This window comes from Lytechinus variegatus, chromosome 9 (assembly GCF_018143015.1).
Source record: "Lytechinus variegatus isolate NC3 chromosome 9, Lvar_3.0, whole genome shotgun sequence".
NCBI classification, from domain to species: domain Eukaryota; kingdom Metazoa; phylum Echinodermata; class Echinoidea; order Temnopleuroida; family Toxopneustidae; genus Lytechinus; species Lytechinus variegatus.
Window position 1 is genome coordinate 24,153,133 of NC_054748.1, and position 144,179 is coordinate 24,297,311.

Consider the following 144,179-nt stretch of genomic DNA (forward strand, 5'->3'; position numbering starts at 1 on the left):
GCAAGGCTAGCTCAACAACCAAGTGACGCAATGAATTATAAGCTAGCACATACGTTTACTCTTTAATTCTGATAAATCATCTGAGTTCCTGTGTGGTTCAAGTGGTCCCAATTAAATTAACTTTGTTAGTCTATTATTTTTCATTAGTCCAGAGTCTCCTTTGAGGTATCACAGGCCTAATTCACTCCCCATAGACTCGTGTGTTAAATTGGCACTTTGAAAAATTCATAAAAAATAAGGATCAAATTCGGGGGTCGAATGTCTACTACCAGTGGATAGGATATATATCTGGCAATCCATATCTGACCAGAAAAGGGTCCCTCGACCGGCTCATTTTAAAAATAATTTGGCGTGTTTGAAGACATCGTCGGGGGGAGCAGATTCATCACCTCAAACAGCAAAATAGCCCTAATCCTTCCGCCAGTCAAAATATAGTCCAGAATTGGTGATATTTCTTCCCAATTTGGGTAAAGGAAGTTCAGTAATTACCAAAAATAGAATCAGTGTTAGATGGACAATCATATGCATACACTTTGTCAATCAGCCATATCAAAATAAAAAAAATGGCAATGGGTTGGCTCGAATGAATATCTATGGCCTGCCACTAGTGATTAGGCCCGTGCAGCCTTGATTTTAGTACAAGAAATGAAGCGCAAAATACATGACAAAATATACATTCAATAACTTAAAAGAAAACAAAATTTCCCAATCACTTTTACAAGTCGCTGTTAAAAACATCGAATGGGCTATTTAAAAAGCCAGTTTAATACACATATTCAAACTCCACATAATTAAATCCACTTTAATCCATTAAATGAAAAAAAATAAGAATTAAATTGGCATTCCATATTTCAATAAATCATGTACTATGTTTTAATCTGACCATTTAACACTGTTTGGACTTAAACAATTTGAAAGCTAAAATTTAGATAGAAAACAAAAAAAGGGAACTTCGAAAAGATCGTAGACTGTGATGCGATAAAATGAGTCGGCTATGTCTTTTCCCTTTAAATATAGAGATTCTTCTTTCTTTCGAAACGAGATAATTGCTTACCGTTGCTGAATTTGAACAGCGAGATTCGCTCTTTGTGTAAACACCTAAGGTGTCAACAATATTAGGTTTGGAGTATCATATTTACCGGGCAAAGTTCTGTGAACTACCCGGTAGGCTCATTGCCATAAATTATTTAGTGTAAAGGAATCCTCACATTACATGACCGGAAAGGCTCTTGAGATATCCACAGTAAGAACAATTGATGTGTTTGAATTGTCAATGGACGGTGCCGGGGGGGGGGTGTAGGGGGACATAGTTGAATCGGGTGACCATTACCTAATAGAAATCTCAAATAGTTAAAAAAAGAAAGGGATTATGAAAAGATTGGATTGCTTAAAAGAAATGCTGGGTTCCTTAATATCATTTTTAAAAATCCGATTGGATATGAAATGAAGAAATGTTTTTTGTACAATACAGTTATATGCTTTTCAAAATAAATTATTCATAAAAATGTACATTTCATTTTCATATTTGAAGAGTTTAGTTGAAAAGGAGTTAGGTCCACTTTGGGCTATTCCGAGAAAAAACCCATGTTTTTTATTCTCCCATAATGCAACTATCTTATGCGAAACTGAATTTTCATGATACCCTTCCATGAAAACATGAAATTGGGTATAAAAGAAATCTACCTGTCTTCATATTTTTTACGATATTCTTTTCCAAAAAGAAATCTATGTGGGCCTAACCCATTTTGCAACTAAACTGAAATGGACCTAATCCCTTTTGAAAAAAGGAATTTTTTTGGCCATTTTAGTTCACTTTTTAATAGGAATTTCAGCTTTTCTTTGGTATCATCTTATAGAGTTACTAAAATCTATATATTAAGACATACAAATCAAATTTGATGAAATATTGACCTAACCCCTTTTGCAAGTGAGCTCTTTAATATGGTATCAAGCATGGATGAAAAAAGTGATTTAGATGATTGATTTTCAATAATCAACCTTTCTTTATTTCATTATTTTGTGGAGTGAGAAAACCAATAATCTTTCGAGTAATATGAAAAATTGAAAGAATAGATAGAATCTTTGAATCTGATTAGTCGATTTCAACCCCCTGCAAGTCATTTGAACTACTTTTAGCTACTATGGTTACTGGAAATATGAACATACCGTTGTGAAGTAAGATTTTTGCAGAGGGAAGAATATCGCTATCTTACTAAGATATGAAACTAGTACAACCTACTAAAGAGAATATCAATAACACAATTGTACTCTTTGTTGCATTGTATGTCGTGTGACCTAGTTTTGACCATTCACATAACAGAGCATTATATCATACATTACATATTATAAAACAGCAAATTAGCTGAAGAATCTACACTGCAAGATTTCAGGTGTTGATTTAACACCAGCCCGGAATCTATATATGTCCACACCAGAGAGGTGTGAAACAACACCAGTTTGGTTTTGGTCTAACACCAGAAAGGTGTTTATTCAACACCAATCGGCATTAAAACAGCATCGGTTTGATTCCAAACTGGTGTTGTTTCAATACTTTTCCGGTGTGGACATATATAGATTCTGCGCTGGTGGTAAATCAACACCGCAGTTTTTGCAGTGTATGCTATCCAAGTAAGATATGAAACTATCAAAGCGTACAAAGCACTTATTTTTTGTACTGAATATCAAATAATCCTTATTCGATCTTCATTAATTTCTGACATATTTCAGTTCCGCTGGCGTACAGATTGTTGGCGCTTGGGGGTGCTTCCCCCCCCTCCAAAAAAAATACTTAAAACCAAGAAAAAGCTATTCGAAATGAAAAAGAGAAGGGTGAAATATAACGCTATCTTTTGAATTTCATGCCAAAGTCTATCACAAAGTAATTAAAGGGGGTTTTTTTTAATGAAAATGACGAAATTTCTCCTCGCTCACATAAAAAAGTTTTCCCCAGATACGCCATATCTCGCCCCCTCAAATATTTTTGCTCATTATTACGCTACTATTCAGTTCATCAGGCCTTGTCGAATAAAGGTTTCAAAATACACTCAGATTAAACTAAAATCGAGATAATTTTTTTTTATCTTTCGCCACATAATCTGAGATCTGTCTCAATCTCAATCGACTTGAATCTACCATTACACAAGTCAAGCATGTCTTCTTGCATTAGTAGTGTGTAATCATACTAGCAATCATTTTTATTTCAACCAGTGAAAGTTGAACCCCACTATAACTACAATTTTTCCTCATAGACAAAACTTGATAGGGATGATAGGAAATATTGCGTAGTCCTTTGGCTCATGAACAAATTACCATGTTTATTTTATGAACAGATTTACAAATTTGAACCCCCCACCCTCCCCTCCTTGAAGTAAGGAAACTGTCACTTGACTCATATAAATGATGAAAAGGGTCACCTTTGGGACAATTGAGACTCACACAGGAGTCCTTTGACCTTAAAAACCGTGTCCACTTGTGTGGGAGTATTGCCTCGTCAAACGACAGATAATTGCGAGTTGTCAAACTCTGTTAACCAAGACTATGCTCTCCTGGACATGACTAGGTCAAGAGTCAATACAGAGAGTATTTGTCTTTATACCTGTACAGGCGACGTTCCCCCCCCCCCCTCTCTTCAGAAAAGAGAGATCTCGTTTCGATTTACGGCGTATGCATAATGACGTAGGGATATGAAGTCTTATAGATCGTGTTTGAATGCCTCAATATAATTATCGCATAAGGCGGATGGCTGTTTTTAAATAGTTATTCATTCACTGTCATTCACTTATCGTATAGCCATGCTTCGTGCGAACATAATAAGTTCAAATCGGTACGTCGAACATGGTGAATATCAGTACCGGTAAAGATACACCGTTTCCATGGTAACGTAAAACGACTTCCCAGGATGAAGGAAGACGTTGAGTGATTGGAACGGACAGATTCCCCCGCAGGACAGGGGGACGGTCCGTGGCGTATCACAATAAACACTTCTCCTTGATCAAAATGCGTGAAGTGAAGCCGTCAGGGAAACGATTTAGGAGCAGCCGGGGCCTATGCTCAACACATTGTTCACTTTACAATGCCTCCAAATGATATTTCAATGTCAGACCTATTTAACGAACCGATAAATACGCCGATCGTTAGCCGAGCGTCTTTTCTTTTTGTTTTGCTTCACTAATCACATCTTAAATTGTCATGGAAATGAAAAGGTCTCTATCTCCATTGTTAGACATAAATGTATTGTGTATTTGTTTCCAGTGCGTTCATTCATAATAATCGACTGTTAGACACGTGGAATCATTGGAATGTAACTTGATGTTAAAGGAGGGATTGAAATTTCACAATGTGAACAACAATTTAAGGGTGAGATTTATCACAGCTTGTTCACAGATCTCCCCGTATTCTGGACTCGGTTTAAAATATGGCCCAATGTTTGTGGTTAACTATGGATAACCAATTGTGACCAATTTTAGGGATTAAAGTTTTCAGCACATTTAGTGCTTAATTCATTCTGAACTGCATGGGGAAGGGGGGGGGGGCTGTGGATGATTCACCCACACTACTTGTTACGTAAATATTTCAAAACACTTGAAAATATAACCGTCTTATGAAAAATTTTACATGGTCAGCCCACCCCCCCCCCCATTTCGACTCGGCCTGCGAGGTCCCAAATTGCATAAATGTCTGAGAATAAGAGTTAAAGGTATTGTTAACTTTGTGAGCAGCCGATTTAAAAAAATCTCAAACCAAGATGAAACATGTGTACAAGTGCATGTACTAGAACTAATAAACCCTGAAAACAACCATTATTGAGAATGAAAAGCTAAAACTACAAGGCAAGCACCGATGGTGTTTCCGGTCACTTTATATTTCAATTTTTGAAGCATTAAATAATGATTTTCGAACGCATTTTTTTCTGTGCTTCATTTTTGTAACATATCACAGACACAGGTGACAAGTGTGACCTTCTTGCTCAGATTTTTTAAAAGTCAAACCAATGTTAACCAATCACTTTAAAACAATTTATATCGACACTACATCGAGAAGGCGAAGCTCAGTATACATACATGTATGAATAGACTTACAAAATGAAAACAAAATTTTCCGACCGTTGCATACATAACTTGTTGCTATGTCTGGCAGACATCTAACTGGCTTTTAGGTTGCCACAACCTTCTTTCAAAGTATGCAAAAAATGAACATGCTAGCAAATAGACATATTCTGTGTTACAGCGTCCAATGTAATTTCTAGTTAAAATACTTAATAACTGAACTCAGAAATACACACATCGGTAGATTTTTTTTAAAGCTATCCATGTCTCTCTAAAAATCTTTTTTTTCCCCGATACTCATCTTTATAAATCCCACTTTTCCTTTGACAGCAAAGACCTTATAAATTCTGATGTTCTTCAGGAAATGACACTTCATCACAATATTTCTATACGATCGAGTCACTCAAAATGCACGCTATCATTGTATTATTCAGCACGTTACATGTAAGAAATATCATACTTCAAGATAACTTTTTCGATGTCACTTTATCAGAATTAACAAAATCGAGAGACTTACCTATCACTGAACCTGGCCAGGTTATATTACCAAATGTCGACCGGTAAGCCACATTAAAGCAACTGCGCACTATTAGTAAAGGCTCCCAACAGGACCGACCGTCGAATTTGAGTTGGTTTTTAAAAGTGGTACACCGTGTCTGGAGAGGACGCAGACGCCAAGACAGAAATCCAATATTCATGTCATTAATACCATCAAACTACTAGAGAGGGCATGCTTCTGTTTTAGGTCTCTTCCACGTTGAGTTGGTTTTATGTTATTTTAATTTCTTTTATTCACACGTATATTATTTTTGTCTTCAGCGAACGACTTGATTTCTTCTCATTTAGAAAATTTCAATCGGTTGGCGATTACTAATTATACTGTATAGAAATAATCTAAGATTTGTGCCATAATTTGTTAAGAGGAATCTGAAGTTAAATAGACACGAAAGAGCCTTCGTATATCATTTTCATCGCAAGCCCTCTCATGCGGTATTAGCTGAACACGCCCTGGACCCAAGTTATGTATATATTGTTGATATATATACTTATATATATTGTCGTTGTGTTATATTTTGTATTTCCCCCTTTTATGTTCAATGTTTATATCTGGTATTCAGTATTCATTACATCATGTATTTTACAATATACATATTCAGTTTCCAGATTTTTGTAAAGGTGGCAGCGCTAATAAGGCTTTCCCTGTCTAGTTGCCTCCTCATTCATTTATAAATCATATACACTCTTTTTTTATTCAACTGTTTCCCAGATTTTATCATTGTATTATCTGCAATTTTCCCATGTAAATTATTTAAACTTTGTTTTTTTTTATGATGAATGGAATAAATGCTATCAAATCTAAAAAAAATATCATTGGATTAAATCGGATAAGACCATGCACCCTTTCGCGTATCTAAGCATCCACTTTACAGACGCGTTCTGCAATGTTTAGAATATATTGAAAATGCCCGTCAAGTCATTATGGGCAGATTAGCGGTCATTGTCGAAAGTCGGTGTATTAGGACAACACATCGGCCCGTATTCTGAAGTTGGGATTAACTTAAACTCAGGTTTAAAGTTGTAGTTAAGTATAGGAAGCCAAAAGTATCAAAATTTTTATTAAGTCGTATGTTTCCTATGTTTACCGTGCTCTTTCCTGATTCATCGACGGTGAAGACAGTAATATATCTATACTTCCTAGACAATTATGATTGATTTGAGAGCTAAATGAACTGAAGTACGATATCCCTACTGTTAGCGATTTATGTAACAATTGACTATCCATACTTAAACCTCAACTTTAAACCTGCTATCAGAATACGGACCAACGTCTCAAGATTCGGACTGGACAAAAAACGCAAATATGTCGTTTGTCGACGGTCCAGGACAACACTGCTGTTTTGTTTCACCGATTTTCGACAAAGAACTTTGTTAGGTAGGGCTTGAGACAAAATATTCTCTGTGTTATAGAAAGCAACTGCATAGTGATTGCTAAAATGCCATATTATTGCCTTATATATAATCGACTTCAGGTTACCCCTGTCGCCCCACCCCCCTCCTGTATCGCTGACCCTGATGACCACAATCAGCATTATTATCACCACGTCCATCATCTCCATTACCATCATCAATGTCACGATGCAATCGTGTTCATATTCGTGTCATTACACAACAGTACTTGTAATTCACAATTATCTTTACCGGGATCGTCATCATTATCATCATTACCGTCATTCGTGTCATTTTCATACCAACGTAATTGCCATTGAAAATTCTCACCATCATCGTCATCATCGTCGTTGTCATCTATATAAATACATGATATGATACTCACCATAAACATGATATAAAAAGAAATCACCATTTTAATCGTTATTATCATCGCATCATGAACATCGTCAACGTCATTATCATCGTCATCACTAACGTCATCAGCACCATCCACAATACCCCGTCAACATCATCGTCATCAATATCATCATCCCCATCATCATTAGACCACCACACCATCAACAGCGCAGCAGCATCATCACTACAGTCCCTCATCATTATTGTCATCATCATCGTCATCACCGTCATCATCATCATCATCATCATCATCATAGTCCATAATTATCGTCATCATCATCCTCATCACCACCACCACCACCATTATCATCATCATCATCATCATAGTCCATAATTATCGTCATCATCATCATCATTCTCTCCTAATCACTACCATTGATTTAGTCTGCATCAACCTCTTTCTCACTCAGTCTCCCTCTCTCTGTCATGTCTGTGGGATTTTACGATACCCCCCCCCCCCACAAAATGGCCCAAACAAAGATACGAGTGTCAGTGTCACTGCCAGAAATAAAAAAAAAATACAAAATATTTCAGCAGAAATGAGCTAAAATTTTAATCATACATACTGCACTTTTCAGCGGCAATGATAACAGCAGTTTGTTCATAATTATCTTTAAATAATACTGGCAAGAAATAGTGCTGTAAACCACATCGCATTACACATTGTCAGGTTCGGGGTCGATTTCATAAAGAGTTACAATTATTGAACTTTGCCATTATGGAAACTACCATGGTAAAAATACGCAGTAGTCAATCACACCCAGAGTTTTATGGGAATAACAAAAACAACAACAACAACATAACCATAATTATAAATCTTCATAAAATTGGCCCCAGGTTATTGTATAAAAAGGAAAGGGACTCATTGATTGATAAATAAATAAATATACGAATTGAAGACATAAGAATATGGATTATCATAGAAAGATACACATGCAGAAATATAGATAAGAAAATGGAGAAGATACGGAAATTTATGACTCAACAGACATAAACAGACAGACAGATAGCGAGTTACAACGATATAGAGACTTGAAAATACATGGAAAATAAACATGGTAAATAGACAAAGATACGTGTAAAATTAAAGTCTGGGTCCAATGTAAACAGACAGACAAAAAGCACCAAACTTAGAATGGATCATTCCATAAACATTTCGATAAATTCGGAAGCAATATCATTACACAAAGTGTCAAACCGCTCTTTGCATCATGTCTACAATTTGAACAGACCAGTTCGTAGTTACTTCGTGGACAATTTTGGTCAAATGACCTTTCATTTTTTTAAAAGCAAGATATTACGTATGCATGCCTTACATAGCTGGATAGAGAAAGTGAATAGACCAGGTGACTAGAATAGCACATCAATGAACACTCTATGAAGGTTTTTGTTGCATTTCTACTTTGAATGCATATTAGGGGATGTTGTACAATGTACTTGGCAAACTGTGAAATATACCAGTCATTCGTGGACGCATTGTTTTTTTGTGGATGTGAATGAAAAACACAATTCAAAAGAATATATGAATAATCCAGACATCGAAGTTAGTGCTCATCTCATTAGATTTTAAACCACCCTGTCACTTTAGTACAAATGACCTTCCTCTGATCATGCGCACAATCTTCTGAACATGCGCAGAGTGGATCTACGAACTGGCTTAATACGTCTGGGAGCACTTCAAATTTTGTCTGATAACATGGACAGTTTGGCGGATCTGATAAATCTTCTTGGATTTGATTAAGAGAGAAGCACTATTGAACTCTGGCAACAAGTAGGATAAAACAGAGTTTGTGGAATAAAATGACTGACAATTCATTTCATCACTGCCCCCCCCCCCGGAGAGTTTGATAACAAAAAATTGTCCCAAACATTACTGCCATATTTGACAATTTTCCTTGATTTTGATTGGCTGAGAAGCACTGTTACTATGGCAACCGTCAGATAAAACGTCCGACAAGTCCTATCACGGGACGCTCCCCAGATTTCATTACATTGATCATTTTGCACGATCAAACGAACAATTGAACTCTATGCTTATTTTTTTGATCATACGGATATTATGATTATATTATGTCATGTGTCATACGTGCCACCCGGAAGTGATTAAGAACAAAACAGAGGAGGAACGAAGAAGGTCAAAGGAAGAACAAATCCAATACTGTAGTATAATCTTGGCCTCAAAATATACAGGATGTCAATGGCCAATCGAGACCTTTGTATATGTACATCATCATTCAATATTCCGAATATCAACCAATCAGTCTCGATCTCGAGTATTCGTGTTACAAAGGGGACAAAATAATGGCATGATAATACTGAATTTTCAAGTGATATGGTGATCCAAAAACACGAGAGAAACGCCTATTTTAACACGCAAGTTTGCCAAAGGCCTATCACATCTTTCGTTCAAACCTCGGAATCTCAGCGGGAAGGCCAAGGCCAGTCTTACAAAGAGTTGCGATTGATCCGATATATGTGATGTTGATGGAATTCCATGTAGTTGCGATTGATCGGATCGGATCATCTCTTTCTGAGATGGAACTTTCGATTTCGGCGAGTTCTCGTTATCAATAATAAAGTTGAAAGTTCTCATCCAACGATATCTAAATATGACTTATCTTTGCATCTGGTGGCTGTTTTATAAAGCTGTTCGTAAGTTAAGAGCGATTTTAAGAACGACTGGTGAACCTTTCTCATGGTAAAATATATTCACCATTAAATGTTCATTGGTGATTATTTAGCGCATAAGAAAGGTTCACCAGTCGTTCTTAAAGTCGCTCTTAACTTACGAACAGCTTTATGAAACGGCCCCCAGGTATTTCATTATTTTAATCATATACATGTTTTTCAGAAAATGAATTTTCCAAATAAAATGCATACTGTGATTACTTGCATAGCAAATTGAAATCTAATCATGAGAATGAAAATTACGTATAACTAATTTAATCAAGTTTATGATTAAAACAAATTGCACAGATACGACAACATTTTCTAAGGAGTCATATGCTTACGTTCACAAAACAATACTTTTACATACTCGTAGCATATCACATATTCATACATCGAACCTTTCGTGATGTACTCTGCATTTAACCCATATTCATTTAATAATACGTATAAAATAAACAGTTCTTGTATAACACATGTCATATTACATGTATGATATAGCATCACTATGCTCTTCCAAAAGACTTGATATTGTTACCATGGTTACCCACGCTTTACAAGCTTTTCAAGGAATGAATTCATGCCACTTACATATACACCTTACCTGGGTTGAATGCACCGCAATATGGATCAATTTATCGCTTAATAAAAATTTGGCGGGAATCCGAACCGTCGACCCTCTGTTTCAAAGTCAAGAGACAAATCCACTGGGCCATGTGCAACGCTCCGCATTAATTTGATTACAAAACAAGCAAAACAGAAGTGTGCATGTTTTGATGGGGGGGGGGGTGGGCGGTCAAAGGTAAATGACACTTTTTATTAAGGGTATTATTACAGAGCTACACGACCGTAACCACTTCTTTTGATAATTTAACACCTTATTTCTATTCCTTCCTCGTTTTTATCTTTTACAACAAGGTCACCAAGATACGTGATGACATTGACGCTGAGCTACAGTTAGAACAACATGTGCAGCAATGTGAATCATTGCCTGTTCCATTGATGACTGACTTTGCTCCGGCTTCTGTAAGTGAGATCAGGAGGGTTATTGTAGATTCTCCAGCATCGTCTTGTGACCTAGATCCAGTTCCTACTTCCTTGATAAAAGAATGCATTGATGACTTTGCTTCATATATTACAGACATTGTCAACAAATCTCTTCGGAGTTCTACTTTTCCAGCATCTATGCAACAGGCTCTCGTCAAGCCTCTCCTGAAGAAAGCAAATCTTGACAGGCAAGAATTTTCAAGTTATCGACCTGTGGCAAATCTAAGCTTCTTATCGAAGGTTATTGAACGTATTGTTTCAATACGTATTAGGTCCTTCCTTACTGAAAATGACCTTCAGAACAACTTCCAATCAGCTTACCGAGAGAAACACAGTGTTGAGACTGCCCTTTTACGCGTGCAAAATGATATCCTCACTGGAATGGATCATGGAAAAGTTACAGGGTTGATCCTGCTCGATCTCAGTAGTGCATTCGATACAGTGGACCATGCCATACTGCTGGAAAGACTTCAGTCTATCGGCATTAGTGGACGGGCTCACCAGTGGTTGATGTCTTATCTTTCAAACAGATCACAGAGAGTGTGTGTACGTGGAGCTGTCTCGAGCAAAGTTCATCTTCCCTTCTCTGTGCCCCAGGGGTCGGTCCTTGGGCCACTACTCTTCAACATCTACACTCTTCCTCTTCATGATATCATAAAAAGGCATAATCTCAATCACCATATGTATGCTGATGACACGCAAATATATTTTTCGTGCTCTCCTACACAAGAGGAAGTTGATGCCTGGATTGCTCGTGTTGAAGCCTGTTTAAGTGAAATTAAGAACTGGATGATGGAGAATTATTTGAAGCTTAATGATGATAAAACTCAGTTTCTTATGCTGGGTTCTAAGCTGCAACTCGCCAAGCTGACAATTCCAAATTTGCATATTGGTTCCTTATCGATTATTCCAGTGGATAAAGTTCGAAATCTAGGAGTAATTTTTGACACATATATGACAATGGAATCGCAAGTATCATCCAGTGTTAAACTTGGGATCTACAGTCTCCGAAATCTCCATATTGTTCGCAAATATCTCACTAAAAAAGCCGCTGAGCAGCTTGTTCATGCATTTGTTACTTCTCGCATTGATTGTTGTAACTCTTTGTTGTACGGCATTCCCTTGTCTCAAGTAAAGAGGCTCCAACTTGTTCAGAATGCCGCTGCTCGTCTAGTTACCTATACGCGGAGGTCTTCCCATATCACACCAGTCCTTAAGTCCCTTCATTGGCTTCCTGTTCAACACCGTATCACTTATAAAATTCTTTTGATAGTATATCGTGCGCTGACCTTCTCTTCACCAGAATACATCTCATCTCTTCTTGATTTTCGAAAACCTGGTCGCTCTGGTCTTCGCTCTTCTAAGACTTCTTCTCTCGATTCTCTATTCCAAAAACCAGACGGTCATGGGGAGATCGTGCATTTGCATCAGCAGCTCCCCGTCTATGGAACAATCTTCCAACTAAACTAAAAGACTGTAGATCAGTAGAACATTTCAAGGCCAGTTTAAAAACTTATCTAATGGCCAAATTGTAAGTTGTACCAGTAGTGAGTTAAGTTTATTGTAAGCGCCTTGAGCACCCCTAATAGGGTGGATATGTTTGCGCATTATAAATGTCTTATTATTATTAACCTAAACAGACAAAAATTCTGCGGCTTCGTAAAAAAAATCATTGAATTTCGATTCGTATACTATATTCATTCTTATGACCACGCGTGTTCCACGGAGGTGTATACCCTTAAATTACCTTAAGTACATGCAAACGAGAAAAAAAGAACCATTTAATGATTGTGATCAATGCCTAACTCAATATAGAATACTAATGTTTTAGTAATTCATAAGCGGAAAAGAATGATGAAGTACTGTAAAATGGACAACTTACGATGACAAACACACAGCAGAACACACACACTTTTTATATGTATATTTTTTTAAATAGACACCCAGACAGTGTGTTGAACATTTTAGAAGGCATATCCTTTTCCCTGACAACTTTTAGAGTAATTAACATTTATCATACCTTTTTACATACAATATGAATATATTTTATCATTATGTTTATAGAGGCATTTGATGCAAATGTCCCTTGTAATTTATGGAGAGATTTATAACAGGGCCCACAATCATGTTCATCGACTTTATGAAAAGATTATTATGGAAGCTTAAAAGTGCCACCCAGATGTTGAGATAATTATCTTGGGAAGTCGACATCACGATAGCAAAAGATCAGATGGAGACACGACAAATTACGAGATCATGTCATCTGATCATCTCTTCCACTGGATGTAGACATGATCCGGGATCTTGTCATCTGATCATCTCTTCTAAAAGATGTCGACATGACGAGATCCAGGATCTCGTCATCTGATCTTTTCGCTTCCCAAGATAATTATCTCATCATCTCGGTGGCATTTTAAACCTTCCATAGATTATGTATGCCAGACTTACATAGTCCCATATTATGTGGTGGTGATGTTTCACCCGACTACTAAGAAAACATTCAGCCCCAATGCTTGTACACCAACACTCAGAAAAGCGAAGGTTAGGGTCCTCTCCGAGGGACCTGGTGATAAGGAAAAACTCCATACCGAAGTGTAGTAGAGCACCCAATGTGAATTGAACCAGGATCATCGGGATCCAAAACTCTTCACCAACTGATCAACAAACCAGAATATCAAAAACACATAAGTCACAAACAAAGTTGTGGTAAAATAATACTGAAGATTTGAAATCTGGCATGTATCGTGATAGAAAACATCCTCTGAATGATTTTAATAGATTAAAATACCGTCAATATAATAGGAGTTCCATGAAGTTACATAAAATTAAACTCAATCCTAACTGGATGATATATCTGCATTGAAGCAGGAACCGTTTGCCGGAACCTAACATATACTCAGTTTTGTGCCTGAGCCCTTTGACTGTACAAAATCAATCTGCGTTGTTCTATATCAGCGATTATGTAAGTGAAATTGATTACCAAAATCCATTTCCGATGGTCATGATGGTATTTCACCTTCAACATTTTGAAACTTAAAAATCTGTCTTTACTAGCACATCAAAGATGTGGAGTCCGTCCGGCATCTCGCAACAAAATTCAACACAATTTTGAATTTCAGCCTAGTCGACACTGTAGTGAATTATATTGGTGACATAAATTGAGGATATAGAATTGAAATTGATGAAGAAATGACACAGAACAAGCATTTTTTGTAATTTATGAATAAATTTTGTGTACATTAGCAAAAATATTTTTCTGGTAAAAATTTCTAAAATTCTGTGTAGAACCTTGGGGAACATCATGTAGTTCTCAGATGGACCCCCCCCCAAAAAAAAAAAATCGGTCAACAAATAAGTATCTTTGTGATTTTTGAAATATGCGTAAAATTAGCATATTCAATGAGTTTCAAACTTCTGTGTTGAAATTTTGTATCCCGACCAAAACCTTTCATATAGAGGAAACAACAATGAAATTGATGAACAAATGAAGGAGAAAAATGTTTTTTTTTTATTTATTAATAAATTTTGCATAAATTATAAATAATTTTCTAGTCAAAATATTAAAACTCTGCGTGGAAATTTAGTGACCCTCATGTAGCTCTACCAGAAGGATAAAAAATAAATTGGTCAACGAAATTAGAAGAAGCATTTATTTGTGATTTGAAGAAATTTCGCATAAAGTAGCATTAGTGGTTTTCTACTCAAAATTTCAAACTCTGTGCAGAAGTTTGGTGAACCTCATGAAGCTCTATCAGATGGAAGGGAAAAAAATCAAAATCGGTAAACAAATAAAGAAGGAGAAGCATTTTATGTGAATTTCGAAAATAATACGCATAAATTAGCATAAAACTTGTTCTAGACAAAATTCTCTGTAGAAGTTTGGTAAACCTCATAAAGTTTTACCAGATGGAAGGAAAAAATCAAAATCGGTCAACTAGTAAAGAAGAAGCATTTTATGTGAATTTTGAAAAGAAATACGTATAAATTAGCGTAAAAATTGTTTTAGACAAAATTTCAAAATTCTGTGTAGAAGTTTCGTGAACCTCATGAAGTTCTAACAGATGGAAGCACAAAATCAAAATCGGTCAACAAATAAAGAAGTAGCATGTTTGTGAATTTTGAGAAATGCACATAAATTAGCGTATTTAATGAGTTTCAAAATTTTGTGTAGAAGTTTTGAATCCCCCGCCTAATGCTATCATATAAAGCAAACAGAATTGAAATTGGACTTAAAATTGACGAACAAGAAGGCATTTTCTGTGATTCATACATTTCGCATAAATTAGCATAAATAATTTTCTACTAAAAATTCTGTGTACAAGTTTAGTGAACCTCATAAAGCTCTACCAGATTGAAGAAAAAGAATCAAAATCGGTCAACATATAAAGAAGAAGAAGCATTTTATGTCAATTTTTAAAAATGTGCATGAATTAATTTTGCACAAATTTGCATAAAAATTGTTCTAGTCAGAATTATGTGCAGAAGTTTGGTGAATCTCATGAAGTTCTACCAGATGCAAGCAGAAATAAAAAAAAATGGTCAACAAATAAAAAAGAAGAAACATTTTTGTGAATTTTGAAAAATATGCATAAATTAGCATATTTAATGAGTTTCAAAATTCTGTGTAGAAGTTGTATATCCCCCGCCTAATGCTATCATATAAAGCAAACAGAACTAAAATCGGACTTGAAATGACGAAGAAGAAGTATTTTGAAATTGTGGACGGACGACAGACGACGGACGCCACGGCATAAGCTCATTTGGCAATTCGGGCCGGATGAGCTAAAAATGACAAACATATAATTTGATACCAGATAATCGTAAGAAAAAAAAGTTATCTTTATAAGGAGACTTGATTGATAAGGTCCATTGAGGAAGGCAATGATGGTCCTTCACATTTAAAACATTTTGAAACTTAGAAAAATCTGTCTTTTAAAAAAGCATATAATATAATCGCACATAAATCTTCACAAAAAAGTTATCTTCAGACAGTGCTCTCCTTTGGTCCAATGTGTCTGGTCTCGAAGGCTCCAAATATCTGCAGCATTGGTTCTTGTTTATCTTTCGTTAAATCCTCATCGAGGACGTTACTTTGGTTAAGGACCCGTTGGGAATGAGCTGGAGAGAGGTGTTCGATGGTTATACTAGGGATAGGGCCTTGGTTGGGTTGATGCCAATGGTGTAAGTTCGCTTTCTCAGAACTTTGGGTGCCCCCTGTCAGGTCTATATCTTCGTCATTGCTTTTCGCGACGATGTCCTCACCTAAATCATCACCGAGGTCCACATTTTGACGTTCTTCGGTGCAAAAGCTGGTGATGAATTTGCTTGATTCGTCCGGCTCATTATTGATGTGTGGAGTACATGAACTCCTTTGTGAGCTTTTTGATTCCATAAGTTGGCACATTTCGGCCTCTTCCACCGTACTGCGGCGAGAGAAAGACAGTTTGGCATTTGTGGCAGTTCTGGCTGGACTCTCGCAAAAAGCAGTATGGTAGCTTGAGGCATCATTGAAACTGTCCGTGTTGTCGTTGTTCTCATTCCTGTTGGGACTAGAAAAAAATTCCTGACCCCGAAGAGGGGATGGGGCCGGGGAAACCTCTTGACTCCGCTCTATCAAATCATCCAACCGCTTCTGTTTGATGACATCTACTGACGATTTCCTCCTGGTGTGATTCGGGAGGTAGTTTGTCCTGTCGTGATTAGCGACTGTCATTGACACATCCTTTCCTCGTTCTGACCTTCTCAAGAAAGGAAGTTTGCGACGGAGTGAGAACCTTGTCCAACCTGTCTGAACCTTCTTTGGGGAACATGGCTTGCCGTTACGAAGCCTATCAATTAAGGGGGACCCAGAGCCTCTCCTGGATTGATCTTGATCTGAGATGCTCATGTCAGGAGAAAGCATGTTACCGAAAGAGTCGCTGCTCAACTGGTACTGAAAGGATGGTCTATGAACAACAGAGTTTCCTGGGATTGTTGTGGATGTCTCCAATATTTCATTGGTTGTGGTCCGGTCTCCGCCTACAACTCCGTTGTAATCTCCAAGCATTCCTTCCTGGCTTACTGATGTTTGCTGGAACGGAGTTCGAACAGTCTGCATTGTGTTACTGGCCTGAAGCTGTCGACCAAGGCTTATGGTTGCTGCAGACCGTAAGGATCTTCTGCGCAGGACTGTATGGGTTGCAAACCTTCTCCAGATTGTCCTGCAATCTTTCTTGAACTGCTTTGTCAGGAGGGTGTACAGAAAAGGGTTGGCGCAAGAGTTAACAGGGAGTACAAAAACAATAAGGACCTTCGATCCTGCCAGCGGGATCAAGTCCTTGCCAAAGGCAGATGCTAATGCGAATATGGCAAATGGTGCCCAGCACACAAAATCTGTAAAAACCAGCAGGGACATTCTACGGGCCACCCGGGAGTCATTGGAATTCCAGGCATGGGATCCCTGAATGGAACAATAGATGCTGGTATAGCAAAGCAGGATGATTACAAAGGCTAGTCCGTTTGAAATCATTATAGTCGCAACGTAAATCAGAGACTTAGTATCATCGACCTTCACCGGAAGGCAAACGGCGTATCTGTAGTGATTGATGCCATACTTCAAGAGCGGCAAGGTCGCGATGGTGATTGCGAAAATCCATCCAATAGCCATGATGATGATTGCCCGTCTTAACTTCAACCTCTTCTCCAGATGCATGGCATGCTTGATGGCATAGAACCTCTCTAAGGTGATGGTCGTCAGGGTGTATATCGAGAGCTCGGAGGAGAACACAGCCAGGAAACCAGCCACCCTGCATCCATTCCCCAGCTGCCATTGGACAGCCGATTGACGGAACACACCGAGGCTCGCCGCATCCTTGCTCGCGAGGATACTGAGGTACAACCCCATGGCGAAATCTGCACTGGCTAAGTTACAGATGAGGAACCGAGGGACATCCATCTTGGAGTGAGATAGAAAGATGACAATGATGACGGTGGCGTTACCGACTATAGCGAGAAGAAAGACAAACCAGACGCTCACTCTGAGAAACCACGACCCAAAGAGATCCTTGCATGGGAGAAAGGGACCTGTATACGAAAGTAGAAGAAGTAACTCACATAATTCACGTATATTGTTATTTTGTCGGCAGCTTGATGAATTAAGTGTGCGAATCTTTACAATATCATATCTTAACAAGAAAGCTTTGTAGTTAAGTTTAGTCCCTATCGGTATTGTTTTTCTTTTCTTGAAAAAAAATTACATTAAAAACGAATAGCCATTCTTGAAATGTGAAAACATTGGCAGCAATGATTGTTATGAAAGAAAAAACACAAACTGTATCCTGTTTAGTTACTCTATTTCAGCGAATGGCAAAGACCAGAAATTACGTTCGTATACAACAATATGCATATTCTGTCCGTTTACCATATTGGATTTGGGTGTTTTGTTCATAGTATAAACAAGATCCCCATATTTTAATTCAAACCAAATGGCCATATGGGACCATGTCAGAACGGGCTTATTATCCATTTTACCTGGCAGAGATATTAGGGAAAGATTGTGTGAAGACATCATTTCGTCAATAATGCACGTAATATCTATTTGATACCCTTTGCTTATATAATTCTTATGTATGGACAAAATCACCTATTACCACTGACCACATAGGGCAAAATGGTGCTTTGTCCATACATACATTAATTATGATCTACACACCTGGCAGAGGTTTACATGAGATATTATAACTCGGCTGGATGAAGACTGCACTCCCTACATCGTGCATGTAGTAGTTATCTTGTATATCTAGGCTCGACTGCCAGTAATCTGAGTTGTCATAGTGGGAGCTTCGCCGGACGGACGGAGTCTCCATCATCGCGATGCTTGAAAACCAGCTACTGTTGTCGTCATCTAGAACAAAAAGTTCAAACATGAGAGAAACCATCTTAGAAGTGGTAAAAAGAAGTAGTAGTAGTAGCAATCAAAAACTTGAATCCAGTCTGGTCCCCATGAACAGGTGAGGTCCGACTTAACCTGCACTTGAAGCCATCCCACTTCTCTTTGTATGATCCAGTGCATCCTACAACCCCAACCCAACCTTGCTTCTTCTTTGACTTCTATGGTCATCCCCTTCCCCATGAGCTCTCCACATTGAAATCAAAAGCCTTCAATACAGGACTTTTCATGTTTAGATAGATATTTTCTTCTCAATCTGAAAGTCTGCATGAATTTCATGGCCTTCCATCGGCTAAGCAAGAGTCGATGAAATTTCTGCATGCAATGGATAATAAAAAAGCTCCTCTGATGACTCCAAAAAGCAATAAACCCTCATTATGAGGAGTCTTGCAAGGAACTACATTATTTTCCATCAATTGCAAATTTCAGATGCTAGTTTACATGTGATAGATAAATCTGAACTAAATGACATTAATTTTGTTGTTGCGAGAAGCAGAGCACCAAATCAATTGCATATTTTTTTAATGGAATGCATGACTTCCACGTGATTTGGGGACTTGAAATTGACTTACAATCAGTTTCAATTTTCTTGCAACACCCCATATCAGTGCCACAACGGGGCCTCAAACCACCAACACCATACTACATCAACCAAAACAGATCTCAATGCAATGAAATCGAAAACTTTGCCCAACTTCCTTTCCCAGTCAATTGTGGAATCACTGAAAAGTCACCTGAGAAATGGTCCGACCCTGGGAAGTGGGACCTCGATGACCATGTGATAGTCTCGGTCATTGGAGGGCGCTCTACTCTATCCAGTCCAAGATAGAGGCAGCAGTGGTACCCGTACGATGTTACAATGTGTTGGATACGGGGCAGTGAATCCGGGGGCGGGATGTCCAAGAGGTATTTATTTTCTGTCGTCTGAAGGGTGATCAAGGATGTCAGGCCCTCATGCGGCAGGGTTGGGAACATGTTGCTGACGAGATTGCTGGACAATGGAAAAGATAGCACAGAAATACAATAAAAAATATTTTAATAACTATTTGATATCTAGAGTAGATATGTAAACACCCCTGCACTGTAAAATTTTAGCCTAAAAAATAACATTACATGGCATATAAAGCTTACATAAAGCAATATTGTAACTTATATTAGACAATATGTTTTACGAGACAATAGACTTAACAGATTTTGCACTTGTAGCAGTACAGACTATAAAGGTATTAGCCCCAAGGATAGGCATTTCGAAGGGATAATAATGATAATACTGTTCGTGATGATAAAGAATGGCAATAAAAATATGAAGGATACAAATAATAGTCAATACAATATTACAAACTAGATAAAAAAACCTTACAGAAAGAACAAAGCTTATAACTATCATATTATTAGTCATTATTAGGTTATAATAATGATCCTTCCTCCTCTTCTTTTTTTTTCTTTTTTTCATCATTATTGTCTTTTATTTCTTCTTCTTTCTCCTCTGCTTTTTTCTTTTATCGTTCTCATTATCAATAGTATTAATATCATTACTATCATTATCATCATGATTGTTATCAATACTAGTATCATTATTGTTTGGTGTGTTATTATTTTCGTTTTCTTGGTTTTACTTACAGATGTTCGAGTTTTCCAACCGATACAAATGCCTGTGGATGTATGGCTGTGATTCTGTTATCACTAAGATCTCTAAAAGAAATACACATTACGAAAACAAAGTTCATTATCTGATACTTACATATCACATATTCATTTCCTTTTATATTTTATTTATTTCTAGTAAAACAATCATACACATACTGCAGCTAAAAAGCTGAAAATTTGTAGGTATAACAATTGCAAATATAGCATAAAACAACATTGTAATAATGACAAAACTAATGGTACATTAATAAAAATCCAGTATACAAAATGAAATTATGATGAAAATATGCACTTTACGGGTTATTAAGGAGATCGATAAAATATGGTATTGCACTGTGTTTAAAACGGAGGGTCCTGCATTTGTATTGCATATACTTTTGTTTATTGCGTAAGTCATGCCAACAATGTTCCTTTCCGGTAACTAGTTTTTACAATGTGGATTTTTGCTTACAGATACTGCAAAATCAGAGCATAATTATTAACGTCTATCTTTTAGTATATCTTGAGGAAAACATAAAATACAAATACTTAGTCAACGCCTAAATATTCAGAGGTAAGTAACAAGAAGTTAGACTTACAGCAAAGCCTTACAGTTAGCAATTCATTTTTATTTCTGAATGAAACTAGCACTTTTTTTCCAACAGAGTGTGGCTACAGATGAGTTCTCTGAAAGTGTTTCGTATTTCAGAATGGGATTGCATCAGTACAGTTCTCAGAATTGTCCAATTCATATCAAATCTAAACTTTGAACTACTCCACACCTATCATGTCTATCAGTGGCGTACGCAGGGGGAGGGGGTACAGGGGTTCAAACTCCCCTTATTTTTTATACCCAACCCCCCCCCTGAATTCAAAACCCTCTAAAAAAATTGTAGACTTTTTTCTTTTTCGTTTTTTGCTTGTCAAATTTTGTTTGAGGTACGGAACGGCGTAAAATTTGTGGTGAATACCTCAAACCCCACCCCCCTTCCTAAAAAATGTAAAGCCGCTGGGTGAAAAGAAGAAGAAAATTAATACAACTGCATGACATTTTAAAATACCCATATTTTAGCATTTTGAAAACAAGGAACAAAGTCAATCCAGTACACTTCCAAAATCTTTGTTTTTCAACGAGGATCAAATGACCACGTACTTCCTATTATAAAAATTCACTTTGTATCCTAGCAGTTATATGAATAGGTATATAAATCCAGACTATCGAATGAAGTACATGGTTTTATTGCAGAAATCCTGTTGTGGTAATTAACTCTACGGAACATAGACTCCCTTTAATATAAACGGGCAGCACCTCTGTCAGAGATAGGGGGATACCCCTCCATGACCCCCCCCCCCCCAAAAAAGGAAAAAAACTGTAAATAGGATTTTGGAAGAAAATACTAAAATATTAAATAAATACGAAAGAGTAAAAAAATAAAAAGGATTGGGTCAAATTTTTTTAAGTGCATGACAACAGAAACATGAAGACCACATTTTGGCCATCACCACCCCCCCCCTCCCCACCCATCGGAAATACTCAGTTCCCCGTTATTAAGAAGGTGTTTATACTCACAAGTAGTTGAGATTTTCGAGCCCGAGGAAAGCATCTTGAGGAATAGCCTGGATGAGATTTGATTTGAGAGTCAGGTCGAGGAGATGGAAAAGGGAGAAGAAAGGTTGACCCCTCAGTGAGGTTATCTGATTAACTTTCAGATCTCTGTCAAGATAAAAACGGGTAACGAAGAGTGACGGATACAAGCAAGTTCATGGACCTGTAGACACAATGCCGTTGCTGAATAATATGTCCAAGTCCGATTTTGATTGTGAGTGAATAAACTGAAGGGTTACTACTGAATTGAATAAAAGGCTCTTTTTACATAATCACACGTGTGGTGATATTGTATTGAGCGAGAAACTGAATTGATGAAAAGGAGTGGTTGGACACCTGCAATCACTAGCGTACCTACGGGGTGGGGGGCAGTCTGCCCCCTCCCCCCCCCCCCCGACAAGCTAAAACCCATGCAAATTACGTTTCCCTGCCCCCCCCCCCCTGACGAGCTTGAAAGACCCTTTTTTCTCTTTTTTTTTGCTTGTCAATTTTTTTTCTAGTACGAAATCCTTTATTTGTGATTGAAGACCTTTCTTTTTTTGCTTACTACTATTACTACTACTACTACTACTACTACTACTACTGCTACTACTGCTACTACTACTACTACTACTACTACTATTACTACTGCTACTACTACTACTACTACTACTGCTACTACTACTACCACCACCACCACCACGACTACCACTACTACAATTACAACTTAACCCACTACCAGTGCTACTAATATTAAGGAATTAAGGAAAAGATAATGGGAATGAGTCAAACCTTTTCTAAAAATAGTATTTTACTTACATCATTCTCAGTTGAGTGCACCCCGAAAGGTCTGGAATCACGCTGATCTGATTGGAGTGGAAATCACTGAGATGAGCAAAAAAATAACAAAAGTGTGATGTTTATATAATAATAGTAAAGCAATTACATAGATGACGACGATGATGATGATTGTGGTGATTTGATCGGAGAGCCGTGGTGTATTGGTTTTGACCCTCGCCTTGTAATTGAGGGTCGCCTTGAGGGTCGTGTGTTCGAATTCCACCGCAGCGTAATGTCCTAGCAAAGCATAAATCACACTTTGCCACTCTCCACCCAGGAGCTACACGGGTGCCCGGTAGGATGTAAAAGTGTTTGTCTAGCAATGTGTGCGCCTCATTGGTGACTGGCTGTAATACTCCACAGGAATTGGAGGATATGTGCATATGGGAAAGACTAAATCCGATGAATGGAGGAGATCGGTGGGGGGGGGGGGGGTGAGAGGTATAAGTAAGAGAGGGTAGGTGTCTTTCAGACTGAGCTTAAAGAAAATGAGGTCTGGAATACTAAAATAGAAGGAGTATAAAAACAAGTATTCAAAACGGAAAGACGAAAAAGAAGAAGAAAAAAAAGAAGAAGAAGAAGACAAAGTAGAAGAAGAAGAATTACTGTAGAAGAAGTAGAAGGAGAAGAAGAAAAAAAAGAAGAAAAAAAAGAAGAAGAAGAAGATGATGATGAACCAAGGGAAAGAAAGGGTAAATGATAGAAGAGGGAAACGTTAAAAGAAGAGAAAGAAGAAGATCAGGAAGACTCAAAATATCTTTTCAAAGAATCATTTTCAAAATGGGCAGAGCTTAATGAAAATAAAGTCTGGAAGACTAAAAAAGAAAAAGTATTAAAAAAAAGTATTCAAAACGGAAAGAAGAAGAATAAGTACCAGAATAAATAAAGGGGAAATGGGAAGGAAAAGGAAACGTTAGAAGAGAAAAGGAGAAATAAAAATAAAAAGGTGACTAAAAAACAAGAAAACTAGAAGTAATAAATGGTGTGCAGGTTCTTACAGGATATTTTTAAGAGAGGATATTACCGGAAAAAACCCGACAAAGTCTAGAATTACAATCTTAAAACAAAAGAACACCACAAAGAACTTTAAAAACCTCTTTCCCGCCTTAAGTGGGAAACCTAATCGACATAAAATTCCTTTGAATGGTCTACCTCCGAGGCAAGCCAATCAAATATTACAGGATTGGTGAGAAAAACGCCTGCAGATATCATCGGCAAGAGTTGTTCTACCTCGTCCACTCTCGCATCTAGGATATGGGCTGAAGGAAATGGGAGGAAACATTTCTAGAGATCCCATAGGCATAACTAATTACCGGTTATTGAACGAGACACCTGTCTCTGAGCAGTTAAAAGAATCTGTTACTAGGAATTCAGGATGAATATAGATATAGCGTCCTGTCATCTTTAAAAATACAATCGTGGTTTATCGACTTTGTAATATAGTGCCCACGTTTTTTTCCCGAAAGTGGATGTTTCATTATTCTGTCTTGGAAAAGAAAAACGAAAATATTTATTGATCCACATCGCACAATGACTTTGTATTATAGGATTCTAATTAGCCGCACGCAATGAGCAAAACCTCCTATCCATTTTATACAAATAGATGGTCGGTGATTTCCCCCTGACTTTTGCTATGAAACAAATAATGATTTCTCACCTGACTTCACAATTTTATATCTAAAAATTTGGCGGAACTTGAACACTTTAAAGGTCAAGTCCACCTCAGAAAAATGTTGATTTAAATCAATAGAGAAAAATCAGACAATCACAATGCTGAAAATTTCATCAAAATCGGATGTAAAATATTAAGAAAGTTATGACATTTCAAAGTTTCGCTTATTTTCAACAAAATAGTTATATGAACGAGCCAGTTACATCCAAATGAGAGAGTCGATGATGTCACTCACTCACTATTTCTTTTGGTTTTTATTGTTTGAATTATATAATATTTCAATTTTTACGAATTTGACGATTAGGACCTCCTTGCCTGAAGCACAAAATGTTAAAATAATGGAATTCCATGTGTTCAGGGAGGAATGAAACTTCATTTCACATGACAATGACGAGTAAAATAACAATATTTCATGTTTTATATAATATAATACAAAATAAATAGTGAGTGAGTGATGTAATCAACTCTTTCATTTGGATGTAACTGGCTCGTTCATATAACTATTTTATTGAAAATAAGCGAAACTTTAAAATGCCATAACTTTCTTATTTTACATCGGATTTTGATGAAATTTTCAGTGTTATGCTTGTTGAATTTTTCTCTTTTTATTCAAATCAAGTTTTTGTTGGGGTGGACTTGTCCTTTAAATATGTTCCTTTCTGTTGGGCTTCACTAAATTGTTTGAGTAACACTGTATAATAGTATCAGTGAGGCAGTGGCCCATACATACGCAGGCAAAGCTATTGCTTTTATGCGAAGAATGCCAAATTGTTTATACAATGTACATGTATCTGTTGATATACTTCTCTTTCTTTTTAATTAACCTAATGTTCATAACATAATAATGAATGCACCTCCACTATTCTCTATCTATGGAATTTATTAAAATATATATCGGCAAAGCGCAATCCCATCGACCTAAGCCACATTGTAAAAACTGTGGTGTTAAAACTGACACCAATTGGTGTTAATAGAGGACCACACCCTGAGATGTTAAAATAACACCCTAGAGATTGAACAGAACACCAAAGAGTGTAAATGTAACAACCATAGGTGTTGTAATAACACCTATAGGTGTAAAACTTACACCACCAATTTAACACCGGTGTAAAATAACTGGTGTGGTCCTCTATATATATGTACACCGGTTAACACCACAGTTTTTGCTGTGTGACTGCACTACGAGTGCTGATTTTCTAGTTTAAATTTGAAACTAGAAAATCAGCACTCGTAGTGCAGTCACTATGCAAGCACTGTAAGTGCTTAATTAGCATTTCATTTTTTTACAGCGTAAAAATAAAATCGCTGAAAAAAACTTTCTATTACGTCAGATCGAATGGGTCTATCCTGCACGCATCTATGAAGCAGTCGTCGCAATATCAAACACACAAAATGTCATTAATTGTTTAAGGCTATAATCCGATCCCATCAAAGATGGTAGATAAAAACCAAGAGGACCTTCTAAACAGAAGTGACAGTTTAATCATCCCCGCCCTCAGGAACTAGTAAAAGGGATCATGTAACATAAATATTTCATTTTAATTGTTCACATTATATTCTAAAAGTTTGCTCAGGTTGATGACATTTATTACATCAGATAGGGATGGGAACTGCGTCGACTGAAACAAAAATTGAAGATCGAAAGTGGATTGCACTGCTTTGCATTTTTTTTTTGTCGGGACATTTACAGATTAATGTCATGAACTTAAGCAACCCGATTTATTTATCCTTTAATTGGATTAACAGTCTGTTTTATGACTCGACGATCCATTCCGCAAATCATCCATAGCAATAAAATCTAAACAGGACTCCATTATCTGCCTTCAGCAGAAGGGCGCAAAATAAATGCTTGGGTTACGGGCGCGGGAGCAACGAAAACAAACTTCAAATAATTATAGTTGCAAAATGTATTAATTTAATGATTGCTTCCCATGCTTAATTTGAACAAGTAATTGAAATAAAATTCACAGTAAATGAACGTAAAAAGGTGACAGCAGAATGCACACAATTAAAGGCAATTAAAAGTTTCACATTTGATATTGCCAGATCAAATACTAAACTACTCAAACAGTGCCAATTTGTTCTCACGGAGAATGCTTCATTCTGAGAATGCCACCATTGAATAATATACACAATCTCTCGAATTATTACATTTTCCCTGTTTAACACTATTTCGTCTGAAATTTTATAAGGGTAGGGGAGAACTGACCAACATTTTGTATGGTCTCTCATTGGCTGAATGTTATAATAGCTATAGTTTTGGAAAATATACAATTTGAGATAACCATTAATAATACAGAGAATGAAATAACCTATTCATACAGAAAAACTAAGATGTTTTGGGAGTAAAGTACTTGATTTGCTACTTGGTGCCACAGTGCGGCATGGTTGTGTTGAGTGGTTAATAAGTGTTTTATCATTCAAAAGGGTCTATATTACAAGACTATACAGAAAAGAATGTTTCAATATGCTGGCAAGATGTGAATAGTTGACGACATGAGGTGGCGCTATTGTTCGTTTCTCTTACCATTTCATACCATTTATCCAATTATCAGACTTATCTTATCGTCATTTTCTCATCAGTTACACAAACCGGTGGTGTTGAAATTAAACACCGCCAGTACTATAACAAAGAGCACCACATAGCAAGCATATTATAACATCAACAACTTTCATAAAGAGTTGTTGATGTTATAATCAACAACTCTTTATGAAAATTGTTGATACATATTAACTCAAGTGCTAAGTAGTTAAACACTAATTGGTGTTTATCCTATTCGTGTTAATTATCATAGCACTTTATCATGTATACATAGTGTTACATTTATGTTCAAACATGATTACGTTTATTTATTTGTGGGACACATGAGGATGCACTATTCTCAGAACAACAACTGGTTTAGTCTATAACGCAATAGTTTTTACGATGAAAAAATGTTATCGGGAAGGGAGGGGGGTAACAGCACCCACTGGTTCCAATTATTTCAGACTTATGATTTTCATTACAGATCGAGCATGCGATCTTAAACACATAGGAATAATGCCGGAAATTTGTTTACATTTCCTCCTATTAAAGCCTCTTTAAACTGTGTGACTGGAGAGTTGAGAACAGCTAGTGAACCTTCAAAACCAAATCGGACATTATAGATTCATCTCTTTTAGATACAAAGAAAATTATGGTGAGATGAAAAGAAAAGATCGATATGTAATAAAGAAATGGTTAGAAAGGAAAATGCCTTGGATATTTTGCTGAACATTTTTGTTGCCCTTTTACTCGAGGGAGAGGATACACGGATCTCATGTTATATGCATCAAATCAAATGTTCCTCTTCTTCTAATAGTATAAGATTTATAAAATTATAAAAAAAAGTTTCTTTGCTCCGATTGATTTGAGAGTTCATCGCAAAACAAAGCACCCGCAAAAATAATTGATAATGGTTATTTGAAAGGCAACTATAATCAAAACAAAATTAACCACTGAAAATACACCAATCTGTATTCGGAGGCAGGATTAGCTCTTGACCTGGCATTTTATTAGATTTTACATTAAAAGAAATTTAATTATAAATGTACTGAAGGCATGGGTTTCGTCAATAACATTGTGAGTAGAGGTTTTAATTAAATCCAAATGACAAATCGAAAAAAATCGATAGCATTCCAGTGTCTCAGAGAAATCCTAACAGATATTACAAATCCACATAAAAAGTGGTTTTCAGTGAATTTCATTAAAATACCATCATAGTTAATCGGAAAGGACATTGAACCAGTGAATTAGTGTTTAAATGCATGCACCCAGCATTATCACCAGCTGTTTCGCAATTTTATCCAATGACCTTCATTAACCTTTTTTGTCCCCAAATATAGGTTAAAAATTTCCAATTGTGAAATCTTGACAAATAGCCTCCCCACCACCCTTCCTCCCTCTTTTTCTATAATTGATTAAAACAAATGAAGTAATAAATAAACAACAAGTGCATAGTTGATTACGATCATCGTGTTCATTGCAAAAGACACGAAATAACCCGAGTGAACGATTGTTTTCGTGCTTATCCTACGATCTGATTACGGATGTTTACGGTAAATGTATACGATTTTTGAACGGATTCACGATCAGTGCCCACGATTTTTATTAGCGCAGAGTTAAACAAAGCTCTTTAACATGTCGTACCAGCATCGTACAATCAACACATAATTGTGCATCGATGAACGTCGAGTCTCTGCATTGGTTTGCTTTTGGTCCCCTTTACGATGCCAAACATATGGAATCGTATGGTGACCTTATTAATGTACAACAAACAATTGTAGCACAAAGCTGCGGAAATGCCCCTCTTGAAATCATGGACTCACCAATCGTACAAGGATCGAAAGAGTGAAAGTCTCTTCAAGCCAGTGTGAACGCAGCCGCAGTATCAATTTATGGGATTTTTCAATAATTGCATTAAGTCAACAGTTACTCTAGAAACTACAAACAGATCCTGAAAAGCATTGATCATCCCGTCTCCGTTCCTAAACGCAATGGATCGCCCGTGTCATCGGGGGCAACACCGCGGCTCTTAAATTGCCAGCGCCAATTTTCCCTGATAAGTAGGATAAACGGGAAGTGCATGTATATTGAGCAAATTGAAGGGAGGGAGGAGGGGGGGGGGGTACCTCGCCTCGATTGATCATCTTCCGATGTCAGCTTCCATATATCTCCCCTTAATACTGGTATTCATTGGCTTCGACGGATGATAGTGAAGCTTATATAAATGGATCAATGGGATTGCTTATTGAGATGCATCGCTATAAGGACCAAGCATCACTTTACATTTTGCCCGTTAGCCAACCGTAGCCCGAGAGCATGCCTTTCCGTATAGGCTTAATCGAGAAGAATTAGAAATGTTACCCCCGTCCCTGGATTTTCAAGTAAGAAAAATACAGGCAGTATGTAACTAGATACATTTATCCATTCATGTCCCCGACTTCAGGTTTCAGAAGCGTTGAGACAAGGGGGCAGGTCGCCGTCTCTTTGGTTTTTCAAGTTGTACAAACAGAAGGAGAGAAAAGGCAAAAAACTAGGACCAAAAGGAAGAGAAAAAGAAGAAAAGAAACCGATCTTAGCCATGCAATTCTTTAAATACCGTTTGAGTAAATAATGATGTCCTATATCTTTTGATCGCGCCGTGCCCCGCATTCCCCCCTTGTCAAAAACCTTGTTGCCGCCCGAGCCTGATCTTATGGTAGAATGTTCTCGTATATCAATATATATTTGTTGTATAAGATAAATTAGATATACACCCAAATCTCCATACGTCAATAGGTAAGGATTGAAAACGTATTTTAATGAATAAAACGTTATAAACTGATTTCAAAGGAAAATAAAACAAATCGCGCCATTTTCGCACAAAGTATGAATAAAAAAGATCATCTCGTAATATTCTGTGCCCCTTCCCGTTTCTCGTGCAAATATAGCACACTACTCAGGGTGAAAACATTTTCTTTTCTTATTATTCTTGTTATTAAAATCTTATTTTAATATATTTTGGTTGGCTTGTCATATTTTCTCTATAGAAAACACATTACCTATTTTTATTTCTTTCCTGACATTTCATGTGCCCCCCCCCCATTCTAGAATCCTGGATACGCAATAAACACAAACTTTAGATATTCATGACCCACTTATATGCAATAAGATAGCAGGTATGAGCTTTAACGCTCCTCGATTTGCTTCAGTACATGCAACGCCCTCTACCGTTCTTTTTGCCTTGAATAGGTTCATATCTCACTAAGACAGCATACCGGCGATACGACGATATATTGCAAAAAAAACCCTCCGGTGTTGCTTTAACACCAGCCCGGAATCTATATATGTCCACACCAGAGAAGTATTGAAACAACACCAGTTTGGGATCAAACCGATGCTGTTTTAATACTAATTGGTGTTGTATTACCACCTATCTGGTGTTAGACTAATACCAAAACCGTGTTGTTTAACACTTCTCTGGTGTGGACATATATAGATTCCGGGCTGGTGTTAAATCAACACCGGAGTTTTGCAGTGTATATTGCTTGAGAGAAACATGGCAAAGTCAAACTTTGTTTTTCTATCTCTTTACTTATTATTTCAATTCTGTGTTCGCTCATCAGTTAATCAATTGATCGTAAGTTTGTTTAATATAAGGTATAATAATTATGCAACATTATGTAACGCTTAATGTAATAGTGTATACCCCAGCTGCTTTAGTACTGTTTACTCCTTAGCAGACGAGCCTAATTACACTCTTATTCCGTTGAGTGTTTTGATCTCTTACTGCTTTGTGCTTGTCTCAAAATAGGCAAATACTACAACATATCATATTTTAGGGATCTACAAACTAAAAAAGCGTATGCTTTTTAGGGGCTCACTTCATATACACGGATATTGATACTGAATGCTAATACACTGTAAACACTTTGGTGTTAAAACTGACACCAATTGGTGTTGATAGAGGACCACACCCTGAGGTGTTAAAATAACACCCTAGAGATTGAACATAACACCAAAGACTGTAAATGTAACAACCATAGGTGTTGTAATAACACCTATACGTGTAAAACTAACACCACCAATTTAACACCAGTGTAAAACAACTGGTGTGGTCCTCTATGTACACCGGTTAACACCACAGTTTTTGCTGTGTACGATTTCATTTTTCATGTTGACTCATTTGAAAAAAAATACATTATCCTGATTATGCATATATCTCAAGTCACATTTTTGTATGATTCTATATACTACACTGCAAAAGACATTGGGTAAATTGTTACCACCACGAGGGTAATTATGTGTCCAACCAATTTTGTGCAGTGTTTTACCCAATGCGGGAAGCATATTGTCCAGTAAGGTTAAGAAAATAAGCAGCAATTACTTTAGAATGGGCAACATTTTCATCACACTGGATAAATAAAAATGATCAAAAGAAATGCCCAATATTTTGTTGGACACATCATTAACCTTAAGCACTTTTACCAAATATTTTTAGAGTGGATGCAAAGTTCTTATTTTTGGTTTGTTTATATTCTTTATCTGAAATGAAATGAACACGAATTTAAATTTGATTCGAAAAAAGGAACATCTCTCCTATTCTACACTGTTAGAAAAATTATCCCTAAAATAAAAGAAACTCCTGCAGCAGAGTCTCGAGAACACCTGTAATCTTACCAGATTGCCTAATCTTACAAGAAAATCGGTATTTGGTGCATGGAACCTCACAAATTTCCGTTAATAAAACACCCTTTTTCCCCCTTTTTAAACAGACCTGTACTGTTGAATTGCAGAATAATTTCTGTTTTATGAAATTACAGAATGATTCTGTTATTGCTTTTTGCCAAATCTTCTTTCTTTTTTTCCTGTAAAATCAGGAAAAAAGAAAGATTTTTTTAACAGTGTATCTTAGATTCGGGATCAATATCACGATTTCTCTCTTCTTACTATCCATATGACTTACATTCCCAGGTCTTGCCCCCATTTTTATCTTATCTCGGAATAAAAAAAATCAAATGTTTCCAATTTTGCCTTCCTTCCTCCAATATTGGGCTTCCTCAGGTAATGGAAAATCAATTGAGAAGTTTCCATATATCGCAGCCGTATAGTTATACGATACAAAGCAATCCCCATTGGAACAGACAGCATTGGTTTTTACTCTAAAAAAAAAATGGGACCCTCTGCCTTCTTATCAGGGGCTGGACATATGAGAATGGAGAAACGTAATAATAACATATTCTGTCTGTTATATCAGTAATAACAATAATATATACATGTGGCATTCATGAGCCGCCGAATTATCTAGTTGCCTATTCAATGGCGCACTATATATTACCCCGGTTGTAGATCCAGCTGCTGAAGGCGCTTGGTGCTTTCGAGGAATCAATCCTGCCAGGTACCCATTCACATCACCTGGGTCGAGTGCAGCACAGTGTGGATAAATTTCTTGCTGAAGGAAAACACGCCATGGCTAGGATTCGAACCCACGGCCCTCTGTTTGAAAGACGAGAGTCAGAACCACTAGACCACGACGCGCCCACATAATTATTACGTCTAAGTGTATAATTTTCAATTGTCGTATAAAAGAAAATCATGATTGTGATTATTTCATAATTTGTTTGAGTTACGCTTTCGCTTAGAATTCTCTAATAAAAACTTCCATTGGGAGTGGAAAATGATCTGCATGACCCACTAGAAGAAAGGCTTATACAGCTGAAGAGGCTACCCTGGGATGGTAATAGTTATCATTGTTGTTATCATTATTATCAATATCATTATTATTATTTTCATCAATGTTGTTGTTGATGCTGGTTTTTATTATCATCAGCAGCAGCAGCAGCATAAGCATCGTCATCATAATCATCATCACTAGTATATTTCGCTGGGACAGAATTGCGTGAATTTATCGCACATTTTGTTAAGCATTTAGTGATCAGCTCATCTCCCTGTGGACATTGTGGAAATCACAAATGTGCCTTTAAAGAGTATATGAATGAATATAAGCCTTTCAGAGACATCAATCCCATTAATTCCTCAGCCAAGAAAGAGAATCGAGAGATTTCAGGAAAGAGAGATTGCTGTAGCAGTCGGAACGGACCCTAAGATCGGTACCGACGCACTTTGAATGTCAGCTGTAATCAAGATTATTGCTCTGAGTGTATTTCAAGAGCAATGGTTATGAACAATACATCAAAATTAAATTCAACACAATAAAGGCCTATATAGAGATTTTAAAATATATATGGATGAGGAAAGTGGGAGGGTGGAAAAGTAAGAGGAAAGTAGGGGGGGGGGGGAGACAATAAGTGAATTCTGAGATACGTTTCAATATAGATTTTTTTTAACAATATCCTTTACTGTTTTGATATTTATACATGCACGTTAATGTGCAGCGCAATCGAGTCTCATTCTTTTAAGAAACTAATGATTTCGTGTGTTTTTCTATGAACAAAAAAGGCACACTAGCACTGCATTGTGATCGCTTATACGCTGTAAAAAAATATTGGGTAAAGTTTTTACCTCCACGAGGGTATTTCCTGTATGTATTAAACCAATTAGGGGCAGTATTTTACCCAATGCGGGAAGCGTAACATCCATTAAGGTTAAAAATATGCAGCAATTACTTTAGAATGGGAAAATTTTCATCACACTGGATAAATGAAAATGCCCAAAAGAAATGCCCAATGTTTGTTGGACACATCATTGACCTTAAGCACTTTTACCCGATATTTTTTTTTTAGAGCGTACATTATGATTAAAATAATTATAAACATTTATTTCAACACACATAAAAAATTGTATCCTTATACAATACTCGTATACACACAGCCTTTTTTTCTGTAATTATATATATTGAACACAGGAAAACGCTACATCGATGGCCTGGAAATCTGTGAACTCATTTGTATGTAGTATTCACACAGAACCACACATTTACAGGTTAATTAGCTAATGAGGGCCGGGACGCATCGGCAACTCTTCCAAGCTCCGACTGAATTAGCGCAATCACCATTTCTGTTTTACAACCAAATGACAAAACCACCTTGGCCCCTTGACATACAAGTACGGTGCCACAGTCACATCAACGAGACCGACTCCAGACCGATTAAATCTATTACGTTATTTCCAATATCATTATCATCTGTGGGTATGGACTCGGCCTCATTGGTGTGACAGTCGCATGGATAAAGCCCCGCATTTTCAATGTTCTTTTAATAAAGGGACATGCCATGCGAATGGAGTGCGCGCAAATTTCGTCTGATACTAACACGTGCCTGGGAATTTGGAATGCGGTATTCGGCACAAGGGATGTATATTTCAGTTGATAGGGCAGGTTTATATTTGATTACAGATAGTAGGATTGTATGTAGATCGTTTTATTATTATTATTTGGATCGCAAGCATGTACTGCATAGGCAGCATGCAGATGATGATGGGGGTATTGTTTGAGCGATGAAACCTTTGTCTATCTTCATGAAAGCAGTAACTCCAAAAACAGGATATATTCCGTAGATTTGAAACAAAAAATATAAATCAAACGTATTTTGATATTACATAGCCTAAAAGGGGATTAACCAATATCATTTGGCAAATGTAAATAAGTGATATCTGTTTTTTATCGCCAATTCCTCTTATTTTATTGTTTTAAATATTGTTATTATTATCCTTTTTATTATTATTAATATCATTATCGTTATTATCATTATCATCATTTTTAAATGGAAAGTTGAGACTTGAACAAGATATTGTCGCTTGTTTTGTATAATTGAGTTTCACAGGCGTAATTCAAAATCTACTTCCGTCAGGCTCTGCCATTTAACGCCACCATTCGAAAGACACGGAATGGCTCGATCAGGTACCCCCCCCCCCCCCCATGAAGCTTTAACTACAAGAGCACGCCACAAGCTTGATGCCCCCTCCTCCCCCCCTGGAAAATGTCCCGAAAATAAGTCTTAACACCTACTTTTAGACGTGTGGCTTTTTGTGTACAGGCACAGACCCCTTACTTCGCGTGGTGCATTATAATGCAGTGTCTGAAGTAATAAGACTAGATTCACTATACTGTGGCTGGCTCTTATTTGACCCAGTCAGAATCTTTGGAGTCTAGTCTTCACTCTAGACCCGTTATTGATTAAAGTGTCAAATATGAGTCTGTTCCTGCAGGCTATGGCCCGTATTCTGAAGTCGGATTTAACTTAAACTCAGGTTTACAGTTGTGGTTTAAATATGGAAAGCCAAAAGTATTAACATTTTTATTAAGTTGTTTTTATGTTTACTGTGCTCTTTCCTGATTCGTCGATGGTGAAGACAATCATTTGTTTATACTTCCTACACAATTATAAATGATCTGAGAGCCGAATGAGCTGAAGTTTGATGTCTCTACTGTTAGTGATTATGTAACAATTGGCTGTCTATACTTAAACCACAACTTTAAACCTGAGTTTAAGTTAAACCCGACTTCAGAATACGTTCCTTAGTTCAAGATTCACCGTATTGTATTGCATGTACATATTCGTTTTTACCCCTTCTGTCTTTGTGACCCAGCCCCTTTTCTTTCCGCATTCCCTGTTCATGCCCATAAGCTACATTATCAGAAGGTACCCCAGGCCCGATAACCTAATTGATTGAGTTTCTCAATTAATTCCAATAAATTCTAAAGGACGCAGCTTGCAATGTTCTTGTCAAATTAATTCGGATGTCGTCATTATATTAAGGTCGAATCACGGTTGGTGATTTTTCAACACGGTTCTTATTGCGGCGAGGCAATACATCAGATGAAATGTTGATGGGGTTGTCTAAGACCCAATTCATTATTACGATATAAATTAACTAGTTTCTCACTGACTAACAATCATTTCATATATTATGTTTGCATGTTCAGGTCAACCATGCACACACACAAAAAAACCAAATAATCATTTTAACAACTTGTATGTCTTAATATTAACGATTATAGTTACGTAAATGTAATATCATTGTCTTCTCGCTGTGCCAACCATAATGCGGTCGGAACATTTTTCTAACGGACATCAATGTCATGATTTGTCATCCATGGTTTTTATGTTTGGACACCATTTACGTCAAGATTAAAAGGGGGAAAATCCCTTAGAATGGTAGTCCCCCAGAAATTACATATACATATGCCTCAATGTTGCTCACGATAATTCTAAAGCGATTGTGAAATATTGGTATTGTAAATTTCATTACCGTTTCATTTGTCCCGATATATATCATCTCGATATATCATACATTTACCAGCAGGTAAATTAGCTAAGGTGATTTATAAAAAGTGATTTTCTTAATTGAAAAAAAATAGTGGCATTGCAGCTTGACGACCCAGCAAACACTTTTCATTATTTGTCGTTCTTTCTTTCTTTCTTTCTTTTTTTCCTTCTTTTTTTTGTTGTCGCTCCCCAATTTTCTCTAACTTTTATGCTTATTTTATTCTTTAGTTGCAAATTTTAGGCGAGATTGTCCCATGGGACCATATCTGCGCAGTAATACACCAGCAAACCTAAATTAACAACCCCCCCCCCCCATTTTACGAAACGACACAATAATTTAGGGTAAATGGATGTCAACATTTCACTTGAAGTTATCAGGGGTACGTGGTCGCCAACCCTGCCCACCTCCGTGGCTACTGCAATAGAACAAAGGATCGTTACCCCCATAGTTTTAAAAGCAAATTCATGTAAATGGGATGAACATTTTCTATCCACTCTAAATCCCAGGGTTGCGCGCAGGCTGTATGCTTCCATTACATCATACCGGGGCTCTCTCCTATGTCACTCATAAAGCGTACTTTAAATCGTCATTAATGTAGACATTGCTTGAAAGGTCATTCTTGATTCTCATTGGATGGCTGATGGTATTGGGCAGCAGTGATTGGTTTCATTAAACAAACTGCTCTCAACAGTTCAATATCCTCGGGAGCTTGTCTTCCCTTTATCTACCACGGGGCAAGCGATAAAGTGGTCATTCACATTGTAATGGCATGGGACTTAGGGCTGTTGCCCCCAACAAATAAAAAAAAATAATAAAAAAAAATTACTTTTTAGATATCTATGACCGTAAAAAGGAAAGCAGAAAGGAAAATGATAATCAATTAAATTGTTTCAAAGTCTGTCACTAAATTATATTTTCAATACTTTTAGTATAAGGCGTCTTGCTCGCTTTGCTCGTAATACTTTAAGAATCTACCCATACGCCATGTTCTTCCACCTAAAACATTTGACTTACTACACACCAATGGACATCCACCCTGATATTTCAGTTGATTTAAAGGGACAAGGCGCATCTTATTTTGAATAATTGGATATGCAATTTTTACCCTCACAAATCGATTGGCAAACGTCATCCACCTGCTTATGGAAAACAGAACAAAAAAGCCACCACCATCAACTAAAACAACATCAACAGAAACGGCATTGTGCGGGTTTATTTCATACATACATCGTCCAACTTTAGTGCCCATATTTTACAACATGACATTTAGTGTAAGATACATGGCAACGAAGATTGAATGATATACTGACTAAATGTAAAATGGGGGAAAATGTGCAATAGAAAGAGAGGAAAAGAAAGAAACAGAGACGGTAAACAATGAACTGTGGATAGGGTGTATGCATAGGCGGCGGAAGCGGGAGGGGGGGGGAACTGCCCCCCCCCTAAATTTGAGGTGGGGGACGATCCCCCCTAAAATTTTGGTTGATAACCTATTTTTTTTTCTTTTTTGCTTGTCAGTTTTGTTTCATGCATCCCCCTAAATTTAGGTGGACCCCCTAAAATCTGTGTGGTCCCCCAAAATTTTGGTTGATAACCTTTTTTTTGGTTTGCCAAATATTTTTACCTGTGTCCATCCAAAGTTTCAGGTGGACCCCCCCCCTTATTTGTTTGGCTTGCGCCGCCAATGGGTGTGTGTGTGTGTAAGAGAGAGGAGAGAGAGTGTGTGTGTGTGTGTGTTGTGCGAGAGATACAGATAGACACCCGGGAGAGAAAGATAAAAGAGAGGGAGAGAGCTAATAAAAGAGCAAATCACAATTTGAATGAAGGGTTACACTCAAACATGGTTACATAACTATTGTACAAAATATGACACAAAAATGATACTTACATTTTACGGAGACTTGTCATATGAGAGCATAAATCTTCTGGTAGATGTTTGATATTGCATCGGTTTAGGGTTCTAAAAGAATGCAAAACAAAAAATAAAACAATAAAACAGAAATATATAACACACTGTAAAAGACAAAAAACTCTTTAAATTACCAGACAAAAAACAGACGCCATTTGCTTTATACATTTTCGCTAAAAAGTGACTAGTTAAATTATGCAACTTTTCTTTAATTTGAATCCTATTATTTTAATCTGATTTAGAATTGAATTCAATTATGCAAATTTTAATACAAATCCAGTGCTTGGCTGGTACCTATCCAATTTAAAATCCATGAAATTTGAGCATTACAAATTTGCTAAATCCACAACTTCACATTCTTAATCCATATCGTTTAACCCTAAAATATGAAATAATTGCAAATGAAAATAATAGCATTGCCAATTTGAAGTATACAGCTTGCTTTACAATGCTTCAAGAGATTTATTGTCTCCATTGTTTGAGAAAAACCTACATGTATGGACAAGATTGGATGTAAGTGCTAAAGCTATTAAGGATGGGGGTCCCTGACACCAAAGAGGATAAAGGAGAAAAATAAAAACAAAACGAAATAAAGCAAATAATTGCTTCATCCAGACCACTCTGTACTTTTAACGATTGATCACTTTAGATGATTTAGTACTTTCCATGCACATAAAGAGTGGCATAATGGCAAAGATAAATCATGCACTAAACACAGCAGGGGCGACAAAATCGGAGGGGGGTGGTTGGTCTTCAGCCCCTCCCCGTCACACAGTTTTCCAAAGCTTTGTACAAAAGCGTAAAAAAATGACCATTCGATTGTGAGTTTTTGCATGCTCAGCCAACCCCACCTCCAACTCTTTGATCAGCCCCCCTCCTCCCTTCAACTGACTTTTAAAACTATTCTGCGGCCCCTGCGGTGACGTGCATGCCCTCCGAATTATTGGGCACTTTGCATCATTATACAATATAAATGCACATTTTATGTTATGGTGCTTTGGTTGCAATAATCTCTCAATTCGTTTTGGCACAATCCATTTATCAAATGTATTTATAAGCCATTAGCAAGTCCATTTGAGTTCAGAGAACACTTCCTTGTCAGTTGGCTTGAATGTTGGAATATAAGTGGAAGACTGAGATAGAGAAAGAAAGAGAGAGAGAAAAAGGATATAGATAAAAAGGTAGAACGACAAAGAAATGGATAAGCAGATGGCCAACATGGCTGATACATCGAGAGACATGGGGTAAGAGAGAGAGAGACAGAAAGACAGAAAAAGGATAAAGAGAAGGGAAAGAGAGAAACAGAAAGACTTTGGAAAAGAGGATTGTAGAATATCTTGTTGGAGATGTTGAAAGGTTAGAGAAGATGAAGAGAAAGGGAAAGAGGGAGAGAGAGAGAGAGAGAGATGGGGAAGGAAAGAGAGGGAGGGGTGACTTACATTTCTTGTAGGTTAAATGTCCCGTTTAGGTCTGGAAATTCTTGAAGGTTCTTAGCATCTGATATGGCTCTAGACATTATAAAAAGAAAATATGCATTCAAATCATTACATAATCTCATTTATCGTAATGTCTACACAAGTCATAGTTGATGCCATATTTCTTTCCCTTTACTTTAGAAAGGTGACTGTAGGCCTACATATAACCTAAAATACCAAGCTTACCTAATAACCAAATTGATGATAATCATTATCATCATTATTATAATCATCATCAACCTCATGAAAATCACCATCATCATAGTTGTCAATGTACGTGTATATGATAATTAATGTAATCATTATATTTGATTTCATCACAATCATCATGTTTATCACCATAACTATCATTATCACCCTCATCACCTATACCATCATCATCATCATCATCATTACCACCACCACATCATCACCATCATCATCACCATCATCATCATCATCATCACCACCACCAAAACAATCATCATCAGCATCATCACCACCATCATCATCATAACCACTATCATCATCATCACCACCATCATCATCTTCATCATCTTCATCATCATCATCATCATCACCACCACTACCACCACCATCATCATCATCAACATCATCATTATCATCATCATCACCACCACCACCACATTTTCACCATCACCATATCCACCATCATCATCACCATCATATTCACCACCATCACCACCAAAACAATCATCACCATCATCATCGCCGCCATCATCATCATCATCACGGTCTCCTAACCCCGTTATCACCAGTACTTACAGGACGGTAAGAGCGGAAAGGTTGGTAAAAGCCTTGGTCCCAACTCCCCTGATGGGATTATTATTGAGATGCAGCTCAGCAAGCTGGCGAAGGCCGAAGAAAGCGTGATCCGGGATGTAGCTTATCTTGTTTTTAGCAAGATTTCTGGAAAAGGGTGACAAGGGAATCCACAAATATACCATTAATTAAACATGGAATTCAAGGCAAAAGGAGTTCTAGGCCCCAATTTCACAGAGGTTTGCAAATGATTGCAAATATGAAAGGGCAACTCTGATTAGTTCTTGCATCAGTGATGAGCACAAAATGCGCATGCAACAATGAACTTGATTTCCCATTAACCATTTTACCAATTGATTGCAAACCTTTTGTGCAACCTGGCGAGGCAACAGTTCCAAAACAATCGAAAATGCTACTTTTTGACGATGTTCTAGTTATACTGAATTGGTAATCTTTGTACTGCTGACAGTAAACATGTAGACCTTTATGCGAACGTTGAGCTATCTCCTTCTTTGAAGGATACGAAGAACTGTCATTTCTGCGGGCTTGCGTTTGCCAACATACTTTGCAGATATTGGGATATATTGGCTTTATTTATAATTACTGCGTTAGAGTACTACGATAAAAAGATTATTCTTATGATTTCAAGATGACATGAAAGGGGGTGTCAAAAATCATTTCTCCCCTCTTTGCAAATATGCACATTCTGTTTAAGGACAGCAATTTAAGAAATGTATATTTGTATTATAGTTTAGAATATGTGTTTTCTATCATTATAATGGTTTATGGCTTATTATGGTTTATTATTTTCATATTATTTTATATTCATTCATTTAAATGTTCCTTCTATTAAAATCCCGACATAAAACTCTTCTTTTTTTCAACACAAGCAGTAAAGGATTTATTGTTTACATTAGTCAGCCCACCTGTGCGCTCTGAAACACCTGTATTAAGCGCCCTATAAAATGTTATCATTATTATTACTATTATTATTATTACTATTACAATTACTACTACTACTACTACTACTACTACTACAATAATCTTATGTCTACTCTTCTTTTCATCCGTGTTGCGAGACCAATCTTTCTTTTTTGTGTGTGGCCCACCTTTAATAAACAAACTCCATTATTCACCAAAAACTAGAGATGTAACAGACGATAATTTGTAAATATTTATTTCTGATTAAATTAGAGGTCCACCAAGAAGGACTCTTCTTTCCAACTGGTTCTCGAACCACAGAAAAAGCTAAGTACTTGATTTGGACGACAGAAGCTTCTACAACGTTAGACAAACATACATTTATCTGTGACGTTGTCCATTGCCATTGTCGGGTGTTTCTGTCCTAAGAATAAATTGTTTCGGTCTATTGGGGGGGGGGGGCAACAGGTTCTCATCTTGACGTACTGAAACAAGTATTCGTGATCCAAACTCCGTTGTTTTTTTTTCAGTTTTAGTTTTCAGCGAGGCGCTGATTCACCGCCAAAACAGTAGTAAGAACTCAACGACCAACAAAACATCATACGATCGTTAAGTCGTCAACTTCTTTGTCGTAGAAGCATCTGTCGTGCAGAACGAAATGTCGTATAGTGTATATGGAGTTTTCGCGTCGCAACGTACAGAGTCTTCAGGAACGTAGAAAAAACATATTGTCAATTGCTCTTCATGACAAATTGCAACCAAGATGTTTTGTCAAAGATTGGTAAATCAAACCGTATCGCCCTGGACCTGAATAAACTATGCAAATGGGATTTTTATTGTCAACTCCGAAATTTAAAACAAATCTGCTACTCCAGTTTTTCATTTTTTGTCAACAATTTCCCAACTGGTCTTTGTCATTTATTGTCGGGCATTTTCGATACATTTACTGTGTTCTTGTATGCGCTCTCTCGCGGACTTACACGACGGCCACCGGGACACCCGCCTAGGCCAGTCACTGATATCAGCGCAATATCAAAAATGCCGCAGTAGCACCTCAAATTTTACACACGAACCGCAAACTGAAAGTCCGCGTTGAGGTTGCGAAAACTTTCGAGTCACACCAACGAACAGGGCCCCGTAAAACAAAGGTTAGCGATTAATCGCTAAATGAAACGGCCTATCAAGATCATCGTTGCATGCGCGTTTTGCGCAGTAGACTGATGACGAACCAATCAGAATGGTTCTTTCAAAACATTGTGATTAATCGCAAGCCTTTGTGTTACGTAGGCCCAGACCAATCAAACTACAAGATTTCACAATCGCACCAGCCGGGTTGGAATCGGTTTCTCTAATGTGGCTGCGACATGAACAAGTACACAACAAACTTACAATGTTTCCAGTCTTGGGTTGCTGATGAAGGCATAGGGGTGGAGCTGGCGGATGTTATTGTTGGCCAAAGAGAGGAACTGAAGTTTGGACGTGGCTCGGAGGGCGCCCTCTGGTACTTGAGAGAGGTGGTTGCTATCCAGAGAAAGATGGTGGATGTCTGGGATCGTAATGAGAGCGTCATCCGTCAGATTACTGATGGCATTGTCATCTAATAGTCTATAGAAAAAAATGAGGCGAGAATAATTTTGCTGTTACAAACAAATTAACTTCAATAAAAATACAAACAAATTTAGAAATATGTTAATAAATTTTTTGGGAAAATCTGCCAAAGAATGACACTAATTTTTCATGAATTTACATTTTTTCAAATGGTTAAGAGATTAAATTTGCGTATGAATCGATATAGTGAGAGGCATCCATGTCTCTTTGAAAAAAAGTCGTCATGAGCAAACCCGATTTATCGAATTAAAATTTCATTTATTGTTCGAAATGAAATGAAATGAAATACTCCGAAAATTTGCTTTGCCCAATTGATCGTGGGCCCGGCAGCCACCGTGCAGCGCCAGATCGACGAGGCTCTATCCCTTTAATCGTTGAACGATAAACAGGGTAGCAGCAACTCTTATCTTTTAACGTCCTTTGGTCTGACGCGGCTGGGGTTTGAAACCCCGACCTCCCGGTTGTGAGACGGACGCTCTACCAAATGAGCCAACATAATGACATGAATCGTTGAGGAGTTTTTTTTTTTATTAGGTTGCTTTCATTATGTTCATCTAATTCCTTCCTCATCCCAACTTCTTGATAAAGTTCTCCCTATATCTCATTATAATCCCTTCTTTCATTTCTTATGCTTTTTCAACATTCTCCTTCTTTCCTCTTCTTCTGACTAGTATATTTTCGTCCACCCCTCCTTGATTTATGTCTTCTCCTGTCTGTATCTCTTTTTTTTCCTTTGGGCTCCTTTTGTTTAATCCCCGTCTTTTTCTTCTACCCACGCTCGCGCACACACACCTTCTCTCTCACCCCCCTGTCCCCCCCCCCCTCTCTACGTCATTCTCAATCCTACTGCATATGTATCGGACCTATAAAAGTGCACCGCGACCCACTCGCCTTGGCTCCTTCATAATCGTGTCAAGTACATTTCTCACCCCCTGGGGAAGGACCCTTTGAGGACCTCTTAAGGGTCTAGAAGGGCCGCTTTATTCTCTCGGTATCCATAGATAGACTGGAATCAGTCATAAATTATTCATGTTCCAAGTATCCGATACAGTGTCTTCAAGATAAAAACCTTGATATGAAATTTCAAAGGAGACGTGTGGCAAGGTTCATTCACATCACATGGCGGTGGGTTCATTCATATTAAAGGAGTCTTGCTGTGGGCACGTTCGGGCTACCACATATCTTGCGATAGGTCTGCGACCCTATTTTGGAATTAAAGGTGGAAAATCAACGGAGACTTGGAATTCTATTTTCAACTTTGTTTTGGTAAACCAGTTCTATGCAGGGTCATGACGTCATGCGATGGGCGAGCTTGTGATGCCATCAAACTTTCAGTATTACACGAACTTACAATTAAACACAAATGTTGTCCGCGAAAAATGCGACAATCACTATCACTTTAAAAGTCATTGCTCGCTTTAACATGTTTTTTATTCAGAAAGAAAGTGTCTACGTACGTAAATGATTTCATTTCGAAACATGAATAAGAAAGTGAGACGTCATCTAAAACCATTCTTTCGTATTACATGTACATGTAAGTCCTTATAGAACGGTGATTAAAAAAGTCCGTGTCAACTCTTATAATGGTTCTATGTGAAATAAATGGACATGTTTAGGCTGAAAACATCCCATTTTAGCGGTTTTTACAGAGTGATATATGCATGGATGTCTGTTGTCAATATTAATCTAACTTAGCTGAATTTTTATCAACATGCCGTCGTAATCATAAAACAGAGCTGATCAGTCAAAATAAAAGGAAAAGAAAGGACATTCCCCCGTTCGGGAAAATGGTGACGACTGTGGTTATTATGAGGATCTGCTAGTGTATGTGGGGGGGGGGGGGTAACTGACTGTTAAAATCGATATCAAGACACCGTTGAGTAATCGAATACCCCCCATCCCCCCACACACAAAACAATTTCTGTTCAATTAATTACAGGGAATTGTGAGAGCCCACCCCCTCATAAGGATAAAACGCAGTGCATTCAACCTTAAGCCTGCTAATTATAAACACAAATATTGATTGCCGATTCTATTTCATTTTCAAATATTCTGGTTTCGTTTCAAGACAGCTGAGATGGGACCGGCCTTGCGAGGGGAGAAGAAATAGGAAACACAACACCCCTGCAACCGTTAAACTGAGGAGGATAACGAAGACTATTGAACCAGGGCCTCGTTGCACAAAAGTTACCAATAACTTTACCATGACATGTATAGTAACTTGCAATGGAATCCTTGATTCTGATTGGCTGTTCATGAGCGTTACCATTGTAGGTACCATTGGATGGCAAAGTTACCATAATAAAAACTTTAATGCAACAGGGCCCAGATGGCTCGGGTATAATACAACAATATAGAGGTGATGTGGCTCAGTGGGTAAGTCAGCGGACTCTGAAACACAAGGTCCGAGGTTCGAATCCCACCGCAGCGCTCGCGTCCTTAGACGAGGAGATTCGGCACAATCAACCCAGGTGTTGGGAATTGGTACTTGGTAGGAACGAACTCATTAAATGCTTGAGCTTAGAAATATTGAATGTGTTAGGGTCTCTACAAAATGTTGCACATTCATCTCATTCTCCCCCTTCTTCTTCTTAATTGTAGTAATAGTGGTGATATTAGTAGCTTGATTATTATGTTATACTGTTATCATTATTATTATTATGGAAATTGGTACGCGGTAGGAGCGAACTCTTTAAATACTTGAGCTTATAATTTGTTAAGGGCTCTGCAAATGTTGCAATCATATCCTTCTTCCCCCTTCTTCTTCATGTTCTTACTATTTGTAGTAATAGTTCTAATATGGGTAGCATAGTTATTTATTATTATCGTTATATTATTATTATTGTTGTTGTTGTTGTTGTTGTTATTTACTGCAAAGGGCCTACCCATACTTTTAAAGACGTTGAATTTAAGTGTTTTTACCCCCCGCTCCTCTACCGCCACAAAAAATATGCCTACACCGCCCCCAGATCAAATACATTTCTGCCCCGGGTGCTGTCATTCACTAACGGGCATAATGATCAAGAAAATGATCCGTTCACATCATCGAAGAGGAACGTGTCCCATTTGGGTGACATAATTCTAGGTTTGACAGGAAAATCAATACAACTGTAATATACCTAGACATTTGAAACATCTTCATGGCTGAATGACGAGTAGAGGAGTTTGTAAGCAGCTGTAAATTCAGTAACATACGTAAGGTAAGAACCCTTGTCGAGAATGAACAATGCAATAAACGTCAGCACGATCACTTTCGTTTATTTCTATGTATCAAAAATTAATGTTTACTTCTAACGCTAATGATCATTTACAGATAGATATTTCATGTTGTAAGTTATTGATGTTTTTGAGAACGGTATATAATTTCTTAATCTTTTTCTTACTATCATTATTATTCTTTTTCTTTCTTCTTCTTTCCTTCTGTTATCTTCTCTGTTGTCTTTTTCTTCTCCCTCTCACTTTTCCCTTCCTCTTCTTCCTTTTTTTCTTCTCCTCCCCTCCTCTTCACGTTTCAATGATTGCCTTGTAATATTTAATTGATGCTTAATTCTATTCCATATATATTGTTCGTTAAACAATGATTTTAAAATGTTTATTTTGTCAATGTTCGACACGGCCCCAATGGAAATCAGTCTGTAAACTGTTTGGGCTTTTAACCGTGTATAAATAAAATAAATCTTATCTTATCACCATTGGGAATAATGTTTTTTTCCTTGGGGCAAGGATAAATCTTTGCAATACCTACGTGATTCCGTGCAAGCAATAGAGCGAAGTGAGGTTCGGCTAAATTAGGATGAATTTGATAGTTTTCCTTGTGTGTCTGAATGAAAATTGAATGATGTTGCATCCGTTGCAACTGCATGTTGCAAATAGTTTCGATTTTGAAGAGGGGTTTGGTAAGTATGCAGCCAATGCAAATATTCAAAATGGCACCATAGTTTTGAAATATCATCAGAAAAGTTTTGAAAGTGTGTGAGGGGCAGAGCACGTCCTGCGCCCCCCCCCCCTCCCACCTTGCTATTTACAATGTACATGTACCAACATAATCACCAATCATGAGAAAAGTTATTTAATTTTACATTCATGGTTTGTTTATAGGCCTATATGGTGGTTTGTTTATAGGCCTATATGGTAAAGAGAGAGGGAGAAAGGAGAGAAGACAGAAAATATAGGTCTAGAATAGGATAATGTGTCAAGAGAAGAAGAAGGGAGTGAGAAAGAAACAAACAGAAAGACAGACAGAGGGGAAATACGTATAGGGAGAGGTTAGTGGGGGTATATCGGTGGAAACGTAAGGGAGAAAATGGACAAAGAGAGAAAGAAATAAAGGATGAAATTTTGAAGATATCAAAATAAAACAAAAATGTAAATAGAATGATAGAACGATTGATACAAGTCATGCAGACGAGTCGAATAGTCATGGTAGATGAAGAATAGAACCTCACGCCACTCTCCTCGGCTGATCTGTACCCTCAATCATTGTGCTACATGGTCATGTCACATCCCTCGCGCCCTTCCACAGCGACCCCCAATAAATCAACCGTCAAAACACATGCTAACATCCCTGCCCACAGGACCTATTACAATTTACATCCTATCCCACGGGCCCACTTTGGGATGATATCTCCCCCGTGCATGGAACCCCCGCGCATGTCCCCGATTTGAGTGAACTTCTCTGTCGAATTCGCAGACAGATATCGCTTACTCTCAATTGAATATCAGGGCCTCGTCTTACAAAGAGTTATGATTGATCCAATCAATCGTAACTCTATGGAAATCCATCGGTGTCATAATTTTTTTACAGGAAGTTTTCAAAATGTCCTTTGTAAACAAAGGCAAACACATCAAATTGTCAAGAAAACGATGAATGTATAGATTATACATATCTAGATTTTTTTTTAATAAAAATGCATTTTCGATAATGGGCATTGCTGGCTTTCCATAGTTGAGGTTGAGTTGATCAATCGCAACCCTTTGTAAGACAAAACCCAGATGCAACGCAATCGAATTTTCTATTGTCTTCTATCGTGGCATTTATAACATATACCTCCTTTTCCCAAATGTAACCGTATACAATAGATCTTTCTTATATGGTTTCTTTTTCTGCAGGCAACCTTCGGAGAATTTGACTCCTCATACGTGTAGATAAAATAGAGAATATTCTATTCCCTGAATCATCATCATCTAGCAGATTTAATGCGTTTGTTGTATTAAGCATCATCATGATTATAGTCATTTTAGTCAAATCAACTTTTTTTTTAAAAGACTCCTTTGTGCAAATGGGGGTAGAGATCGAGACACAACTTCTTTACTTTATAGCGCCCACCCACAAATGTAACTCATCTTCAGTAGCGTACCTAGGATTTTTCCACAAAATCGTCCGCCAAAAAAATTTGCCAAAAAAAGGTCTTCAATCACAAACAAAGGATTTTGGGCCAGAAAAAAAACTGACAAGCCAAACAAGAAAAAAGTCCTCATTAGGATATAAAGGACATTTCACACAGTATAAAAAAAATGACAAGCAAAAAAAAAAGAAAAGAAAGGGTCTTCAACTTCTCGTCAGGGGGGGGGGGGCAGGGATAGGTCCCTTGTTGTATGGGTTGTGACTCGTCAGGGGAGCAGGCTGCTTTCCTGCCCCCCCCCCTGTAGGTACGCTTGTGCTCATCTTGTTTGATAAAAGAAACATCACAAGTTATAAATGATTACACATTATCGATCCAGGAGTGCTTCTCCACTTAATACACGGCTTTGTGATTTACTAGTATATTTCTGTGTGAGGGTGTGTGTGTGTGCGCGCGCGCGAACGGGGGTGTGCGTGTTTCTTTGTGTGGGCTCGAGTTTTCAAAGGCGTTTGTCATTCATGTTTATCTACGTCTGGGACCAACCTTTAATCGAATCTCATACCCTCTGCATCAATTCGTAATTACACTCACGCAGCTTTCATTGAAAATGCACGCCACAGCGCCCAGACAAAGAAGCAATGCAATAGTGAATTTCAATCATCAAAAAGCAAAATTGTAACTTTTTCACAACCGTCAGGAAAAAGTGTTAATATAATTTTCTCTTTCTCTAGAAAGTGTCTCCGTTTTCGAAGCTACACTTAAAAAAAAAAACAATCTGCTCACATTTGGAGAGGTGCCATGTCAGGGGCCGTTTCATAAAGACACTTTAAATCTAAGAACGACTGGTGGTCATTTCTTGTGGTAAAAAGTATTCATCATATGTTCATCGATGATAATTTGACGAGTAAAAAGAAGAAGTGAAGAAGATAATCTGGCCGGTTTTCATAAAACTGTTCGTAAAGTTACAAACGACTTTACGAAAAACTGGAACATGTTCCTATAGGACTGGTGGTAAGTCAGCTTCATATAGGGACATGCCACATCCAAGTATCACAAGAAAGGATTACCTGTCGTGCGCAAAATCATTCACAAGTTTCGGACAGCTATTGATATGAACAACACACCGGTAATTTGTGGGGGATAGTGTTCGTGGGCAGGTAGAATAATAACATCACCGATATGAAAAGATCAGCTAAAATTAAAATGAAAAAGAGAGAAAAAAACGCCCTCCATGTTCCCCATCATTTAACTTGGAACATTGTATCATCTAATGAAGATGTTGAACTAGCGGGGGATATCGGGTTACAGGCAAGTATATCCTATCTCGGGTTGTGTGGGTTGTTATAAATGATATTTTTCCATCAAGGTAACCCTCTTGTGATGCCCCATTGCTCGTTTACTTTGTTTTCTTAGCTTTTAAGGCAACGAGTAAACCGCACATTATTTTAGCATCATCTTCCATCGGCCAATTATCATCATGATCACAACTACAGTATTGTCAACAATCGTCTTTATCACGTAGCCTTCGCCGTTGATTCTTTCAGTTTTACTTCGCCCCCACCTCTCTCTTTCTCTCTCTCTTTCCCTCTCCCTCTCCTCTATCCCCCTCTCTCTCTCCTTTTCTGTATGTCTGTCTGTCTCTCTCTGTCTGGTGACACGACATTTGCTCCTGCGACAATTGCTCCGGTCTTCATATCTCAGAAGGCATAGGATTAGAGCTAGGATTGTAATAAAATTTTTGGTTCAGAATAGGGTAAAGATAAGGATTAGGGTTATTTAGTTTTTGAGGTTAGGTTTAAAGTCATGTTTGATGTGAACACTTTCCATCGGAGCAATTGTCGCCGGAGCAAATGTCATGGAAACCTCTGTCTCTCTCTTTCTCACTAGTCTTTATTTGTTCCATCGCCTTTAACTCTTCTCCTCTCTTTTTCGAAATGGTCTTTCTCAGTCTTTCCCTTTCTCCCTTCTCCTTCTTTTTCTTATTCATCTTCCTTATTTCTCTGTCCTAATCAATAATTGATTAACTCCTTTTCTATCCGTCTGAAGACCCCTATCTCCTCCCCCTTCTTCTCCCTTAGCCTCTCATCTCATATCTTTCCCCGAGCAATTTTCGAATGACTTCTCTTCAAGCACCCCCTACTTCTCTTTATCCCTTCATCCCCTTCTTTCGGCAGTTCACTTATTCTATAAATATGAACTAGAGACAGAAATAGGCTGACACCTATTAGACACCTTGAAGGGGCAATCAACGCCCCGACTCTTTGATCCATATTGTAACCAAGGATGTATCGAATTGTAGCGCACGCTCGAAGCACAATTACATCAGTCATGTGAGTGGTGTCAGAATGTGTGAATGATCAAGAACAGCAGTAGATTAGTGGACAAGTCTCCGGGCTTTGAGACGCAAGGTGCAGGGTTCGAATCAGAACTCGACAGTTATCCCATGTTAATCTTAACTGTTCACTGTTTCCATCCAGGGGTCGTTTCATAAAGCCGTTCGTAAGTTAAGAGCGAGAACGACTGGTGATCCTTTCTTACGCGCTAAACCATCGCCTATATGTATACCATTTATACCAAAAGAAAGAACCACCAGTCGTTCTTGTCTTACGAACAGCTTTATGAAACACCCACCTGGTGCTAAATAGATTTCCACTTGTATTTGAAAATCAATAGTTGTAATTATCGTAGACTTGACTTATCAAGCTAAGGCCACGGTGCGTCAAACCAACGAAACATCTATCTATTGTGATATCGTCTCATTTAAATCGGTGTTGAACATGAGCAACATAGAATATTTTATCCTCGTTCAAAACAGTCCAATCAATAACGATAGTGATGACGATTTTAATGACAATGATTGTGATGATCATAATGATTCGCAGCATCTGTTTAAAACCTTTAGACTTCTCTAAAATGCGCTGGCGTTATCCAACAAAAATTGCGAGTCTTCCTTCGGCTACGTTTTCATGGTTTTGAATATTTTTTTTTAGATGGAAGCTCGTCAAAGAGCAAGGGGGATTATAATTTGCAAAATGTATTTTCGTTGGTGGTTTTGTTTTAAACGTCTTTAATTTGTATTATGGTAACCATTGTAACTAAGGGATATCAATTATGAACGATTAAACGAAATCGATAATGCAATACCGTAGCTGTGATAAAGCCAGAGTTAACAACAAGTTGATTGCGACTCATAAGAACTATTGTCAAAAAAACACTTAGTTTGATCGCATGTGTACATTATAGATTACCCCCCCCCCCTAAAAAAAAAGAGGGGTGCCTTAAAAATATTCTACAAGGATAGTTCAAGATACCAAAAGGTGAAGGAACATATTGACCATCAATATTCCTTCTCTTTCTCTTCTCGATTGCCACCGTTCATACAGACATACAGATTCTCCGTATTTCCATCATAATATCGTATAGATACCAATTATCAATTCTTACACTTGGCCTTCTTCTTCCAATCCTTCACTAATTGGAAAATCTCACATATATCTAATCTATTTTTTTAAACGAAATTCTCACTGTCTTCCTCTCGTTTTCGAACTAAACCTGAGCCAAACTTCCGCTTTGTCATTTCTTTGTTCCTCGTCGACCATGTCTATACTTGTGAAATTAAGCCAAATCAGGCCGAATCTTATCGATTGTCCCAAAACTGTTCCTACACCCGGTAAATTGATGACAGCTAAGAGCAACCCGAGACAAATTAAAATGACTGATGAGTATAAATGTAGAGGGTCAGCATACAAATAGGTTACACGATAACGTTGACAAAGGATAGTTTAAGGCTCCTCCACCTCCGTCCCGCCACTCTCCCACGCGATGCGCAGGGCTGATGATCGACGACTGATGTACAGATGCCCTTCACAGAGAGAACTCCGTTTAAACGGAACGCAAAGAAATCAAGTGCAGGTTCCTGATCAACGCGCGCGCATGCCATTGGCTGAAAGGCATGTTGCAATTGATTTCGTGGAGTTACGTTCGATCGCCATTCTTCCTGCAACGGGCCCTAGTCAAAATGTATGGTGTTCGAATTGAATGTTAGATCAGGTTCGGTTGTAATCAGCCTTCAAATGATACATGCTGGCGTTTCACAATAGGCCGTGGACAGGGGTTATGGTTGCGTCACTTATTGGCAGGGGTCGTGCCATTAAGGGAAGGGATCCCGACGCCTACGAGATTGATTTTCCAAGTAATCCGTGCAAAAAATAAAGATGAGACAGAAAAACGAGAAGGAAAATTGAAGAATAAGAACACTGAATAAAGTGGGGGTAAGTCGAAGGTCTATCACAATAGCAGGGGCGGAAATCTCTCCAAAAAGGTAGAGGGACAAGAGGCTGGAAAATTTAACAAGATAAAAAAAAAGTTATCACCGTAAATTTTAAATCATTTCCACGAAAATAAATTTGACAAGCAAAAAAGAGGTTATCACAAAAGTAAGGTCATCTCGTCCTAAAATGAATGTTTTATTTCGATTTTGAATAATGCATTTCTTACCATCATAAAAGACCACAAATAGTAGGGGGACATTTGTTATAGTGTTCCTTTCCCTACTATGTGGAGTAGGGGAGACACATCCCCCTCCGGGCAGGGGGGGACTCGACCAAAAAGTGGTGGGGTGTGCCGAGGGCGAGACAAAAAACGGGGGCCTTGGAGCGGGCTTATTGTAAAAAGGAGGATCCTCGGAACGGGCTTTGGAACTACAAATTTTTGTGAAAACGGGGGTCCGTGGAACGGATCGCCAGCGTGTGAGTGCGTATGTATCCCTATGGAACGGGCATGCGTGTATGATGCAGCTAGCCGTCGGGTGTGCTCGCGCAGAGGCGATGGTCGGACAGTGCTCTGCGGCAGCTTTTCACCAAATTTGCAGTTCATTGTAGCAAATCAATGCGACCGGAACGGCGTAACGAAAAATATGCGAAGCTTTGGAGCCGATTTCTCTCTTCTTTTTCTCGATAAGAAGAAAATGCTTTGCCTTGGAGCGGCTTTCTTTGTTCTTTTTCTCAATAAGACAAAATTGCTATGCCTTGGAACGGAAATTTGAGTGTAAAAATGGGGGTCCCCTCCGCGGCACATACCCACTATGCAGTTTGAGTTATATACTGAGTGCCCCCCCCCCCGGATTTCCGCCAATGCATAACAGGGATTTCTTGCAACTACTACACAGACACTTTCGGGGGAGCGTTTCATGAAAGGACTTGTCGGACGTTTTATCCGACAACTCCCATTTTATCCGACAGTTACTATAGTAACAGTGCCTCTCAGCCAATCAGAATCAAGGAAAGATGTCAGATCTGACAACTTGTCGGACAAAAATGTTGATGAAACGGTCCCCTGGAGTGTAAAGAATCTATTGTCAAATGCCCTTCATGACAGAGCAGTCTTTGTCGAAATTGGGTGGATCAAAATAGCAGTGTCGTCCTGGACTCTTGACAAACGCCATATTTACATTTTTCGACAGCTCCGAATCTTAGGACGATCTGCTGTCCCGGCTCGCCAATTTTCGACGAAGACCTCTGAATTGTCTATTGTGATATTACGGCCATTTTCAATGATTTGCTATGTTGTAGAATTCGACCCCGTTTCAATTGCGAACACTCGCTAATACCTCTCAAAAAGGAACTTGAAGTCGCATTCACATCCGGTTCTGCATGCATCATAGGTGTTATGATATGAATACACGGGGAAAGTTGCAAGCAACTCGAATCCAGTTCCTGCAGTTCAAACTTCAAAGCCATCTTTATTTGATATTCATCAACTATAGCAATAAAGCGGTGCGTGCAAACGCAATCAAAGAGAAGGCCTGTATACTTACATGGATTTAAGGCTGTGGGACACCAGTCTTAGAGGCTCGGTAGGGAACTCGGTTAAACTGTTAACTTGAAGGATCCTAGATGAACAACAAAAACAAAATTAAAAAAATAATGATGATAATCACTTAAATGTTTTTTATACAATTCTGAACAATTTTCATGGAATGCAAAAACAATAGTAACAAAAAGTACGAACTCCATATAAAGGTCAGTAAAGGGTTCAAGAAAAAAGGTAATGGTAGTAAATGGTAGTAAACATTTTTAATAAGAATTTTGATGAACGCATGTATTTGATTCGTATAAGAATAGTCATGTAATAATGACAAACATCGAAAGTTACAATTTATTCTGTATAAATTTACATTCTAGCAATCACCAAGTTAAGAATCAGATGCCACTGTAAACATTGGCTCAGCGACGATTCGGTGAGCTGCACGCGTCGTCATTACGCGGTAAAAATGGGACACTAGTGTCGAAATAAGGAGACGTATTGGAACGCCTCCAAACTCGACACAGTTTCTGTTTACACACATTAAAGTCACTATTTTACACTGCGTTTTTTTCAGTGTGAATACCCCATTAACTCTGACAACAAACACGGGTCATTTACACAGTGCACTATAATGGCATTCCATTTTAAGGCAAAGATTGAGTCCGCTACAGTTATTTCGTTGATAGCAGATGCTAGCATTGTATCACCTGCCATAACAAAACATGTTGATAGTCATTAACAAAGAAATACATGCATAAGGTCGTATGAGACGGGTTTGAATTTGGCAAACCTGTTAATGTTAAGGGTTTCATAGACATGATAGATTCATATACATGTATTCATATAGTAGAGCGTTGTGGGCCAGTGGATTAGTCTCCGGACTCTGAAACAGAGGGTCGTGGGCTCGAATCCCAACCATGGCGTAATTTCCTTCAGCAAGAAATTGATCTACAATGTGCTGCACTCAACCCAGGTGAGGTAAATGGGTAGCTGGCAGGAATTTATTCCTTGAAACGCAGCGCGCGTAACAGCTGCATTGCTTAAGCCAGGGTAATTACGCTGCATATACTGTAGAGCGCTTAGAGACTTCTGACAAAGTTAGTATTAAGCGCTACATAAGCAAGTATAATTATTATTATTATATATTTGTTTTTAGTTCAAGCCTGTCCTAAAGCTTTGTAAGAGGATTAGCATTGTGAACTCTACTCGCATATTATTAAATATTACAATATTACCCAAGTGGAGTTGTCGTTCAATGCATTTTTTCACCCATTAAGACTTAGAAATGACATTTCCGGCGTTAGGATCTAAATTTGAATCACATGCCCTCCCTCGTTTTTTTTCTGTTTTTTGATGTTTTGTTACGGGGTTGCAATTTTGAATGAATTAACAGGTGATATGTTGATTCATAATCTTGGACAAAGTTAATGTCTTTCAAAATATGTTCCATGTACAAGTGTCAGTAGAAAAAAAGACCCACAACAACATATCATTTCATGATTAACAGGTGGAGTTAGAATAATCGTAACACATTGGATGAAAATGTATTCATGTCAAATTATCTATACTACGTATTAGTCTAAGTGATTTATAGGAATATGAAACAGCAGTGAGGCAGCTGACAATCAATAAATGGCAAATTGCAAAATGATTTTGCAAAGTTTAAATACGATATGATAAAGCACTTACTTTTAACAATCAATTAAAAATAAGAATCAGGCCTATTTATTTATAAGATTTAAGATTAATAAGTCTGAAAGACACTTGAAATCCCTTTACCCATTCTGTAATTTATAGCAACTGAACATATTACCGCCTATCCCTCTCACTCCTCCCATTAATGATTATAATAATAATAGCGGTATATTTACCCAGGGTAGACACTTCAGTTCCGAAAACTGTTCTCCCAGCGGTCCCTGCTATCATTACCCCGGGTTTAACTGGGCTGCCTATAGGCGCTAAAGCATTCAAGGAATTAATCCTGCCGGGTACCCATTCACCTCACCTGGGTCGAGTGCAGCTCAGTGCGGATATATTTCTTGCTGAAGGAAAACACGCCATGGCTATATAGGATTCGAACCCACGACCCTCTGTTTGAAAGGAAAGTGTCAGAACCACTAGACCACGACGCGCCCACCGGGCCCAATGAAAGGCCCCGGGAAGTATTTTCTTACTGGGGGTGCTGATTAAATTAGATGAGCAAAACAAAAGAGGGTACAAGATGAGTGTAGTTTTTTTCCCTCTAGAAAATTGAAAAGCCCAAAAAGTGGGTTCGCTCTGAAATACATATATGTTTTTTTTTTTCATTTTGGTTACAGTTCTACCAGAATTCTAGGGAGTGCTACCTATCGAGAATAAAACACGAAGCACCCCCACGGAAAATCTTGGGGGTGCTTTCAGCACCCCGCTTTCGACGGGCATGTCGTTCCTCCTTCAGGAACTCTCAGTTCTTGTCCAATTGTGCTATCTTTCTCTTTCCATCACTCAACCTCCCTCTCTCCCTCTCTCAATCTCTCGAAATATATACATATATCTCTTTTTATTTTTCATGCTATTCACTTTTATCCTATCTTTCGTATGTCATTCTTACCTAATACTCTAATTCCAACTATCCATCTACCTAACTATCTCTACACAAGCAACATCAATGCGCATGTAAATATCGTGTCACACTTTCCCTCTTTGTGATATGAAAAAGGAAACGAATTCATAATACTTCTTATCCCCCTGTATCTGAAGGAGAAATCCTAGCCGGCTCTCTGGGGGCCATTTCATAAATTGGAAATTTCCAAGTGTTTCTTTGAATGCGATGCTAAGCGGAATCAAACAGTGGTATATTAGAGATTGTCATAACAGAGCATCGGGCTAGGATTAGGTTTCCGTCCATTTTCTGAAGAAAAGAAAAGAGGGCGAGAAAATCCCTCAGAGAAATCACAAAGCGGTTCATCAAGCTAAGTTTGCATGTCCAAAAGGCCAATTTATTTACCAACGTTTTTGCGAAACGCGTTTTCAAAGCGAATAGCCACCCAGATATTATGCGAGTTCGTTTCAGCAAAAGATAAGCAGGTTTAGAGTAATATTGCCGGTTATGTCCCCTTTCTTAGAAGTCAAAATGTGAAATAGAATAATCCCGCAAAACCAATTAGGTATCTTATTTTGTGTACAATTACTTTGTTGATAGTTCATCTCTACAATGAAATGTCATTGGCATGTACATTGTATACCAAAGTGATTCTATCTCCTTTCTCAGAAGCCTTAATGTATAATGAAATGATCGCGCAAAACCTCAGATAATTAGGTATTTTGTTGCAGTTTCTTTTCATAATTAGTTCAACGATGAGAATGTTATTTATGTGTCCTTGAGGTCTCCTTTCTTATAGATATCGTAGAAAGTACTAGAAATGACTACAGGAGTGAAAAAGATGATGATGATGTTGATGATGATGGTGGTGGTGATGATGATGATGATGATGATATGGTGGCTGTGGTGGTGGTGATGATGACGGTGACGATAATGACGGTAATGACAATGATGATGGTTATGGTAGTGATGGTGATGATGGTGATGACGATGATGGTGGTGATAGTGATGATGTTGATGGTAATGATAACGATTATGGTGGTGCAAGAGATGGTGATGATGATAATGATGATGATAGTGATGACGATGATGGTGGTGATAGTGATGATGTTGATGTTAATAATAATGTTGATGGTTGTGACGATGGTGATATAAATTATGAATGCGACCTTAGACGTCAGCGTGGAGGTGATGATATTATTATTATTTTTTAAATAAGTCCACACAAAGTTACCAAGAATGCGTAAGGCATTCCCCTTTATTTGAATGTAGAAAAAAGAGCATTGTTGATGAAACCCATTGTCACGGGCAAGATTCGTGGCCAAGAAAACCCGGACTTTCAGGTGTCTATAGCCGTGTATCTAGTCAGGAGCCATAAAAGACCACTCGGCACCTGACTGAAGATGGTGATGATGATGTTAATGTTGATGATGATGATGATGATAGTGTTGATGATGATAATGATGATGATTATGGTAGTGCAGGTGATGGTGATGATGATAGTGTTGATGATGATGATGGTGGTGATAATAATGATGTTTATGGTGGTACAGGTGATGGTGACGATGATGATGATGGTCACCGTTATAGGCGTAAGTGCAGAGGTATATAATTTGTGTGTTTTTTTTTCTGGGGGGCGCAACAATAGATAACCCCACCAAAAAAACAAAATATTATCCTCTGCGCTGAAGCTGACGGTAATGGTGGTGGCGATGGTGATGATGATAGTGAAGGTGATGACGACGACGATTGTGATGATGATGGTGATGATGACGATCAAGTTTAGATGACGAAAAAAAGGAAAAATAGTAATAAACAATAAAAAACAACACAAAGACGAGGTGTTCACATCTACTGTAGATAAGGGCATCCTTTTACCGCTACCTTTGTTTACTTCGCTGTTACAAGCTAGTAAAATACTTGGATGTGATTGGTGGACAGCCGGCAGCCCTCCGTGAGACCGCTGTACAGAAGACTTCAAATCATCAACAGATCTTACCCCTCATCCCTTCAACTCTTCCCCTTTCCCCTACCCCATTTATACCCACTGCTAGAATATCCTAATTTCCAAGTTTCCTTCCTCCGACAGCACTCTCTTCCGTCTATATTTCTGTCGCTCTTTCTCTATTTTACCCTCTCCTTCTGTATTTCTTTCTTTATATTATCATTTTCTTTCTATTTCAACTACATATTATGCACCCCCCCCCCTCTCTTCTCGACACCCACTTGTTTCCCCCAATGTGGCCTTTCTCTCTTTGTCTCATTCTTTTCTCTTTTCTAAATTTATCATTCTCTTTGCCTCGTATTTTTTTCTTTATACATTCTCTCTTCCACCATCATCCGTCTCACTTACTCACTCACTCATCTCCCCCTCTCTCTCCCTCTTTCTCTATAATGTCCTCCATCCACTCTGTGTGTGTGTGTATTTGGGTTTGTCAGACGTGTATCAATCAGATACAAATATTTACGTCTGGGACCGACCTTTAACGTCACCATCCGAAAGACGTGATCAGGGATCGAACCTCGAACCTCTGCATCAATTTGTAACTTCCCCACAGCTTGGATTACAGGCGCACGCCACAACGCCCAGTTTTTTCTCTTTTTCTGTCTCTTTTAGTCCTTTTACATTGTCATATAAGTCTCTTTTTGGGGGAGTTGTCTGTCCCTCCCCCCCCCCTCTCTCTCTCTATCCCCTCTGCCAAGCCATCTATTCCACCTAATCCCCTTTTTTACCCATACCCATCTGAAAATTACCCCCCCCCCTCCACCTATCACATTCCTGTCAATACACTTCCCCCATCTCTTGATCTCGCTTTCCTAACCCCTTTCTCTTGGCTAATAGCACCCCTTTCTCTTCCGTCTCCCACGAGCTTTCCAGCGCTGAGAGCACGACGGCTTAGTGATGAGTGCGACCTTAATCTGTTTTACAACGTGTGAATCTTAGCTTTAGGTAGAATCACTTAATGCATCAGAAGAGGTATTTATGACATCCAACGGCATGGGGTCGTTCACATTATAAATTTAACATGCTTAAAAGGGGGTGTTGCAAGAAAATCTTTGCAATCAATCGCAAATTTATTCTGTGGCAATTTTACAATTGATTGATCACTTTTAACTGTAGCAAATCAGATTACACTCCGTGTCTCATGGAGCAGATTAGCAATCAATCGCAAATTTACAATTAATAGTAAAGGCATATGCTTGATTTCAAGAGCGAAAATAGACTTGCAATTGATCGCAAGTTTGTTGCAACGCCCCATAAGTCGGATAGTAAATCGCTTACATTCGTTTGTATTATTGCTTACTGTTCAGTTTGGTTCAATGTTATAAATTATCATAGCATGGTTTTAATCTGTTTCTTAAAGAGTATTTTTTAAACATGAAGGATTCTAAAAAGAAACTTCAGCTGCAGAATCGACATGCAAAATGAGGGGGAAAATAAATATCTATTTTCCACGTGATTGGATGATCGTTTCAAGTTTCATAAAAAGGGTTACATTTGTTAATAATATATCTCATCATTGGTGAATTGTTGTAAATTTTGAAGCAGGCTAAGTATTTTGGAAAAATTAGTTTATGATTACTGACAAGCCAATGAGAATACGATGCAGAACACCCCCCCCCCCCCCACGATTAATGCAATACCGTTGGATAATATGCAGCAAACACAATACTACAGAGTGAAATATTGAGTCACATAACGAAGGAACAAACAAATAAATACGCAAAAAAATAATGAATAAGAAAATGTATTTGAAGTAACATGTTCATTAGGTGGATGTAAGAATAGTAATTCCTTAGGAATCGAAGGAAACATAAATAATAAGGAAATGAAAATAATGACAATTACCATGGCACCCGCGAGACGGAGGCTAAAAGGAAGCATATATCCTATCAATGAATTTGATACACAACATGGAGACCTTTAATGAAGTTCCAAAATTAACCCAATCATCATTTAAATCAGACCTAATGAATATATGGACACATCCATATCTCTTTCATTTTTCTCTGACGATTGCATCCATTAGGGCTTATGAATTTTAAATATGTTTCCTTTTCGATGCTCGTCCAAGGGTAAAATATTCATTTGCATTTCAACGACTAAGCAATGTTGTTTGTTTTTGTTGCTAACATGTTAGACATGGCGAAAATGTTGTCATTGTGGGCAAGGGCGCCGGAAGCGGGGGGGGGGGGGGCAGGGGGGGGGCACTTGCCCCCCAAATAAAATTTTGGGGGGGGCAAAACGAGATTTTGCCCCCCAACGTGCCCCCCTGAAAGATGAAAAATGATAAATTATTTAAGGACAAAAGTAAATGAAGGCACTTTTCTGCCTGAAAATTGTGATTTCCATTGTCAAAAATGAAAAAATTTTGCTCCTGACGGGCCAAGTACATTATCATACATGTAGCAAGCCTAGCGTCTTTTGACGAACAGTTCCTCTTGAAACATAGCTTTGATAAGCCCCCTTTTCCATCTTATTACAGTGTGATAACGTTTAACCTTTTAATGAATACATTTCAGACTAAAAGCGAATGGCAAATTGATAGTGGTCTACCAATGATTAGGTTTATAATTCTATGATGCTGGCTGTGTCGTCTAACAAACGCGCGGTCGCCCAGAAATGCTAAGACCGGACCCGATATCACTAACGCGCGTGAACACTAGTTACTCGAGCAAGATATGGAATCTATGTCATAGCTGTCAAGCCCAGAAACCATAACATCTCGAGAAACTTGTTTCAATTATTTCATTTTAAACTAAATATAAATTGAGTTAATACAGTGATAACAAGAGAGCGGTGTTGGCTCAGTCGGTAACGCGTCTGCCCGTCGAAGTCGAACCAAAGATCGTAGGTTCGAGTCCACCCTGGGCAGATGACTGAAGTCAGTGCGTTGTGTGTAAACGTCAGTCTCCCATGTTTCATAGATGCAGGCTATGTTACAATGGAAAACACTCCGTCCCTCGGATAAGACGTTAAATGGAGGCACCTTGTAGAGGAGAGTCACCACCTTTGCACGTTAAGAACCCACTGCACTACAGTATTCGCATAAGAGTAGGGGAAACCACGGTGTCGAGGTCCACCTGCCCCCCCCCCCCCCCAATCAATTATATCGGGAGGAGAGACCTGTGGATCATAGTGATTCAGTTCGCTTTTCGCCTCCCAGGCACAGGTGACGCCAAACAAATAATAATAACAATTCAGTGCCCTAAAGAAAATACCAAGGTCATTTCAACTCAATATAGACATGTTATCAGAAAATTACACTCAGAATAATCATGTGTAGAGGATTATAATTTATAATTTGTAAAAATGGTGAATCCCACTCGAAAGCAACTTAGAGATAATGTTTAGACATGAAAAAAATAAAATCATCTGTGAAAGTGTCTTCCTGACCGGACTCATATTATCCGAGATATGAATAAAAATGTAAAGAATGTAAAAGAAAAAAATAAGCGTTACAGTACTGCTCTACTATAAAAAAAATCTTAAGATATTTTCACAGCCCCGTATTTTCCTCTATTCCTTTTCATTGGCATGATTGGAAGGCGTTTTGTCTGATACTATTTCAGCTCATATTGTTACGATACTGCAACAAATAACAAAGAAGATTTTTTAATATAAAGTTTAAAATTTTCCTTTTTTTTATTACAGGAAATAATTATACATAAATAAAACAAATAATGATCTTACATAAATCTCTTGAAGTGTCCGATGTAAAATTCCGAAGTGATGATACTATATCCAAGTAATAATCCAAATGATAAAATCCCAGTTGACTGGCGAAAATTCACAATGATGGCGATGATGAAACTGATGTTGAAGTCCGATGAATAATAAGAGTCACTGCAACGAGTTGAAATGTCCGTGAAGACGATGTTGATGATGATTAACAGTCAATTTCAGCAATCCATGGGTTGAAGCGTGTTCATTGAACAGGTTGATGATGTTGATGATCTCGATGAGAACTGATAATTTCTCTCTCAAAATAACTGCAAACAGTTCATTGATGCATAAACTGCTCTGATCTGATCTGGTGAAGTGATCTCATATGATGTGATGTGATCTCCTGCTCTCATATGATGTGATGGTGTGATGATGTGATCTTGAAGAATCCGCCAGCTTTATATAGTTTGCAGCTATTCTTCTAGAACTCACTATTAAGGAAGGTTCTAGCATTTTCTTTAAAAAAAACTTTCTCCTTTCAGGAGCAGTCAAAATCCAGAACACTCTTGAATGACCTCATTGAAATCATGAGCTAAGCCTATTGTTCCTAATCTCTATTCAGAAATAACAATACAACTCCTTGGCCTTTTAAATAGGCAAGGCCTGCATAATAAAAAGACATTCCTGAATGTTCTTTACAATTCTTGACCATCCTTAAAGGGAAATAACTAATAGATGAATGTAATTGCTTTTAAAATTCTTTTACAATTATTCTTATATATAACAATATGTATTTTAGATTCTAAAGCTTCCCATTACCTGATACTAATCAGATCGAGATGGCAGCTATGTTCTCTGGTTCTTCCCAGCTTTTGTTATTCATGGACGTTTGCAAAAATAAAAAAAAACAACCCAGGAGTGGGTGGGGCTCACTGCAAGACCTAAATTTTCGAAGAAACGTAATAGCGAGGGGATTTGTGATGGGGGAGCTTTTGCATTTTCTAGAATAAAATTGAAGAATTTCGTGCACACTTTTGGTGAATTTTGTGAATTTTGCCCTCTCGATCGGCGGCCCCCGGCTGCGTACGGTCATCTTTGTCATCTTAAAGTCTTTAAAAGGCCTATATTACATTGGTTTGAAACAATTTCGTTTGCAATAAGGCTCGTAATTTGCTGGAACTGCGACCCTGGTCATGAAGAAACACCAGGCTGGGTCAGAAGGGAGGAAGCAGGAGCAAAAAGAACTCCAAGACTGTTTAATTCTCAAGAAATTTTATTTTTGAATGCACTTAGAAAAGCAACTTTTATACTCCGTTTTTACACAAAATTCTTACCGTGGGGGGGGGGGGTCCTATAGCCTCTTCCGCTCGATCGCTTCGGTATCTCACGCTGTCAAAAATATTGTGCCCCCTTCGGGATTTTGCCCCCCCCAAAAAAAAAAAACTGAAAGTGTTCCGGCGCGCCTGATTGTGGGATCATATCCAAGCCGTGGAGTAATTTCCTCATAGAGCAATGTATAGATAATATACCTTGCCCATTACATTTTGTTATGAATAACAAATTATACTAATCTATTAATAAAAAAATCATTAAGTGCTCCTATGACATATAATATACTGCACCTGTAAAAATTTCAGAAGAATGTTTTGAAGTGTAGTATCATTATTTTGATAGTCGTACTATAATCAATAGCGAAATATGCAAAATATACTAACGAGAATAAGAAAGACTAAATCTAAGAAGTAGTGAATTTGAAACGAAATGCATCCGAACCACACTCAGCCAAACAAAACAAAACAAGAACAGAAAAACTAACAAACACAATGATGTTCATACTTACAAGAGTTGTAAATTATAGAGACCTCTGAATGCGTCATCGTCAATGTGTGCGATACTGTTCCCGATGAGACTTCTAAAAAAAAAGAAACAAAAAGACAGGGAACAATACCGTGTAATTCGGAAACAAGTAACGGGTCTCATTTGACTATTTTTCATACATGATATTGCAATATCTACCAAATGTATTATAGATCGGGTCAGGGGCGGATCCAGGATTTTTTTTCAAAGTGGGGCACGTTTTCCCCGAGGAAAACTTTGACAAGTAAAAAAAAAAGGTCTTCACTTTCAAAGGAGGGGGGGGGGGACATTTCTGTTTCAACGACATTTTTACATCGAAAATTTTAATTGTGCCTCTCAAGGAGGGGGAAGGGGAAAGGGAACTAAAAATTGAATGCATGCATCTATGTAAAGTCGCAAAATTAACAAATTTCAACTAGCCATAGAGTGGATTTAGCTTGTTTTGGAAATGTAACTTCCTGGGACTTAGCTCCTTTTGGAATAAAACTCGCATTTCTGTTTCAACGACATTTTTACATCACAAATTCTAATTGTGCTTCTCAAGGAGGGGGAAGGGGAAAGGGAACTAAAATTGAATGCAAACATTTATGTAAAGTCGCAAAATTAACAAATTTCAACTAGCCATAGAGTGGATTTAGCTTGTTTTGGAAATGAAACTTCCTGGGACTTAGCTCCTTTTGGAATAAAACTCAAATTTTCAATCATGTTTTACCAACCTTCGCCAAAATATTTTCAACTGCGATTTGGTGCATTTGATTCCCACGCCATGAGATACATACATGTATATCAACAACTCAATTTGGGACAAAAGTGGATTTAGCCCCTTTCGGAATAAAGCTCTTCAAATATACACTCACGCTGCCCCTACACTCCATCCACTGGTCTAACCTTAAAAAAAAATCAACCAGCTTTTCCTGCACCCCTGGATGTTGGTTGTCATGGTAACTAAAGCAGTCATCAGAGGTGTTGGTAATTCTCTGATTAATTACCATCGAGAATCTGAAGATTGATGGATTTATCAGGGATACGTTATCAATGATGCATGGTGAAAGTGCTTTACCAGATAAATATAGCCCAGTGTTAAGGATAAACCCCCATGCGTATTTATTTAACATCTTCGGGCATGTTGGGTAGTAGAACATCAATAACACGGATTGGGAAAGTAAACATGTTTAAAGAGCTTATGAAAATATATCAGAATATTATCAAATGTTTTAAATATCAGACTATTATAAAATATCTTAAATATCAGAGAGCAAGAGAGAGAGAGAGAGAGAGAAAAAAAATAATTGTTTTAAGAATATGAACTTCCAACATACAATCTGGTTATTCCGAATTTGTTTTTACAATGGTATCAATATTGCAAGAGGCAATATTTTGCAATGGGGGAGGATCGGCCTTTGGCCCTTGGTGATATAAACTGGCAAATGGAACCCCCTAAAAAATATATATTTCTTGTTCGATGTGTTACGTATGTAATGAAATCAAATAAAAATAATAATAATAAACAGGTTTTTGACTTCCTAAGTAGTTAGCTGATTTTCGATATTAATGAATAACAAAATGATGATTATTGAAATACAGGGAAACCCTTTCAATTTTTTTTAATTGTTTTACCAAGGGGTCCTGTCTGTACACAAAACCCGTGAAATACAAATTACAATAGGCTTTCTTATTGGCACGGGCAAGAATCCCGTCAAGAATTTCCCCCGCTTCTAGCATTTGATCTATTCGTTAACCCAGCTAGTGCAGATTCAATGGAAGATCAAACAGGCCCAGTTCTTTGGTTAGAGCAAGAAGATTGTATGACTGGAATTCCAACAGGCAACTAATTTATTCAAGCAGCTCTTTGTGTCTAAAGAAGCACAAAAGAAAGAACGGCAGTAAAGACCTTTTTGATGTCCGCCTTCGGAGCCGCCAGTTTCAGCGATGAAATGAGAGGAGTGAAATGTCACCAATATCCATTTGTATCAATTTTCCATCTTTCATATTAATAAATAAACTGAAATTTGAACACATTACAAGACATCAATAATCAAGCACTATTACGCCGAGATACTTGACCAGATTATGTCAATTAACCTTTAATTGGTGAAAAAGTAAGAATTTGACCTTTCCTGAAACCAGATTTTAACACGTTTGCGGCGAATGAAACTTTCAAATCCGGTAGGTGGAATATTGTTATCCATTATTGTATATGCCAATCTAAAAAAAAATTGAGGCATATTTCAGGACATATTGCATAGTTTATTTTCGCATGCCTCCGAATTATGTGCTACACATATAACCAGACCAAGATGCAGCGAAAAACTAATTATCTTCACAATATCATATTTGCCTTTATATATGACCTATAGCTGAGGAGTCATGCGGGAATCATTTGTCTACACAATTGCAAGAGATGTTGAACAAAGTGCATGCCTGACGTACTTTCTGCTGGCGGTTTGTAACCTTGTTCAAAGGGATTTTATTTGCTGTTACCCCATCTCATTTGAAACCTCCCTGGTTAGCGAAACACACATCTCACGATTTAACAAAGTAGTCACATATTTTTGTCTTCGTAAATTCGAGGCAGTGGAAAATTAGAACAAAAATAGTGACACAAACGACAAATATAACTTCCTCGATTACTGATATCGCCAACAATGAAAGTGTATTAACTTCCATATAAAGATAAAAATGTTATGGAACTATAGAAACATTGTCGGTATAAAAAATATCATTCTGCGCGTAGTAAGCAGGGAAGGAGGGATTGGGTAATACTCTACACAGAAATGACGAAAATGGTAACACCATACCTCTTCTTTTATTGTGTAATCAAATTAGCACGACTTAATTTAATTGAAACAGAGTATTTGGAAAAGACGGCTTTTCTGCGAAGTGAATCTTTTCAGGAAAAACTCGAATGCGAAATACAATGTTAAACTTAAGATTTTTTTCAACAAGCGCACACCAAGTTACCAATAATGCATATAGCATTTCCATTTATTTGAAAGCAAGATAAAAGAGCATTGTAGATTAAATGCCTTGCTCACGGGCATAGGTGCCACGGCCGGGGATCGAACCCCCGGACTTTCTCTGTATAGCCAGGCGCCTTAGACCACTCGGCCACGGCACCTCCACAATAAAATGGTCCCACCGAGAAGATATCCTTGAAAAGAGGGATCGATTATATTAAAATGTTTTTTTTTTATTAAGTAACAAAATAGCCTGTCGTAGAACTGGAACTGTCATAAAGGCAATCACACAGTTTGTTTTTCAGTGACATATTTTTTAATAAAAATTATTGAATGTCGACTGCATAGTCATGTCTGTATCATAACGTTAGTATTAGTCTGCAGGCACAGACCCTAATTGAAACTTTGTGCAACAAGTGCGTTTCCACGCAAATATAAGCACATACAAAACTTGCTGGCCTGAGCGAGAGGGTCTTCAGTACACAAGGCATGAGTAGGCTGCACATTCAGACCCTTAAATCGAGTGAAGGGTTTGCACAGCAGACTACGTAGGTATGGCCATACAACGTTATGGTATCACAACTGTATGATCCCAAGCCAATCTACCGACAAGCTTCCGGTACACCGATGAAAACCAAACCCTTAACAATCGACGGTACGCCATTGGGTAGTAACGCCATAGCTCCGATCGTTCTCGGGTCGGTTTCACAAGAGGGACTGTAAGCATCGTCTCGCATTGCTAAACATTAAGACAGAACCATTGAAAGAGAATCTAGGACAGGGTTGTCACTGTCACGATGGGGCTTTTCATCCACTTCATATTTCTGGGTCACCGTCATGACCGTATTTACGCGATTCGCTTTTTTTATATCTTCTTTCTTTTGCTTGCTTGTTTGAGGATCGTGAGCTCACGCTTCTGCTACAGTAACACCAACGAAACCGACTCCAAAACTGACCAATGATATGTTATCGGTAATATCGTAATAACTGAGCGAAGTGTCGTGGCCGACAGGCAGAGTGGTCTAAGGCGCCCGAGTACACCATGAAAGTCCGGGGTTCGATTCCCGGTACTCACCTTGACCAAGGCATTTTTATCTAGATTGCTCTTTTCTCTAATTGCATCAAATAAACGAAAATGCTTTATGCATACCAACGTTATTTTTTCTTAAAAAATTAATAGCTTTGATCGTTCTAGAATTGGTTCTACCAGTGACACTTAAGGCCTTCAAAGCTACACAATCTTAAATATTCCTCTAATGCTTGTATCCATTTTGTGTACTCCGAATTTCTTTTGGGATCTGGGGTTCTTTCATTATGTCTACGTATGTTTATAGGGAAATATCATAATGCATGTACAATCGACCCCCTCACCTAATAGGAAAATAATCCCACACCATTTATATCTTAATTGTATCTTATTTGTAAAATTTGTTTTAGCTTATGTCAAATGTAATCATAATGTTGAATTTATGTTACAAGTAAGTCTGCAGAGTGTAATGGGGTGTGTGTGTGTGTGGGTTTGGGTGCTTCTGTGTGTTTGTGTGTTTCTGATGAGGATTGGGACTTTTAAAGGTTTATTTCTTGTATATTTTGCATATTATGTATTTTATAATTTGTATGTATTTTGATTAACAGGGCCCAATTGCAAACCAGCTTTTTATCTTTGTTAATGTTTTTTATCGTGTATAGCTGAATTGGTCACACTGTATAAAGATGTGAAATAAATACATAAATAAAACCGTTTCTGAGATTCGTCCCATTGTCTATTTAGTGTAGTTTATCATGTTATTTTATCATACATTCCATAATGGTTTGAAAGTTTCTTGAAGTATATTTTGGAGATGCATGAGATTCGGGAGTAAAATGGATGATGATCAAATCCAAAATGCTAAGTCGTTTTGGCTTTTAAATTATTTTTTTTATGAATAACCGATTCCTTTATTTTTCTGAATTCCATGAAATTTCATTATTTTCCATCTCGCAAAAAGGGACGTTACATTAAGTTCACAGCATGATGCAACAGTATATTAAGTAAGACCTTTTCCTGTATTGCTGGTCTATTAGTAAGTAAATGCTCTAGATAAAACGATTCTAAAAAAAAAAATAACGTACATCATCGAGTTCACATGTCATCATTCCAAGCAAAACTTTGAAACCAACCATTTCAGGGCACACGTCATTAGCAAATGATCGAAAGAGTAAAACAAGCGAGAATGCGTTTAAAAATAATGGGCTGGCTGGGAAGTCGTAAGGAACAGCTTGACATTATCCAAACAGCTCGCGGTGGCACCCTACCGATGAGAAATCTTCTTGTTTCCATGGTAACTAGTAATCGCAAAGTGCGAGAAACCCTACAAGCATGTTCGTTCGCCTGTGCAATAGATAATACACCTTGCAGACCCTAAGCCTGCAATGTACTAGTTGATACATCATTTTTGTATGGTTTCAAAGTTTAGAGTCATCTTTCACGCATCGTCATATCAACACAAGACAGATATCAGTTAAATTGCACTTTTGCCTGATTCATCCTCATAAAACTCCCTGACACTTAATCGAAAAATGCGTTTTGCATGTCCCAAAATCATTGTATATGCTGAATCTGGGAGTATTGGTTAATATACTGAAGAAATAGTTCTTCTCATACATTTTAAGAAAAATGATACTACCATAGCAACATAATTCTGAAATTGTCTAAAAACGCGTCTTGAATGTATTCACCAAAAGATTCTGTATCAAGTCTCACACTGAACGTCTTAGCTTGCTCTGCAATATTTTTCCTAACTTATTGTCACGATGGAACCTTACCATGGCAATACAGTTACACATTCGAAAATAATTGCGTCTTATCCGTCTTCATACCAATTTGACAAAATGTGGGTACAACGTTTGATGAGCATTGACCAAATCCTGAGGAAGTACTTTACTGCGAGATTTGCAACCGACCGCCAGACAAGAGCAACTCGCAATTTTGCGTTTGAGATGTGGTTGGGCCAGGGCTTGTGCATTTTAAAAGCAATAATGGCAGATTGACCGGCTGAGTCTTTAATTGTTGAACTTTGTTCGTCCCTTCATCAAATAACAACTAATAAGCTTTCAGACAAGCTGTCGAGATCCTCCTCCTTATAACCTATTTAGAGGAGGGGATTATCAATTTTTAATCAAATTAAAAGCAAGGGAGATTGGCCAGGATGCATGGCAGCTCGGACGTGACTCTTACAATGGAATTCGATATACCACAAAGATCTAGGCCTTCCCGAGACAACAGTGTTGAGGGAGATAGGATTAATATAAGGGTTTACTAGACTGACACAGACGCTTCATAGTTAACTCACAATGGCGAGTAAAGAAAATGATAATGTGAATTCTATTAGACGATTGTTTCCAAAACGTGAAGTGCCCATTGTATCCCTTTTCATCCATCGATTCCAATCTAAAATTTAATTTGACCATCAGACCAAACATCGTCTTTCGTTTTAAAGGCATTTACCACATAAGGATACTTTCAGTTGTCTGTTGAATACAGTTTTCTAGATATTTTCTTAGACAGTTTTGTCCCAATTTTTACTATTAACGAGTGTTTTTTATGTTTTATTGTCGGGGAAATTTATTTCTTAATCGGAGGTCATCGAATATGTCAGAATTTAGATATCATCTTTAACTCTTTTAATGAAATTACCTTTTTAACTTTTTAATGAAATTACCTTTATTTTCATTGCATTGGACACTGAGTTCGACATTTGAAAATAAATTATCGTTAGAATTCTTAAATCTTGATCTAAGCTATTAAAGGAAAAGTCCACCCGATTGAAAAATTGATAAAAATAACAGATAAAAAAATTCAACTAGCATTACGCTGAAACCTCCATCAAAATCGGATTTAAAATTAAATTTAAAAAATTATGATATTCAAATTTTCGCTTAATTTTACAAAACATTTAACAGCACATCCTGTTCGATATGCAAATGCAGGGAATGATGACATTATTATTGTATAATTCAAACAATAAAAGCACAAAGAAAATATTGAGTGAAGGACAACATCGACCCTGTCATTTTGCACGTCACTGTTTGCGCAGGTATGTTTTGTAAACATAAACAAATTCTTTAAAATGTCAAAATATTCTTATTTTTCATCCAATTCTGATGAAATATTCAGCGTTATGCTTGTTTGCTATTTCTCTTTTGATTCAAATCAACATTATCTGGGGTCGAATTGACCTGTAAGTCCATCTTTAGAAACAGTAACCGTTGAAGCACGAAGGGTTAATCAGAGCAAAGCATGAGATTAAATAAGCATCATCCACTGTTAAAGCAAGTCTCTATTCTGTTGGTTGAATGGGTTGTCAAGCATTGTTGGATCATCTCCCGAGGATATCAGGATGATGTCCTCTTTATTGATCTCTATCTCTCTCTCTTTCTACCGCTAAATGTCAGATGCTGTCATTCCCTTCCTGGTCTATATTCATCCATCTCTGGTTCTAAGCCTACTCTTTCCTTCTTTCTATCTTTCTTCAATGATTTTCATTCTTCTCTTTTTCTTACTTGCTGCCTTTCTTTCCTGACAGATTTTTTTTAATTTCCTTTTCTTTCTCTTTTTCATTTTTTATCTTTGATTTACCTTTCGTCCCCTTTCCTGCCTCCTTTCTCTCTCGATTTATTTTTCCTTGCGTCACTCGTATCCCTCCCACGCACCATCCTCTTTCCTTTATTCCCCCTTCCTATATTCATCCTTACTCCCCCCCCCCCCCTCCTCTTCCCTCTCTGTCTCTCCCTCTTTTCTATATATTTCTAATAATAATGTAATAATAATAATGATAATAAAAATAATAACAATCAATAATAATGATAATAACATAATGATAATGATATTGATAATCCAAGCGCTTTCCCAATATACGGCTCAAAGTGATTTCCCCGGTCATTGGATTCATTTCAATCCCGCTCGAAAGTGCACGATTTCCACTCCCTAGGGACCATTCCTTGCATTCATTGCAGCCTCATAGTGGCGCCGGTAAATTCAAACATAAAAAACTTTCGCATCCTATCGGGTAACCAATTAACTCATGGGTGCAGAGTGGAAAATGCAGATCAACTTCTTGCCAAAGGACGTAAGCGCCGGGTGGGATTCGAACACACGACCCTCTGATTGAAAGGCGAGAGTTAGAACAGCTACACCACGACACCTCTATAATTTAACCCCCCCCCCCCTCTGTGTGTGAGGGAAAGTAACTTCCAGCCAATCGGAATTCTTTTAACAATCCATCCGTTGATTATAAACCGGGCTTCAAAAAAATGGATCAACTGATATAAAATACAAAGTGGAAAATTGGGGTTATACTTACAATTCCAGCAATCTTGGCAAGTGCTCGAATGCTCCTCCGTGTAGGTTTCCGAATGAGTTGTAACCAAGATCTCTGAAAATCAACCAATCAAACATGAACAAATGTATTTAGTGAATCCAATTATTGATAATGATGCAACATGAAAGGCAACCATTTTTCCTAGCCTGTTTTGAAAAAAACTCCCATAACTTTAAAGATAATAACCTAAGTTAGAACAAAAGGATGTCTTCATCCACATGCACGAGTGCATATTCATTAATTAAATCGATAATGTCGTTTTTGTGTTATTATGCTAGTCAGGTAGATATTATTCAAAAAGATATTCAGTTTTTTCTATTTTGGTCGGGATCCCAACGAAACAAATAGTCATGTAAACTCGCAAAACTACATTCTACTAAATGCGGTTTATATTCATATGATCTATAATGAAAACTTCAAAGTATCCAACTAGAGCATGTTCAGCCTCGTTCTGAATTTGGGAAGAACGATAAACAAACAAAAAAACCTTATAATAATCACAAAGAACTTGGTGATGCAGTGGATATAACATGACATCAACACAAATTAACGATTTTAAAATTCATATGCTCCCAATGTATATTCTTACTTTTTGCCATGTTTACAGTTTGTTTGCCTTTGATTTCCTTTTATCCATTCTTTAAGATGGTATTAGTCTGGTTCTGTCTGTACATCACCCCAGTTCTTCTCCTAAGAAGCTTTGCTGCATTTTAATATGACAAAAAGTATTCGACTTTTCTCTTATTCTCTCCTCGTGACTAATCCTACCAGAAAAATCAGGCAACTCAACTGCACACATTATACGCCCACCGATTTGTATAAAACACTACCCCTACACTGCAAAAACTCCGGTGTTGATTTAACACCAGCCCGGAATCTATATATGTCCACACCAGAGAAGTATTGAAACTAGTTTGGAATCAAACCGATGCTGTTTTAATACTAATTGGTGTTGTATAAACACTTCCAAGTATCTGGTGTTAGACCAAAACGAAACTGGTGTTGTTTGACACTTCTCTGGTCTGGACATATATAGATTCCGGGCTGGTGTTATATCAACACGAGAGTTTTCGCAGTGTAAACATGTTTATATCTTGGAATGATATATTTCAATTGAAGGAAAAAAATGATGAAAAAATAGCGTTAACACATACATGTATTCATTATCACTCTTGAACGCCCTTCGCAACTACGCTCTGTGGGGGTGTGTGTGTGTGGAGGGGGGGGTATGTTCTGTGTGTGTGATTGGGGCTTTAAATAAGTGTATCAATTAAACCAAATGTTATTTATTTACGTCCGACCGAACTTTTACGCCACGGTCAAAAGGACGTGACCAGGTATCGAACCTCACTCAGCATCAACACATAACCCCCCCCCACTAAAACACACATACACACACACCCCCACCCACACATGCACAGGTAACGTAATCATAGTCGCACGCCACAACGGCATTTCGCTTGTTCGCACCCTCAGTATGTTCCCTTTGAATTTCACAGTGATTGATTTACCCTTTGACAACATCATTTTTGTTTTACATTTGTAAATGCAACAATCAAAAGAACAAATGAGTTCTGTTTTCATTTCCGAGGCAAAATTCAGAACCTTTTCCAAATTTATTGAGACATTCCCCGAAGCTTGTGGTAAACTCGATAACAGAAATGCATTGTCCCATTTTGAACCACTGCAATTGAAATGGAAAGACATTACCATAATTGGCTCGAGCTGGGCCAATTATATTCAAACCGTCACCATTGGTTATGCGACTGACCAATCGCACGCCTGCACACAGGTGAGACACCTCCAGCAAGTCATGAATATTCATGAAGTAAATTGAATCTGTAATTCGAAGTGGACGAGGATATTGTTAAAAACGATGATAAAAAATACAGAGACAATATTGAAAGACAATGTATGTTATCCAACGGACATTCTATAAAGGGCATTGACAACCAAACGGGGAGGTGAAACTCCTTTTGCTCGAAAGAGCAGGCTTACTACAGGGGATCTTGTGTTTGACTGCTGCCCCCCCCCCCTCCTGCAAAAAAAATCGACAATGAAATATATAGGCAAGTAAAAATGATTTAACAAATTTTCGGCATTACTCCTATTTGTTTAGGGTCAGCATGCTCGATCTGTAATGAAAATCATAAGATCTGTATGCTCGATCTGTATTAAAATCATAAATCATAAGTCAGAAAAAATTGGAACCAGTGGGATTCGAACCTGCCATCTACTGCTTTCCGGGCAACGACTCAACCACCAGGCTATTCTGGTTCACGGCTAAGTCACGATGAACTGGAATTCAAATACCCTCGATCCTCTTCTTTCTGACTCATTACTATTCAAATGCCGTCCGCCGTGGACAATAGATAGTAAATTAAGAGGCTTTTTATAGGAGGAAGTTATAATTTGTTTAACAAATTTTCGGCATTACTCCTATAAAAAAGCCTCTTAATTTACTAAGTAAAAATGAATTAAAAATGAATAAAATTAATAAATTAAAGTGGCTAAATAAATTATTTTTTTTTTCAAATCAACAAAATTAAAAATAAAACAACGTTGACACAAAAGTCATGAACACGTGTTGTTCAGTCACATTGTCTCAATGCTCTCTCTCTCTCTCAAGATCGTTGGCAAGCAATAAGCAAGTTTGTACTCTAATACATTGGTCACATTTGCTCTACGGCGCCGTACGGCGAGTCAAAAACAGCCGTTTTAACATTTTTGTACTAGCTAAATATAGGTGGTTTGAATAAAAATGAATAAAGCGGCTGTTTTCGACTCGCCGTACGGCCGCCGTAGAGCAAATGTGACCAAGGTATCATTCTGCCCAATATCAGTTCAGAAGTTCAGTGGAACTCAAATTCAATATGTAATATTTAATGAGATAAGGGCACCAGCTTTGATGATTAGTCATTGATGTATTTATTTGAGTAAGGCCATTCATCAGATCAACTGGAAGTCCATTAGCCGCGACTGGGATAAGCCAGTTCGTAGTTCCTTTCTGCGCATGGTCAAAAGATTCTGCGCATGATCAGAGGAATGTCATTTGTACTAAAGTGACATGGTGGCTTGAAATTTAATGAGATAAGCACCAACTTCGATGTCTTGATTATTCATATATTCTTTTGAATTGTGTTTTTCATTCACATCCACAAAAAACAATGCGTCCACGAATGACTGCTATATTTCAGTTTGCCAAGTATATTGAACAACATCCTCTAATATGCATTCACAGTAGAAATGCAACAGATACCTTCATAAAGTGTTCATTGATGTGCTATGCTCGTCACATGGTCTATTCAATTTATTCATCCTGCTATGTAAGGCATGCATACGTAATATCTTGCTTTGAAATCTGGCTTTCATGATGAAAGAAATGAAAGGTCATTTGACCAAAATTTCCATGAAGTAACTATGAACTGGTCTATTTAATTGTTGACCATCTACACAGTAACATGCTGTAGGGCATTCTCAGTAAAAATGCAACAAATACACTGTACCTTCATAAAGTGTTCATTGGTGTGCTATTCAAGTTATCCGGGGCCTGTTGCATCAAATGAAAAATAACTGGCAGTTAATTTTTGTCAAAGTTTTCCAATATGTTCAGTGTCAAGATTTTGTTGTTTTTTCAATGTGTGTTAAGTGTCAATGGCATGGTTTTAAAAACCAGAGGTTTTTTACAGCAAAGGTTTTATGCAACAGGTCCTTGGACTACATAATGTCTGCATTCTGCTATGTCAGGCATGCTTACTTGCTTTGAAATGTGTTTATCCTAATGGAAGAAACGAAAGACCATGCACTTGTACAAACTTTCCTTAAGATTGGACAATTGTATCGAATGCGAATAAACACTGCTACTGGCATGGAATGAGGGGGGGGGGGCGGTAAAGTACTCGGCTATCCCCCCAAAGCAGGCGATTTTTTGAAGTTTGCCCCACCATGAATATGTTTCTCCAAGCATATTTGATCCTTATACGTACATCCTGCCATACCACTTAAAGACGACGCAGCGCTGTTTCCTTTTATAAAGGCTTTAACATTTCAGTCTAAAAACAGTCGAATTGTCCTGGATTCGTTACTAAGAAAGCTCGCTTTGGATCCTTAACCTATATACTTTGGTCGATGGAGGTGTAACAAGCTTACAATATATTCTTTTTTGGGGAGGCAGAACATTTACAATACTGTAATATTGGCAATCTTACGAAGCGCCAAATTCGCTAATTAAGAAGTAAATAGAAATGGATTATTTTTTCTCAATATTGTCTTTTGGGGGAATGGGGGTAATCCAAGGATGTTGCCTAAAATTGAGTTTTACTTTTTTTTTCCTTTGGTTATCTCATTGATATTTGTTAAAGTAATAATGATGATAATAACGTTTGAAGAGTTTTTATTTTCATTCAGAATATTATTCTGGATTTTCGAGCAATATTTACTTATTTAGAGCTGGATTTGATGACATTGCACAGTAAAACACAAATAGCACGTTGTTTAAGCCTGTCACCACCACTCTAACAGCAAGTTGTTTAAACTTGTTTGTAAACAACTTATTTAAAGTTTAAACAGTTGTAAAAAAAAAGTTTGGTTGATAGAGTGAAGGGCTTTTAAATAGCGTGCTCAACATTTTAAACAGAGTTTAACCACAACCAGCGTTTCACCACAACCAACAGGCTTAAAGGTACAACTTTTAGAAAATGCAGGGGGCACCCCCCCCCCCCCGCCTCTGCCCCCCCCCCCGATTGTAGGAATCGCCGTCTATCCAAAGGGTCTTATCCTGTTTAATGGTCATTATGATTATGATGATACAGCTCGTAAATAATGCCTGTATTTGGTGCCGCGCAGCATGCTAGAAAAAGGTTCCAACTATGGAAACTCCCCACACATGGCCAATGCTAATTCACGATTTATATTTTTCGAGTGTGAAGGAGGGCAGCTCTTCGATCTGGCCTCCAAGGAGCAATTATCAGAGCACCTGTCTTCTTCTGAGACATTAAAACATGTAGGGCTTGACAATGACAGTTTTAATGGCATTGGATTTATCCTGAAGGTTTCAAACTTTTTGTTATAGTGTTGGTTGTTTCTTTTGAAAGCCTTTTACCTCTTTTATCCAGTCTAATGATTGTTACACGTTCTTTTTTCCGGCTCATCTTACCCTGCTTCAGCACCATCCCCCCTCTCTTCCTTTCTGTTTTCCCACTCTCTCTCTCTCTCTCCCTCTTCGTTTTCTCTCTCTCCATCTCTTTCTCTATGCTTCTCTTCCCATAACCATGAAAACTATCATCTATCATCATTTTGAGAAATTATTCACATAACTTTTCATCCCATTTTCGCTAATCAATCACATAAATTCTATATTCAATTCTGCAAATCTAATAAGATACAATCTGCTTTACCATGTTTAATGTAACAAGATGAAAACAATTACCTGATAAGAAAAAAAAGGAAATAAAGAATATGGCAAGAAAAACAAAACAAATATGAGGAAAGGGGAGGAAAAACTAACTTTGCAAATATACGTTTCCTTTGCATTTTGATGGTTTTATTACAGAGAATATACATGTGAATTGGACTAACGCCCTGAAAGCTGGATAATTTGAGAGCTTATATATATTTAATGTTTATCACCTTTCATGAACCTATTCCCTGATTAGTTGAGTTCATTGGCGGCGGAAGCCAAACATTTTAGGAGGGGACAACCAAAATTTTTTTGACAAGCAAAAAAAAAAGGTTCCCAAAAATTTTAGGGGGGACGTACGAAAATAAATTGACAAGCAAAAAAAAAAAGAAAAAAAAAAGGTCATCAACAACAAATTTAGGGGGACCGTCCCCCCTCCTCAAATTTAGGGGGACACGTCCCCCCCTCCCCCGCTTCTGCCGCCTATGGTTGAGTTCAATATCCTACCGTCTTAGATTCAGCCAGGGGCGGCGTAAAGGCGTTTCGAGCAGACCAATGGGGGCGCCCTTTAACCAGATGAATGTAATTTCCGGTAATCCCTGGCGTTGGTTGCTGTTTTATGAACATTAATTTATTTTTAAGCATTCATATTCGAAATTGTTGGTCGTGTCATAATTAAATTGCTATACACGTATGTTCCTGGAAATTAAATAATCATAAACACAGGCTTGAACATTGACATCCATGGATACCTAAAATGTCGAGTTACAACATTGAAATCTCGTTACCACTCTCTTCCCCTTTCTTCCATTTCTCAATGTTCTCTATGTTCTCCTCTTTTATTCTCACTCTATCATTTTTGGATTGTGCTTACTTTGATCATAAGGGGGCGCCCCCGTTGCCCCTGTCCCTGAAGCGCCGCCACTTGCTAAAGTAATACGCATTTGGCCTAATGAGACAAATGACAACCGCTGGTACGCAGGAACAGGCAAACGTCATCTGAATTACAGAGAAAGACATTTCGAAATTGATAACTGACGAGGAGAAGCAGCTTAATTAACAAAGTTTTGTACCTGATGCGTCAGACGTCTCATTTGGCAAATTTCAACTGATAGAAATCATATATTGATAATGCCCCTTCGTCTCCGTGTCTTTTTGCTAAGGAAGTGGGCTGGAAAGGGGAGGGGTGAGGCAAGATTGCTTTATCAACCTGCGCAATTCATATACAATTCCAACATATTCTACGCGATGTCAATGATTTGTTGTACATTATGTTCATTCGTGTTGACTATTGTACGTATCATTGTTTTGTTATTATTTCGAAATTTTAGATGATACATGGCTCCTTGGCCAAGCCTTTTTTTGTTTTTTGTTTTTGTTTTAATATAACTGGAAGGTCTACCCTGTTAGAATAAAATGACAAATAAATAGTCAGACACTCCGCTCATAAAATCTTCCAACTGGCATACTGGTAGTGCAAGTTTTATAGAGATTTTCAATTCAATTTATACAAATTTGTGTCTTGAATATCCCCCTATTGTCGTCTGTATAAAGGCTCTTGTGCTGGTGTGCACATGTACGTTGGCGCAAAGCAGTCATCAGATCTGTTAAATTACGGATTTAGACACAACATATACTGGTCAACGTATCAGTCACTGAAATACTACACCAACAAAAAATATTTTGACAGTATTACAAAAGTATCCTTTTTCTTTTAATTTTCCTTCTCAAAATGATGATTATGTTATTCAAGATCCCAAGGGCTTACACTATCTCAGATATTGAAATGTCACAGCTTCTTTTTAAAACTCCTTCCACGGCTACAAAAACAGAGCCCCGGGTTTCATTGCAACCGAGATGTGCATCAAAGCGAAAACCATGGAAGTTCGATGGCCAGTTTTGACGCCGTTCGCTGGAGATAATAAGTATCATCATAATCATTATATCTAGCATCATGGCGGTTCTTTTATCATTTTCATTTCACCATGGAGATACGGATTTCACGTTCTTTGATTCTCAACAAAAGGGGTCAGTCTGCAAGCACAGACCGTGATTGAAACTTGGTCCGGGGGTGGGGCACTTACATTGACGAGTGGGTACCATGTGCGACAAAAAAAACACGTAAAAAGGATGCCTTTACGTAACGTAATAAGGGTGTCATAACACTTATATGATAAGAAAGGGATATCTATTTCGCTATATAGGAAAATTTGCGAGGATATAAAAAAAACTAAAATGTTTTATAAAGGATGTACTACTTGCCCCAACAGTCAATACCATATACGTGTTTAGAGTCTGATTTGCCCCGGTGTGTGAGGTGAGGTCGTACTAAATCCAATGATGTAGGTAAAGGTAAAACCATGGACCTACCAGCAAACTAACGCCCATGACATGAAATATCGCTGTACTTGTTTAGGGGTTCAGTTTAGGGAATACTTGCCAAGGGCATCGTTTTGTTTCCAATTCTTGTTAAGGGTAGGGTTTCGCACGCCGATACTTGTTAAGGATTGCATTTTCATAATATGGAAATCACTTGTTTAGGGTGCTTTTCGAGACCCCATGGTCGCGCATAGTATCCACTCGTCTTAAGCCAGTTCGTAGTTCCTTTCTGCGCATGATCAAAAGATTCTACGCATGATCAGAAGAAGGTCATTTGTACTAAAGTGACATGGTGCTTTAAAATCTAATGAGATAAGCACCAACTTTGATGTCTTGATTATTCATATATTCTTTTGAATTGTCGTTTTATGCTTCAACGAACTTCTGGTATTTCACAGTTCAGAGATATGCAAAGTAGGAATGCAACAAATGCCTTCATTAAGTGTTCATTTGTGTGCTATTCTAGTCACCTGGTCTATTCAATTTCTTCATCCTGCTATGTAAGGCAAGCTTACGTAATATCTTGATTTGAAATCTGCCTATCACAATGAAAGAAATGAAAGGTCTTTTGACCAAAATTGTCCATGAAGTAACTACGAACTGGTCTATGGAAGTGGCCCCCAGGAACTGGATCAACTCGTGAGTCTTCACACAAAGACTAACACAATGCATCGTATTATGGTCTAAACATAGGACGTGGTAATGGAGTATTGGAATCCTGATTGAAACGGTTGTGAGTTCAAATCCCACCTCTGGCATTTCTACACTTTAAACCAACAAGGTCCAACAAGGTCTGTCGTCTATAACTGTCAGGCACTATTACTGACTAACCTACACGTAAAATGTTTCATAATGTAATTGATTATACCAACTTGGCGTTGATGCGACAGATAGCTGCTTTGCCGAGTTTATACTGCATGGAGCTACCCGAACAGAAAAAGAAACATATACAATTAGCTTTTGAGCGAGAGGGCCTTCAGTACACAAGGCATTATAGGCAGCACATTCAGACTCCTATAACTCAAGTGAAGGATTTGCACATCCGGCTGAGAATGGAAGCACTATCAAGTAGGAGATACAAGGAAAATGCGATTCGATATTAGATAATAATGATGTCTAGAAGGCCAAATAACGTGTTTTCAAGAGACAAAAAAAATCATTTTTGTTTTATTTTTTTGTAATCACACCTGGACACCGGTCCTCATTAGTTTGTTGTTTTACTGATTGCTATGGTGTCCGGAAAACATAACTTTGAAGTAATGATGTACATATAAATGACCGTCATTTCTCTTGAACAGGAACGAGGAAGGGTTTGCGCGTTCCATTTTTTTTAGTTCGTATTTACCATGTTTACTGGTATTACTGGAGTACGTACATACTGCAAAATCAATTAACGGTTGTAAACTGCGCACAAGCAGTAAAAGGTCTTTTTAGATAAACCATGAAGTTGGTTTTCAAATTTCCTGAAATAGGCATTTGTGATTTGATGATTTTTCAGGTATTCCTTTTAAAATATTCTTTTCATCACATCCAAGCTGAAGAGTAACAAAGTCTTCTTAATCACTGGTATTTGACAGTAGCCCAATCTATAGTAAAAATGTTCCAGGACCAGACAACGAAGCAAACAGATTAATTAAATAAAAAAAAACTTTACCCCTGATGTACTATTCTAGTCATCTGCTCTATACAATGCCTTTCATTCTTAGAATTTGAATGCTTTGCCGAGAAAACTTACGCAACATCTTTATATGAAAATGTTAGTGTTCATCCTAATCAAATATCGCAAAGGTCATCTGAGAAAAGTTGATCATCAGCTAACAGTGAACTGGCTTATGCAATGCCTATACTAACGTAACGTCCAAGCTGGCAATAGATAATATAGTCATATTATATGCACGCAAAGGGAGGGTGCAAAGAACATTGGTAAAATGCCATATAGGGAAGAGAAGATGCCTCGTTCTAATCTAGATCATTATCAATACGAACACGAAGCTGCCTTTCGTTGATTTTATCCCTTTTCTTAACTCTTGGCTCCCCTCTTATATATACATTTTTTTTTTTTGGGGGGGGCAGCACCTTAAATGTTTGACATTATTTGCGACGGTGATGACTGTTTAATTTCAGGTTTCTCAAACTCGACGAATAGTCCCTAATACTTTGACATTTACGCATGTACATGGCTATGTATTAAAAAAAATCCTAACAAGTAATCCAATCGGGTAATATTCCATTCACCTCGTTATCTTTTCTAACCTATACCACACTTCCAGATCACTTTTCCGTGATTAGGTCTGCGTTTTGAAATCATACGTGGGTGTCTGACATATCGCTGTCGTTTTGAGGACTATAGTGTCATAACTGCCCCCTGGTCACAAAGCCAATCTTGGCTCAATGAATCGTACGCTGGCCGGTGTCACGCAATACGTCTCAGATCCGCCGGGGTTCTGTTGTGAAATAACATAGCTAGTGTCAGCGAGCAGTGAAGGTAAATTTGGCCGTTCAAATTGAGATTGAGCAAGGAGGTTTCAATCTTCTTGGTTTGACTCACAAAATTCAAGAAGGGCGTAGGCTTAGGTGCACTGGGTGCACGTGCAGTCTCCCCCTGAGGCAGAGGAGTTCCGACACTGGCGAGCGAAACGAAAATCTAACCCCTTATTCTGCTTTCATAAGCTGGTTTTCCAAACTTAAGTTCCACCTCCCCATGCTTAAAGCAACCTATATACGCCATTGTACAAAGTCACACGTCATGTTTGATACGATATGCCAATCACAGTCGTATCTTTATGACGTACTTAAATCTTTAATCATCCCTCAAATAATAGTCGATTTAACATATTAAATGATTACATATCAGTGGATAATAATGTTAATCGAAAGCTAATGGGAATACTTTTGGCGTGATCCTTGTATTGAAAATAATTTGGCAACCTTTTGACTCTCCAAATAATCGTTAAGCTTGATAACAACCCCCCCCCCCCCAACCAATAAAGATTGTGTATGGTATACATTGGACAAGTTCGTGTTACGATTTGATGATAATGATGATCATACGAGTTTTTTTTCTAAATTCATTAGGAACGTGCGTAAAGCAAGGGAGAGGCAATGGAAAGTATAGCTAAAATGACTAGATCGTTCGAGGATGAGTTGGGTGCAAACTATGTTTAAATGTAAACCAAGATTTATTACTGAAATCATTTCCGGATGTAAGACTTTTTATATAAAATCATTGCAAACTGTTAAAAGACAATGACCATGTTAACCCTATGTTTAAATTGATTTGATTATCTCTGCTGACAAGTGGATTCATATCTGTCATCTCATTTGTAAAGATCATTTACTTTGTAAACATTTTTGTAATGCATCAGTGAAACGCAAATTTACCGTATGGGATTAATGAAATTTTCATATTTTAATTTAATTAAATTCGAATGTTAATTTGTATATATTTGACAAATTCTTGTCTCTTTAGCAGTACATGTATGCCACAGCAATTCGTAAAATAAAAAAAATGAATACGAATAGGCACACCCGCTGATTAAGTTTTTCCCCCAAAGTGAACTATTTAACAATTTTTTTTACAAGACCCTAAAACATGTTTAAAGTAAAATTCAGAACCACACGTGTTCCAAAGCGTGCCTTGAAAACCGATATCTATCACGATCATTATGGCCATTGGATTTTTCTATTAAAATACTGAGAATCTATTCGTCGATATCCGGTCTCATGCTCGTATTACATCCAGGATTTTTTTTTTCAAGAGTAAGAAACAAATCAATAATATTAAGAAAATGTCGGTTTACATATACACTTTCAAGTGGATTCCTAAATATTGTCATAAGTCTTTCTTCTAAAAAAATGTTGAATCAACAATATAACAGAGGATTTGCTCAAGAATCAATAGTAATCATACTGGTAGGATAAATTAGCAAAAACAATATAGAGTAAATTTTAAATCCCATTCGTTCATTAACACATTACCTCAAGTTAAGTAAACATTTTCTAAACTATTTAGATGACGTTCACTTCCGAATTGGTAGTTTGCATTTTATTAGCAGCGATGCCGCGGGGCGTGGCACCTGAAAAGGGGCGGGGCATCAGTTCCCGTTGCTAGGCAAAAGCTTGAAATACCTAGAATTCAAGTTAAATTCCGATTGCTAAATCGATAGCAATTTACGTGTTGAGAAGTGGAATGTCCTTCGACGATCACTTCTCCATACAATAAAACTATCGTTGAATCAAAACACGTTCAGGAAGTTGGTGTTGAATTGCTTATAGAGCGTACTTAATAAGAGTTAATCAATCTAAATCTAATTAGATATCACAAAATGTCTGCATAGGATGCAGAGAATGGCCCGTATTCTGAAGTCAGGTTTAAGTTAGACGACGGTCTAACTCTGTGCTAAAATTATGGGAGCCAAAAATTTAAAAATTCGGTTTATATTGTATATTACTTATGTTTACTATTTTGTTTCATTTTGCATTCATAACGAAGAAAAATACTTCAGTTCTCATTCCCAGATCATTATGAACAATTTGGATGTCATATTATGAGTTAATAAATTGGCTGTTTACTGGGGATTCATGCCCACAATCGGCTCTCCATAGTTAAACCACAACTTTAAACCAGGGTTTAATTTAAACCCGAGTTCAGAATACGGGAAAATGTGTTACAATAAAGGAATCGGGGCACACGATGTTCAGGGATAGAGAGGATGACAATCAACCTAAATGGAATAAGAGAAAAAAGGAATAATGAACGTACGATTTAGATTATGGGATCCATGACATTTGCTCAGGCAGCAATTGCCCAGATGGAAAATCTGCATGTTTAGCCAAACATAAAACCTAATCTCCATAACTAAATAATCCTAATCCTTATCTTTACAGTATTCTGAAACAAAAAGTGTATTACAGTCCTTACCCTAAACTTACGCCATCTGAGATATCAAGACAGGAGCAAATGTCGCAGGAGCATTTGTCGTGTCACTCGAAAGAAATCCTTTTAACAAGGGGTTAAGAAATCTGACATCTATCAAAATGTAAGCAAACATATAAAATATGCAGAAACGTTAAGTGCTGGGATCAGTTTATATTTCTTCCAGTTGAAACGAACGAAAGTAATTTCGTCATTGTTTTGAGTGGAATAAAGAGATTTTCATTTGAGCTAAAACATTATAGAAAACCATTGTTCGACTTTCTTGAGAAAAATCCAGTTCTCTGGATCTTACTGCTGCTGTCAAACCAATGAAATCAACTCCAAGTAGGATGGCAGTATTGTAGTCATGGCATATATTCTGCAGGTATAGACCTTTGGTTATTAATTTTTTCACATTTCACATAGTGCAATGAATGGTCTGAAGTAGTGAGACAAGATTCAGTATGTACTGTGACTGTCTCGACACAGACAGTAAGTTTGGAAGCTAGTCTTTACACTAGACATGACATAATCAGCTAAAGGCTCAAATTTGAGTCTGTGGTAGCAGACTAGCGATGAGAGTGGTTTTAATGAAGCAAAAACTTAGAGGAGGCCAGAAATTGCGTGTATAGGGCAAAACGTCTAGAAAGCTGCGATTGAGTGAAGCGATCAGGGATTTTTTGTAATAGTTTAAATAAAAAAATCTAATTTTGTGATACGTTATGACGTAATATTCAGAAAAGTAAATTCATCATTCATTCATTCATTTACTCAATTTTTCCAACAAAATGTAGAAGCAATAATTACAATAAATAAAATATAACATTAGGAAATACAAATGACATAAATATTCAAATAAACCAAATATAAAGAATATGCACCTGATACAGAAAATATATGAAAAATGTTGGAAAAACGGAGTGGTCCACTGAAAAGCAAAGCTTGTAAAGTGTGGACCACTCCAGACGAGAAAAAAAAGTACATAAAAAAGAATCACCCTAATACTTTCTTCTCTTTCTTTTATCCCCTTTTTTAGAGGGGGTGGGGGGATGGGCGGGTCCATGGATCCCCCACTTCTGTACGCCGGAGGCATCTCGAAATAAAGTCATAGGAGCGTGTTTACATGGTTGATGGATCGGATAGCACTCACGGTGAGGTTTGGCTGACCCATTTAGAATAGGCGACTCATGACGAACTGCCATCTTTGATATCATCATCGCCAGAGATTATGGGACATCAAAGAACGATGACACCGCTTCGAATGACAATCTCCAAGCATGACCGTGAATTGATTTTATTTCATCCACCGTACAGTCACAAGAAGGGTAAATTTGAATAATCTATACCGTATAGGCCTTAGTCAATTCTCAAGTAGACCATAGCTTTAAAGAAGCAGTTAATGAACAAAATATTCCATCATTTGCACTTTCTTAATCACTTATCTAGATACAAATACCTCCAATCTTTGTGAGCACATGATAATTCTGTGTAAAACTTTTTTTTTATTAATTAATCAAAAATACTTTTTCTATCAAGGTGACAAAATGGGATTGGAGGTAAAGATGACTCAAATAGAATAGGCTCTTTTGAGATATATTACTTTTTCCCGCCCTTCTTTATCCTTTTATTGAAAGTGGTTCATCTTGGAGATTTAATGTCCTTAGATATTTTATTTATTTTGTTTTATTTACCCACGGTAGTCTCTTCAGTACAAAACTGCACTACAAGATAGCCCTGTTAAAAACATATTACAATAATATACAATGTAAATAGAATAGAACATTACAAACAACATACATAGAAAGCAACTATAAAACCAGAAAACAACAAGTAACACCAGCGTAATAAATAGAAATACTTATAAATAGAGTAATAGATATGTTCTTAACTTCTTTTGAAAAAGGCCCCTTTATCGAACCAACGCCATAACATACCTCAAAGGAATTTGATTACTGCTGACGAGAATAAGGTTATCCATAGATTGTTTAAAATAGTTTGTTAATCATCTAAGACCATCATTTATTGAGTTTTAAGTCTTTTGGCGTCATCCTTCTTTGACAGTAATGTTTCAGCTTGTTAATCATTTTGTCTATCGACAAGACACTGACTAGAATTATCATGAAGCCATAAAATATGAATATTTTCTTTTTCCTTAATTTCTTATTAAATGTTGTTTTAGCCGGTAATTTCCTATAGAACTACTTTGAGAGTTACAGGGATTGTCTGGTTTAAAAGAAGAAACCATATAAACAAAATTCAAAACGAGGGATTTCCATCCTGTATCATTTAACGAAACGTTTTGTGGACAACTTTAAATCTCTCATTCAATGGGGTGCACGTATTTCCATAGCTTACAACATGGAGATAACGTATACTTATCACATTACGTCTCTCACCCAAAATAGAACCATCTGTTTCTGAAAACATGAAGCCATAAAAAGTATTCGAGATGATTGTCGATAAAAAATACCAGAGTTTGATTGTCATGTTTATCGTCTTCATTAATTTAGGTTTTCATTTATTTGCAATTAAAGGGGAAGTTCACCCTGAAGAAAACTTTCCTGTAAAAATAGCAGAAAAAATAGTAAAAAATATTGGTGAAGGTTTGAGGAAAATCCGTTAAAGAGTAAGAAAGTTATTAGTTCAAAGTTTTGGATTTGTGACGTCATAAACGAGCAGCCGTCCCATGTGTTATGTAATATAAAATGCATAAATTTCAAATTTTGTATGGTTCCTGATGACTTAATTTTGTTTTCTTTTCATGATCGGGTGTGAAACGATTTGTCTATTGATATACAAAAGTTACAGTGAAAACCATTTTCAATTTTCTGAGAAAATGACATTTCATTGATTTTTTACCATTCGCTATGTAGGAATGCTGCTCGCATATGACGTCACAAATCAAATAATTGAAATTATAATAACTTTTTAATTATTTGACGAATTTTTCTCAAACCTTCGGCAATATTTTTCAATAATTTTTCTGCTATTTTTACAATAAACTTTTTGTCAGGGTGAACTTCCCCTTTAACCAGTAAGAAGCTCTAGGCCTAGGAATAAATGTTGACCCCCCCCCCCCCCGCTTAAAACGTGTTAAGTACAATGGTCTAAATATGAATATACATGAAGCACAAAACATCCACATCAAATATCATTAATTGTTTTCAAAGTAAATTTGGAAGTGCTAAAAATTACTAACTTCAAGAAGTTTAAAGCAAAGAAAATATAATAAATACATAAAACTTATATACCGTATTTTTCATATTCACTAAATGCTCAAGGCGCTTACAAAACAGCCCCCCAAAACAATAACGGCAATCATAATAATGCTGATGGTAAAAATTCGAAAAATATTAATCAACAGTCTTGTATAAATAAATGAATGAAAAAGTAGAAAAAAATATATATAATAAAATAAGGATGTCACATATGCATGATTGTTGGTAAGTCTGTAGCAAAATTTGTTCTAGGTCCTTAATTTTGGTGAGCAATGACGAGCCTCCAGAAAGGTTGTTAATGGGCCTTCGCTCAGCTGATCACAAAACAGCTGTTTTGCTCGGCATCGTCGGTCAAGAAAAAAATATTGGAAAGATCAAGTTTAATATACCGCGAAAACTTATTCCCAGGGTTCCAATAACACCTTCGGACTTTAACCCTTACTTTCAAATTGGAGTTAAACTGTTAATACTGTTCGCAATAACGCGAAGGGATTATCTTTTAAATAGGTTTCAACATACATTTGTCCACGGTGTCTTATCTTCTTCATTAAATGTTTCCGTTGGGGTACCGCAAGGATCAATTTTAGGCCCCTTGTTATTTCTTTTATATATAAACGACCTTTGTAAATCATCTAATTTGTTAACCTTTTATCAATTTGCTGATGACACAAGTATTTTTTATTCTTCTAAAGATTTAAATAATACCATCCACATCCTGAACAATGAACTCCAAAATGTTTCCGACTGGTTAAAAGCAAATAAGTTGTCCCTGAATATAAATAAAACTAGATGCATCTATTTTCAAAAAAATAAATCTTTAACACGAACCCATACTGACAAATCTAATGATAATAATTCAATTGACAACGATCGTATTCACATTTATATCGACAATAAACGTATCGAATTAAGTAATTCCATTAACTTTTTAGGTGTCACATTGGATAATCTTTTGAGTTTTAAGTACCATATGATAAATGTATTACATAAGATAAGTAGGAATACTGGTTTACTTTATAAACTTAAGCATAGTTTGCTTCATAAAAATCTGATAACTCTATACCATTCCTTAATTTTCCCTTATTTAAAATATTGCAATATTGTCTGGTCTACCAATGTAACCTCATATGAATTGTACTCAATATACAAAATTCAAAAGAAATGTTTAAGAATAATTACTAATTCCCATTACCTAGCACCATCCGCACCTTTATTTAAGAAATTGTCTTTACTTAATATATATGATATCAATAAACAAGAAATCGCAATATTTATGTATAAGTACAAGAAGAGGTTGTTACCCACTCCTTTTTCAGATCTTTTTCAATATAATAATCAAATTCATAACCATAATACCCGTTCTTCCAATAAATTTCATCTATGGTCTATCAAGTCTTGTCACGAAGCTAAATCATTAAGTTATGTAGGTCCCAAACAATGGAATGAGATTCCCCAAATAATATCTAATTCACAATTTATATCTTCCTTTAGAAAACAGTACAAAAAATTTCTAGTGAATGATTATTAATTTTCGCAGTTGATATCAATGCACTACTTGTACCCTATCTACCCCCCCCCCCCTTTGATTCGTGTCTTTTTGTATTTTTTGTTGTTTTCTCTGTCCCTTTTCCTACATTGTATTCACTACAATGATATGATATTCTGGTTTTTCTTTTTCATTAATATTGTTGTCTTTTAACTATGTTTTGGCGATCCAGCCTTACAGGTTTCTGATAACCTTCATGGAAAGCCACGCAATGTATTATATTATCTAATCACATTATTTGATGTTTCTTTGTATTTTTATCCTATTTTGCGAAATAAAGATTGAATTGAATTGAATTGAAGCATGGTGTGCCAATGAACACAATACATGACGTACGACTTAATGTAAGCAATGACGTATGACTTAATAAACATTAGATTTAACACTCGACAATACGACTTAACACCTGACTTTTTTACAACTTAACGTACACTATAATGTATGACTTAACACATAGCACATTTAAAGCTCGACAATACGACTTAACACACGATATTATTTACGACTTAACGTACGCTATGACGTATGGGTTAACAGAAGACAGATTTAAAGCTCGATAATACGACTCGACGAAAGACGTTGCAGGCATGTAATTTTCATGCTCCCCTATTCAAAGTAGTTTCGGGGAAAAAAGCGTGACTTAAATTTCAGTTATCCTATTCCTTTTTTTTCAACTAGAACCTTAATATCTAAGTAGCAAATTAATTTAAGCTGATTAACTAAATAAAGTCGAAATATATATATATATATGTGTGTGTGTGTGTGTGTGTGTGTGTGTGTGTGTGTGGGTGTGTGTGTGCGTGTGTGTATGGATGTGGGTGTGTGAGAGTGCGTGCGTGTGTGTATACAGTTCAGTACTAACCTAATAAAACAGCCGAAGTGTATTTTTTTATGTAATGCTCAAATAGTACATTTGTTTGTCCCCCCCCCCATTACTTGTCTACAACGTACATTAAAAAAAAGAGTAAGTATAAATCCAAATAGAGTATTTTCAAAATAAAATGAAAATGCAAATATATTTCCATTTCATTTCAGAAGTGCCGTATTGTTGAATGATGTTTTGGAATAGCTAAAATCTAACAAAAAACAAAAATTACCAAAGCGATCGATGCTTTCCAAGCACTCTGTTTACCGACACAAACATTTGCAAGTCATGAACAATGAGTTGTTTTACACGAGATGTATTATTAACCTGAATAAAATGACAGTAATTTCGAGTATCTAATTTCCATTAATTTCCATTGTTATATGATCTATTTGGAATCACAGTAAATTTAGTTAATCACACGGAAGCCAGTTCCTTGAAAAAAATAAGAATAAAATATATCTTTCATTGAAAAAAGGTAATATCTTATTATTGATCGTTTGACATCAATGATTCCTTTGTTCACAAATCGCCTGTGCTGTGACAGGAGTGGCTTTTTTTAAACACTTTGAAATAACGTATTTTCTAAACTTTCATAAGATTATGATGAATTTTCAAACAGCGTGTTTATCCTATTTTCACATGTCAATACCCCCCCCCCCCCCTTCCCTTATGTCTTGGAAAACAGTCTAGAATGAGAAACGAAAAAGACTGATTCCCCATATCATTTTTTTTGAAATAATATTCCCAATGTCTCTCATGTTCCGTCTAAAACCGAGAACGTCTTAATAAGGAACATTTTTATGTAAATCCTAGTTGAGAGAAGGAAAAAAATGAGTATAAGGGCCTCTCTAAAAGCAAGACTTTCAGCATCAATGGATCTTGCACTCAATCGAAAGGTTAGGACTGGTATTTTTAGACGCACAAGAGGCTTTTCTCTTCCCGTACCAATCCAAGGATCAACCATACCCTATAAAAAACACATCAATCTCTCCATCTTGTAACATTCTTGGTTGGTGTTTTTGGTGAGCATTTTGGCCTTTTTTGTATAATGTTTGGGGGATCTTCCCACTTTTTTCCTCGCTTTTTATCTTATTTAATATATTTTTTTCTTTGCGGAAGTTAGGGGGTCTCTTTTACATGAATGGTGTGCATATATCATGTATATTACGGTAACATTATTGCATTGATACAGTTCGACATTTTCTTTCAAACTCCACGACCACAACCCCCCCCCCTCTCTCTCTCTCTCTCTCTCTCCTATCTCCCTTTCTCGCTTTATCTCCATACTCTCTTTCTCTGTCTACATGTTTTTGTTCTCTTTCTACATATCTCCATTTTTCCTCTCTCCAGCCCTGACCATCTTCCTTCTCGAATGTCCCCAGTCGCTTGATGTTTTAAAAATCCATAACTTTTGTTTTATTTCAGGAATTTCAAACCTTCTAAGCTTCACTTAATAAAAAATATCTCTCATTCCACAGCTTTGATCAAACCAAAAACACGACAGTGTGCACCTTCCCTTTTATTGAGGAAACTTCACTTTATTGGATTTAATGGCAGATCAACAAACACTATCAGTGACGCTGGGGGTCTGGACGTCAGACTACACAGTAATCAACAGTAGATATGAACATAGCAAGCAGACATTCTAAATTTAAGCCTATTCTTACGACTTGCTGAAAACAATCATAATGAACATGAAGAAAGAACGAAATGTTCAAGTTACCTGATATACCAGTAACCCTATAGGGTAGGATCCAATTTATGAGTGGAAACAACTTGTCAGTATTCGAGGGGCTGAATATGATGTTCTTGATGAGGAAAACAGAAGTTTAATCTTCCTTGAGATTACGCAGTGTAAAATACGATTGGAAAAAGAGAGCAGTTTGCACTATATGTGGATACCACCCCCCCCCCCCTCCTTCAATGATTTTTTTTTCCTTTTGTTTGTGTTCTGAATATCAAAAGTGTATCAATATATTTGTGCATATAATTATCGTACATAGAGATGTTTTCACGGCTGATGATGATTATAATGAAAATAACTTATTTCATCCTGCATGACAAGCTATTATTGTATACCCTTTTCCGTGTTCATACGTCGAGCACCTGACATACAAGGCAAGACCCATTTTTATTGTCTTTGGTATAATGTTTGACTTTGCCGGGATCGAACCCACGACCTCGTGGGGCGGACGCTCTACCACTAAGCCACCACGCCTGGAGGCTTCAGACGGAATAAAATGACGTACGTTTGGCGAAGTTATTTATTATAAACTCGTGTTATTGAAATCAAGAGCCAATTTTTCCCCAACACAAAATCTTTTTTTAATTATTAAAGTATCACTATTTAATACAAGTTTTTAGTATCAAGGATTCGATTTTTTATTCATTATCATTTATTTATTTTCATTTATTCATTTATATCAAGAAATTCGATAATACTGCTTGCCATACATACGCTGACATACACTGCCTAATCTCATTGCTATAGCCACTCCATACGGATCACGTGACTGGACTGCAGTTATGTCACAGCGTTATACAATTCCTTCAAAATGTGTGTATTATTTTTTATTAGATGTTCATTTGCACTTATCATGAACGTTCTTGCTGTTTGTTATTGAACTGTTTTTTTTCTGAATTCTAGATAATATGACAAAATAGAACGGTAAATCACCATTATCCGAACATAATAATAAGACAATTAAGGTAGGAAAAGTAATAAACAGTCTACAGCTCATCTGGAACGGATTTGAACGCCAATTAAACAGGGAAGCTTTTCGAGTTACAAAACATGTCACCTCGTCGTTTTATTCCAAACAAGTCGAATTGCTGAGTTTCTTCCTGCCCCAAACAAGTAGACCTGTCAAGTTTTGAACAATCCTTACTCGTCACATTGCCTTCTTGTCCCGGACAAGTCGACCGGCCGGGTTCCAATAACTCGTTTTCTCGTCACTGATTTGAAGGGGAAGTTAACCCTCAAGAAAACTTTGTTGTAAGAATAGCAGAAAAATAATAAAAAATATTGGTGAAGGTTTGAGGAAAATCCGCTAAGGATTAAGAAAGTTATTAGAGTTCAAAGTTTTGTATTTGTGACGTTACAAACGAGCAGCTGCCCCATATGTTATGTAAAATAAAATGCATGAATTTCAAATTTGTTATGGTTCCTGATGACATAATTTTGTTTTCTATTTATGAAGGGATGTGAAATGATTTGTCCATAGATATTCAAATAGTACAGTGAAAGCCATTTTTCAATTTTCTGAGAATATGACATTTCATTGATTTTTTACCATTCGCTATGTAGGAATGCGGCTCGCATATGACGTCACAAATCAAGTAATTGAAATTCTAATAACTTTTTAATTCTTTGACGCTTTTTTCAAACCTTCAGCAGTATTTTTTATTATTTTTTACTATTTTACAAAAAAAAATTGTCAGGGTGAACTTCCCCTTTAAGCTGCTCACACACATAAAAGAGTTGATATTGCCGGAACATGAACACGGTCACTTCAAAGACCCCAAAAAGGGGAGAATACACACCAATCTTATGCCATCACGTAACCGTCAAAAAAACAAGATAAGATATGCAGATTTCATGAAATTAAACGCCGAAACGGAGGGTCGATAGCTGGAAACAGGGAAGCGATCAATTGAATTTGCGAGTCTTGCGGACGAGATGAGAAGAAAGAAAGTTAGAAAAATACAGGTGGCAGGTATCAACCTTTCAAGCAAATTGTTTTGGCGCATTCATTTCTATTATTCTCAATGATGGGGCCCGCTTACGTTTTTCACAAGAAAATTTAACTTTTACGCCACCGTAGAGATGGCGGTCAATTTGTTTGAGGGTGATGATACAGAGTAATAGCTGACGATAACTGCACGGGGATGTTAACAATTCAAAGAGTGTATTGTGAAGAGCGAATACAGAGGACATTTTAGATTGGGTATAATACGCCAACCGTAGTGTAATTAATGGTAAAAGCTGAAGATATACTCCAAAAAAATTACTATTCAGAGTGGATGTTTAACTCTGAATGCAGATCGCGTTTGGACTGAACGTTTGTTTCCATTCTAAAGGAATAACCAAAGCCGAGATCACCTTTTTTCGATGATACGAAACTAGTGTTAGTCTCATCTTAGGTAGATGTTAAAGAAGCATAAACAAAATATGCATTCCCGACACTGATAATTTGCCTGCAATACCACTACCACTGGGTAGGTATAATCATCACCATCCACATGATCATTATCAGCATTATCACCATCATTATCACCATCATCATCATCATTCTCAGTACAGCCACCACCTCCATCTTCGTTCCCCGTCACCATGACAGTTGCTCCTCCAATAATTAATCCGGGCTTATTTCTGTAGGGTAAGATGTAGGGTTATTTTTCCATTGCATAAATTGTAACCACTGTAGATTCATATTTTGTGTTATCCTTTTTTGCGACTTTATTTTATCTTCTGTTCATGTTGTAGTGGTGCTTCCGGTCATGTTAATACATGAAAATGTCATATTTTTTTTTGGTTGCGCTATACCCCGGCGATGCCGCCAGGTCGACTCTGGACCGTTAGGTATGGCCGTACCCTCCTTTTTTCGGTTAATGGATCGTCCTGTCGGCAGCGCTTGGGTACAATTTTCTTGTAAATTAAGATTATGCTGTATGTACTTATACAATGTTCTTTTTTTATTGAAGTGCAACGATATGTTTTGTATATTTTGATTATTTTTTATGACGAATAAAAACTGCAGAGATAAAAAAAAAGATGTAGGGTTAGGGGTACAGCAGGGTTTCATGTTAGGCTTTAGGGTTCAGGATTGAAGTTGGTCATTCGATTAGTGTGTTGAATTTAGAGTCTGTGGAGCAATTGCCGGTAGAGCGAATGTCATCAATTATCCAATTATCCAATTATCCCATCGCTATCATCACCATTATCACCACCATCATCACCACCACCAATATAATCATCATCATTGGCACACTATCAGCATCATCATGGTTAGGTGAACTTTTATCATTTCGTCACCACCGCCATCAAAATATTACCCGTGTCGTGCTGCCCTTCTGCGCATCATCATCATGGCTGAAGCCATTCATCGTCACCATCAACTCACCAATATATTCATCGACACCACCATCATCCCCATCGTTATCATGGCCACCACTCTCATCATCTTAATCATTATCACAACCTCCTTCACTGTAGTTTATTTCATAATTATGTTTCCCAATGCCGCTGCATGATTATCTTCACATAACCCGAAGATATATGCTATTTACAGGTCGCCCATATATCATTGTTTCCGCTTCAAGAAAATGTCCTATTCGATTAGAGGGATACGGCCAACGAAGTGAAATGAATTAGGCTACAATAGCGCCTGAACCAACATCCGAATAGGTGATCGCGTGGAGCTTGAAAAAGAACCGTCGCCTGTTTAAAGCTACGTAGGGACACAGCAAATATTGTGGTGTAACCGGTGTAAAAAGAGGACCACACTGGTTATTTTACACCGATCTTATATTGGTGGTGTTAGTTTTACACCTACATGTATAGGTGTTGTTAGTTTTACACCTATAGGTGTTATTACAACACCCATGGTTGTTACTCTTTGGTGTTATGTTCAATCTCAAGGGTGTTATTTTAACACCTCAGGGTGTGGTCCTCTAACACAATTGGTGTCAGTTTTAACATCACAGTTTTTACATTGGACCAGTATAATCCCAGGAAACAATATTTCGTAGGACACATACACATAGTTTAGTATGCAGGCACAGACCCTGATTGAAATTATAGACAAAATGGGTGCTAACACTAGACTAGCACAACTACAGCTTGGTCATGTTGGTGTTATATGCGAGAGGCCTCGTCATGGCAGGGACCTTGGTCTGCATAATCAGTCCACTTTCCTCGATAGAAGTGTTTCCACAGAATATTTGGTTTGGTTACATTGACCCAAATCTGTGACATAGGAGAAAACAAAGCGCATAGAAAATGGACAACGAAGTTGAAATACATAAACTGGATATATATATATATATGTATGTGTGTGTGTGTATACATTTCTTTCATTTCTGCCAGTGATTAACTGATCACACTTGCTAATTCCTTCAAGTTCAAAACGTGACAAACAAAACTAAAAGCAAACAGGAAACCAAGCAAACAAACATAAAGTGCAAAAATAGATCACCAAGACTTCTAGCTTTGCCAATCAAAATCTTTTGGGGGCATCCATATTATCCAGAGAGTGGCTAAATGATATGCAAGTCGGCTATCTCAGAAAGAATTTCCGAGAAGTCGCAACGTTGATCCAGTCTTTCTCAATTGGTTTACGGTAGTTATTCTAGATGACCGATATGGGAGCGCTGGATTTGCGACAAAATGAGGCATCAAGGGAAATAAAGTTGCAGTCACATCCTTAAAATACATGACCCATTTCTGCAAGAGTGTCTGAATTGAATGACTGCTAAGACTACGTCCTCATGGACATTGTCTATCTCTTCTTTGGGAGAAAATCTAGACTTAACTTCAGGCTTTAGTGATATTTTTCCTTGTAACATCTTCAATAAGCCAGTTTGTAGTTCCTTTCTGCGCATGATCAAAAGATTATACGCATGATCAGAGGAAGGTCATTTGTACTAAAGTGACATGGTGGTTTAAAATCTAATGAGATAAGCACCAACTTTGATGTCTTGATTTTTCATATATTCTTTTGAATTGTGGTTTTCATTTACATCCACAAAAAACAACAATGCGTCCACGAACGACTGGTATTTCACAGTTTGTCAAGTACATTGTGCAACATGCTATAATATGCATTCAAAGTAGGAATGCGACAAATAACTCAATAAATTGTCCATTGCAGTGCTCTTGTAGTCACCTGGTCTATTCAATTTCTTCATCCTGCTATGAAAGGCAAGCTTACGTAATATCTTGATTTGAAATCTGCCTATCATAATGAAAGAAATGAAAGGTCATTTGACCAAAATTGTCCATAAGTAACTACGAACTGGTCTATACAACCAGAAACCGTGTTCGTTTTTTTCAACTGTGTGACATCTAAACACTACGAGTATCAATCAATTTCATCTACATTCGAAAATCAATTAAGGACAACAATAATTTTCTACGTACACAAAAATTATTTCAGATTGATATATGAAGGATATCATAGAGCAACGAGACTGCAAAATTTTCTTGACCCAAAAAATGTTATATCATTCTCCCGGATTATGTTCTTTAACTTAGGTCTTTACTTTTACATCTTTATTGGAAAAAACCACTATCCTCGAGAATTTCTCTTGTATTTGTCTCTTTCTAACATGTCTAATGTAATTTTGAAAAATTGCGTCTATGCATGTGATAAAGATATGTAATATGTAAATTGTAATGACACTGTTAATAATGCTGAGCAACACGAACTTCCACGTGGACAATAAAATGAAATTGAAATTGAATTGAACATTTAATGGATGCCACTGTAAATGTGCAAATGAGATTTAGAAAAACCCACAAGTACTTCATGGAAAAAATTATGTAAACATATTTCCCCCAAGGTAATACCAAATTAAGATCCCTGCTTGCAGACTGTAAGGAGTGATTTGAAGTTAATAGAAAGAAAAGAGAGAGTCAATCCCCTCTTCTGTTAAATATTATTCTGTGAGAACCCGCGAAGATGAAGCGTCCCCGAAGTGGAACATTTAATTACGCCCGACCTGTAGGGCTGGCTTTGACGGGTCAGGAGACATTTTGCACATGACACGAAGTAGGTGAATGTTTGTACAGGCCATGTCCCACATACACCACAATGTCATTCGTAGAAGCACCTAGACAAATAATTCTTGGATGCGCCTCAACGTGCCCATCTGCACCCTAAAGGTTGTTTGCATGACAGGTTGCTTGCTAATCAAGTGACGAGAAAACCCCCACAGTTCAACTTATTCCAGGTAGATGCGAGGGGCCAGGCAGGGGCCAGGCTGGGGGCCGGTTGCAGGAATAGTTGCGTTATCAAGCGTAAGTCACAAATGCGCGTTGTTGATTGACTCTGAATTAAATTGCGTGTGATTGCTATAGTTGCGTTTGACTGAAACTTTCTCTTTATGCATCGGGCCCGTGGAGAAACTTTGAGGTGAAAATGGGGGAAAGTCTTATCAAGCGACTTCCATGTGAAGATGGTATAGTATGAGACTCGCAATGTAGCTAAAACAGGGAACATTTTGTTCTGCCTGAGTACCAAAAGTATGCCTGCCATGTAAATTTTAAGCGATTTTGTGCGAGAATAGAATTATTAATCAAAGAAGTTTTTACCTAATATTAAGCTCATCGAGACCAACAAACGCGCTTCTCTTTTTTTTCGCTGAACAGATCTAAAGATAATAATCATTTTGTTGTTGTTGTGTGTCTAGAATTTTGAACAAAATGTTTTAATGATCAATAAAATGGATCAAAATTGAACTAAAGCAAAATAAATTGAATCCATTTTCCGGAAGTTATAAAGTGCTATTTTCTTTCCGAGATCGTGGAAATGGCTGTTTTATACGGATTAATAGCATTATCGAGCCCTTTTTCACCTATTTCCACTGTAATTTCCATTTCCATTTGTAATTCTCAAAATTGGCATACCATAATTGAAATCATAATATATCTTGGCAAGCTGACTTTCTCAAACAAACAAGGCAAGATTCAAAGTCATCGCAAAGAAAGTGAAAAATGATGTCGACGTACATGTTTGTTGACATGAGAAGGCATTCAGTCCAGTTGAAATTATGAAATATCTCGTAATCTATTCAAGTAGATGACACAAAGGTTTTCGTAAACTTCTGATAAGTCTTGCTATTGCACTCACAATCTCCCAGAACAGGTGGAATGCCTCTTCCATTTTGACATCTCTCGACATTTCATCTTAGACTCGTCCATTTAAGACTATAGTCTCCTTTCAGTTTCGGTTCGATATTTTTTTACCGAAAGGGAACACTCTAAGATCAATTTCATTCTCCTTTTTCAGATATCAAATTATACATCAGACTTATCGAAACTGTATAGGGTATGGAATTGAATTGTATATTCATAATGATCCTTCATTTTCAATTCTACATTTTATTTCCTACCTGTATTCCTAACTGTTAGCATGTCCAACCCCTCCCCTTTTCCCTCTCACACATTCACTATCCATCTCCTTCTTTCTCTCTTATATTCACTCTTCTCTCGATCTCTTTCACATACACAACCAGGACCCTTGGAACGACTGTTTTAAGTGGGGGTGCCAATGTAATTCTCAAAAAAAAAGTTTAGACTACAAAATGGAAGTAAAATTGGTCTTCCACATCTTCCAAAATACCAAGGGGTGCTGCCTATGGAAAATAATACACGCAGCACCCCTGTTTCCAAGAGCCTTGACACACACCCTTTCACACACCCAATCCTCCCTCTCCTCCTGTCTGTTTTTTCTCACACACTCTCTACCCTCCCTCTCCCACACACGCATATTCACACGCGAACGCCATTCTCCCTCCCTCTTACACACATATACACACACACACAAGTACGCCCGCCCTCTACCTCACACACACACACACACACATATTCCTCTCCCACACGCGCACGAACCACCATCCCCTCTCCCCCTCTCTCACACACACACACATATATCCCTCTCACACACGTACACGAACCACCATCCCCGATCACTCTCTTACATACACACACATATCCAGACACACACGCACCACCATCCCCTATTCCTCACACACACACGCACATATCCCTCTCAAACACGCACACGAACCACCATCCCCTATCCCTCACACACACATATCCCTCTCAAACACGCACACGAACCACCATCCCCTATCCCTCACACACACATATCCCTCTCAAACACGCACACGAACCACCATCCCCTATCCCACACATATCAATACAAACCTACACTATCCTCCCTCTCTCTCCACGTCTCCCCACCCTCACCCTTCTCTATCTGCCCCTATCTGCGAGTTCTGAACTTGTTCAAAGTAGGTGTAACAATTCAATTGATCGACCCCCGAGGGAGGGGATCTCTGTCCATGCTGGAAAAGTAAATGGAGAAAATCAATAAGGAAATCAGAGCAACAGGGAATTTAGTTAGATTCGATCCAAAAAAGCATCCTATATGACGATCAAAGATACAGACAGGATTACACAAGGTACTGTATAACTAGGTCAAATGAGTCGAAATAAACAAATTTAGCATTGAGGAGTTATTAGTTCTGCTTCATGCGACAAGCGTTCTTTTAAACTTTGCAATATTGTTTGGGATATACCACCTGGGAGATCTGGAAATCTTCCACTATCACGATGACATGATGATGACAATGAGAGGTATCGTGTAATTAGGTACAAGTGTAACAGGTAAAAGTAGAATCGTGGAAACGAATTTAGCCTGAAGGTAATATCAAAACATGGAGCTTACAATCCTTCAAACTTCACAAGATATATTTTTGTTTTGTTTTGTTTGTGACATAATTTGGGAGATGCGGAAAGTTCATTGCATCACTATTACCTCCACAGGATGATAATGTACAAAAAGGTCCAAACCATGTATAAAACCCAATTCTTTCCATATGATGTAAAACAAGAACTACATGATTTCAATTATATTTTTGCCGAAGCGCAGTTTAATAATGCTTATCATATCTTGGAACTCATGTGTTCAGACCAATTTGGCTATTCGTAACTTCCCAAAGTTCCAGAGGAGGTGGCTAAAATGGATGTACTTGTTCCCAATTGGATATGATATTATAGATATCTTGGAGGTACAAGACCAGTGCCTACCTTTTCCTCTTTACTTTTTTTTCTTCCTTCACCACTTCGCAAATGGATCGTTTTAAATCATGTTGCCCCCCCCCCCCCCGTATCTCCGATCCCTTGAACTTCTCAAAATACTTAGCAAAATTATTTCACTTTAAATCTAATATATCTTCTTCTTTTTTACACAGTTCCTGTTGTTTCTATTCAACTTCTTCAACAAGCCGATAATAAAAACAATCTCACTCCTCATTCCTGTCTGCAATGACATTATCACATTATCCATCTATAATCTCAATAATTGCTAGACACTTAATACGAATCCCCCTGGCTAGAAGCTGTCAGGCGATTCAGGTCTACATGACAAAATACGCCCAAGGCAATGACAATACAACAGACGATACGTTGTCAATTTGCTGTCCCAACCAGGCTTGGCACTTCAAGAGTATTGTCAAGGGCAGTGACCTCTTGTTAAAACAATCCCGGCCTGGTGTTTGTTGACATCAACGAAAGTTTTCATTCCTTGTGAGAAGTGACAACTCTATTTGCTTGGTCTATCATGACAGCCTTATTCCGACTTTGACATGTAACAAGTTGCGATGGTAACAACGTTAATATAAATATATAACAATCACATTAATAGTAATTGCAGTGATGAAACCAAGACAGAGTTATAAACCAAAATAATAATTAGGATGGTAGTATAACAAATAAAGACACAAATATTTATGATTATATTATTTTTTATAAACGTATATATAGGGTTTAGCATTTCTCATACTTCATTGCAAATACATTAAGAACAATAATGCCCTACAGCAATTAGGATCAATGAGGCACTATAGTGCTAAGTTAATTGATTTAATAACAATTTATTAAAATAACAAACAAGCTTGTATTGTCAGCTATTCTGTATAATCTTTTCATTTGTAGTTTACCCCCACAATATCGACATAAGGTTATAAAATGGACTTGGCAAGATAACGTATTCATTCACGTAGTAAGAATTACCGTTAAATAACGGTATTGAGTCGACGTGAAAAGAAGAAATATCTTGCTAATACATAACAAGTGGAATGCCTCTGGCCGTCTCACCTGCATCACGCAGTTAAATATAGCAGCAGTGCTGACTTTGAAAACTACTCTAACTCGCACAAGATGTTCAGTGATACATGGTTACTATTATGTCCACTTTTTATGAACTAGACCAATAAACTTACAGAGATATGATTGTTATTTACCAAAAAAAACCAACATGGCTCAAAGTTCATTGACCTTTGACCTTGATCATGTGACCTGAAACTCGCACAGGATGTTCAGTGATACTTGATTACTCTTATGTCCAAGTTTCATGAATCAGATCCATAAACTTTCAAAGTTATGATGGTAATTCAACAGATACATCCAATTCGGCCAAAGTTCATTGACCTTTGACCTTGATCATGTGACCTGAAACTCGCACAGGATGTTCAGTGATACTTGATTACTCTTATGTCCAAGTTTCATGAATCAGATCCATAAACTTTCAAAGTTATGATGGTAATTCAACAGATACATCCAATTCGGCCAAAGTTCATTGACCTTTGACCTTGGTCATGTGACCTGAAATGCGCACAGGATGTTCGGTGATACTTGATTACTCTAATGTCCAAGTTTCATGAATCAGATCCATAAACTTTCAAAGTTATGATGGTAATTCAACAGATACCCCCAATTCGGCCAAAGTTCATTGACCCTAAATGACCTTTGACCTTAATCATGAGACCTGCAACTTGCACAAAATGTTCAGTGATGCTTGATTACTATTATGTCCAAGTTTCATGAATCAGATCCATAAACTTTCAAAGTTATGATGGGAATTCAACAGATACCCCCAATTTGGCCAAAGTTCATTGACCCTAAATGACCTTTGACCTTGGTCATGTGACATAAAACTCATGCAGGATGTTCAGTGATACTTGATTAACCTTATGTCCAAGTTTCATGAACTAGTTTCATATACTTTCTAAGTTATGACGTCATTTCAAAAACTTAACCTCAGGTTAAGATTTTGATGTTGATTCCTCCAACATGGTCTAAGTTCATTGACCCTAAATGACCTTTGACCTTGGTCATGTGACATGAAACTCTAATAGGATGTTCAGTAATACTTGATTAACCTTATGGCCAAGTTTCATGAACTAGGTCCATATACTTTCTAAGTTATGATGTCCTTTCAAAAACTTAACCTCAGGTTAAGATTTGATGTTGACGCCGCCGCCGCCGCCGCCGTCGGAAAAGCGGCGCCTATAGTCTCACTCTGCTATGCAGGTGAGACAAAAATGATAGCATTTTCAAAGGAGAACGACTTATCTCTCGATAACTGTGTCTTATAAGTGGCTTGCCTTTATTGGCAATACAAACGATAAAGTAGCCTTTCATTTTATTTCTGTAGAATTAACTTTTTTTTAAGAGGATAGGTATCTGTTTTGCCATAATCTGGCAACATAATCATTGCGATATAAATTTATTAAATAGTGTATTATTGTTTATTTAATTTGGGCCTTTATTACAAGACTACACTGCTGAGAATAATGCATTGTGGGTAGTGAACCTGACCTGATAGGATCTTAGGACTATGCCTTTAAGTCCGTTGTAGTCATATCATGATACATGGTTACACAAACACTGTCGATAAGGTAGGGGCAGTCACTGTATTAGCATTCATTCGTGGTGTTTGGAATAAACCCTTGACGGTATACGCTCGCCACTTGATCTACTGTGGTTCACAGTGCGTCCCTGAATTAACACTTTCCATCTCCGCAAGCTTAGCCACATGCAGGCAAATAGAAAACACATGGTACCAAAGTGAACTAGGATAATTGACGACAAAGGGACTTAAGTAACATCGTTACCTAAAAACCAGTACTTGATCATTTCTTTAAGATCACTATATACTCAACCAAAGTCATAACAGAATCTACTTTTTCGTCAAATCGCTTAATTTTCAAGAGCATGATCGTCGTATTAAAGCACCAAAATCCTTTACAGAATATAATTTTTTATCATTATCAATCGTCAATAGTGCACCACGTTTCCCAGGGTGGAACAGAGACTTAAACCGTAATCATACAATGGCATGGTTGGGAGGCCCATTATTTTGTTGCTGTTGTTTTTGTTTATTCCGTTCCTCCATGGGGAAGCGGTGCACTTTTCTTTTTAATTTTCTAAAGAGCCTACATAAGAATAAAATCATCTGTGAACCTTTATTTCTTATAGTGTAAAGATTTTCTCGGAATTCGAATTGAAAATGCTCTTAAGGCACTGTTTAACATCTATGATGGAATACATTGGGATACAAAGACAAATAATATGCACCTTCTCTACTCTAAGCACGAACATTAAGAACCTCTGTCAAGTCTTCAAAGCTTATCCCGAATTCGCAATGAACAATCAGATAAAAATACATTTACCACCGTTACTTCAACATACACCATTCTGTTTCTCAAAGCTTATCACGAGGAGACGCCACATCTGGTTTAACCAGATTCTTGGACATGTTGCAGGAATCTACCGTGCAATTTTTAAGGGAATTATCAATTTTCCCAAACAGAGTTGAAGAGCAGTTCAAAATTCGCTGTTTCTTAAGGATCTGTTGGCAATGAAGTAAACCACCTGATTTAAGCTCATGAATTGATAAAAATGATGTGACTTCTATTATGATTTTTACAGTTTTACATAATTTTCCATAATCTTTTCAAAGTAGCAAGGACCACGTATAGTAGGGGACAGGTTTGAACAAAAATATCATCTGAGTTGATCCAATAACTTTAGCTGAAAATAAAACCATCTAAAGCGTCATATCCTAGTCTAAAATGATCCTCATCGCTTTTGTTACTGAGCTTCGATACATTTTTTTCCCTTTCTCCTAGTAATGCTTATCCGCACAGTTCAGTTTTAGACAAAAAGCTGTGCTGTTGTTGATTGATCAGCGTCTATTCTCGGCCAAAAACTGACAATCCAATTATTCGCTTGACTTCAATCAAGGATATGCTGCACCATAAAGACTCCATCTGCGAATATTAATAAAGCCATTTTCTTGTGCGACTGAAAATGTTTCTTCTCAATAAAGAGATTTCGCTCCACAGCACGCGACAGATTTAAGAAAATAGATGTCAAATGTCCTTCATGACAAATGGAAAACCGAGAATACTCTTTTGAAACTTGAGGAATCAAACAGCAGGTTGTCCTGCACTCAAGATAAGCGACGCATTTGTATTTTTTTGGACGAAATTACTGTTCGTGTACACAAATTTTCGACATAGACATCCCAGCTGTACGTTGCCATTTGGCGGACACTCTCAATACATTTACTGTCATTTGAATCCGTCGCACGTCGTTAAACAAAATCGTTGTCCTAAAGAACAGTTCGTAGTTACCTCAAAAACGATTTTGGTCAAATGACATTTCATTTATTTCATTATGATATGCAGATTTCAAAGCAAGACACTAAGTAAGCATGCCTTACATAGCAGTATGAAGAAATTGAATAGACCAGATGACTAGAATGGCACACCAATGAACACTCTATGAAGGTATTGTTACATTTCTACTTTGAATGCATTTTATAGCATGTTGTACAATCTACTTGGAAAACTGTGATATTCCAGTCGTTCGTGGATACGTTGTTGTTGTTTTTTCTGGATATAAGTGAAAAACACAATGCTAAAGAATATATGGATAATGAAGACATCAAAGTTGGTGCTGATTACATTTCAAACCACCATGTCACTTTAGTACTAATGACCAACCTCTAATCATGCGCCGAATCAGAAACTACGAAATGTATTATAAGAACACCACTAGCAGGGAAATCCTTGAGCATTACAGTCATACGAACGAAACAGATTCTAGACCTACAGAAGCTTTTGCGTTATTACCAGTGACATAACATCGGTCAGTTTGGTTTTTTTTCAGTTTTATCGCTGCGACTAGGGACTTTTCGATCAGCAGCGTTCGGACTGCGGAGGAATAAAAAACGAGAGTCAATATCTTGAACATGCCCGTCAAACGACAAAGAACAGCTGGGAGGGTTTTGTCGAAAACGGCTGAACCAAAACAGAAGTCCCGTTTTGAGTATTGAGAGCCGACGAAAAAAATGCACAAATTTGTCGATTTCCAGAACTGTTGTTTTTATTCAACAATTTCGACAGACTTCTTTGCAGTATTTTGTCATGACGGGCATTTAACAATGCATTTTCTCTGCTCTTGATTCCTCCATAATTCGCGGAGCGATCGCCATTGAGGGGATGATGCTCAGTTACACCATAGAAACCGACACCAAGCCGACCAATGATATTCAATAAGCAATAACCAAATAGTTTTTATCGCTCTGTAGTCAGTGTAACTGCAGTATTACATAACTTTATACGATATTGGGAGGCGCGATCGTTCAGTCAGTAGAGCGTGGGTTTCGGATTCCGGTCACCCGTGTTCAATTCGCACTTAGAGCTCTAGTGCAGGTTGGTAAGGCAGTAATCCTCATTACCAGGTCCTTCGAAGATGACCTTAAGCCGTCGGTTCTCTGATTGCTTGCTTACACGCATTCATGATTTCTTTAATAATAACCAGGAAAAAATACCACCATATTGATATACATGACCGTAGTATACTATACGTACGAAGATAAAACCTTGATAAGATTGTTATTCATTATAAATAATAAGGCGCTTTCAAATGATGTAAAGACTTCAGGTGATCGGAATTTACTGATGATTCCCCCCTTATTCACTACAGTGTTATTTAAGTAAATAGCTATGAAGCTCGTAGTCAGACTCGTGGCTCCACGATACCACAAACCCTATCATGAATGGCACTGCTCAGTATAAAAAAAGTTTTTTTTGTATAATTTACCTGATTGTTGCTTAGTTTCATAACCTTTATTTTTTATGCTTCTTTATGTATTCATCTGGAAGTAATTTCTCTTAAACATGAAAATCTAATTTGACATTCATTAGGATTCCATGCCGTTTTCCTTACACCCTTTAATTAATAAATCACACCACATTTGTCATATTGAGGAAGGAAAGCCGAAAACCTAATTGATTACGTTTTTAGGGGTTTTCCCTATTTCAAAGATGAGCATTCGGTTTGATGGATAACAGCTGCATATCTTTTACTTTAGAGAAATTGAATTACTTGGAGGTGTTGAATCGAATTATTTGGATAAATATGTAGGTTAATTCTGGTCACGTAATTGAAGTAGACATAAAAGATTTTAAAACCACAAAAGAACAAGAAATAAATTTCATTAATATCCATTCAGTCGCTTTGGTTCAGCTACTGCTTAAGATTCTTGGTTTCCATAACATTAAGCTCAATGAACAATTGGTTATTCACATGTCTACGTTATCGACATGTAGTCACACTGCAAAAACTCCGGTGTTGATTTAACACCAGTCCAGAATCTGTATATGTCCACACCAGAGAAATAATGAAACAACACCAGTTTGGAATCAAATCCATGCTGTTTTAATAATAATTGGTGATGTATAAACACCTATCTGGTGTTTGACCGAAACCAAATTGGTGTAGTTTAACACTTCTCTGGTGTGCTGGTGTGGACATATATAGATCCCGGGCTGGTGTTAAATCAAAGCCGGTGTTTTGCAGTGCAGGAAGAACACTTTTTATACTGTTACCGAGGATGGACACTGGCTAAGTTTCACTAATCAACGTCATTTTAGAGGCATCTTCATGTATATTCCGACATGGCAACACGCCTTATACTTTTCAGTAATAATACCCTCGTGAACGACTTATCATAGTTCCCCTCTTCTTTTTTTCTTCCTGACATACTTTAAATCTCTCTTTTCTTATTACTATTACTTCTAAAACACTGCACAGGTCATAATTGATAATGCATATAGTCAAGATGGTGTAGAACTCCGGATGATCTTTGAACTTATTACAATAACATTTCCGTTTCAATTTTTTGGTATGTTATTTATTCTATTTCGTGTGCACTTATATTTCATCCAGAAGTGTTCAATTTGACTTACATCATATGATTTCTTACATTTAACAAATTTGGCTTTTAAAAATCTCTTGAAAGTAATAAATATTCATCTGTCATTCATGGTGCTGGTTTTGAATTTGTTCGTATAGTGATGTATGGCGCATGCTTATCACATAGTTCAATGAACTTTGCTTTAAAGTCTATCCACAGTTTGTCTACATTGACTGTGTCAACAAATAAAGAGGTCCAGTTCACACTAGACAGACCATTTAAGAACAATTCAGAGTCAAATTTACGGAAAGACCGCATTTTCGGGATCTTTGGTTTACATTTCACACTATTCTCTTTTCAGACAGCATAGATTAAAGAGTAGTCACTTTTATCAATAGACTGAACTCAGACCTCAATGGACCAAAAAAAAAATGGGAAACAAAAAAGAGACCTATCAATGTTTTGTGTTATACGAGTGGGATTTGAAAATATTTGATTAAGTTAAAATGTTTATTACAGGTTAGCATATTGCAGTTCATATTCCCTGTAATTAATATCTTATCTGTTGAATTACAAACATTTTCTATATTAAGTTCAACAATTTCAAATTCACTAATCGTTGCCTTGTCGGTATACTATTCCAAGAAGATATGGTCTATGATTTTTTTAATTGGAATTCAATCCACATCAGTTCTAATGAGTTGTCTTCAAGGTCTTGTCTTGTCTTATATGCTATGTTTGTCTTTATATAACACCCTGCACCTCCTCCGCTAGTACCCTCTCTATCTTTTCTCTCAAAATTATGATCATTAATATGTAAATAGCCGGTTGGGAAATCACTATCAAGCCAGGTCTCAGATAGCGCAAAGATATCATATGGATTCGCACTGACAAATAATTGGATATCATTTTTTTATTTCGTAGGCTACGAACATTTAAATGTCCTGTTTTCACACCTTTGTCTTTCGGAAAGACAGATTATCCCAACCATTGTCTTCAAGGGTAAAATATTCATAATTTTCTGGGTGGGTTGTATATTTTTCAGGTGTATTTAGCTACGAACCAAGGTAGTTGATTCATAAAATAAAGGTTACATATCCAATCTTGCGTAGATCGTCTATCACATTTCCACATTTAAAGTGATTGGTTAACATTGGTTTGACTTTTAAAAAATCTGAGCTAGAAGGTCACACTTGTCATCTGGTCTGTGATATGTTACAAAAATGAAGCCCAGGAAAAAATTGCATTCGAAAAAATTATTTAGTGCTTCAAAAATTGAAATATAAAGTGACCGGAAACACCATCTTAATTTCATCCCATACACTTATGTGTACTATTTAGGCGTCTATAAGACGCCTATTTACAAAATCGGGGTTTGCCTTGTAGTTTCAGCTTTTCATTCTCAACAATGCTTGTTTTAAGGGTTTATTAGTTATAATACATGCACTTGTACACATGTTTCATCTTGGTTTGATAATTTTTTGAAATCGGCTGCTCACAAAGTTAAACAATACCTTTAACATTTGACTAATTGGAACATTTCAAACCTAAAGTCGATTTCTGGATTTTTTCTTACACTTTTAGAACGATACATGGAAAAGCTATGTTCATAGATGAATTCGTGGACTAGGAAAATGCACAGATTGTGCTTACGTGTGAGCATGGTGACTGAAGTTTATCCGTCGAGATCTGCTAGGTTACGGATGGTGACGATCTCGCCTCTCTTTGCGATGACGCGGATCCTGCCGTCTATCGTCCAGGCCTTCGTAATAGCGTCACATTTCAGAGCTTGTCTGACGATTTTTCTTGTCGGATCGAAGTTACGTCTTTACGGATGAAAACCTTCGTATTTGTCAGTGATCATAGTTTGCCTGATGTTCTATCTTGCGAATTTCACGATGATCGCTCCTGGGTTCCTTGATGATTCGGTTCGTCTTCTTGGCGTTACGCGGTGGCTCCTATCGATGTCATTTGTCGTGACGCTGATGTCCAGTTTGAGCTTGGTGTCGATGAGGTCAATGGTGAGAGCATCGGTGTCTTCATTTGCTACCTCTGGCATCCCATACGCACGGAGATTGTTCCTTCTGGCATGTCTGGAGTAATGCTTCTGTTCCTCATGGGTGATTTCTGCTGCTGCCAGTTCTTTCTCAATTTTCTTCACTTTTTGTTGAAGTTCACACTCTAACAGAACAAATGTTACCAACATAAGCTTGGGTGAATGTACTAATATTCCGTAAATTCACTAAATCTAATTAATTTCTAATAGCAGTAATAATGTTGAATTAAAATAGGAGAAATTTAAAACTATGTCAAGTTTGTTGAAATGCTATGTGAGGTAAAAATAAGTCATTGTTATTGGAGTTTAAGGGTGAATTATAATGCAATTCTGAATAAATTCACGTATTATTTAATATCGCTATATTCAACAAACATGCTTGATTCGTTTTGTTCGTGGTTAACATCTATCTGAATGTCCTATTGTTCTTCCGCATTCATTTCATGTACCCTGTGATATGTTTGGACTTCATGTATTATTTATCGGACTTTATATTCTGCCTCTTGATCGTATTGCTGAGAATAAACGTATTGATCAGTCAGTTCCAGATGACGGGGTTCGGGAGAATAATCAGATGGCAACGTAGCGCTAAAAAAAGTCTGAAGACACCAACATTACTTTCACCGCTCAAAGTCGATAAAACTGAGTTCATGTTAGGAAAAAAAGAGAGAATGGTCATAAATAATCATTTGGAAAGCGACTTTGTAAAACCTAAGATTTTCATGACTTTACATACCAACGTCCTTTGACAAGCGTTAATGTCTGCATTCTTTATACCACATTTATATAAAATTTCATACCGTTCCATCAGTGTTTGTTGGTAGAACTAATAAACTGGAGGGGTTTTGTTCGTTACCCAGTGGTAGCTGTGTTACATTTCTTGTATTACACTCTTAATTTATCTGGATGTACATGAAGTAACATTATCAAAGGGAAAATCTAACTTGATTTGGAATCTGAATTACTTTATTAATTTAATCCCACATGGATTCCTTTTTGTAATGTGGATTTGATCAAAGGTATGATCCGTCTAGATTGATTTCAACTCGGCGGAGATATACATAACGAACACGTTGGAAATGAAACCGAACAGAAATCTTTGAAAGGGAATGAAACTTTTGGAACAAGTGGGCTTGTGTCGAAACAGAAAAATCAAAGAATAAGAACAAAAAAAGTGTGAGAAAAATTGGACAAATAATGATGTTATGAGCATTTGAATATTGCAATCACTAATGCTATGGAGATCCTCCCATCGGCAATGCGACAAGGATTCGTGATGTCACATGTGAACAGCTTTCCCTTTGGTGGACTATCAAATACCCTCAAAATGTCTCTTTCTGCTTTTTCTTATTGTGATACAAACTATTTAGCCATGGTGTATTCTTTAAAAATCTGTATTACATGCTCTCCTCTAGAAAGAACACATTATCTACTGATAGATGTGATAAAAGAGGTAATCTAAGTGAAATATATACTAATGTATTTGGGGAGAGTTGTTCACAAGTGACATCACACATCTTTGTCGCATTACCAATTTGAGGATCTCCATAGCATTAGTGATTGCAATATTCAAATGCTCATAACTTTCTCATTATTGTCGGACTTTTCTCAAACTTTCGTTGATCTGTTTCTTTCATTTTTCTGTTTTCACACAAGCTATCTTGTTCCAAAGGTTTCATTCTCCTTTAAGTAAATCAGTTCGAAATGTTATCCTGAATAAAAAGAAACGTACGTGTTGAGTAATAGCTGGATTCCCGAAGCAAGAATTGTACTTTATCATGAAGTAACAGATTCAACCTAAAGGAGAAATGTCAATGCGTTCGTACAGAGTCTTATCAAACTACCACCCGAGTGGTTGAATGTATTCTTAAGAATATGTGCAAAATGATTAAGGAAAACACGGAAATGTGTAATTGCTGGTAAATATGCAATTAAAAGAACCCATGAAACTCGAGCACTATTACGGGTATTTTTCCAATCAATAATTACGCTCTGTCCAACTTGTGCGTGTCTATGATACTGATTATCAGTGCAATCGTTTATCATGAAATCACCATCTACTGCAACTACTTTCGTTTTAACTAAAAAATACTTTTTTTTAAAAGTCGTTTCATATCTACTCAAGACAGAGCACCAATGAATCGGAATTTAATCCTAACCGATGCTATCGGATATTACATCCAAGTAATAGCTTTGGCCAGACTGAGGTAAGTTTCTTCGGCGTAACGTCGCGTCGTAATAAGTACTTTTGGAAGGAAATGTGAGAAAATATGAATTTTGAAATAATGGGGAGCAGAAAAATAAGATAGCGAGAGGAGTTGGAACGGGTGAAACCTGGGAAAGGATGACGTGTATTGCAACTTTTTTTTTCAAAAGAAGAATCGACATTAAACTGAATATGTAAACGAAAAGCGAGACCTCGGAAATGTATCTGTTCGAGAATGCATAATATCCAGGAGTATCAGGATATTTTGTTACGATCATTTTATTAATAGCTTCTTACATTGTTTCATGACAAATCCTCAATTTATATTCGATATCACTGCACATCACTTTTTCAGTGATGATAATTATCTTCATGAATGATGCTTTTAGGAGATAGCACTGGTTAAAGAAAAAACCACGGAGATAGTAACATTTTCTGTTGCTAAGCGATGCCATGTTTAATACCTCGGAAAGGTTTTCTAAAATACTTCGCGCGGGAACCACTTTGCTGCCTTGCACGGGGGATTACGCGAGGGCAGGCATATACCAACGAAACCGATCCAGACCGATTGGAAGCTATCGCACTATTTGCAGTGGCGCATCGTCGATCGATTAGGAGTCCGGTCCATCGGTGAGAGTGGGAATTACACTCTGAAAGGGGAATATCCTCGTCACCATGAAATATTCAGGAAGGGGAGGGGACCGAAACATGAGGATGTAGGGATGATTAGGCTCATTTGATACATGTCGTTTCACAAACATTTCAATAGTCATGAAATCAGTAGCCAAGCGCAAAGACGAAGGTGTTGCCCACTTGGCCATGAAAGCCTCCTCAATCAACAGCACAGTGACTTTACGGTGTGAGGTACATGGTTAAACCGTGCGCAGGGAACAAGCAACTCGTTTTCCTTTTGAAACTTAAAAAGTATAAGCCGTTCTGTTGCTCTCAGTCGGACACATTTTGCTAAAAAAAACAACGTTATATAATTCTTCTTCCTCCTTATATTTTTTCCTTTCCTTCTTTCCTCTCCCTCCCTTTCTCTCCGCTTTCCTCTCTTTTTTCTATTTTTTTCATCCACCTAACACCCCTTCTATAATACCTTTTCATTTCCTATCTCCCCTTCCCTCTTTCAATTTCATTTTCTCTTTCCCTCTCTCTCCCTCTCTTCCCCTCTCCCTTTCTCCCTCTCTATCTCTCACCCTTCTCTACAATTATGAATCTGGTGCTATCGATAATCATCTGGTTATCGAGAACTTTAGGGGCATCGTAGTAAAATGTCAAAGTATAATTTGTTTAAATATTCTTTCTTGTTCATTATTTGTTGTTTTTGGGGGGAGGCAAACCGGATGTAATCTATACGTCGTTTCTTCGATTAGCAATTCCGATTTGGGATTTTTCACACAATATCGAATGGTAAGTCAACGAGGAAACAATGCAAAACATGTCCCACGTAAGAAATCCGAACCTAGATGAACTTTAGATGTCGATGCGTCACTCTTGCGCTCAGGGTTCGATTTTTGCCCATTAACCTTCATCCTTTCCTAACCATCTCTCTAACATAAACATCATAACAGTTTACGTATCTTATTTCTTTATTAGAACACATTTGTACATGATATGAACATGAAGGCTCTATCGTTATATAAAATAAAAACGTCAAGGTTTATTTTCTCGAAAGAAAAACATGTTTATGCTTTATGTTTAAGAAAATAAAGCGCGCAATCTTGAATCACAGTCTAACAATTGCACAGAAGTATTCCCTCTCGTTTCTTTAGACAAACTACTGAACAAACAACCCTAAAAAACATGGTACCGAAATAACACAGAGAAAGACCAAAAGGAAATCACCTAGGATTTTCAACTCAGTCTGATTTTTTTTTACCTTCCAAAATCGTACAAAATCTTCTATAGATTTCTTTTTTGGTGGGAGGGCGGGGATAATTCCTTATGTATTATATTGGGATTTTATATAGTTGGTGGACAGTTATTGTTCTTTGCCAACGAAATTCCATCTATCATTTATCATCCAGACATTGCTACGAAAGACTTACTGCGCATAACTGGTCGCGAATCAAAGCGGTAACCTGGTAACTGATTTAAATGACGAGGCGCCATCGTGTTTAGCATTCATCGTGGATGTCTGAATTGATCATATAACTACCTATTTATCGATAGTTTACATGGCAGTGTGTACAAGCCAGGGATTCATTGGCCCCGTCTTACATAGAGTTACGATTGATCAAATTGATCGTAACTCTAAGGAAAGCCATCATTGTCATAATTTTTTCTACAGGAAATTTGCGCAATTTCCTTCGTAAGCAAAGAGAGGCACAGTTCATTTTCAAGAAAACAATGAATGCATGAATATAGGTCATAGTTAGAAAAGTAGTTTGAACACACACGCATAATAGAAGTTGGTGTTGCTGGCTTTCCATAGTTGTGATTGATCGGATCAATAGCAACTCTTTGTAAGACAGGGCCCAGGTTGCGCTCGAACCAATCTCTTGGAAAATAAAAAGCTAGAATGATAATGTGGTAACCGTTTCAAGAGTGGATCACCCCCACTTGTAAATATTTTGATTGATTTGAGATTGATTTTATACCAATAAAGAGTGGATCACCCCGCCTGTTTTTCTTTTTCGTGTGTTTGTTAATTTTTTTGGAGGGGGTTCTTTTTGTTCTTTATTTTGCTTATTTATGAAGATAAAAGATAACAAGCACAACTTAAGACGACGGTTTTTACATAATTTTGATTCTGTTTTTTTTTTTCTTTTTCTTGCTTTGCTTTTTTAATGAAGCAATAGCGAATGTTTTCGTAGTTTTTAATTTACATTGTTCCATGGTGTCACAATATCTTCTTTGTGATGTATTCATTAAAGTGATCCCACAGGCACAATTTAGTCCCATAAGGTGAGTTGTAAGACAATCCATATCTTTAAAATAGAGCAATTAGGGGATGAGAGGGGAATATTTCAAAGTCAAACAGCATTCATCAGTAAATGTTATAAGGTCAAAATAAAATTGAAATACAGGCATCAGAAGAACAATGTGAATGAAAAGTATCATTTTTTTAATATGAGGCCCATAATAACTAAAATAGGGTTAGGGTTATACTAATATAACATTTTTGATGACTGCAAGCCTTTACTTTGGAATAAACGCCAAATTATATTCAAATCGTAGCCAATCGTGCGATTGGTATGACGTCATTGCGACCAGATATATTTGCTTTAATTCTATAAAGACTTTATTATAGCATAGACACAGATTTGAACATAGAGTAGGTATTCGGATGATGATTTAGAACATTCCGCCGTATTCCATGTCTCAGTATTTATTTCTACCTCCATGGTATTAGCATCAAACTCTACTATACTTTTATTCCAATGTCGGGTCACAGACCAATCATAAGGTGTGCGATTGCCTTAATATCGTAGATGCAACTTTTGCAATAACCCCCTGACCACGCGTGACCTATTCTGGCATGCGGTGAGGTTCTATGATATACCGGCACGCAAATTTTACTGTAGATGCAACTTGAAGTCATACTCGTGAACTAACCCCCTAAACAAGCGCATTGACTAATACGTGATAACGCACTTCACTGTGTTGTTTTGTGTGTGTATTTGAGTTTTGTCAGACGTGTATCAATCAGACATGATTATTTACGTCCGGGACCGACCTTTAGCGTCACCATCCGAAAGACGTGACCAGGGCTCGAACCTCGAACCTCTGCATCAATTTGTAACCTCCCCACATAGCTTGGATTACAGGCGTACGCCACAACGCCCAGTTATTCTGGCATGCGGTGAGGTTTTATATGATTTGCCCGCATGCAACAAAATTTGCAGACGAACATTATACAAGTCGCGCTTGTGAAAAAAAACACCCTTAACTTAACTTAAAGAGAAATACCAGTAGCTGCAGTAAACACTGATTTCATGAGAAAGTCTGTAAAACCGGGCTTACTTGTCAGCATATCGTCGAGGATCTAGATCTGGTACAGTTACATAAAGTGAACTTTGTGAAATCTTGAAATCTACGCTGAAAAATGTTCACACTGTAGATCACCAACACAGATAGGCACACGTGGGACAGTGTATTATTATTGCTGGAATAAAGACCCGACGGAAGTGACCGAATCCGTGCTTATTTTGCTGATTTCTCAGCAATTACACAAATTCTTCCAGAATCCTTTGGCACATATTTTTTATTCATACAAACAAACACTTGGGTGGTGATTATATTAGATTCTGTAAAAAATCATTTTGAGATCGTTTCCAAAACTGGAATTTATCTTTAATGCTTCAAAGTCTCTCGCCTCACATCATGCCACGACAAATAGCCCTTCTACTATACGTCCAGTGACCTGATTCCATCCAGAATGAACCTGCTTTCCTTCCCCGAACAAAAGCGGAATCTCCTATCCCCAAACACTCCATCTTAAGTGGGCCGACGGGAAACCTGAGCTGGGATAAAAGCTGCTTTGCGATTCCACAAAAAAGAAAACTGCAGATGCGCCTCACAAATCCATACTTATTTAATATTCCTTGTTAAGTACATCATGGTCAAGCTGACCCTTCGTTTTGTCATTTTAATGGAATCTATTGGCTTTTGGGTCAACTCTTTATACATCGACAGGGATGATGATTTTTTTTAAAGAAATCCCGAAGATGGGGGGAGAAACTCACCAGTCATGCTATATGTATGCATATTGGATTAACCTCTACTAGTACTACAATTTACATTAGCTACTAGGACTCACTAGGGGACTCGATATCCGTTTTTTTTTTCATTTGACTGCGTGCTTCATGAATGCATGTCGGCTTATGATTTTTCAAAAAAAAGTGAGCGTGCGAAGCGAGCTAGCCAAAACGAAATGACACTTCCAATACCAAATTCATATTTTGTATTAGATTCTTACATAATTCAGAAATTAGTATTTCACTCCTTTTCTGTTATTTTTTACTTCATTTTTTCTGTTTTTGTTTCTTGGCCGTGAATTTTATTTTGCCCATGGCCCCCAATCTGTACAGTGTAAATGATTATAAGCCACTGACACAGGTCTGGAATTGACATACTACGCATACTAATAGAACTACGCTATAAGATGCCTCAAGGTGGCCCCAAGATGTACAATTACATACCGATAGGCTTATATAATACTGCATAAACACATAGTTTAGGTATTTTCCAAAATTAAAAATAAAAATATGTTAACTCAGTGTGCTTCAAAAGAAAATGTACCTCTTTTTCATAAAAAATAGTGATACTCAATGTATGCAATGTTTATAACTCAGTCATATTTCCCGCAGTTTTAATGTACAGAACAGCTCGAAGCCTGCTCTGTACACTATTTACTGTATTATCATTTTTGTTACTTTGTTTTGTTCTTGCCATTATGTATTTCTTATTTACCTGTATGTATGTTATTTTAATCGAGTGAAATAACTGAATTGAATTGAATTGAATTGAATTGGTACAAAAATTAATACAACGGATGTTTTCAGCTCGCCGTGTGGCCGTCGTACAGCAAATGTGACTGAGGTATTAATCATATGTCATTCGAACCAATGTTAGAAAAATACAGTGATCAACTGAGTAATCATTATACTATAACAATTGTCTGCAGCACCCTCCCCCACAAGAAAAGGGAGAGGGGTGATGAAAATATACAGAATATGAATTTGTAACTGATGAATGCGGTGTAATAATATCATAGTAATTTTCCGTAGCACCCCCTGCCCCCCCCCCCCCCCCCCCCCCCCCCGAAAAGGGGAGATAGAGGGAGAGAGATAGAGAAAACAAGAGAATTGTTACTGATTAAATCAATTACCGGTAATATAATATTTTGAATCATAATTTCCGATTAATTTCAGTTTATTTCGGAAATGAACGCAGTGTTTACCACTTTCTGGGTCCCGTTTCATAAATTAAAAAGTGCAAAATACATATGACAAACTTTGAATCAACCAATCAAATTGCAGGATTTCAGTAGCTTTAAACTGTTATTGCAATTTTGTTATTATAATAAGCTTTATGAAACGGGACCCTGATCTATGACGGAAATTGACCCAAGCCTTTCGTCTTGCGAAATTCTCAAGGTATATTACGACTGTTTAACCAAATGGATAAGTATTTTATTATCCTACGAAAAACCTATTATTTGACCTACTGACTAGATATAATACGAGGACCCATGTTGTGTTTCATCTAATTATTTTATAACGTCAAGCGGAATAGACTTCATAACATCTTGTTTTGTCTGCTTTATGCTGCATTCTGACTGGCAAAAAGTGATGCGAAGCGTTTTGTGAAGGTCGTTCTAAATTGATATTGATGTTTACGTTCTGATCACGAAAATACGTCATTCATTACAGTCTATTGCCTCAATAAAATACGCAAACTTAAAATCTGATCAAATACGTAAAACAGGCCCCTTTGAAGGACTTCTTTACGCATGCAGTTGATGGCAAGATGTCACTCATAACGTTTGCGTAATAAGGTGAAATATTTGAGTTGGCAGAACATGGCAAATGTGGGAAAATTTCTAAGACGTTGAGAGTGAGCAAAGCGAGGGAACAAGGTTTTTACATAACATTCAACGAATAATATCATTATTTAAACTTTCGTTCTCTCCTTTACTTCTTCATTGTTTTCACTTTCTTGATTATGGACACTTAGGGTAAAAATAGCAACAAAAGAAAATCACCTTCATTCGGCACGACTAGAATTCACAAAGCAGATGTAAGTACTACTTGGTCATTTTCCTGTATCCCTTCACGCTCTCATATTGCCCGCCAATTCCTTTCGATTGCGGAAAAAGATGAACTTGGGATGATGAGGTATAAGGTTTCACAAAAGCAGCTGAGATTCGCAAGTCAAATTCAACTACTTATCAACCTGCTTGTTTTTTACTTAAAGCTTTCATATACATGTAACCCGCTATCGATTGCGAGAAAATCCCTGGAAACATCAGGTGAAAAAGAATAAAAAAGTTTCAATGATATGGTCAGCAAAAGTCGAATAAACAAATCAGATGCCAATACTAATTCCTTACTTATGGATGACCTTCACTAACTCTTCATACAATATATCTATAAGGTTCTGTATTTAGGAGGAGAGAAGACTTGTTTGTGACAAGTAATCACTATCTAATGTACTTTTTTGCCCCAAGTGGCATACCCCCTTTCCTATTGTTCAGTTTAAGACATTAAGCATTTCTCGCGGGGTTAGTCTTTAATTGGGTGAAGCGTTTGAACACGCCGCTAATTTTCAGGCAGGAAAGCTTGCCCGATCACGATGGTCCGGTCGTGGTCAGGGAAGAGTTTCATGAAAAAAGTTTTGTGATGTTTCACCGGTCGACGGTATGTCATTGGAAATGACATAACTTCTTTGATCTGTCTGGAGTCGGGTTTCTTCAATGGGACAGTTGCATCATCATATGAAGGGTTTTAGGCCACCTCGGTCGTACCTTAAGCTCAAGTTCATCTTTGCTAATGGAGATCAACCTGACAAGCCGACATCCCCCGCCCCTATTCCCAATCCAATTAACACTCCCAACCAAGGTCTCCTATAAAGAGAAAGACACGACTCCGAAAATAGGATGAAAGCATCCCGGTGGTAAAGGGTGAGTCAAAAGTGGCATTGACCTGAAGAAGGAATCGCTCTGGAGGTGTCCAGTTACACCAACAAAACCGAATCTAAACCGCTCGATTAAATGTGATTCAAAATAACGTGTTTGCTTCGATCGGCCTGGGGTCGGCTTTGTAGGTGTGACTGTGTGAGGGGTAACACAGTGGGACATTGGTCAAAGACAGAACGAACTCATTTACACCCCCAAGACGTTGGTTAACAACATGTTTTGAACTCAGTGATCCCCCATGAGGGCTGAGACGAAGAGCTACTACCTACAATAATGGACCAGTTGTACTTCGTAAAGAACGTGGGTTTAAGACATGCTGTGAAAGAAAGACCCATTATCATGTGGATGGCATGGTTGATACAAGGAAATAAATGGAGTATATACATATACATGTATATATCCACTGTTCCTGTAAACGTCATAGATTGCACTGCGTGATCCTGTCTACATTTCAGAGTCGTGATTTGATATTATTATCATCTCGGAAAACCCTCCTGGAAGTGGCTTGGACGTTGTATCCAATCAAACGTCATGAAAGCAATTTGGACAATTCCAATAATTTTCTAACTATATTTCAATACCAATTAAATTATTTAACTTCTCCATTTTTGTTCTCCAAGGATTTTGGGAAGGAACAAATAACACTAGCTACAATTTTCCCACACATTCTCAAAGCCCGCACATACAATTTTATTTCTGGAGGGCACAAAAATATACCTCGGTTTACATGTCACTAACAAAACGAAATACAAACACACAAACGTATAGAGTTGGAAATATATATTGGTCATCTTATCCATGCAATTTCATCATTCCATTTTTCATATCACTGTTTACTCGATTTTTAGCATCATCTATCTCAAAAGCTGATTCCTACTATATATATATATATATATATACTATATCTCTATGTACCTACTAAATCTCTTCCGTTTCCTTTCTAACTTTCAGTCCAATTTCAATTCTCATTCTATTGATGCTATTGGCAAATGTACAAACTAAAAAGAAATCGCGGTTCACGGAAAATGCGTTGCTGAAAGCAGAAGAAATGTGAGATGCAAAGACAGGCCAAAGATGAAGGAACCTGGGGCCCGTTGCAGAAAGAGTTGCAGTCGATCGCAACTCTAAAAATCATGCGCAACTTGATTTTCAACCAATCAACAGCGCGCATTTGGGACTTGCGATTGATTTTTTGACTTGCGTTTAAACGCAACTCTTTCTGCAACGGACCCCAGGCCCCGTAACACAAAGGTTAGCGATTAATCGCTAATTTGAAAGGGCAATTCTGATTGGTTCCTAGTCAGTCTACTGAACAAAATGCGCATGCAACAATGATCTTGATAGGCCATTTTTTTGCGATTAATCGCCAATCTTTGAAATACGGGACCCCGATCTCTTTGGCTCGAGAACGATTTCTGTCTGCTCCTCTTCACATTAAAAAAGAACATTAGATATTGACATGTGTGCAGCTGGCATAGAGTAAATTTAACCACACGCATTCCCCATTTGACTGTTTTCTTGCGAATTCTGAGCTCACAAATGCATTGATGGACCACAATTCATGTTCTCGGTTATACAGTTTTGCCGGGCGGCGCTGCAGGAGGTGGGGGCAGGGGCGTCCGTCCTGCGATTTTTTTATTCTGATGAATGGAATATCAAGAAGAAAAAAAGTGAGAAAAGAGAAGGGGAAAGGTGGAAGGGGCACAGTAATGATAAAGGCTCCGTAGCAGAACCGTGCACATAATATGTAGTTTTCACATTTACTACGGGGAAACTCATCGATTCCTTTGAAAATGCAATTAAAATCACAATGGAGAGCTGAAAGGGTGAAAGTTTTTTTAATATTTCATATCTAATATTCATTAACTTTTACTAATTTCGGGGGTCTAAATAATTGGTTATTATATCTTCTTTTTTAAAGAGGTTATAGCCATGCTTGATCAATTCTAAATTTCACATTTTTCATGCACATGTTTTCTGCAATGACAAGCTTAATAACTGCTGCAATAAACAATATAATGGAATTGCTTATTATGCCCTTTTATCAACTTGTATTTACTCCGTTTGAGTATTCAATTCAACTTCAATTTTAGAATATTATCATGAATATGCCGTATTTTTTTAAAGAATAAACAGTATTTAAATTCATTAGGCGACACGCAATTTATGGGATAAACAGTAGTACAAATAATATTGCACGGTAGAGTTCGCATCTCTAAAACGAAAGTCTATATAACTTTGAACCTTCACGAAATGCGTCATCAAACAAATTATAGATTTAAATGATAAAGCTTAAATAACAATAAGGAAAACAGTAATTAGTCATGTTAGTAATAAATGTAGCTGCAATGGATCAGAATTTCTTAAGATTGTACAGGACAATCATATGTGGTTGGATTACAATCAAAAAATTTTCCAAAATCTTGTCGAATACAACTAATTTGTTCGGAAGAAAACAGGAAACAATCAAAAGTGCCTGCAAACTGAATTTCGTAGAGCATTATAAACAACAAAGCAGTTATTCCGTTTTGGAGGGTTTTTTTCCTTGAAAACAAAGCGATTAATGTTTATGTTATAGCTGAAAATATAATTATTTTTGCAGCTATAAAAGGGTGCTCGTAACTTTGAGTGGACAAGTTTTGTATTTCGTATTATATTTTGATGCTCATTGTTATGAAGGTATATAAATCAATATTATTAAGATATCCATACAAATGAAAAGGGTCATATTTTTTATAAAGCCCTTCTGTAGTAGTACGTTTTACCCGCATAAAAAACAGTAGTTTATGACGAAAACAGTCATTTAGAGCTTCCGTTAACTGTACAATTCAACAACATCTCTAACACAGTAGGCTGCCTATTGTATCCTGTTTTTTTTTAAGAATATCATTGTTACATTTAATTATGGCAGGAAAGGACAGACAACTTGTTTTGTGCAATGGTTCAAAATAATTTACCTCCAAATTTACGAAGTTACCATGTCTTAGAAAATGTCTTAGAAGATTAGAGTTTAAATTGATTTCAAAAATATATAAGATTGAATGCAATGGATTTTTCATAAATTGCTCATGTGCACTCTAAAAAATATTGTGTGAAAATGGTCCATTGAATGTGTCCAACCAACATTTGGGCATTTCTTTTGGGCATTTTTTATTCATCCAGTGTGATGAAGATTTTGCCCACTCTAAAGAAATTGCTGCATATTATTTTCATATCTGGACAATAAGCTTCCCGCATTGGGTAAAATACTGCTCGAACATGGCTACCCTCTTGCTGGTTACAATTTTATCCAATGTTTTTTTTTTACAGCTTGGGGAAAATAATTAGATAGAATACAGTCATAGTTCATGCAATTAATGCAATGCAAAAAACTTTAAAATTTATTTTTTTTCCTAAATAAAAATATGTCCCATTCACTCTATCGGATAACGAATCATTTTTTTATGATTCCCCGCCTCCAGTGCGAAAAATTCCATTTAATAAATTCCATCTTTTTTCCAAACATTTTTTTTTCCGTTTTAAGAGAAAATTAGACCCAAGTGAGTCAGTCATGATTGCCAGCGGGGATGCCCACTATATATAGAAATCGGGTAAATCTTTTCCCCCAATGCCATCAGGATCGCAGCATGACCCTGGCCTAGGTCACATGCCAAGGTCAAGAAAAAGACCGGATTCAAAGGCTAGCTCTCATGCTGATATGTGGGCAGTTGTAATGTTTAGGTTGTGCGAAATATTTTACCATTTTGAGGGATCACTGGGCCTTTTTGTTCTTTGTCAACTTGTCAAGCCAGTGACGTCACTCTCCCACCGCTCCCCCCCCCCCCTCCTAAATAACGTCTACACTTATGCAAATCTTCCATCTGCATTGCTAGATGCAAGAAACGAAAACCTGTTCAATGTAAACAAAATAACCGTTAGACAGAACCCAGAAAAACAAAGAAAACGTTTTAGATATAGATGTCCCTCCACCCCCTCCCCCTCCCTCTCTCTCACTCTCTTTCTTTCTTTATTTCTTTCTTTCTCTCTCTCTCTTTATGCCACACACACATAAAAAGTATTTATGCCTCCTCGACAAGTATGTAAATGAGGCGTGGCTGTTACGTCACATACTCACTATTTCATTTTTCAAATTTCATTATATAAGATATGAACAATTAGTTTTTTTTTAGATTATGATAAAGAGTTCGTATTTCAATAAATAATATTAAATGATATCTTTACCAACTTTTAGCATTTTCGTTAGAAATTAAAACAAAAATAGTTTTACGGTTCCATGACACTTGGTCCAAAGGCATTTGCTCTTATGGAAAATCTGCCCTAAAACCAAATGAACCCTAATCCTTAACTTGTTCTGAACAAAACAAATCGTATTACAATACTTACTGTAACATTATGTCCTGTGAGATATTATCACCGGAGCAAATGTAGCAGGAGCAAAGGTCTTTGTCAGTGGTTGGGCTTCATCATTGGAGGAAAAAGCCTAAAACGCTATACTCATTGTGTCTTGTTATTGGGGTGGACTTGCCGTTAACAGAGGAAGTGAATGTATTTGTGTAGTTCTTATTGTTTGATTTCGCACATTTCCTTGAACCTTATCGCCCCCCCCCCCCCAAAAAAAAAAGAAATGAATAAATAAAATAAACAAATAAACAAATAAACAAATAAAGTGAAAATTTAAATAAAAACATTAAAAAAAAATAAAAAATAAAATATAAGTAGATAAATAAAATTCAAAAATCCCCTCATTCCTGCCCGTTGTTTTTTTATTCTAAAATGCATTGAACACACGCGTCAAAATCGTGAATGAGTCTATTTAGCCCCCCCCCCCCACCAAAAAAAAAATAATAATAGTAAATAAATAAAATATGGTTTATTAAATATCTATGCTAGTCTGATTTGCCTATTCGTCGTTTTAAGGGCCATTTGACTTTACAGTATGGAGAGGAAGATGCATATTTTCGCTTTAACCTTCTGATTAATTTCCATTGAATACCATCATAGCAAGGTAGGTGTTTCCTAAAGGTGTTATTAATTAAGTTACGAGCGACTTTACGAACGATTTATGAACCTCTCTTGCGATGAATGATGCACATCAGATTTCCCGTTGGCGATGATTTAGTTCCTGAGAAAGAGGGGACCAGTTGTTTGTAACTTACAAACAGATTTACGAAACACCAACCTGGGTCCCGTCTTACAAAGAGTTGCGATTGATCACATCAACCATAACTATGGAAAGCCATCAACGTTAACATAAAAAATGCACGTTTTCTTTCAAAATATTCGTTATAAAGATTTGCTCTCATACATTGAAAATTCAGAGTACTTCTTTTTGTACAAAAATGACATCGTGCAACTTTCTTGTAAAAAAAAACATTGATGAAACATTGATGGATTTCCATACAATGGAGGCTGATCGGATCAATCTTAACTCTTTGTAAGACGGGGCCCCGAATCGATAAGGAAAGGAGTGACGACCATCCCCTCCCATTTTGACAGGTGTATTTTAACTTAGGAGGAGGAATCATTGACTTCCGACAGTGACCTTTTCCAACCTTTACATACTAACTACACCTCCGTGATCCTACACTATGAAAGCAGAGAGTAAAAATTTACCCAACATTGGGTTGAAAGGGAACATGCATGTTTGCTGGGTAATATTAGGAAAAATGCATGTTTGAATGGTAAATTTCAACGCAACATTGCGTAACATTCACAAACTATTTGGTATATTTTAACCCAACATGTTCCTATTAGACGCAATATTGATTAAACTTTTTCTCTAGCGTGTAGCCCTCCTTGAACAGTGGCGTAGCTAGGATTTTTTTCCCGGGGGGGCACTGGGGGGTCCTTGCTTTTTCAGGGGGGGGCACCGGCCATTTTTCCGGTGTGTGTGTATGTGTCACAAGGGCGGATCCGACTTTCGCCAATAGGGGACGGGGCCCGAAATTATCTTCACCTATATTTTCCCCGATCAGTCACTTCTTACTTTTATTCTTATAAAACAACATAAACATGAAATAATCTCATAAGCCTTATGAAAAGTGCGAGCGCGAAGCGCGAGCGATTTTTTTTTTTACTTTCATGTATTTTTTCCTGAAAATTTAATTTTCTGGGCAATGTAATGTGTGATCCTGAACAAGATTCGTATATGTAACTAGATGGTTACTGTGAACGCCAATATATTTCAATAATGCGAGCGCGAAGCGCGAGCAAATTTTTTTTTTACATTCCGACCTAGAAATTGGTCATTCTAATTTTTGTATTGATAAATGGGATAGGTATGTAACTAAACAATTGATGCGAGCGCGAAGCGCGAGAGGAAGAAAATTTAGATTTTAGACCTAAAATTATCATTAATAATGCGATCGTGAATCATGAGCAGACAGTTAATGATATTCTGATGTGAAACTGGATAAATCAAGTACATTCTAAATAAAGAACATGCAGGCTATCGCGCTTGTTTTAGATTTTGACCTAGAATCAATCTGGGCATTCTGAATACATTTGTTTAATGGAATATTATGGAATACACGTAGACAATATGAACTTGGCAAATTAAACAATATGACCACGCAGCGTGAGCTTAAAATGCTGATATGTAGACCATAAAACGGACATTTTACAGACCAATTAAATTTGGTAATGAAAAAAAAAATAATGAAAGCTCGATGTCCGAGCTAAAATATGTTTTGTATATTGTCTTCAAAACTTGTTCATATCAGCCTATTGAACAAGATATGAATCTCATCGAACAGGCAATTCTGGCGCGAAGCGCAAGCAAAAATTTTATATAGTAACATGATTTGTTTTTTTAATTGCAAGTCTTCCTCCTCTTATTTCCTCTTCTTTTTTTCTTCTGTCTTCTTCTTCTCCTTTTTCTTTTCTTCTTTCTCCCTTTTTCTTTCTTTTTTTTTGCTTTGCCAATTTTTTCTGGGGGGGCACACCAAATCTCAGGGGGGGCACGTGCCCCCCATGCCCCCCCCCCCCCCCGTAGCTACGCCACTGTCCTTGAATGACAGTGCGATGACCTCTACAGCGTAGTAAGTCAACATGAAAGAAAGGGAAAGATCACCATTGTGTGATTTTGCTTTTCATAATTCCAGAATGATTTAAGAAGCAAATTATTTCACTGAAAATGAATTATTAAGTTTCAACCTTCAGATATTAGTTATGAACAGATTCTATGTAGAAGGTACTATTTGCTCAAATTACTTATTGCAAGACCATTTTTAAAGGTTACTTGAACAGGTTGTTTGTATAAATTACTATTTGTTTGCAATGATTTTACATGACCATGCAATCGGTCATCACATTATAAATTGTGTGGAGGTGCCGTGGCCGAGTAGTCTAAGGCGCCTGGCTATACATGGAAAGTCCGGGGTTCGATCCCCGGCCGCAAAGCTTAATCTACAATGCTCTTTCATCCTGCTTTCAAATTAACGGAAATGCTATATGTATTGTTGGTAAACTTGGTGTGCACTTGTTAAAAAAGCTAAAAATATAAATAAATAAAATGAATAATTACACTATTCTATGAATTATATGTGTATGTTTATTATCTTATTCATTCTTGAACTTGAACCATTGTGTTTTTAGTGGCAATTTACGAAATTTATATTACTTGATAGTAATGGGGACACTGTCCGCACGTGACAAATTAGACCTAGTGGGACTGGACCGAACGGGGTTTATAAAGGAGTGGAAACGGACCAAATAAGTGTAGACAAAGTGGGTTTGGACAAGGTGATGATTAACTTTTTAAAAAATATATGTAGGGTCAAGAAGCAGTTACAAGAAAGGAATCAACCGGGCAAGCGCATCCATTGGTAATACCTGGGTCACATTTGCTCTACAGCGGCCGTACGGCGACTCGAAAACAGCCGTTTTAACATGTTTGTACCAGCTACATTATAGGTGGTTTGTATAAAAATGAATAAAACGGCTATTTTCGACTTGCCGTACGGCTGCCGTAGATCAAGTGTGACCGAGGTATAAGTGATACTAGTATGTCAGTTGAATCAAAGAGAGAGAGTAAGTTTCATTCAAATTCTTTGTGAAAATATCGTTGAATATTGACCACTCTGAAAAAAATATACGACTTGATAAATCACAGTGGCGCAATGAACCAAAACCTTTGAGGGGCTAGATATCGCGTATGGCCTCTCTCTCTCTCTCTCTGTACTTTCTATCTATTATGTATTTTATAACTACTTTTAATTACACTTTCCCTTTACTCACCTTTTCTCTGTCCGTCTCCCTATGCCGTCTTTATCCTTCCCCATCTTATCTTTTCTAATACTTTTCATTCATGCATGTACAATGTGCCTCATTGTTGTGAATATAATTTACGTTCTTAATATTCATAATGTTCAATACAAATCATGATTTTTATTTATTTTCAACAATTTATTTCCTTGTATTATAATATGGTATTATAATAATAAGTACTATTAACTGTATTCAACTATATCATTTTATGTTTGTACTTACGAAGTATTCTGTTATGGTAAATTGTACACATTTTTATTAAGCATTTGGCTGCGAGGCATGTTATTATAAAGTATAATTGAATTGAATCACGTAAAATTGATTAATAAGAAGTGGCGAGGAAGCGAAGTGAGCAAAAATTTTGATATTCCTTCTTTTAAAAATCTTTTTTTTTTTTAAGATTTTGAGATAATCTTCAGAAAAATATATTTAACCCTTCTCTCGCCCTTCTTTCCTTTATCTTGGTCGAGATTTTTTTGGAGGCAAGAGCAACCCCGCCCCCCCCATCCGCCTATGTGTGCCAGTGATATATCATGTAATGCAAGATTACCTCATATTAATTTCGCAAACATGGTATATATTTATCTGAGTATATCATTTTTCAATATTTCGTGCATGCGTGTGTGTATGGGCGCGCGCATGCCGTGCGAGGGTGTGTGTGGGTGGGTGCGTGCATATGTAGGAAGGTATTCAAATTAAATTAAGCTTTGGCAATAGAGTTGAAAAAAATACTAAGAAGCCTGTAGCCATAAATGAAAAAAAGTAAATGACATGAATGATTTATGATTTTCCCTGAATTTTTCCAATCTGATCTTTTAGAGATCAACACAAATGTTTAAAAATAATAATATAAAGAAAGAATATGGCTCAAATAGCACGCTGGTGGCACCACAGTAAAGGTTCTCCTTTTTTAATCATCCGTGCCGTACTCACATCATACACGATGGATAAATGAGCATGTTGAATCTTCATATAATCCAATATATCTCCTGGAATATGATGGATATATCAGATGAACAGGTTTCCAAAGGTCAGAATAGATAGTGCAAGTACAGATTCATTATCCCAAGTCTGTGCATACAAGTGGCCACTTAAAGGGAGAGTTGGGTTTTCATTAAATACAGATGTAAATCATTTGAGAGCATTTTCATTCGATGTCGATTAGGGAATCAGCGCATTTCTATCCCCGATGTTAAGGGTTGAGGATTTCTCAGTTAATGCTACTGAATTCCATATCACATAATTTTCAGCTATGAGAAGGGCAGAGAGAGGATTGGATTGCTAATGTTAAAAGAAATAAGGGAGGGGTCATTAGCTTTCGCACGCCATGTTTTTTTTTCTTCCATATTACAGAAGTTTTGGTTGTTGTTGTTTTTTGTCTTCTTCCTTATTCTGTCTGAAGCGTTTTAATCCAAACATATTTTTTCAGGGTTATTGATGTGTATATACGTATATATACATATATACATAGAGAGAGAGAGATGTATATGTATATATATATATATATATATAATGAAATGGGTTTTAGACATGCAAGAAGGAAAAAAAATCCAGGTCGCAGGTCTCTCTTGTTTATCTCGAAAACAAGTCCAGGATGTGTGGGGTGTTGTTTTCTAACTCTCAGATCTAAATAAAGATTTTCTATGACTTCTGTTCAAGTGATCAATGCAATATTACTTATAGGCCTTTTATTGACAGGCTACGTTACTGACACATATCCTTCCTTTAACGGCAACGTCCAACCCAATAACTTAATCTGGATAGATACAGTAGCGTAATAAGTCCACAAAAGTCGAGGGGGCACAGTGTGGCGTGCGCGGCAAATCTTCTTTAATAGATCGCGAGCGAAAGTAAATGTAAACCATGTTATAACCTTTTTAAAAATGAAAATGTATCGTCTGATTTTTTTTCCAAGTATTCAGAACCCCCACCCCCTCAAAATAGAAATCACACATCAACCTTCCACAATCCATTATGGATCCATTCCATATTACTACCTTTTTTCATAAGAGCGATAAGTTTTACGGTCTGCAACAAGGCTAGTTTTATAAGAACATTGGCCTATGGTGAAACCATTACCACCCTAAGTACTTCCCTTTCTCAACATTTTGTTACATCTGAGGATCAAAAGGACCTAGATAGACTGAAATACATCAATTATATTCGTATATATTATCCAGGGTAGCCTGTCAATTGTGAGACAGCTCTTTTCGTAGCCTAGATATGTACAGCTACCCAGCTGAAAGGTAACTTGAAATGTTGGGTAACATATTGTCCACAGTGTTGGGCAATGTATGTTGTTAAAAAGGTATATATATTTATTCTGGGCAATTATTATCCAATTGAGCAAATTTATTACACAATTATTCGATTTTTATTACCCATTTGGGCACATTTTAACCAACAGTTGTGTGGACAGTATGTTGCCAAAGGTTGGTTAAAAGTTGGGATTTTTTGCCCAACTATTTTAAGAGTCTAGGAGAATGTAAATTTGTAAAAATCTACTTCGCTTGGGGGCAATGCCGCCCCCCCCATAATAATAACAAAATAACATTTAAAAAAAATAACGAACAAGAAAAAAAGGGGGGAAAGAATATGAAAGGAAAATAATGACATACACTGTTAAACATAATTTAAACAACGCCGTTTACGATGTGAATCGCACAGTAGTTGTTTGAACAATTTAAACAAGTGTCTTAAGTCTTAAACAGCAAACTTTGAATTCAAATATCTAATTATCAATAATTTAAGCACGCTTGTTTAATGATGATAACAATCCGCTTTTATACAGCGCTTAATACATCGGAACGACGTGTCTAAGCGCTTTACAGATATATTATTTCCCCGGTCATCGGAGTCAATCATTCACTCCCGCACACAATATGTGCACATCCTCCACTCCCTGGGGAATATTCCAGTCAGTCGTCGGTGAGGCGCACACAACACTGCACAAGCTGCAATGACTTTCACATCCTGCCGGGTACCCATTTAGCACCTGGGTCGAGAAATGTTTAAACTCTTTAAACAACTTCTGTGCGATTCACATAATAAACAGGTTTGGGGAGAACATTATAATTACTGGGCAACACAGCGAACAAGAGAGGGTCTGCACACTGTTTAGGTTAAGGAGAACATATTTACAGGGTAACACAACGAATAATGCTGTTTAAATTTTACGCAATTTTGCGTAAAAATTTCCCATACAATGATTTTCTTTTTGTATCGCAATAAATATGCAAGACTGTTCCCTCTTAAACTTATATTGGACCACTGTTTAACTATATCTTATATCTTATAATGGCGTTATTTTTTTCTTTCTTTGTCTATCACTCGGCCAATAGGTTTTTAGAATGATTGTGTTTAATACAATTTTTACATAGAAAGTACCAGTTAAGTGCAGCTGTACATTTATTGCATAATCTCCAACGTTCGCTTGTATTTAGATAAGAATTTGTTTAATAAGTTCGATATCTTTTTTCCCCTTTTTCCGGGGTTACATGCATTATTCATAATATCACACACATCTGAATATCGAAAAGTCTTTACCAAATAAAGATGGGGTCAGGTAAATTGACAGTTTTCAAACAATTAAAGGAAACTGCAATTTTACTTTCAGAACAGCCAAACGTTTTATCGATCGCACTAGCAGAAGTATCAAAGTTGAATCGATAGGGGGATTTGTCCTCTATGAATTTCAGTGACACAGCACGTGCCCTACCGTGGGTGCCACATTAACTTTATTTGTTCTCACAAATGTTGTGACTTTTGACCAAAAAGATACAAAGGTACATTATTAATTTATAAATTATTTTAAATGCTTGAAGCAGCAAAATTATAGAAGCGTTCTGTCCAACAGCTTTACAAAATAATATTCCGCATTTGTATAGCGTATTACCCTGGTCATCGGATCCTTGCATGCCCACATACAATATGCACCTTCTCCACTTCCTGGGGAGCATTCCAACAAGAGTTCCAAGACTCAATTGCTATATAGGCATACTACATAGGCTTTCACGTCCTACCGGGTACCCATTTAACACCTGGGTGGAGAGTGGCAAATTGTGGATCTTTCTTATGATATATAATTGCATTGATTTAATTATATGTAATGATATTGATTATATTGATTTGAACTTGACATGTTTGTTAATTTATATTTAAATTACTTTCAAATATGTATTTTTTCAATATTGAATTTTGTTCATGCTTTTTTTTTTTTTAAATTGAATCTATCGTGTACTTATTTGTATCATTTTGTAGAATGAAAATAAAAGAATTGAATTGAATTGATCGACGTCTTGCCAAACGACACTATGCAAAGACTGAATGAGCAGAAGATCTTTACAATAAGTAAAGTCGGCCCTGTAGGACAAGGTTTCATGCTATTTAGAGTAGATTTTATTCAATGTTTGACTTTACGCACGATAAAACTAGCAATTAAAAAGTGTCTATTTTCGTGGAAGGTAAAGGGTCGCCTTGAGGTATCGTAAAACTGAACTTTAACATTAAATCTGACATTTCAATGAGGGATTTAAATAAGCATTTGATCAAGATGGTCAAAATTTGTGATCCTAAAGTATACTGACGTTCAATTAAATGTAAAAAAATTGTTTTGCTCCCCTGATCAGCTGATGAGATGATCGACACCTCGGTTGACCCTTCTGGCTTTGTTTGGGGTTTTTTTTTCTTTATTTCTTTCTTTCTTCCTTCCTTCTTTATTTATTTCTATTTCTCTCTCTCTCTCTCTCTCTATCTCTATCATGTCTATTTTCTTTAGTTCTGACCGGTGCGTTGGCCCAGTTGGTAGAGCGTCCGTCTCACAACCGGGAGGTCGGGGGTTCAAACCCCGGCCGCGTCAGACCAAAAGACGTTAAAAGATGGGAGTTGCTGCTACCCTGTTTGGCGTTCAACGGTTAAAGGGATAGAGCCTTGTCGATCTGGCGCTGCACAGCGGCTGCCGAGCCCACGATTAATTGGGCAAAGCAAATTTTCGGAGTATTTCATTTCATGTCTATTTCGAACAATAAAATATGGATTTTCATTTTCATTTCCATTTCATTTTTAAAAGATATTACGTTAATTAGTCAGTGAGGATTCGGAGCAAATCTTTGCCCCATCTATATACCTTGGTCACATTTGCTCTACGGCGGCCGTACGGCGAGTAGAAAACAGCCGTTTTAACATTTTTTTTACCAACTACATATATGTGGTTTGAATTAAAATTAATATAACGGCTGTTTTCGACTAGCCGTACGGCCGCCGTAGAGCCAATGTGACCAAGGTATTCTACCTTGGTCACATTAGCTATAAACACCAAAAGGGCTATAACAGCTGATGACGTCCTTTGACAAAGAAATCACTGAGCCGAGGCATCAGTGAAAATTTCACCTCATCTCTACTTGCCAAAACTTTCAAAAATGGAAGTCGTGACTGATGACTCAAGCATTAATTAGTTTGTTACGAGCGGCGTAGAAGAGGTACGAGTAGGATACCAAAACAAAGGTTAAGAGTTGTTATTTATATTTTTGTAAATTTAAAGCATAATATTCAATAATTCCAGGATTTCAGTCCTCGGAAATTGGATTACCAATTAGCCTTTCAACGCGTGCACAGAATAGAAGGCATGACCGAAATCATCCCGTTACCTCGCCAGAGTGAAAGGCGCGAATACTCGGCATTCGTTCGAAGCCACTGCGCTGCGCGATTCCAACATCAACTTCCTCACTCTTAACTCGAGTACTTAATACCACTTATCCTCAAATTGATACATTCATGTTGTACTTACAATCTGGTCATGTTTTCTGTGATTGTTTCCGGCACAGTTGTCAGGTTCCGATGGGTGCAGTTTCCATAAAATTGGTTCATTGTTTTGTCGTTTTTACTTTGCTTCCAACAACAGCAGATATCGGGGCAAATTTGTCCGTCACATTTCCTCGTGTTCGATCCGGCTCCATAGTTGCTCCATCCAAGAACAAAAAGAAGTAACAAGATATAAACTTTTGTATTTTCCTGAGCCATCGTTCACTTCCAAAACTAAATTCAGTTCGATTGAAAACAAATGCCTGAGAAAATGACTATCTGCGAGTATTCCTTCGCAGCCCGTGCGTAACGATGTTGATCCTTAATCATTTGTGTCTGTGCTTTACCGTGAGTGTCCTTCTCATGCACGTGTTTTCCATACCGACTGTTTACTATTCATTAATATTGGACTTTCCCACTCGCTAAAAGGGGTGTCTTATTCTACAGATATTCGACTATCGAAATTTAATTGTCAAGATAGGGTTTGCATGTAAAAAAAAGTATTGTATTTATACTTTAGAATAAGAATTAACTGTTGCAGTTGTTGAAATATCCGAAAAATCACAATATTTCATTCCTTAGCATGAGCGTTGGGGTGGGTTAGTTACCCTTTTTGATATTGTTCGACTCGTCGGTAAACTTACCTTGACAAAATAAAAAAGCAGAGACATGATAGATTTGACGCATGCGCAGATCACTTTTACGTAGAAGCCGATGCACCTGTTGTAACCACAATGGGTACATTTCAAATTCCACGAAATGTTCCGATATCGTTCGACTTTCGGCCTTCAACTTCGTCAGAGTAGTTCAGCAGCCCTCACCTTCTCTGGATGTCTACGTTTAACTTTACCCAACGGCGATGCAAATTTTTCAGATTTTTTTTTATTTACTTTAATTTCTAAAAGCCTCTTAAAAGGAAAGACGATTTGTATCACAATGAAAGACATGTTTATTGCTGGGTCCAAGGAACAAATTGACAAGTGGGGTTAGGTGCCTGGACATGTATTAAAGGATAAATGAATGTTCATGGTTGCTAAAAAAAACAAAAATAAGATAAAATATTTGTGGCATTTTCCCAAAACAGAAATTTATGCACAAATCAAAGCAATCAAATAGGAGAGTCGATGATGTCACTCACTAATTCGTTTGCATTGTGTTGTTTACATTATACAATATTTCAAATTTTACAGATTTGGGGATTAGAACCTTCTTGATTTAATCACAAAACGGGAAAACAATGGTATTTCAAAGTGTCCACGGATAAATACAAATTTGTTCCACGTGACAACGAGAAGACATATAAAATATTTCATATTTCATATAAAAAAAATGCGAACAGAAAGAACGAGTGGGTAATATCATCGATCCCCTGAGCGAAAGCTTGTAATATCGTGAATTTCTTATTCAGCATCCGATTTTTATTTAAAGATAATCAGTATTTATCTTTTTTATCTTTTACTTTCTTTTTATTGAAATCAACTTTGTTTGTTGTGGTGACCTTGAAGAGCGGGATTATTCAATATCATTCAGATCATTCAAGAAACTTCAAACTGCGGATTCCTGATCGGTCCACGCTAGCTCAAACAACGATCAACTGACAGTAATTTGTCACTCTCTTTGTCAGCGAGTTGATTACCAATCTATCCTAGTATAAGTCGCACGATGGCGTGGTTCGCTACGACTTGCAATATTGTTTTGTTTCTAGTCGATAGATGGCGCTCTTTATTATTCTCAACCAGAGCCATAAATAGATAGAGTTCAGCCATCCCGGGGCCCATAACCCAAAGCTTAGCAATGATCGTAGAACATTTTTCTACGGTTGATTGCATTGACTGCAACGTCCAATCAATCGTAAAAATCAAGCGTTAGAGTAATTGCCTATTTTTGTGTTAAGGGACCCTGGTTTCACTGGATTGTCAAGGTACCCCCAACATCTTGACTTGTTAAGATTTACCTTCAGGACATAGAACAATATGCTTCTATTGACAATGTCTCTTCTGAGATGAAACATATCAACATCGGAGTGACCCAAGGTTCTGTGTTAGGCCCGTCAGGTTTTTTTTTTTATAAATGATTTACGGCGTGCTAGGAATATCCTACACTTTATATTTGACAGATGGTACAAACTTGTTTTTGTCTGGGGATCATATAAATTATTTAACTTCAACAATGAATTCAGAATTGAAAAGAAAATAAATGAGTGGTTTCCTGCCAATAAATTCAAATTGAATGTTGACAAGACATGTTGTATGATATTTCAACCTAAAAATAAGAACATTTCATCTGATAATTTTATTCAAAGTAGTAAAATTCCTGTGGTTAATTCTACGAGATTTTTGGATGTAGTCATAGACAACAAACTGACTTGGAAAGATCGCATAAATTATATATCTTGTAAAACATCTAAATCCATTGGTGCAATAAACAGATTTTAAAAAAATAATTCCATTGAACGTACTTCTAATGATATATCAATCAATTGTCTGGCCCCACATCGATTATTGTAATATACTCTAGGTTAATTGTGCAAAGGTCCATTTAAGCCGAATAATCGTTTTACAGAAAAGTGCAATAAGAGTTATTACTAATTCCTCCCCGAGAAATGTATCAGTACAAAACCTTTGTTCAAAAAACTTAATTTACTATCAATCATCATGATCATTATAAACAACTATCGAATTGCTAATTTCATGTACTTGTTTCTTCACATTTCTCTTCCCTCTTTTAATGATGATTTATTTGTGAAAAACAAATATGTTAGTAATTACATTACCAGACAGTCTGACCAATTTTATATGCCTAATTTCAAATATAATTTCTCACGAACTGCAATCGAATATGTGGGACCCACTCTCGGGAATTGTTTATCCAACTATCTTAAATCTCTTATAATTCGTGAATTGTTCCTTAAGTCGTTTTGTTATTTGCTTTTTGTGTTTTTACCAAGGTTAGTGCTGTTTTTTACACATATTTTCTGTTTACAACCATTTGTGATTTGCCTTTGATAGGCCGTTGGCCTTTGTTAGATTCCACACATTTGTATTCTCTGTATTGTGTGTGATCTCATGTATTATATACCTTTTTTTTACTACTACCACTACTTCTACTACTACTACTACTACTACTACTACTACTACTACTACTACTACTACTACTACTACTACTACTACTACTACTACTACTACTACTACTACTACTACTACTACCACTACTACCACTACTACCACTACTACCACTACTACCACTACTACTACTACTACCACTACTACTACTACTACTACTACTACTACTACTTCTACTACTACTACTACTACTACTACTACCACCACTACTACCACTACTACTACTACTACTACCACTACTACCACTACTACTACTACTTCTACTACTACTACTACTACTACCCCTACTACCACTACTACTACTTCTACTACTACCACTACTACCACTACTTCTACTACTACTACTACTTCTACTTCTTCTACTACTACTTCTACTACTATTACTACTACTACTACTGTTTCGTGAACAAAAAAAAATGGGGGGCTTATTCGGTAGAAAGAATATTTGCACCATCTACGTCCGCATTTCGCTTGGTGTTTTGAGTCTGTTCAGAAAATAGTAAATTTCACTAGATTAACCTACATGTTTGGCACGGATGAAACGCCCTTCCACTTAAAATCAAATTATCATCAATCTTCACGTTAAATGATACACAATCTAAAAGTAGTCGTAGTAGTAGCAGTAGTAATAGTAGTAGTAGTAGTATCAGTGGCGGACCGTGACCCGGAGGGGAAAAAACATTGGAGGGACACTGTATTGTTTGTGAACAATGCTGTGCCCCTCCAATGCTTTGTCTCCTCCGGGTCACGGTCAGCCACTGAGTAGTAGTAGCAGCAGTAGTAGTAGTTGTACAGTAGTTGTAAAGGTATTACAGCAGTTTTCGACGTTGCAGTGCTAGTACTATTATTTGTCAGGTAATAATTCTTGTTGTTGAATATTGTAATTCAAAATTTAAAAAATAAATTTCTTCTTCTTCATCGCTATCATCATCATCATCATCATCAACACTACCATCATCATAATCGTTACCACTACCACCATCATCATCGTCACCATAATTAACGTCACCATCATCATCAGCATCATCACTATCATCATCATCATCACTATCATCATCATCACTATCATCATCACTATCATCACCATCTCCATCACCATCATCATCATCATCACCATCTCCATCATCATCATCATCATCACCATCTCCATCATCATCATCATCATCACTAACATCATCATCATCACTATCATCATCTACATCACTATCATCATCGTCATCACCGTATCATCATCACCGTATCGACATCCTTATTTTTTCATAAAAATACCATTGTGATTGTCTCATCACCACCATCACCATTATAATTACCATCATCAAATCGTTGTCATAATTATTATTATTATCAGCATACTTTTTAAAGTTAATGTATACGCATTCAACAAGTTGTTGAGGTATCAGAAATAAAGGCATAGAAAGCATTCCGCGAAAGGAGTCGTCGGGATTTTTTCAATCCGATAAAAATGTGCTTCATCCAACATCTTTCTTAGGATTACTCTAAAAAGGACATTCACTGAGCTTCCTTTGCCAAACCGGGAATTAAAAGACACTTAATTTTTTAACTATATGATAATAATAATAATCATGATGATGATAATATTTATAGTAAAAATTATATCAACAATAATTTTAAAAATAATAATAACTATTATTAGCATTATCATGACAATAATGATAATACTACAAATAATAATAATATAATGTTCCAATATCAGATGCTCATTTATCATGTGAATGAGCCTTATTATCAAATTAAATAGGCTTTAAATTACAGTTCATTTTTATATCACAAAATAATTCCCGATGACCATAATGACACAGACAAACAAAGACTTGAAGGAGCTTTGATGGTAGTGAAATAAAGCATTTTAATTATTTTGTTTTTATCATCAGTGACTGAAAGTTCTCAAGGGAGATGCTAGAAAACTTCGAGGGTATTTTAAAGAAACAATGCACCAGCTGATTAGTTACGACATAATAGATGAAAGCATTATAATTCAATAAGATATTGTTATAGTGTTTAGATGATACTTACGTCAATAAATATCAATTTAACAATTTAAGTTCAAATTTATAATTTTCTGCGTTTAAAGAAACTAATTTAGGAAGTCAGGAACCTTCCAATGGATTTGCAAACTAATTGTTCATTGGGGAAGCTTTACAACTCACGCATTAGCTCTCCTAAGTACAAATAGATAATATTTAAACGGTAATATTCATCGATATAATTAATAGAAAACGGGTGAATCGGTCGAAATAGATTTACATAATTGTCAATAAAAAGTTGTGCGAGTAAATCTATTTTTAGACATCTAACATAGTCATATGAAGCGTGGAATCTAATAAATAAATAAATATACTATTTACAAACATACTGCAATGCAGAGAATGATAGGTGTATTTAACAAGAGCTGTATATTCAATATTTACATACAAATCATTTTTGTTTTATTAATTGCACAGAGCCCCCAACGTCAGGTCACAAACATACACCCTGGATCTTATCAGTATTAACGCAATAGTTATAATGGGTACGCAATGCCATCACATCCCAAAAAAAGGGTTGCTAAAGAAACAATTGTTAGGTCAAGGAGCAGGGGCGGATCCAGGATTATCCAGGGAGGGGGCATTAAAAAAAAACATTAGCAGGCGGAAATAAGGGTCTTCACCCCCATTGGTGGTGATTTATACAAGAGCTAAGTCGACAAGCAAAAAAAAAAAGAATTCACTTGCGGATGCATGACATTTTACGTAACAAATATTTTTATGGCTCTCAAAATTGGGAGGGGAGGGGGCACGTGCGTCACGCCTTGATCCACCACTGTTAAGGAGTGTTTGTATAGATGTCATTGCCCCATTCCCTAAATTCATTTATATTTGGAGTATACGAGTAATAATTCTAACCATTTTTATACTTTCTTTTTTTTCTTTTTGATAAAACAACAACAATGTCAATATAACAAATGTTTCTGACTCTCAATACGATAAATTAAACATGGTGTATCATTTTTTACTTTGCAACAATTATTAATGATTTCATAACCAAAATTTGATTAAACCATATAAAGAAATGTTCAACTGTGAATTTGAATGTTGAATTTGACAGTATGTATATTCAGAATTTACAGTATTAACTAACAAACAACAATTTAATATTTTTTAAGAATATATATATAACGTATTTTAGGTCAAATAGTTTCATGTGACAAAAGCAATTGGAATGATATGGGTAAATTTCAAAGCATTTCGATTTGGTAAGTGATCTTTCTCTTATATCTACGCCTTTAAAGTTTAGAATACTTGAAATCCTTTTGCTGCATAGTAGATTTAGGTAAAAGCAATAAATAAACTTAGACCTATAACACCGTTTATTGAAATTTCCCATGATATTATTTCTTCAATAATGATCTTCAAATATGATTGCTTACAATACACATCCTATATTGGTGAGAATGTGTCCAATCGACTAAATGGTCAAAAGCACACAAATATTATGACAGGTACTTACCAAAAGGTTGGTTGAATTGACAGAGGTTTTACCGGTTGGACGCATTTCACCAACATTAGATATTATGCCCAATTAGTAGTGGTAAAATAACAAAGATCCTTTTCGGGGATCCGCTGCATGAAAGTAACCATTATGGTAACTTTGCCATCTAATGGTAACTTGCATGGAATCCTTGAATTTCATTGGTTGTTGATCAGCGTTACAATGGTACACTCTTAAAACAAATCAGTCAAATTGACTAGACCAGTAGTCAGCTGGGAGCAACTGATATGGCAATCACTGATAGTCACATTTCTGACATATAATTCTAGTCAGACAAAACTCTGTACTAGTAAAATATGACTAGAAAATAGCCAAATACGACTAGAATAACAGTGGCACCCAGATGACCCTATTAACTAGTCATTTTTGTGTGGTTACCATTGGATGACAAAGTAATAGCAACTTGTATGCAACGGGGCTCTGACTTTGCGGAAAAAATAAATTTCTAGGATCTATTCAGATGAATACAAATGCAAGTAGTTTATGTTCCAGAGAGATAAAGCCAAAACTAGTAAGAAACGCGGGCTATTGACAAGAAAGAGTTACGCCATAATTCTGTCTTCATTTTAGCAGAATCCTAACCATATTTCGGTGGCGCATGATGAAATACCTCCCCTTTGACCTAAACTGGTTTGCGATGGCCCACATCAATGCTAAATTAGCACTAGTAAAATCATCGTAAATTGGGCAGGAAGTTGGGCTGGTTTATGGCTGTTTTAAAACCAGGCAGATTTTTATTGATTTGAATGGGGCTATTGGCATTTTGAGTCCCGGTAATGTCCAATTCCCACCAAATTCGAAAAGAGAATATTTTCCACCATGCTCCACCAAAACATGATATCAAAGAACGGCTGAAATGAAGAAAAAAAAAAGTATGCTGTGACGTCATGGCTCCAGTACTTTATACGTCCGAATTCCATGGCCTATTTTGGTGCTGTGAGTCAGAATTGAGTCCGAGTTTATTGGCTGGGTGGAGAAATGCTGGGCGTGGTGGCTTCTGCAGACATTGTAGAGACCCCTCAAATCTCGAAAACGAGCCACGGAGCAAGAGAGAGTGGGAATGCATGAAAGTTGAGAGAAAAAGAAATGGGATGGAGACCGGAAGTTATAAAAAGAGAGGAGGAGAGGGCGATTGTAAAGAGAAAGGCAGAGGCGGTCATGGAAAATACGGAAAGGAGGAAGGCTGGAACCTGTAACAAAATAGAAGAAAAGAAAATATCGTTTTTTAAAACTAATGTACTAGTTTCATTCAATTGAGTACATGTACATTGGTTTATTTTCACCATGGAAACATGCAGAAGTTAGTTCATTCAATGTATTCAAATCTGAAAAATATGAACAAAATATCTTTTTCTAATTGCCTTTCATTGCGTAATGGTTTGCATATTACCATCAATATTATACAGCTGTTGGACACCCCTTTGTCTAAGCATTGTTGAAAAGATACAGATAGTTCGTTGTCAATTTTTTGTGTAGGGACCATGTTGGAGGTTGAACAAATTACTGAATTGAAATGAATTACACCTCTGATATTTGCACTAGGTGATTTAACACCAACCCAGAATCTATATATGTCCACACCAGAGAAGTATTGAAACAACATCAGTTTGGAATGCAAACGATGCTGTTTTAATACTAATTGGTGTTGTATAAACACCTATCTGGTGTTAGACCAAAACGAAACTGGTGTTGTTTAACACTTCTCTGGTGTGGACAGATATAGATTCCGGACTGGTGTTAAATTAACACCATAGTTTTTGCAGTTTGAGGGAGGCACTGTTTAAAGATTAAAGGGAGGGGGGGGCATGGATGAGGGGAAAGATCCCTATTGGAAAGAACACAGTTTCCCACAGTGTGTTGTACAGCGTGTTCACAGTGTGGAACACGATGTGAAATCACCTTCACACTATTAAATGTGAGCATGTTAAACATAGTTGACCATGTGAACACGCTTGCTGCATGTGAACAGTCACACTGTCGAGGAGTCCACAGTGTGAAAATATCTTAACATTGTTGAACTTGAGCATGTTAACAGTGTGTATCACATATTAAAATAGTCGGCCATGTGAACACGCTATGAACAGTCACACTGTCTAGGTGGTGTCCACAGTGAGTGTGAATCATGTGTTCACATAGTCCACTATGTGAACACACTGCGACCACACTGTAACACTTTGTTCTTTCCAGCGGGGATTTTAAACAAATTCAACTGAACCGCAACTTACGAGCCAGGACAAAAACAAGGTGTGATAACTACAGATGGCGCTGTTGAATTTACTCTGTCTCTGCCTCGTTCATTTCAACGTCATCGACCGATCTTCGCCTCTTTCCGGGTCCGTTCAGACCAAAAAGATGGGCGTTACTATTTCTTAGAAGAGCAGCTACTCGGTTCCTGGCCACTGTATTTGACAAACATCCGGCAAAACTATCACAACCTCTTGATCTCTTGCTTCTAAAAAGTGAACAAGAAAATATGAAGCATGTGAATATTGTAGGCAATGTTGTATCCAATCACATAGTACAATGAAAACGCTTATTACAACTATATACAACGTTGTTTACTAAACGAGCCTTTCAGTAATGTTTTTACTGTTTAAACCACCGTGCTTAATTCATTGAGAATGAAGTATTGAAAATCAAACTTTGTAGAATAGCCTTAAAATGGACATATTGAAGCTTTCCGATATGAACTCATCGGAGTAAGT

At 37.1% G+C, this 144,179-nt stretch overlaps 1 protein-coding gene and 1 long non-coding RNA gene across 2 annotated transcripts in view; both read right to left on the reverse strand.

The window, feature by feature from the left end:
• Positions 1–15,904: 15,904 nt before the first annotated feature.
• Positions 15,905–115,206, reverse strand: LOC121421897 (leucine-rich repeat-containing G-protein coupled receptor 5-like). Its single transcript, XM_041616698.1, has 16 exons — positions 115,143–115,206; positions 110,778–111,010; positions 101,026–101,123; positions 72,711–72,782; positions 64,395–64,466; positions 54,316–54,390; positions 42,940–43,155; positions 40,633–40,776; positions 39,832–39,900; positions 38,372–38,443; positions 23,063–23,128; positions 22,229–22,372; positions 20,653–20,724; positions 19,767–20,023; positions 18,796–18,987; positions 15,905–18,167 (listed from the first exon to the last, which is right to left on the reverse strand). The coding sequence occupies exons 1-16, from the start codon at positions 115,204–115,206 to the stop codon at positions 16,090–16,092; spliced, it is 3,924 nt and encodes a 1,307-aa protein (XP_041472632.1). The 3' UTR covers positions 15,905–16,089.
• Positions 115,207–142,515: 27,309 nt separating this feature from the next.
• Positions 142,516–144,179, reverse strand: part of LOC121421681 — a 6,767-nt gene continuing 5,103 nt past the window's right edge. Inside the window, exons 3-4 of the long non-coding RNA XR_005971021.1 lie at positions 143,700–143,926; positions 142,516–142,664 (exon numbers count right to left, since the gene is read on the reverse strand). This is a non-coding gene — a long non-coding RNA (uncharacterized LOC121421681). The remainder of the gene's footprint in view (positions 142,665–143,699; positions 143,927–144,179) is intronic.

What these genes read in the sequence shown, in the direction of transcription:
- LOC121421897 (XM_041616698.1), bottom strand. Translation starts at nt 115,206, where the DNA reads ATGGCGCCTCGTCATTTAAATCAGTTACCAGGTTACCGCTTTGATTCG. An exon ending in CTTTCCGCTCTTACCGTCCT is followed by an intron (nt 39,901 to 40,632) that starts GTAAGTACTGGT and finishes TATAATGTCTAG; the next exon opens with AGCCATATCAGATGCTAAGA. An exon ending in AGGGTCGGACCATTTCTCAG is followed by an intron (nt 18,988 to 19,766) that starts GTGACTTTTCAG and finishes TTTTTGTTCTAG; the next exon opens with ATGACGACAACAGTAGCTGG.